The sequence below is a fragment of the Felis catus genome, chromosome C1 (assembly GCF_018350175.1).
Source record: "Felis catus isolate Fca126 chromosome C1, F.catus_Fca126_mat1.0, whole genome shotgun sequence".
NCBI lineage: Eukaryota > Metazoa > Chordata > Mammalia > Carnivora > Felidae > Felis > Felis catus.
Genome location: NC_058375.1, coordinates 136,163,724 through 136,307,902, shown reverse-complemented (window position 1 = coordinate 136,307,902; position 144,179 = coordinate 136,163,724). Strand labels below are relative to the sequence as shown.

At 37.3% G+C, this 144,179-nt stretch overlaps 2 long non-coding RNA genes across 2 annotated transcripts; one reads left to right on the top strand and one right to left on the bottom strand.

Annotated features, from left to right (window-relative positions):
• Positions 1-24,726: 24,726 nt before the first annotated feature.
• On the top strand, positions 24,727-114,582 carry LOC102900722. Its single transcript, XR_006583184.1, has 4 exons — positions 24,727-24,861; positions 32,622-32,711; positions 38,799-39,134; positions 114,418-114,582. It is a non-coding gene; the product is annotated as an uncharacterized LOC102900722 (long non-coding RNA).
• On the bottom strand, positions 102,844-143,786 carry LOC123379143. Its single transcript, XR_006583185.1, has 3 exons — positions 143,369-143,786; positions 106,777-106,838; positions 102,844-103,053 (listed from the first exon to the last, which is right to left on the bottom strand). It is a non-coding gene; the product is annotated as an uncharacterized LOC123379143 (long non-coding RNA).
• Between the last annotated feature and the right edge of the window lie 393 nt (positions 143,787-144,179).

Here is a 144,179-nt window from a genome sequence, read left to right as displayed (position 1 = left end):
AATGCAATTTGTAAAGCATACTTGTGTTAAAATTGTTATCTACAGATGATTTAACTTTTTTCAGTACTAACAAAGGAGGAAAAGCACGTAGAGGAATTACTGAACAGAAGTAGGGATAGTTAGTCTTACACTTTGTTTTAGATTTGAGCATATGTCCCTGTTAGGTAATATAGAAAACCTGTTAAGAAGTAGGCAGGCGTTAACTATAAAAGCATAATACAAATAGTCATGTCTTCTTGGTAAACTGAGGTTGTTAGATATTAGTAAAAGGGATTCTCACCAATATTTTAAGAATTGGATCTATCAAGGGTCTAAAGAAAGTGGGTAACATTTCTAAGACAGTAACTGATACAGTACAAAGTCCAGAAATATCTTTCAAAAGGTGTGTGTGTGTGTGTGTGTGTGTGTGTGTGTATTTACACGTGAAAAGACAATAACAGGTATTTTTCATTTCACAGCCATGACATCATTCAAATTAATGCTAAACAGCCATGTATTTATCAATTAGCATTACGTTTCCATCTCTCTCTGACTCCTTGTATTGTTGTAATTCCATCAAATAGTCATTTGCTTTTTTTATGCTAATAATCCCTTCACATTCCTTCCTTTCATCTGTATCCTTGTGTGCTATTTGTTGTTCTGCTAAATCCCTATTATACAGGCCCATGAGTTCCAAGAGCTTGATGAATAATTGGAAATGTTTTATCCCTGAGCTTCAAAAAAGTGCTAGAAATAATTATAAGCAAACATCTTCTGTAGTGTCCCATATCAATCCAATCCCTGCTTTATGCTGTTTGTACTTTAGATAGAGAAGGAGACAGTGAGATCTTGGCTACCAGCTCTTGCAGTGTAAAGGGGACAGATGTTTCGGTTTCTATCGCTTTTTCTTCTGTCTTCTCTGTTCTTTCTGGCAGCTTGGGCTGCTCACTACAATACGTTCCACAGTTAGTCAAGCCTGTAATTTCACAAGGTACAGTTAATTATTGATCAATCAAAATGAACTTCATAATCCTTTTGACAACTTGTGCTGTACTTGAACTTCTCTCTTGCCCATAAAATAGCTTAATGGTCTATAGTATAATGAACATGAAGGATATGAACTAATGTTCAAAGCAGCAGGCAAATCCTACCTTTCTTGCTCATGCCAACTCAGGATTATTCTTCACATCCTACTACACACTCCTTATTTTTCTTCAGCAAATCAGCTAAAGATTCGAGCCTTTCCCCTATCCCATCCTGACCTCAGATGAGCTTTCATATCTTCTCCAAGAATTTGATTCAATTTAAGACATTTATTTAATAATTGACTATAAAAAGTTTTATTCTTTAGTTTCTTCTCCATAAATCAATTCAGTCAAACCTTAAAGTAGCTCTCATGGGTCAGCGAGTTATGTTTTTAGTTAGTACAGCTATGTACTGTCTTTTCTTTCGTTCTTTTTTTTGAACAGGCAATTATATAAAAAAAAGAAGAGTGTCATGGGTCAAAGAATACTGACTCCCCTCCTTCTCTTAGTGAAAAACAAACCAAAGTGGAAATAAATCCCCAAACTCGCTTCCTTACACCGTGTATGCTTAAGGATCTTCGAGCTAGTTTCTACACTCACTCAACACTTGTCGAGAGCCTACTATGTGCCAAAAGTCTTGCTCAGAGGGAAACACGAATGGAGACTGAGATATAAAAATCTGGACAGCTAAGCCTTGTCATAGGACATAACGATGAAGCTTTTGATGGAAAGGGTACAGCTCTGGAGAGTAAAAGAGCTGAGAGGAAAAGTATAATTCTAATATGTGGATAACCAAGTTCATTCAGTCTGCTATCAGAATGGTATCTTCCTCTAAGAAACACACTGACTCTACAATCCTGGAGACCTTTAATCCTTCTGTGTACCATGTGGTGAATGCTCCCTGCCCACTGTGGTTGCAGTCCTAGCTTGCTACTATACAAAGATGAATGAGTCCTGCTTCTTCTCGGTAGGGTTTATATGATATTAGGCTCGACCAGTTAATAGAAACGACTGCCATCCCCACAGCTGCATAGGTTCTTACAGCTTCTCAACTTGGCTTCCATCTGGAAAGCCCAGTTCTAGGGCCGTCCCTGCTTCCCGTGAGACTTCTGCTTGCACTTTTGCTTTTTACAAATGCTAATAAGCAAACAGAAACCCACTAGATCTGGCAAAACCTGAGCGACTTCTTAATCCTTTAAAGACTAAAGAGGCTAGTCTAGATGCCTCGCACAAAGTGGCCACCCTGCTAAGTGACAGTATAAAGAGCCATAAAGAGACGTAAAGACAAAATGCTCCAGAAAAGAAAGATCATTTGTGACTAGGGGAATCAACGAAGGTTTTCAGATTTTACGGCCAGTAGAGCTGGATCTCACAGAACAGATCATTCTCATCAAATGCAGACAGATTAGGGAACAACAGATGGTAAGCAAAAAGAAAGGAACTCAGAGCAAAGGTTCAGCGACAGGAAATGCAGTGATGTGTATTTAGTGTTTATTTACTTTGACTGTATGTATACCAGGTACCAACAAGCTGTTCCTAAAATTTTGATGCATTTGATAAGCACACAAATTAGAGTGAGTGAGAGACCCAATATGTTTCAACAGAAATTTCCCCCTCAAATATTCCACAGTTATCTTCTGCAAGATGCTTCTCCTCTCTACTCAGGATTGGGTTCCTCATGTACTTTGACTCTGGCCAAAGTGTCTTATTCCTGCTCCTATTGCCCATGGGCTTCTGAGGGCACTGCTGCCCCAGAGACTGCCCCTCAAACCCTGGGAGGCTGAGCGATGGCTCTCTACCACACATCTTAAGTGCAAAGCAGGCTCTCCCTTGGATTCTTCACAGAAGAGTGGAAGTTAATCTGCCACTCATCCCAACATTCCTCAAGTTTGAAGATAATGACAGAGAAGATCAGCACGGAGCCACCACTGTATCCTTTGAGACAGCTCTCAGAGCTACACCCTTGGGCTCTATAGGCAGCACCAGTCTATTTAGATCCCAGTCTTTATCCAGGTGACAAAACTCAGCCCAGCTCCATGACCAGGAGAGTACTAGTGTGTCTGAATCTTGGCCTCTGGCCCAGCCTCCAGAGATCTGAGAGAGAAGGCAGATTTCCTCTCTCAAACAGTCTAGGATACAACTTCAGTTTTACCTCTTTCCAGGATGTGTGATATTCAAGCTCCTGGGGATACTGTGCACTTACTTGCTGGGGCATTTGGTCTCAACAGGAAAATTAGGTTACGATGTAAATGTTCAGCCAGAAGCAGGTTTAATATGAAACTGAAGAAACCCAAGATTGAAGGCTTCCTCCAAGACTCTGTACCTAGTTTTGTGTTTTTTGTTTTGTGTGTTTTTTTTCCTTACAGGGAGCCCAAAGTATGAGAGTTTCAGGCACCACTAAACGTGGATCTGACTCTCCTTCCAATACTAGCACATTTTAGAGTGTTTCATCTGAAATCAGACCACCCCAGTCCCAGGCTGGAGCAAATTCCCAACTCTAGCCAGTCAGCTTTCTATGTCTCACCTCCATCCTATGGTGAAGATCTTTTTTCATAACAGTTCTGCTGTACTCTGTCTTCAGGTTCTCATTACCCATAGGGTCTGATAGACAAGAACTGATACACAGACACAGACACACACACACACACACACACACACACACACACATGCACGTCACATATGCATAATCTCTTTGATATATAGTAAAGGCTGTTTAAATGCACAGAGAAAATATTCTCCAGAAAAAAAAAATGAAACCTGCAGAGAAGTAATACTGTCTACCCATCTCCATCATTAGTCATACAGGTATTTGTGAAGAGTGAGATGATTTTGATTCATCACGAAGAAATGGCCCTTTTAGAAAGATTTAAAACCAACCAAACAAATAGAAAACAAAGACCACAACCTACAACCATTGCTAGTCTTTAGGTGACAACTTCTGGCATCAAACTTCAAAACTCTTGACTTTCAGGCAATGTCTCTCCCCCCTCCCCCTCGCCTTTAGAAGGAAGACAAGTTGTGAAAGAGATAGCCAAGGAGATGCTTAACCTCAGAACACTAGGCATCTTAACTTTCTTCCTTGTTTTTGGACAATTGGTAAGGAGGGAAGTGACCTGGTCAGAACTAAGTTTTAGCAAAGTTAAGCACAAGCATAACTTGTGTCAGGAGGACAGATCAAGAATGGATGCCCTGTTTTTTCCAGCCCAGATCCCTCTGGGCCCTATAAGAACAAGCTTCCATGACTTGGAGTCACTGAAACTCTACATGATAACAGCAGTAGTATCTTCACTGATGACTTCGGCCCTGGGCCCTAGCAAGGTGGGCACTCTAAATCTGTGCTCACATTCTGGAAAATAAAAGCTTTACTTGGGGTCCTTCTTGTCTCTCATGAATTGCAGTGGCCCTGTAGGCCCCAAGGTTCCAAACCCTGATGACCCAGGGCAAAGCAAAATGAAGATCTTCTCTCCCCACCACCCCCCAAGTTGTACTAATTAGATTTTCAATGGAATAACCAAAACTTCCAGGGCTCTTCTAAAAGAGTGTTGGTCTCTCTGTCCTCACATCCCTAGTGAAATTGGTCTCCAAGAGGCCTTTAAAATCTGCATGTCACAGAGCTCTGCCCTCAGTTAGGATACCTGCTTGTGTGGAAGCACTTGGAGCTACAGATTCAACAGATCTGCCGACGATATTCTAGTAAACTAATTGCTGAAACTCTGCCTCCTCACAAAGTTGAAAGGGAAAGTAACGAAAATGTTATACCTAAAACACTTGACACTTAATAAGTACTCAATAAACAGTGGTTACTTCTATTAAATTCTAAAACAGTTTGGGGAAGGTCATGCCTGAGAATCGTTGCTTTAGTTAAACTGAAGTTATCATTTTCTTGCCTGTGGTTCATTGATTCTAAATGTAGAAAGTTTAAATAAATATTTATGTAACTTTTTTTTCTCCCCTTCCCCTCCCCCATGGTCTTCTGTTAAGTTTCTCAAGATCCACATATAAATGAAAACATACGGTATTTGTCTTTTTCTGCCTGACTTATTTCACTTAACATAATACCCTCCAGTTCCATCCACGTTGCTGCAAATGGCCAGATTTCATTCTTTCTCATTGCCAAGTAGTATTCCATTGTATATATAAACCTCATCTTCTTTATCCATTCGTCAGTTGATGGACATTTAGGCTCTTTCCATAATTTGGCTATTGTTGAGAGTGCTGCTATAAACATTGGGGTACAAGTGCCCCTATGCATCAGCACTCCTGTATCCCTTGGGTAAATTCCTAGCAGTGCTATTGCTGGGTTGTAGGGTAGATCTATTTTTAATTTTTTGAGGAACCTCCACACTGTTTTCCAGAGCAGCTGCACCAGTTTGCCTTCCCACCAACAGTGCAAGAGGGTTCCCATTTCTCTACATCCTCGCCGCATCTATAGTTTCCTGATTTGTTCATTTTAGCTACTCTGACCGGCATGAGGTGATATCTCAGTGTGGTTTTGATTTGTATTTCCCTGATGATGAGTGATGTTGAGCATCTTTTCATGTGTCTATTGGCCATCTGGGTGTCTTCTTTGGAAAAGTGTCTATTCATGTCTTCTGCCCGGGGCAGGGCAGGGCGCGGGGGCAAAATCATAAGAGACTCTTGGATACTGAGAACAAACTGAGGGTTTATGGGGGTGCAGGAGAGGGGAAAGTGGGTGATGGGCATTAAGGAGGGCACTTGTTGGGATGAGCACTGGGTGTTGTATGGAAACCAATTTTACAATAAATTATATTAAAAAAATAAAATAAAAATAAATAAATAAATAAATAAATAAAATATTTATGTGAAAATCACTGTGTTACAAACTGATTTTTACATGATATCATATTTTGCTAAATGTAGAAAAGTCTACACCTAGGTATAATATGCTTACCAGGATTTGGAATAAACTCTTTGGAAAAGATTAATTATAATGTGTGTATGAGACAAATATATTTGTGCACATTGTTATAAAAAACAAAATTCAGAACGTTAAAAATAAAGGTATATAAAAATATATACTTTCTCTCTTCAGAGGCAACCTCATACTTTAACACTTTTTAGGGGGCGGAAGAATCAGGCGGCAATATTTTAAAGATTAATTTATGATGTTATCAGGGAACATGCAATAGCAAAATGTACAGCAATATACATTTTGCTGTATATTTTCAGCAATTCGATATTTCCTGACACTGAGAACATTATATGAAAATGTAAGTAGAAATGACAGTCCAATACTTAGAACTCTAGAAATGGGATACAGAAAATACAATTCTTTCCAGAGAAGAGGATGGTATTTTGGGGTAGAACTGAATTTCCCTCCAACTTGTCCCACATCAACTTGTCCTTCCACAATGGAAAGTCATTGATCTAACACAGGAGTTTACAAACTTTTTCTGCAAGGGGCCAGAAAGCAAATGTTTTAGATTTTGCTGGCCAGACAGTCTCTCTGTAACTATTCCTCTCTGCCATCGCCATGCAAAGGCAGTCATGAACAAGAATGAACGAAATGGGTGTGGCTGTGTTTCGATAAAACTTTATTTACACAACAAGCAGCCGGATTTAGCTTATGGCGCTTAGTTTGCCAAGCACAATTCTAAAGTAATATAAGACACAAGGAAGAACATACGACAAGGATAAAAGAACCTGCAGGAGGAGATGATAAAGTCACAGCAAGTAAGAGGGACTGCATGAAAAAGGAAAGCGGTAATAAAGAATGGGGTTTACGTTCTGTACCAACTCCTCTCTGCCACTCTATGGCAGAACAATTCCATCTCAAGATGTAATGCTGGGTGTGCTGATGATGCCAGGTAACTTGTTTTATTGGGGATTTACATTGTATATGACAGACTGTATTATTTCCAAACCCCAGGGTTTGGATACTTAAAATAGTATGAAATCATTGAAATTGCCTCATCTAGTTCCAGGAGTTTCATTTCAGCCCTGACCACTGCAATCCCGGCAACTGACCTCTGAGAAAATTTCATGTTTCAAAGAAGAGATAAATAAGCATTTTATCCCAGCCCCTTCCGCAGCCAGCATTAAGGCACCACCACAAACTCCATGAACCTAGTGTGAGGAGACACATTTGCTGCTTAATGCTACTTAGTTTGTGTTCTTTAAATCTGGAGCCTAAGCTCTGTGAATTCGTGGTGGAACAACTTTGCCAAATAGAAAAATAAACTTTGCCTCAGTGGAAGATTAGTCCAGGAGGCCCAGTGGACATTTCGCAGCAGTAAAATCCATGCAAAATGAATTTGGACAAGAATAGTCTGTCTAAGATATCAATTTGCCCAAATAATATATTTATAGACTATTATTACATCGAGGGAAAAAAAGCACCAGATTGAAACTGTAAAATTTCCCTGATAAAAATGATCCATTCTCAAACATCAACCAACATTAAAAGGGAGAATTTGACACTTTTAAATAAAAAATGATGCACAAATTACACGAGAAATCTATGGAGACTCCTTCAGTCCTTTCTTCTCCTCTATCCCGCTCTGAAACATGCAATAAACCTTTTTCAATTGGAGAGGTTTAATCTATGTGTATAAGGAGAGTTAAAGGCAATGCCTTCTCTTCCTGGAGGCCTGTGTGAGGGCTTTTTTTCAGATATTGATTGTGAAAGTGATATCACACCAGAAGGTGCATTGATATGGTGTCGGGTAAAAGAAAACGGCCAAGAATCCTTATAGTCTAATCAAAGCTCTGCCCAAGCCCCACACTCTGATGAAATCCAATCAATAGAGACGATTAAATGACACATACAGAGTCATCAATATTAAATACACTCCATTTCCTGTACAAGAGCTGGAGAACACAAAGTGGACAAGATAAAACTTGACTCTGCAGGTTTATTTACAGGATCTGTGCTATATTTAAACATGACTATGAAAGTTTGACTTAGTTGCCATTTGGCCAAAAAGTCAGGTGCCACATGGGCATTTGCAAACCGCCTCACGTTGAGCAGACTAGGAAGATGAGCATATGGCAGAGGGTATGACTTGACAATAAGCACTTGGAGGAGGCCAGCATTAACTTGAACATCTGGCATTTGGTTTTATGACGGAAGACACACAGGAGACAAGGAAATAATAGGAGTAACAATAAAAATAGGTACGATTTATCGAGAGTTTGCTACAAGCCAGCCAAGGTGCTAATTGCTCTACAGTTATCAATCTCATCTACAAACCTTATCTCATCATCTTTTTTTAAGGTCCAGGAAACTGAGATTAAAATGTCTTCAGTGGTGTGGAAGTGAGCTTGTTGGAAACTGAACTCAGCACTTGCCTAATTCCAAAAGTCACGCTCTCCACAAGGAGGGACCGAATCCATTGCTAATTGACTATGATCTTGGAAAGCCTACCAATGTCTGTTTCATTGAAGTCTCTTTCTTCTTCTGTAAAGTGAGAGGCTTGAACTAAGTAACCTAACGTGCCTCTCTTGATCTAAATTTCTAAGAATTGGTAGTAGCACAGGCCTGACTGCCAGGTATTTATAAAGTGTGAATAATATCACTTCATCAAAATTGCTCATTTATTGCTAAGAAAGGCTATGCTTTCAAAGGTTGGGATTTTTTTGCTCCTTATTTTAATAGGGATGACAGACCAAGAAAATAAGCAAAGGTATTCGGAGGCAAGGCATAGTTCTCGAGATTCGGTAAGGATCTCTGGACTTTCAGCTAGGACTTTTAGCTGCTTTTGTGGCTCACTCTAGTACAGATTACAAAAGAAACCGGCTGGTTTCAGCTACCAACTGCTTCTCCTTAGATTCGGGCAGTGGGGTTCAAAATGTTTCCTCATCACTTTTTAAAAACAAAATCATTGTGCAATCAATTTAATCATACTCTAAAAAGGATATTAAATATACACACTTCATCTTTTTTCTTCAAAGTCTATTTATTTTGACAGAGAGAGAGAGAGAGAATGAGCAGGGGAGGGGCAGAAAGAGAGAGAGAGGGAGAGAGAGACAATCCCACAGCAGGCTCTGCACCAGAAGTGCAGAGCCTGATGCAGGGCTCAAACTCATGAGGAACTGTGCAGTCATGACCTGAGCCTAAACCAAAGGTCAGTCGCTTAACCAAAGAGGCCACCTAGGCACTCCCACACTTCATCTTTTAAAATATTTCACAAAGCACACATAAAGCTTACTATGTGTCAGGTACAATTTGAAATACATTGTAACGATTAATGTATTTAATACTCAGAGCAACCCATTGAGGTAGCTACCTTTATGTTATCCCATTTCAAGGATGCAGAAACTAAGACAGAGAGAAGCAAGTAACTTGCCCAAAGTCATCCAGCTGAAGGCATGGATGGAGTCAGTATTTGAATTGAAGCTCTAGAAAACTTGCCCATAACCATTAGTTTCTGCTGCCTGTCTCTGTATTATCTACCATTTTTTAAGGAAGTTTTATAAATAAGATAGACATTTTTAAAGACATTTAGGTGGGGTACCTGGGTGGCTCAGTTGGTTCAGCATCCGACTTCAGCTCAGGTCATGATTTCGTGATTTGTGGATACGAGCCCCTTGTTGGGCTCTGTGCTGACAGCTCAGAGCCTGGAGCCTGCTTTGGATTCTGTGTCTCCCTCTCTCTCTGCCCGTCCCTGGCTGGTGTGTGCATTCTCTCTCTTTCTCTCTCTCTCAAAAATAATTAAAAAAAAATGAAAGATGTTTACAAAAAGTAAAATAAAAAGCCTTTTATGCTATCAAAAGGTGTGATTGGAAGTGAATAGACCTACAGAAAATGTTTCCCTTGAAGAAAGTCAGGCTAAATTCACTGCTAAAGAAAGGACAGGAACAGGTATGTCCGCAAATTCAATTCACACAAGTCCCCAAACAGCTGGCAGGCAATCATGAGTTTTGACTACTGTTCATCACTGCTGACATGTCAGACACACAAACAAGCATCAGGAAAGTCTGACAGAATTCAAAGTATCAGACAGTACTTCTGGACAGTGGCTTCCTTGAAGAAAAATCTTGTTTGCTAATCATTCTCAAGAGGAATGCATGTTTTAAATGCTTTTTAGAGCTAGAATAAGGATAAAGAGTATCTGCTTGTGTAAGTTAGTAGCCTAATTCTATCAATAGTCAATTTCGGTATTTTCCTGCCCTTTGCTTTCAAGAAAGGCTTCATAGCCACCAGCCTTACCTATGTCATGGTTATTTTTTTGGTCTATCTTTTCTTTTTCTTTTTCTGTCTCTTTTCCTCCTGGTAGGTAATCTCACTGATTTCCTTTGTCTAGTTATGCAAAATAACAAATGTCAAAGCTTGGAAACTAGTAATTTGGCAATTTTAGACAATCGCCTCATAACCACATTTTAGTACACCTTTGAAGCAGCAGAAGTTCAAAGGCTTTGAAAAGACGACTATTGCCCTGCCTGTTACTATGAGTCATTGGAAGTAATTGGTCTTGTCTGATGTATGTTTTGAACTGAGGAAGTAGAGCTTTATTACCACAATCAGATACAGGTTTCTAGCCGAGGAAGTGGGGTTTTCCTCGCAGATGTAGATGCATGCTTGATAAGGCAGAAAACAGACAGATGTGCCTCTATGCACCAGGGGAGAGGTGTGGAGAAGGAACAAATAAAACAGTTGAGAAAATTCCATGAAGCTACAGTGAAGTGCTTTTGGAAGCAGTCCCAGTTAGGAAATTTCTCACAAGCAAGCGGCTCATAATTTCGATGCAGACTTTGGCTTTAATTTTGATACCAACCCAAACCTCCCTATTATCCTCATCATGTTCAAAGTGGGCCAGTGATTTGCTCACAAGTAGACTGGATAAAAGAAAATCATCTTCTTAAGAGAATATTAACCAGTCTCTCAATGTTACTTTTACAAATATGGTTCCTGAGGTAAAGCTACTTTTGACTTCAATGAAGATGGTTGTTTCACGGTCTCTCTCATGAAAAATAAAAAGCAAAAATTTCAACTACAGAGAAGTATCCATATACTTTACTTCTTTTGGCATTTTCCCTCAAAAACAGTTGTTAATGGTTTTCAATGTGTGTATATGTTTGTAAATAAAGGAATAAGACCAAAAATAAAACAAAAGGAAGCAAACACATACACAAACACGCGAGTGTCCATGCGCACACACACACACATTTCAGACAAGGTGTGACTACTTTGTAAGTATTTCTCATGTAACATTCAGTCAACAAATATCTATTGAATGCTTACAATGGGTCACGTGCTGGGCTAGCAATTAGAGTACAGAGATCACTGTAATCCCTATCTTAAAGGAGTTTACAATCTAGAAGATAAAAGGACAAAATGACATGTGTAATAATAAGGAAAACTCATTGAAGGGAAGCATGCACAGAACAGAATAAACTAAGTCTTCCTAAAAGATGTTAGTTAACTATTTGGATTTTGATGGACTCGGTGCCTATGAGGGGACTTTCCAGAAAAGGGAAATAGTCTATGCTAAGGAGCAGAAACATGAAAGGATATAAACCACCTATAGTTAATGTAGCTAGAGCTTGCAAGACCATCAATGAAAGGCTAATTTTATTCCATGTGTTTTATGTTATTACTGTAAATCATATTTTACTTTGCAAATACTCACTACAATTGTTTCATTTATATTTATTGTAAAAATACAATTGACTTATTTCAGTGACCTCATATTCTTGGTTTTGCTAAAATCACTATTATTTTAAGTAGTATTCTGTACACTATTTAGGATTTTCTACAACACAATCATATATTATGAAAGGAATTTTACTCTTTCCTTGCATTCATTAAACTTTCTATTATTTTCTTGTCACACTACAGTTGTTAGTATCTCTAACGAAACACTAAATAGAAACAAAGTAAATTATTCCCTCATTTCTAATCTTAGCAGTAAAGCATTCAATATTTTACCAATAAAAAAGATGTTGAGTTTTATGTAGATGATTTTTATTAGATCACAGTGAGTTTTTTTTTCTTTCTGTTACTAATTTCCTGTACTTTCTTTTCTCCCTTTATGAATGAATATTCAGTTTGGTCAAATGCTTTGTCTGCATCTACTGAGAGGGTCATGCTGTTTTTTTTTTTTTTTTTTTTTTTTTTTGCTGTCTGTTAATATGGTGGAATGATTTGATTGATTCTTAGCTATTAAACCAACCTTGCATTTTTGAATGAAGTCCACTTGGTCTTGATGGATATATTTGTTTGTTTATATATATATATTTGAGAATACAAAATGGTGAAAGCCCTGTGGGAAACATTATGGCAGATCCTCAAAAACCTAAACATAGAACTACCATATGGTCCAGCAATCCCATTTCTAGGTATAGATCCAAAATAATTAAATGCAGGACCTAGAACATACATCTGTATACAAAAATTCATAGCAACATTATTTATAATAACCAAAAGGTGGAAACAAACTATATGTCTATGGACAGGTGTGATAAACAAACAAACAAACAAAAAACATGTAAGACATACATACCATGAAAAATTGTTCAGCATCCAAAAAGAATGAAATTCTGATATGTGGTAAAACATGGATGAATCTTTAATACATTATGCTAAATTAAATAATACAGATACAAAAGGTAAAAAAAAATGTCTGAATCCTCTTCTATGAGATACCTAGAAGAATCAAATTAATAAAGACAGGAAGGAGAATAGTGGGTGCCAGGGGCTGGGAACAGGGGTAATAAGCAGGTAACGGTATGGAAAGTTCTGCAAATGGATACTGGTAACTTTTTGTGCAACAATGTAAATACACTTAATGCCACTAAGTTGTTCACTTAGAAATGGGTAAATTTCTATATTGTGTATATTTTCTGCAAGAAAAAAAGAAATTAAATAAATAAATAAATAATAAAAATAAAATATTTTAAAATAATACAATAATAAAAAAAATTTAAAAGATGATGGCATACCCGATAGAATGTCTTACTGAATGACTGTGGAAACAGATCCTTTAAACCATCACTACCTCTCTTTCTGACCTGAACAGTCTTTGTAAAGTGGTTACTACAGCATCCAGCAGCTGCTAAACTTGCTTGAGAAAATCTCACAAACTGGGCATTGATTCCTTGAAAAGTGTTTTCATATTACCTTCAACCGGGCCCTCAGGCCTTCTTAATCATCTTTTTATTTCCTCTTTCTTTGTCTTTTTTTCAGAACCAATGCTCAATTTTACCAATTCCTCCAAATTTCAGACCCTGTGCATGCCCACCTAATTGTTAGAAGAGAGTTTTTCCTCTAATTTGTTCAGTAAATGGGTTTCAGTAAAGATTTGTCTCAAATTCTCTCCACTCTCTTTCACAATTGCTTATTCCTTTGTCTGACTTCCCCCCAGTCTCTAAGAAAATGGTGCCTCTCTTTGTTTATAACAATAGCTATTACTTCTATCACATTCACGATATGCTTGGAACACATACAGTAATAATACATCACCACAGCCACCTGAGTTAGGTCTTATTATGTTCCCAATTTTACACATGTGGACCTGAGGCATGGACAGCCTTAACAACATGCCTGGGGTTACAGCTAGGAAATGGTGGAGATGAGGTACAAACCCAGGTAGGATGCTCTTAACTGCCTTCCTAATACTCTTATATATATATTCTTTATTTTCTTATTCTTATTCTTAATCTTATTCTTAATTTTTAAGATATATATCATATATATATATATATATATATACACACATATATATGATATATATATGTATATATATATATATACACATATATGTGTATATATATATATATATATGATATATATATTTCCATTACATTATATTCCCACATGACAACTGTGTTCTCATTCTCACAACTCCAGCCTTCTTCCAAAGCTATCACTTCCCCTCTCTCCTTCCTTTTTCCCATCAGAAGAGTTGTTCATAATTCTCACCTTAAATTTAGGTTTTAAACACTGACTACAAACAAATTTCTTGTTGCAAGTTTATCCAAGGCCAGTTGAGCAAAGGTCAATATTGTCCTAACGGTACAATCAGTGCAGATCTATTTTCAACCTTCATCACGCTGATCTCTTTATCAATGTTGGCTTGTGATCCCTTGTTTCTCTATCACTACTTTCACCTATCCTTTTACCTGTTTAGAACATTCTTTCCGGTGGTCTATTTTTATTGCCCCTTCCTTCCTTTTCTTAAATGCTGATGTTTCTCAAAGTCTTGTTTTATTTTTCTTCCCTTTCTTCCAAGTAGCTGTCCCAATATCCTCAAACTCACTGACCTATAAATACTTCATTGATAAACACATATTGGAAGAGGATGATTTAACTTCTTGCTCACTTGCAAAGGGATAAATAATACAAGTCTTGGTAAGCTATCTCTAAGAGCAAACCTTATCCCTGCTCTATTTTGACAATATTAGACCCAGTTAGCCCTTATTAATTCATCACTAAGTTCCAGGCATTGTTCCAAGTGCTATGCCCCTCATAATAATCACATAAGACAGATATTATTATTTTTAAAATCTATTATTGAAGCATAACAGACATAATATAATGAGTGTCAGGTGAATTGCACAGTGAGTCCAAAATTCTATACATTATGCTATGCTCACCAGTCACCATCTGTCACCATACAGTGTTATTATATTATTGATTATACCCTCTATGTTGTACTTTTTGTCTTCATGACTTATTTATTTTATAACTGGAAGTTTGTACCTCTTAATCCCCTTCACCTTTTTCTCACTCCTACCCTACCTCTTCTCCAGCAACCATCAGTTTGTTCTCTGTATTTAACAGTGTGTTTGTTCATTTCTTTTTTTTAAATTCCATATATAAGTGAAATCACATAGTATTTGTCTTTCTCTGTCAGACTTATTGTACTTAGCATGATACCCTCTAGGTCCACTTATGTTATTGCAAATCAAGTTCCTATTCTTTTTTAAGGCTGAGTAATATTCCTTTGTATGTATACATGGTGTGTGTGCATATATGTGTATACATATGTGTGTGCATATATATATATATGTAGTGTGTACATATATATGTTATATATATATATATATATATATATATATATATATATATATACACACACATAGTCTTCTTTATCCATTCATCTATTGATGGACACAGGTTGCTTCCATATCTTGGATACGTAAATAATGCTGCAATAACCATAGTGCATAGAGCTTTTTTAATTAGTGTTTTTTTTTCAGGTAAATACTCAGTTATGGAATTACTGAATCATGGTATTTCTATTTTTTTATGTTTTGATGTTTTGATGAATCTCCATACCGTTTTCCATGGTGGTTGCACCAATTTACATTTCTACCAACAGTCCACAAAGTTTCCCTTCCCTCCACATCCTTGCCAACACTTATTCTTGCCTTTTTGATACTAGCTGTTCTAACTGAGGTGATATCTCATTGTGGTTTTGATTTGCATTATTCTCACGATTTGTGATGTTGAGCATATTTTCCTGTGTCTATTGGCCATCTGTATATCTTCTTTGGAAAAAAAAAAGATGTGTATTTAAGTTCTCTGTTCATTTTTTTTTTGTTCTCTGCTGTAATTTTTTTTTCTTTTTTTTGGTGTTGAGTTGTATGAGTTCTTTATAAGTTTTGGTCATTAACCCCTTATCAGGTATCATTTGCAAATATCTTCTCCCATTCATTAGGTTGTTCTCTTCCTTTTGTTGATGGTTTCCTTTCTGTGCAAAATATTATAATTTTGGTATAGTCCCAACAGTTTATTTTTGCTTTTGTTTCCATTGCCAGAGGAGACTTGTCCATAAATATATTGCCAAGGCCAATGTCCAATAAATTAATACCCACATTTTCTTCTAGAAGTTTTATGGTTTCAAGTCTTACATTTATGTCTTTAATTCATTTTGAATTTATTTTTGTGTAAGAAAGTGGCCCAGTTTCATTCTTTCACTCTTTCATTCTCACATGTAGGTGTCCAGTTTTCCCTCACCATTTATTGAAAAGACTGTATTCTCCCCACTGTATATTCTTGTCTCCTTTGTTGTAGACTATTTGACCACATGGGTGTGGGCTTATCTCTGGGCTCTCTATTCTACTCTGTTAATCTGTATGTTTATATTTGTCCCAATACCATACTGTTTTGATTATTATAGCTTTGCACTACCTCTTGAAATCTGGGATTATGATACCTCCAGCTTTGTTCTTCTTTCTCAAGATTGCTTTGGCTGTTCCAGGTCTTTTATGGTTCCACACCAATTTTAGGGGTATTTGTTCTAGAACTGTGAAAAAATACTTCTGGTGTTTTGATAGAAATTGCATTGAATCTGTAGATTTATTAGGGTAGGATAGACAATTTAACACCATTAATCCTTCTAATTTGTGAGCATGATGTATTTTTCCATTTGTTTAGGTCATCGTTAGTTCCTTTTGCCATTTTTTTTTTGTAGTTTTCAGAGTACAGGTCTTTCACTTACTTGGTTATATTTGTTCCTGAGTATTTTATTCCTTTTTGGTACAACTGTAAATGGAATTCTTTTCTTAATTTTTCTTTCTGTTTTCATTATTAGTATATAAAAATGTAACAGATTTCGGTATGCTAATTTTTCTGTATACAACTTTATGGAACTTATCCATTCTAGTAATTTTTTGGTGGAATCTTTAGTGTTTTCTATATATAGTATCATGTCATCTGCAAACGGAGACAGTTTTACCTCTTCCTTACCAATTTGGATGTTTTTATTTCTTTTTCTTATCTGATTACTGGAGTTAGGGCTTCCAGTACCATGCTGAATAAAAATGACAAGAGTCAGTATCCTTGTATTCTTCTTTCTTTTTTTTTTCTTTTTATTTGGCAGAGAGAGAGAGAGAGGGAGGGAGAGAGAGAGAGAGAGAGAGAGAGAGAGAGAGAGAGAGAGAGAATCTTAAGCAGTCTTCACACTCAGCACGAAGCCTGACATGGGGCTTGATCCCATGACACTGGGATCATGATGTGAGCTGAAATCAAGAGTCAGACAACCAACTGAGCCAAACAGGAGCCCTTATCTTGTCTTATTTCTGATATTAGAAGAAAGCTTTCAATTATTCACCATTGAGTATGATGTTATCTGTAGGTTTTTCATATATGGCCTTTATTATGTTGAGGTATGTTTTCTGTAAACCCATTTTGTTGAGAGTTTTTATCATTAGTGGATGTTGTATTTTGTCAAATGCTTTCTCTGCGTCTATTGATATGATCATTTTTGTTATTGTTGCTGCTGTTGTTATTGAAGTAGGCTCCACACCCAACGTGGGGCTTGAATTCCTGACCCAGAGATCAAGAGTCCCATGCTCTACTGACTAAGCCAGACAGGTGCCCAAGCAGAGTTTTTATTAGATAATATTTGTATTTCCATGTGAGAGGTGGAGAAACCTGAGACATAGAAAAGTTGACTAACTCATCCAAGGATCCCCAGCAAGTAATTGGTAGAGCCAGAATTCAAACTAAAGCAATGTAGTTCCAGGACCATTCTCTTACCACCTATGCTACATCATGTTTTAATCAATAAATAATGTTATTGGCAGGACTGTGGCACTAAACAACTGTAGTGGCTCTTTCCCATAAATTATGCAGAGGCCCTGACCAACAGAAAGGTGATCACTGTTGTTTATCTACTCCCACACAGACAAGAGAGAGACAATGGCATTTTGAAATAAATCTTGTAATCTCATATATCACAAACCTGTCGCGTTTCCACTGTTACATGTATAAGAGAAAGCAATGGCATTCAAATTAAGTAATGGATCTGAAACAAGGAAAAAGAGTAAAACTCATACTCTGCCTCCATCCTCTTGGATGTCTTATAACATGGAACTTCTAGATATATTTTACTTCCTAGAGGGCTAGAGAGATGCATTCAACAGCCAGATAGATGTCTTTTTAATGCAAATCATATCATATCACTACTCTGTATTGAATTCTTCAATTCCTTCCACTACACCTGGAATAAACACTAAATGTATTAAGGTGCACATACATGTCGGCATCGTCAGACTCCTGCCATTTTTCCCAATCTCATAATGTCCGCCTCTCCCCCTTGTTTGCTTTGTTCCTTCCACCCTGGTCTTCTCTTCTCTCCACTCGGGACACTCATCTTCTAACTCTTGGCAAGGCTGGCTCCTTTTTATCCTTCAGGGTCTCAGCATAAATGTTATCTCCTTAGAGAGATGTTCTGTGTCCACTTGATATAAATAGGTGACCCCCACCTCCCAATTACTATCTAGCATCTCACCTTGTTTGCTTCCTGGCATGATCCAGAAGTAATTAATAATGAAATTATTAATTATTGAATTATTCATTCTTTGTCTACCCTACTAGAAGTAAGCTTTTTTGTTCAGCATCACATCCATGATATTAACACAGAGCCTAGCACATAGCAGAAGTTAACATATTTATGATACTAAGAAATAAGAAGTGTATATTACACGGAGTTTCCCAATATTCCTTTGCCTGAACACTCATACCAACCTCACCTTCTGGTGTATATTTACCTGAAAGAGCATACAATTTGGAATTGAACAGACTTTGATTCCTATCCACCTCTGCTACTTATGAACTCCAAGATCTTGGGTGTGTTTGTAATTTAAAATTTTTCCTTTCACTTCATAAAGAAAAAAGTGATATTTACCTCATGGATTCAGTGTGACCACTAAGTACAATAGTATCTGTAGAAATGATTCACTCTATTCCTGGCATTCAGCCACCAGTTAATAAATGTTTGTCTTCTTTATGTCTTTGGCACTTGTAAGCGCCACTATCTTACAAGTTCATGGATCACAGCAACATATTAGAAAATGAAAGTTAAGAAATAGAAATGTTTTTTAAGTTTCAAATCTCTAAGCAGGAAGCCTTGCTTTTTTACATCACAAAATTTAAACAAGAGGGGAAAAATTACACAAAGGAAATAGAAGAGAGGCAGGAAGCACAGGAGGGAAAGGTGAGAAAAGAAAGAAAGAAAGAAAAAGAAAGAAAGAAAGAAAGAAAGAAAGAAAGAAAGAAAGAAAGAAAGAGAAAAAGAAAGAGAGAGAGAGAAAGAAAGAAAGAAAGAAAGAAAGAAAGAAAGAAAGAGAAAGAAAGAAAGAGAAAGAAAGAAAGAAAGAAAGAAAGAAAGAAAGAAAGAAAGAAAGAAAGAAAGAAAGAAAGAAAAGTGTTTGCATCTTGCAAGGATACTGACAGACCATTCCAGTTCTGGCCTGGTGTTCACCGAACACACACACAGAACATACGGGCAGTTCTTTCTTGTTGGTTGATTGCTTCGAGTACCTGCCGCCAGGCCGTACATGCTAGTGCAACTTGTCATTTTTCAGAAGTGAGCATCATTTTCTCAAGTGTTTTTGGCCAATGTGAACATTTCACGGATGTTTTATGTTGAAGGAACACCTAGTTTCTTACATGTTTTTAAGGGATGGGAAATGTGGACATTTAAAGGCAAAACAACCCAATATTTAGCATCTTAGAACTTGGTTATATTCTAGCATATTTAATGACATAGTGGGAGAAAGAATTTTCTTAAAGCAAAAGCCTCTGAGGTATTTCTGGAGGCATATTTCAGATTCTCAAGGAGGGCTTAGTAGGAAATATTTTTTGCTAAGATGTTTGACATGAGTCCAGACGATTCCTGGAACTCTCTTTATATAGAAGCAACACATATAGATAAGTTAGAGGTTACCAGCAGGTTTGAAATGCTCCAAAATGCTCTCATGTCAAAGGGCCACCGTTTCTAGTATTAGGTGAGTGCACCAGCCATTTTATTTCTTCTCAGTATCCCTATTCTGTCCCTATTGGTATATTTGTAACAGAAGGAATAGCCTCGCGTCTCCTAATAGACAAGTCTCTTGGGTAACATTTGCCAGGCCAATGGCGTGGAACCAGGATAGATGGCATTGCAGATAAAAATAAGGTTTCAGGATACAAAATGACATCACATAACAATGTCAAAACTTTGAATGAGCTTTAGCTGGTCTGTTTATGTAACAGTCTGGAAAATAAGTAACTACTGTTACCAAGTTGATTAGTGAGGTTATCTTAAAATCTCTCCAAAGGGGATCGTTTTGAACTGGAAGAGTTTTTAAGAATCATCCTGCGAGTTCAAGTCAGATTTGGTGAAAAGCAATAAAGGAAAGTCCTGGGTCTTCAGAAATGTACATCTGTTCTTCAGTTTAGGAACTGTGTGAATCTGGAGTGCAAGTGCATGGGATAGATGGAGCAGCCATTAGAGGGATTTCAGTTTGTCCCTTCAAAAGGATTTACACCAATAGGGATTCACCTTATCCAGCAAGGCTTTAGGACAGATTCTTCCCATAGGCCTTCTAGCAGGCACCTTCTGTGACCTACCAAGACCCTCCTACTTCTGTCTGCTTCACTTCTTTTGGGATCTGATTGCTATCTGTGAGGCTTCCTCTGACGCCATCTTGCCTCTTCTCAAACTCGCTTTGACTTTATGGAGACTGGCCATGGTTACATTTTTAGAACTTGACATGAACACCCAAATCATGGAAAGATGGGATTATTTTCTCCATCTTATTAAAAATGCAGTCAATCCATCATTTTTCTTTCCTTCTGTGGAAAAGTTTGTAATAAAAATGTTCACACATTAGTGCTTAATAAGAAGCCCAATGGATGTCCTTTACTATTTAGTGTTCATAGACTTGTGATAATTCTTTTAGCTGAGGACTCTAGAATCCTGTGACTTGGCTATCCAGATGTGGAGAAACAAGGAAAACCCTAGTAAGAAAGCCAAAATCCTGTTCACACAGGAATTTGGTGGAGAATTCATGGCCTATTTCATTTCTACCCACCCATGGCTTTCATGAATCCTGCTGTTGCCTGACCAAATCGGGTCTGTTTATAACGCCCTCCCTTTTAACTTGAACCCCTACTGGTTTTCCTACTTTATTTATTTATTTTTGTGGAGGGTATCCTCATTTCTTTTTTTTTCCCACACACTTAGCTGAACTCAAGCTTGAGTCCAAACAAGACTGCCTTGAGTGGATTCCATAGCAGCGTTCCTCAGCTGGCTAGGTCCCCTTGTGATGGCATTCCCAAGGACCCATTGGCTGGGATCCATAGCATTCCACTATCAGGACTGCTGACAAAGGTTTATTTTTTTTAATACACTTTAATCTAATGCTTAAGGAAGGAAGGGATGTTTACTTGTATGAACCTTAGTTTGTGGTGGGTTTTTGTAAGATTCCCAGGGCATTCTGAAAGCATGGGATTTAATGCTCTGCATTCTCTGAAGGTAAAACAAAACAAAACAATAAACTTATTTCCCTTTAGTATCTTTCCTTCCAACTTTTTTTTTTCACCCCTTTGGGAAAACATCACTCTTTCCAAATTGAAGACTCTCTTCAGAAAAGGAGAAATCAAGTGACTAACATTCTTCCTTTTGCAAGAAAAATAAAAATAACACACACACAAAGAGAGAACATTAAGTGATTTCCTTTCCAGTGATCTTTGACATGTTTTTATGAACATATCTCCAGACTTCCCTTCTCCCAAGATACAGCTCCTCGCATCAGAGTTGGATTAAAAAACAATAAAATTAATTAATAAATTAATAAAAATAAGTGAGAAAATGTACATTGTTAAGCTTTCTTTAAAAAGTAGAACCATTTACATCTTCCCAAAAAAGAATGGCTTTCAGTTTTATCCAACACAAGATAGTATTTACAATAGGACAGAGAAAGAGATGACCCAGAAGAAAATGAGACTTGACCAATCAGTGGGCCTGTTAAGAATATTAATATCATTTCCTGATGAATATTACTAAAAACACTAATAAGTGACATTTACTGAGCACTTTCCATACACCCGGTATCCCCCCAAGCTCTTTACATGCGTTATCTCACTTAATCTTTAAGCTAACCCTGAGATATAATTTAGGGGTTGGAAAACATATCTATAGAGGGCCAAACAGCAAATATTTTAGCCTTTGTGGTCACATAGCGTTTCTGTTACATGGTCTTGATTCCTTTTGTTGTTGTTTTCTTTGTTTGTTTTTATAAACCATCACAAATATACACACCATTCTTAGCACCTGGGCTGCCCCCAGATAGATGGCACATTGAATTTGGCCTGGGGGCTATGGTTTGCTGACCCACTTTGATCAAAGTAGAACTTATAGTATTTCCATTTACAGAAGAGGAAGTTGAGACTTAGAGGAATTAGGTTGGTCTGCCAAAGTTATATACCTAATAGGTGGCACAGGACTTCAGTTAACCATGTAGACCTTAGCAAGAGAAAATGAATTGCAGTTAAATCTTAGAAGTCATGAAACGAGGAAATAAATACTGAGCATTTCTAATAAACCCTATATAGTTAACTATGATTCGAGATGTCACTGGAGTATCAGCTAGTTTATAAATGCCTTATTGGATATACTAGTAGATATATGCTATTTGCACTTAAACTACTGGTGCATCCAATATCAAATGATGACTATTTCATGGGCACAAATAGAAGGGTTTTACTTTTAGAACACTGTAATATTTTCCAGCCTTAACTAGTATAGCCCTGATTTTAATTTTTCCTGTTCTTTACCATTTCCTTTCCTTAAGTTACAGACAACTAACGTAAATACACATTCAACATTTCAAAAGCACAACTTAGCTGAAACTGAAAAAGAAACACACACACACACACACACACACACACACACACACACACAATGGGCCTAAGATTATTTCTTACTATATTCCTCAATCCAGAATTTGAATGCAAATCATTCTAAATTTTTACTGGTTATCTGAAGTGCCATAAAAGGAAAAAACATAGTGAAGCATTCAACAAATACAAGATTTTTTTCAAAAAAAATTGATGGATCAATTCTGTGGTTTGAGTATAGAGTAAATTTGAGTCCATTGAAATCAATGTTTTTGAGGTTAAAAATCACTAATTAGGAACATGTATATGTGGTACTTATATGCACTATGCTGCTTTTCCCCTCAGAAGTAAATTATGTTGAGTATGAAAGACTTGACCCAAAGTATCTACTGCAACTTTTAAGTGCTCATTGTTCATTATTAAGTATTTTATTGCAGATTTTTTTGTCTAGATAATAATGCTAACTCCAAACCAAACAGCAGGAATCAAATCAAATCAAATTTGGGGAATTTGTAAATGATAGGCATGTCTAAAATTAGGAAGAGAAAGCATATCCAATAGATAAAAATCCTTCTCACCTATATTCTTTTTAACACGTGTCTTTAAAGCATCTAAATCCAGACTCCATTGACTCTCACTCCATTGAGAGTGATGGAGTAACATATTTTGAAAGTTTCCCCAAACTTATAATTTTTCCCACTAGATTGAAACAACTCCTTTTATTGTCTTGGCAGTTTTTAAGAACCGCCTGCCTTTATTTTTATCTAATATCCAGAGTCCTATCAATAAATAATACACATTAAATAACCATCTTGGTTGATTTTTAAGAAGTCTTTTTTTTTTCTTTTGGAATAAAACTAAGCAAAAGGAAACTTAGAAGTGTACCTATATATACAAACTGGCCACAACCAACAAAACACAGGAAATTGGACACACTATGGATGGAGAAAGAATTTCCGATTTCTATCACAGCTCATTCTGCGAGTAACACTGCAGTTCATTGTCAAACACAGGAGGGCCTGGGGTGCTTAGGAGAACAGATGGCAGCTGGGTGAGGCCAGACAGGAGAGAGGGGAAGGTGTGGCCACCCAGGAAGTGATTGTAAATTATGCAGCTTGCTCTTCTCGCCTTCAGATGAAAGGGAGAAAAAAAAAAAAAAAAAAGTATTTAGAAACGTGTGTGCCAATGGTCAGCGCTGCGGCAGCCCCGAGGCATGTCCAACTCAAGATACAAAGCAAGGTATAGACCGAAAAGCAATCAGGGGTTTTCAGGGAATGTTAGGAGATAGATGGTGATGCAGCAGCGCAGCGACCGCGCTGGGTCAAGCAGCGTGCTTGAAATAAAAACAAAGCCCAGTGAAGTTTGCAGACTCAGTTTTTCCTTCGCGAACCTAATGCTATTTGAAAGGTAGGTGCGATACAGGACTCTAGTGAAATGAACAGACGCAGCCTAGGAGCGCAGCTGTTCTTGCTTCTCACCGTGAAGTGATCAAGAAAAAACAAATAGACTTCCAGAGAAGCAGAAGGGAATAAAGCTGATATTCAAAAATGTGGGACCCGGGAAATTTAGGGAAATGGTAACAAGGGAGACTATGGAATCACCTAAAGGATTATCTTTAAAAGACTCAAATCATTATATCAGCATTATTAAAAAAAACCTGGCTGTTTTCTTTTTTGGGGGGGGGCAGGTAATGGCATATCAAAGTATAATAAGATGTCAAACAAATTTTAACTTAACTCTTGGTCAAACAGCAAAATAATTTGTTTCCTGTACATCTTCCCTGTGTCATTTCTATTTTGTATATGAGCATGCTGTGCCTATATCAGATTTTCCTAAGTGCATCATCAAACTTCGGGGGTGTTTTAACAGTAGTCTCACAGTGCCTAAGTCAGTGTTGTGCACACAGTAAGTGCGTATCCACCAAAACTACAAAACTGGGAAGTTCATGAAGTTTGAGTTCATAATTCCTGCACGCGCGGACTTCCCAAGTGTTACAGAGCTCCGCCCATCCCCTTGTGATTTTGCTCAGAAAAGTAATGTGGGGGGCTGGCAGGGAAGGGGTAGAAGGAGACAGTGTTGCAGATTCAAGGAGTAACACGTAAGAACAAGCTCAAAAGTGGGGAGGAGGAGGAAGAGAGAAAAACACGGGGAGGGTTTTCACAAGTGAAAATAATTCAGCAATGGCTCGAGGTAGTAGTGGTGGGTGGGGAAAGGCAGAGAGAAGTGGATAGAGGCGAGGCTGCCGGCGCCTCGCAAAGACTATTCCAGAATCTTCTAAACCAGGTGAGAGTTTGGGTTTGGGCTTTCTCATGAGGGCAATGGCGAGCCATTGGACCGTTTTAAGCAGGGAAATTCATTCCCAGAGATAAAGTTCTGTAATGTTCTTTCTGGGCGCAGTGAGAGCAGAAGTTGGAGAGAAGGTAATCTTGAGGCTTAGAGGTCAATTTGGAAGCTTCGGCCGAATCCAGAAAAGAAATGATGGCAAATTGCATGGAATGAAATGAACTAGGACTGGGAGATCAGAGTGGATTTGGGGAAAAGAGGAAAAAAGAGAGAGAGAGAGAGAGAGAGAGAGAGAGAGAGAGAGAAAGGGTGAAAGCCACATATGTGGTTTCACATAGAGACCACAGCAATGAGGGTAGGTTTGGGGGAGAGAAAGTGCGTCTTCCGAACTGTAATTTTTGCTTTGGCTCTGTCTGAAGACACGGCTTCCGAAATCCCTCCACCTCCTCTCAACCCTTCCATTAATTATTAGAGGATTCTGCATAGAGATTGGTTATTTGTATTAAAATTGAAGTGTGCGAAATACAAAATGCCCTAAATTATCACAATCAGTAACTCTAATTGGTATCAATTAAGACCCTGAATTCTTCCCTACCTAAAATTAATCTTTTTCTGTCAGAAAATATTTCTGAAGCAATGTGCAAACCATTGCCATCTTATGAGCTTGTAAAATACTGAAGTGTTTGCTAAAGTATTTTCTTTTCTACATTCTATCTTCTACTAAGTGAATTCTTTATCTGATATTTTGTGCTAATCTGATAACATATACATTTACATGTACAACATGCATACACAGATATAGGTAAAATTCGTAGCTTTCCTAAATTGCAAATTCAATATTTTTGTACCAGTTCCAAAATCCCTATTCACTATTTAGAAGCTTTCCTACAAGACACAAAATCCATTGTGCAATATATATATATATATATATATATATATATATATATATATATATATATATATAACCAGACTGCAGGAGTGCAAAAGTATACACTGTTTCCTTCAAAAATGGAATCATCACTCACAGATGTAGATGTGTACTTCTTATGCCAAGATGAGACAGATGTGGTTCTATTCACTCAGGGACAGGTGCTACGGAAAAAGAGATAAAACATTTGTAGAAAGTGTAAGCAACTACATCACTGTTGCTAAATAAATAAACTCTCTGCCAAAAAACTTTATTTGCTTATTTCTCCTGCATGTTTATTTTAAGATCTGGTAGAGCTAAGCTCTATTCCATTTTATTTTCCTGCATTGGTCACAAACGGACAGGGCGTACATATGTGTTTGAATATGTTCTGTAAGAATGAATGGCACAGACAGTCCCCACACCATGCTATACTATTATTAATTAATATAAATCAAGCTTACTCCCTGACGTACCACACCCACAATTTGACACACTTCACTTCTGGCAAGATCGTGTTCACCACCCTTATAAAAGAAAACAGGTTAAAATGAGGGCCATGAAAGCTAGGCTTTCTGGCAGGAAAAGCCAACTTCATATTATTTTTCTGAGAAACATTTCGGGGAGCCACAGACTGAGAACAGTACCGGGGGCAGAAATGTGCAGCTGCTAGGCTAGGGCAAGGAAACAGAGGATGATTTTGATTTTAAATATTCGTATTAATTCTGACTCCAAAAGAAGGATCGGGTGGGAATCAGCAGCTGGGAGAGGGAAGGCGAGTGGAAAAGATGATTTTGATTTTAAATGTATTTAATCATAATGCAAAGTGGAGAACGAAGGAGATCTGCAGCTGGGCCAAGGAAGGCAGAGGGCTGAGCTGGAAGATTGTCTTTCTTTCAAATACGCAGCTTTGGCTTTCCTGGAGCCCAGGGGGACCAGGGAACTTGCAAATACAAGGAAAGGTTTTATAGCTTGAGGGGGCTGCAAATAGAAAACTCTGCCTGCCCATGTTGACATTAAGAAAAAAAAAAAAAGATAATAAGAATAGTTAGTAAATTTAAATGAGATTAATCCCAAGATTGAAAAGGCAGCAGAAAACTCAAGAAAGTGTTGGCTGTGGAGTGCTCTAATAAAAACAAACATGCTGATTATTTGATAGTTATCTCTCATATAAAAGAGTTTTATTATCATTCTTTAAGAATTAGGAAACTAAAAATACAGTGATCATTGAAATTATAGAGAATATAATGTACTCTTTTAGTTGATGATTTTAAAGGAAGCTTAGGGGCTCTTAGAACATTATGTCAGTGCAGTTGGGGCTTGGTAAACGTTTGTGGAATGAAAGTAAAAATTAATAAATAATCATTAACCTATATTTTAGATATGGTAGGACAAAACATACACTGAGCCTACAATATTCTCCAAAAGCTGTTTTGTATATTGGCTTGTTATTTTGTTATTTGTCTCACAAAATACAGTGTCAAGAAAAACTCAATTGAACTTTCTTTTCTTTTCTTTTTTTGGTATTCTGAGTAATGTGAGTTGTTTAAAGTGTGAAATTTCCATGGCACATTGATGATATTTAAGATACTATTTAAGAAGCCCAAAAGATATATATAAGTGTGTTGAGAATGCCCATAAAGGGGAGAGATGTTCAAGGGAATAATCTCAACTAAGGAATCATTTGCTTTTAATATGAAAATGTAAGTATAACATACGTTTCATACTGCCAGGTTGAGAGAATCTTTGTTTTACTTAGGGTTATTCACTATTTTGAGAGTCTTTATTTCATTTGAGTGAGACGTGATTTATTTTTAAGCCCAGCTTCTGTGTTTCCATAATGATAATCCCTTGGATACAATAGATAGCTTGTCAATAACAGGTCATGTCGTATTTCTTGACAAACAAAAAATTCCATTTAGGACCACGTTAAAAGACTGTGTAAACCTCCATCCACAGAATTATCAACATTCTGAAATAGGTGGTGGCCGTGGTGGTGGTTGGGATACAGAGTGGGAGGAGCCTTGCCCAAGAATCTGTCTTTAATTTTTTTTAAGTCAATTTTGCTCACCAGGTGGGGGCTTTATCCATGCTTTTCAAAGCTTGACCAATGAATCCAGCTTAAGACAAATATTTCCCTTTGTAGGCAGAATAGTCAAAGCCTTAACTGGTTTAAATCCAAGTAAGAGATTTTACTTTGTCTGAATGCCAGAAAGCATACAAAAAACAATTATCAAGGGCATAAAATTCATCTTTATATCCATCATGAACCAGTGGAGTCGCAGTGGATCTCCGTTGTTCAGTGTCATTCTATGTATTCTTAGCAGCTTTCTAATTCTAAATATGCTATTTGATTTTATTTTTTTGACAATTTCTGTCAGTGTACGTCCTGAAAGTAGGTTGTATTTTTCCCTTTCAGTGAAGCTGGAAGAAGCAAGTATATAAAAAAATACCGTTACTTCCTTACATTTATATTTTGTACAACCCAGCATTGATTTGCTCCTTATTTAAGCAACATTTTCTTGATAAATTAAAAAAGCAGCAATAGCCATTACTGCAGGCTATATACAGCCTCTAATATCACTTAAGCATATTACAGAATATAATATCTGGTACTTAACGACTAACTTGCATATGAAAGCTCACATAATGTCTCATAAAACCCTTAAAATGGCTTCAGTTTAAGAGTCTCTTTAAAAAAAAACACCTTCAGGGAATATTGTAAATGAAGTAGCACTCCAGCCTTGGAAAAAAAATTCACACACTTGCAGAAATTTTTAATATAAATTGAACACATTAAAAATTAATTTTGCATGACCATTTCGCATTGCGGTGCCAATGCATAGTTAAGATAAGGCCTTAACTCTTCTTTGTTTAAAGTAACATGGAAGCTCTTTGCTTTCTCTCTTTGCTTTCATCTGTACATAATTATTATTTTCATTAATCAGAAAATGGACCCCCATTTTCCTATTCTGACAGCCTCAGCTGGAGTTGACGGAAACCCTACCTGAGTCACCAGGGTAACCTAACCATAAACTTCTAGGAAACTCATTAAAGAAAGGTGTGAGCTGACAATTAACCAAGGCAGTTTCCATCATCCTTCCTTTTTTGAAACCGAGGGGCTTGGGAGAAAAGCTTACTCATCAGAAAAGTAGCTTTGCCCTGAGAAGTAAACCTGGTCTGGCTTGGCCATCACTCTCCTTTCCCAGACCCCTGATTTGTCTCTTCTTACTTGCTTTCAACTGGATCGGGTCTCTTCTTGAAGATTTGTGTGGCTTTTAACAGGAGTATTAAAGAAGTAACACAACGCACATTTTCTGTTAAGATACTCATTTTTCGATGGAAATAAACAGGGGCAAAAATAATAACCAATTGCACCTTTTTGTAGTTGTGTAGATTTTTTTTATTAGTCTCCTGGCCATCATTTTACAACAAAAATTCCCAAAGAGGGCATCGGTTGCAATAAGACATTGACGGATGTCTTTCTCCGCGGAGAGCTGGCGTTGCAAAGATCTGACATGCTGTGGTTTTCTGTGGTTCTGACATGAGCAGCCAGTGAGTGCGTGATGCCAGTGGGAGCTCAGAGGGAGTCGCTGGGGTGATTCACAGATTACATCACAAGTGATCAATTTTAAAAAGGTGGGGATGGAGCTGACCTAAGAAAGTGTCCTAGACCTTAGGTCAAAGGTGCTATATAAATTTAGCAAACAAAGAAAGAAACCCAGAGCACATGTTCCTTAAAGAAGCTTGCGTTCTATCCTTTCATTGTTCGTATCAAAGATTTAACTATGCAAATCTTAAAAGCTGAAAATAAAATGAGAAACCTCAGGCTTAGTTCAGAATCTGTGGTTTAACCTACTGGCATGGGGATCGGAAGTTTTGGGTCAGGGGACAAGTTTTACAAGAGTATTTTCTTAGCTTTCTTAAGCTTCCAGAAGACCTTGTGAAATATTACAAAATGTATTCCCTAGTTCTCTCTTAGTTCTTATACTCCATGTTAATACCATTTATAAGATACAACAATAAGACAGACTCCAAAACTATTGAGAAGACATTCATTGCTCACTGCCAGAAAAGGTATTAGACTGGTGGTATCTTATCTTGAAAAAAAAAATCATTCAAACTGTAAAAATGTAGTGAAGCCAATCTGTCTGGAAGAATTGGAAAAGAACTATCCAACTGCTTGCAGACACGCACACACATTTTCTAAGATCTTCACCTAACACAATCATTGTTACCCGCCAAGCATTGTGTATGGTGGAATTGTTTTCAGAAACTTGCAGCCTCATTTTCCATTGAAATGTTTCCAGTCAGACAGATTTCAACCATCGGTTTATTGCAATGCAAGAAACAATCCCTTATACTGTAACTCCATTCATGTGAGTCCAGTGTGCCCCCCTTTTTAATGCAAATGTTATGAACAGGATAAACACTGTAAGCGCTAGATATTTTTTTACTCCTGGGTGGACACAGAGTCATGCAAAATCGCCAAATGTACTGAATTTAGAAATGTACAAAAGAAAACAAAAAAAAAATCCATAGAGAAGCATCCTTCTTTGTGGCTTCAGTAATTCTCAGTAAATGGCATGTAAACTTAATTTCTCTCTCATCTTCTCTCTCTCTCTCTCACATGTGCACACACACACAAACACACACACACATACACGTACACACAAGCAATCAATGACAATACACGAAGTTCAAACTAGAAAACAGTTATGTAAAATTATTTTAATATTTTTGGAGAATATCTTTTCATAATCACCTGGTACTAACATGATCAGCTGTTACTGGAGGCAGTGGAGATACAAGTAACTATAAAATTGAAATAAAGGTAAATTTTTATTGAATTGTTACTTACAGTGTTGAATCCACAAGGAAGTAAATAAAGACAAATACCCAAAACCTAATGGGATGCCAAAACCCAGAATAATCCAGTTTTCACGTAAAGTTGAACACAAGTAGTAATTCTTTGGAGTCATTTTGGGTGTCTCAATAAGTAACTCCAAAGAGCTATGAACCTACTAAGGCAGAGAAGCAACCCTACATTCCTAAGTCCCCTCCTCACCATACGGCTTCTAGGATCATACAAATCAGGGAAAAATAATAACATAATAAGCATGGCATGTGCATAATACTACCACATTTATGCAAGCTTATATATGTAACCATGAATGTATACTTTTATGATATAAACAATAAAAATTCTATCCATCAGAATTTTTTTCATTAAAGCACTTAAGATCAAAAGTAACACATCTGTAGAGATGTTAGCATGTGTCCCAAGCTGCGTTCATTCTCCTTGAACAAAACACAATCTCCAGTCACCTTCCTTCCTAATGGAGTATATATTCTTTTGCTTCTCTTCAAAATTGTGAGAAAATGTAGGCCTTGACCAGACACAGTAGGGTTTACAAGAAGACTGGGAAGAGGTGGTGAAGAACAAACACACAGAGGTCATTTTGTAAATCTGCCCCTCCTCTAATTTTCTACAATTTGCAGTTGATAAGAAGGTGTGATAGGCTGAATTGTGTGCCCCTCAAAGTTCATATTTTGAAATTCGAACCCCCAGTGCCTCAGAATGTAGCCTTATTTGGAAACAGGATCATTGCAGATGTAATTAGTTGTTTAGACCATACTGGAGTAGAGTGGGCTCCTAACCTGATGTGACTAATGTCTTTATAAAAAGGGGAAGTTTGGGCATAGACACACACACACACACACACACACACACACACACACAGATGCACACACAGAATGCCATGTGAACATGACAGCACAGATAGAGGTGATGTGTCTTTAAGCCAAGAAATGTCAGAGATTGCCAATAAGCCACCAGAAGCTAAGGGAAAGGCATGGGACAGATTCTTCATGACAGCTCTCAAAAGAAACAAACCCTGACAGTGTCTTGATCTCAGACTTCCAGCCTTCAGAACTGTGGCGTGATAAATTTCTGTTGTTGAAGCCCCCACACCCTTCCCATTTGTGCTACTCTGTTACAGCAGCCCCAGGAGATGAGTGCAGGAGGTTTCCATCATTATGAGTTTCTGGGTCTACTTTCCAATGAGGAATAGTCATAATAACAAGCATAGTAGAGACCTAAGGCTTTATGAAGGACCTCCTATTCCACAAACATCTGAGAGGTGTGTGTTAACACTGTGGTAGACATCCAAAGAAGTGACGTAAAAGCAACCCAAGTGTCCACTGATAGATAAGTGAATAAAGAAGAGGTGGTATATACCGACAATGGAATATTACTCTGCCATAAAAAAGAATGAAATCTTGCCAATTGCAACAACATGGATGGAACCAGAGGGTATTATGCTAAGTGAAATAAGACAGACAAAGAAAGACAAATACCATATGATTTTACTTACATGTGAAATCGAAAAACAAAAACAAATCAAGGGCAGAACCAGACCTATAAATACCGAGAACAAGCTGATGGTTGATAGAGAGGAAGGGTTGGGGGATGGGCAAATAGGTGAAGGAGAGTGGAAGTTATAGACTTTCAGTTATGGAATGAATAATTCATGGGAATAAAAGGTACAGCATAGGGAATATAGTCAATGTATTATAATAGTGTTGTGTGGTGACAGATGGTAGCTACATTTGTGGTAAGTATAGCATTACACACAGACTTGTGGAATCACTATGTTATACACCTGAAAGTAGTGTAATATTGCCTATCATCTATACTTCAACAAAAAATATAGAAATGAAAAATAAATGAAAAACAAAGAAGCAATTTAACAAAATTAATGTGGGTTAGGGAAAGACAGCAATACTACAATAATAGTATAAATGTTGGAGCTATTGTTTGTTTGTTTATCTGTTCGCTTGCTTTTTCCAGAGCTTTTGTTTATAGAAGAAGCAAGAGTAACTATAAACATCAGGAGAAGTTCAGTAGAGGTTTTCTACTGGGAAAGGACAGAGTTCACTTGTGAGTATTTAACGTGTACTTGTTACATGAATAAGTGAATGAATAAGCAATACCTAGCAAAGCTTCAGAGAGGAGGTAAAACTTTAGACCCTGATTTCCCGGAGTGGGTAACATCTCATTTTACACAAAACCAAATCAAAGCAAAAATGACATTTTACCCAACCATGATAGAGTGGTAAATTTTTGAAGAGGGGAAAAAAAACGTTTACAAGCATTTCACAACAGTTGGAACCAAGTGGTATGACACAAAATATAACTTGTTATCAATATTCACAGTATATTGTGAATTTATTTTTAGATTGTTGTATAATATAAAAATAATATATAAAGTAGTCAATGATACAGAATCTTGGGAAGATTCTCAATGCTAGAATACTATGAGACAGTTAGGATGTATGCACTTATGTGTTCTTTGAAAGAAAGAATACTGATCATACCCGACAGAGTAGCATGATCTGATTTTCCTTTCAAGGTTTACCTGGTATTTGGTTTCTCTATAAAGGAAACTTCTCTATATGTGACATACACACATGCACCTGTGAACATATACATGGGCAATATGTCAAAAACAATCTGGCACCTGCTGAGAACAAAGGGATGCTTTTTTCGGTCCAAACTGGAGTGCTCTCCCCACCCCAAGGGGCCTGCTAAGGAAGAAGACAATTGAGCTCTCTTTTCTTGCTCGAGCAAACCACGGTCAAAGACTGCATGTAGTTATTAACAGGATCAACATTCTGTTTCCCTTCTTGCCTTCCTCTTTCAAGGTCATTATAGGTATAGGAAAGCAAAATAAATCAACCCTTCTCTTTAATTATTTAATGGGATATGAGGAGTTCCATGAAGAGAAATAATATCATAAGTGGGTTGAGGTGGGATAGCAGTCGTGAATTGATAACTGTTCCTACTCATTTGACTTGTGTCACACTCCATACTCTACAATACTATGCAGGAAATTTCATCATAGAGATGAACCAGGAAGCAGCTATAGTATCTTTACACAACATAAAACATTCATATATTATAAATAAATGATATACGGTATAAATATGATTGCTTATTAACTAATGGCCTACACTCAGGCTTCATCTATGACCTATATAAAGGATTTTTGGCATTTAACGTAAAATATACACAAGAGTATTTCCTTGCTTTAAAACTTAAAAAGTGTATTCTCATTAAACAGAAACCTCAAAATCAAGTTCAGACAAAAGCCAAAAAGAATGTCATTCTCCCTCAGATTTTAGTTGGATTAAAATAATGCTATTGCACCATAGGTGTTCAGGTTACCCAAAACAGAGTAAGATAAGGAGAAAAGACTGCTTAGAGGGAAGACAAAATACCTTGCATAAATAAATAACAGATAATTCACACACACACACACACACACACACACACACACACACACACACACGCCAAAGGTTCTCTAACTTTAAAGCTCTATCAGCTGCTATGGAGAAACCACTGGCAAATTTTCTCCAAAAATAGGACAAAAGAATTATACCAATTCAATGAGAGATGAATGGCAGAATGTTTATCATTATCTAATCTTAAATATACTATTTACTTTGGAAATATTCCCACAACCCCCATGCCATAAATATTAAAACAAATTTTTTCTATTGCTTGTATCTACTTAGGAGTTTATTTATCGAATTCTCCAGAACTACAGAAGATATACCTTTTGGAAAACAACTTCACATTTTTGTTTCATGGTAGCATTTGAACCACAAACTTAATTCAAAATTTATCTTAACAATCTTAACTACAATATCTAATTTCTTCTTATTCAACGGCTTCAAGGATTTCTATGTCTATGGTTCTAACAACAGGTCTAAACAACAGACATAGAACCATGAATGCTCACACTGAAGGAAAGTGTTAGAACATTCATCTTCCATGAGAACAGCCCAAATGAGGACTCACCGAGGACACACCTCATTTGAAAGCCTGCCCTTAATGATTGCATATAGGTAGTTAAAATAGAAAGGTCTACCTAAGTGAATTATGATCCCTTTCAAAATATGTCCCCTTGAGTTTCAAAACTTGCAAAACTTGCAAAAACTTGCTTTCAGTTTGCAATGATTATTTGATTTATTAATCACCTTAGCTATCTTTTCTTTTAAAATTAATTTGAATTAATTTGACATATTACATTCAACAAAAGAATTCTGGGGATTCCTGGGTGGCTCAGTTGGTTGAGCATCTGACTATTGGTTTTAGCTCAGCTCATGATCCCACGGTCGTGGGATCAAGCCCTGTGCCAGGCTCTGTGCTGAGAGTAGAGCCTGCTTTGGATTCTCTCTCTCACCCTCTGCCCCTCTCCCCTGCTTATGCGCGCGCGCTCTCTCTCTCTCTCTCTCTCTCTCAAGTAAAAAAAAAAAAAGAAGAAGAAGAAGAAAGAAAAGAAAAAAGAAAAGAATTCTGAAATTTTAGGATATTCTCCCCAAAATATGTTTTTGAATATTGAACATTCATTAATTGGGATTGGCCACACACTGTAATTTATAGGGTAAAAGGACTTGGTAAGCTGTACTATTTCTTTCCAAAGAACAGAGACTGTATTTCATTTCAGCCTGGGATACTTGAAGAATGTGTCTTCATTTCTTCTCACTGCGGGCTACAAGCACTGCTGAATTGCTTGGTGGAAACTAGCATCAGAATTAATATCTACCTTCCCCTATGTCTTTACAAGCTTTGGGAGTTGAGAAGAGAGTAAAACAATAATAACAAAAGCAGATTCAAAGTACTTATAATTCATAATACAACCTCCATAACAGTGCTTCTTAAGTCTAACATTTTTTATTCCCTCCATCTCCCCACCCACCATTTTTTGCTAAGTGCAGTACACCCATATGCTTCAACTAGTGGCCCTCAGCTTTGGCTGCACATTACGATTACCTGGAGAACTCACAAAATGAAATATGGATGACTAGGGCAGGGCTTAGGTTTGGATAGTTTTAAAACGCCTCAGGTGATCCCAGTTTTCAGTCAGTGAGGAGAACAGCTGTATTAAACCAATGGTTTCCAGACCTTTCCAATAACCAGAAACACCTGGGAGACTTTTAAAAGCATGGAACCCTTTGCTACTCTACCATACCTTCTTTTCTATCTGTGAAATGGAATCGGAAGTTGCACAGTATCTAGTGTTTGTGATTATTAGCAGCTCCTCTATTATTTTCATGAATCATCAGCTTTGAGAACCACTGAATACGCACTATAGTTCAACCAAAAAGCGGGGGGGGGAAAGGTGTTCTGATCAAATATATTTGTATCGCATCAGAATGCGGTCTCATGTTATCTGAATTTCATGGTGAAATCGTCTGTGTTCCTGTGCATCCATTCAGTAAATGTGATGATTGGTCTGCGTGCTGAACTGCCACATAGGACTTAGGGTTCTGTGTTCTGAGAACCTCTCTGTAGTCTCTCCACACTGAGGTGCTAACTCTCTTCGCTGTTCCATTTCTCTCAAGCCTAATTCTGTTACCGAACTTATCACCATGGACGGTTTATATGTCCAATCTGTATAAATTCCTGCAGAGGTACTATGCTTTATGTACACTAGCAGCTTCCTATGGGCCGGACCCTAAAGTGAGTGCTGTACATGTATTATCTCAGAGTTTTTTCACAGTCTTAATTTCCTTATACATAACATGGTTGGTGGGACATCACTTTCTGCTAGTTTATTAAACTGGTTCTCAACTGACAGGAGACTTCTCTGTTAACATTAAAGTGTTATTAATAAACTGAAGCCCTGGGACCTCCAAGGTTGAGGGACGTGAGGACAAGCAAACATTGGGTTAAATCACTCAAAGATCTCCTTTCTGCATCTTTGGCAAAGAACTGACCGCTGCGCATCAGACAAAAGAGTAAGGGAAGAATTTTACCCACTTAAAGCAGAAGGATTCTCACTTTTTCCCAAACCCAGTAGGAACTTCTGCTATGGACATGCCTTGGAACTTCTGACCTATCTTGAGTAGTTCACAAGTTCTTGAGTGAACTACTCAAGATAACCCAGGAGGCAGTTCATTCAAGAGAAAAAGAGAGTTCATTTCAAGAAGTGTTTTTCTCATTGTGATTTCCTAATTTATTTATAATTTTGTTTTTCGTGCATATTGAATAAAATCACCTTTTATGTCAAATGTCCATTTAGAAAAACTGTTTTTATCACATGCTCACAAGTCACGAAACAATTATATTCAGATTCTCTGTATGATATTTTGATTTCAGTGTCTCCCTCACAACCATTTTTCTGAACCATTTTTCAGAAAACTTAGAGCTTTCAAAAGTACCCTATCTCCTCTTCCATCTAAGTTGCCTGAGATGTAGCACTTAGGAATCTATGTAGAATACTGCTGCTGGATAGATTATACCTAGCCACAAGGACCCACTGGAAAGACACTAGGCCAGTTGCATACTTTATTTTCATTGAGTGTCAGGTCTTGTAAAAATATAAAAACCCAGGCCTTATTCTCTGAAAGTCTGATGTTTTTCAAGTGAGGATGGGAGTATGTTGGCTGGAGACACGTCAGGGAAAGAGTGGAGCTAAGAGATAGAAAAATCTGGGGGAATCCACAAGTTAGATTTCTCTAGAAGTAAGATTTCTGATCCCCTAGCATGTGAAGAAAAATTGAGAAAACCCTTTTATATGGCTCCAATTTGATACAACATATTCTTAAAAAATACTGCTTATAGAAGCTTGCAATTAATTCATTAAGTATAGGGAACTACTTGGGTACTTGCATTTCAGAATCACCTAGTTTTAAAAGAATCCCCAAAGTCTTTATTTATTTATTTATTTTTTTGCCACAATGGGCAATGGTGAAGCTAATGGTTTTCAAAGTGGGATGCCTGCAGCTTCAGAATCACCTGGAAACTTTTTAAATGTAATTTTTTTTTTTTTTTTTTTTTAGAGAGAGAGAGAGAGTACGCACACATGCAGGAGAGAGAGAATCCCAAGCAGACTCCATGCCTCCATGCTCAATGTGGAAGCCCCACATTGGACTTCCTCCCATGACCCTGGAATCATGACCTGAGCCAAAATCAAGAGTTGAACACTCAACTGACTGAGCCATCCAGAAGCCCTAGGAACTTTTTAGAAAAGAAAATTCCCTAGCCCATCCTAGACTGACTGACTCAGAATCTGCCAGTGGGGCCTAGCCCTTTGGGGTTTAACAAGCCTTTCAGGTGATTCCAATTCCTGAATTTTGAAAGCATTCTGGTACAAACCAATCTGGGCAGATAGCATCTTTCACAGCTTATTAGAAATGAAGTAGAAGAGAAAGGCATAACTTCCTTCCCCTGGTGACTACATGTTAGCACCCAGCTCCGAGCTTTTCTACTTCCTTAATCACAAGGGATCAGAGAACAGCATGGTGTATGAAGCCATCATTATGTGATTGCAGTAGGCTAAGCATGACTCCTTTTCGCAGCTACCTGAGGATCTGCTCTTGCTACAGGTGCATTCAGTATGCATGGAAACACCAGACTCCTTGTGCCTAATCTAAATCCTTTTTATGGAAATTAAGCTTTCCTCTTTGTTTAGTTTGCAGTGGCAAGGAACAGCTGGTGAGTAAAATTAGTGTGAAAAAATCTTCATACACGTAATGGCCATGATTTAAGTCATTCCTGAGTTTTTCCTCAAACTAAAAAGCACCTTTTACTCTTACTTCAGTCTCTCTCATGAACTAGTATTCTGCTATTTAAGTTAGGAAAATATAAATTAATTATCCATTTTTAAAATCCATAATTCATTTTAAAAGAGTAAAACCAATATGTCTTGCTCTGCCTAAAAATCACTGCAGGCTCAGGAGACAAATACAGACAGAAGCTTGCTAAGGGAACTCAGATGATTTCCAAAATATGCCTGCTTTTCACAAATGTATAGTGATCATTATATCAAGGTTAAAGTTTAACACTAGCACCTTTATTTTTATTTTTTTATATTTTTCTCATATTCGGAAAAAAGAAAATGCATATTCTTGGAATATTCTGCTAGCACACACTTCCCTTGGTTGTTAAAGCACCCTAATTGTTGTGCTTTTCTGTCTTGTGACTTACGTGGTGGTTCTGACCTCACCTTTATTCCAGGTGTGAATTATGCAATTCAGACTAGCCAATCAGACTCTGCTTCTTCCTACCCACGCTGTTGGATCAGAGATAAGAGCTTTCTCCAATTCAGTCTGAAGAGAGACTCTAAGATTAAGTTCTCTGACTCTTTATCTAAAATTTTGAGGAAGGGACACTTTTTTTAGCTGGAATTGTTAAGAGGATGGGCTGAATGTAGAGCCCTCAGCAACCATCTAATTTGGTGAGCCTACCAGCAATGGAAACAACACAGAGATAAAGCAAAGCTAAGAGATGGAAAGACCTCTAAGAAGGCCCAAGAATTTCCACCATAAAGCTGATTAAGACTGAACTTTTCAGGTAAAAGAGCCATTGATTTTTTGTTCTTTTTATTTTTTAAACAAATTTATATTGTATTCTTAATCACTTGTAACCTAATGGGCAGGATATTGTGACTAATTGGTTTTTGAAAAAGGAAAGATAAATCAACCGTGTCTGTAGGCTTTTGGCATGAGTAATGGGGTAGATAGTGGTTCTTTTCCTTGAGATTCTGACAGCACTAAACAGAAGGGCAGGTTTGGTGAATGTTGTACAGAAGTGGGTGGTATAGATAAAACTATGTTGGTTTTAAACATTTTTATTTGACTGTACCTGTGAAACATTTATTTAAAAATGTATCGTAGGCCACTGATTATGTAGGTCCATACTTCCTTTAAGAGGTCTAAGCTAAATGTGGCTATTGGGGAGTCATTGAGACATATGCAGTAGCTGGACTAAGAAAACGCCAGAGTGTAGAGGGTGTTCAACATTTATTAAGCCGTGTTATTACCTCCGTGACATTGAATGGCTCGGGTAAAGTAAGATAATGACAGAAAATTTAGTTTGAGTTGAAAGCTGGAACTCAATGGAATGTACTGCAAAAGCAAGGTTGCCGTGGGTAGCAAAGTGACAGATAAAGAAGCGCAGATGAACACAGATCATTCTTTTAAGAATCTTGGTTGTAATGGAAAAAGAGAGGGAAAAAAAGTACCCTTTACCTAAATGCGTTTGGATAATTATATATGTGTTGCTGTTTGACTCCTAATTCTTTATATGGGTTCAAGGGTGCTATTACCACTTTCACTTTTGCTGCCAGAATTGTCTGTTGCCATTTTAATTTAACATTACTTATTAAAATGTGGGAGTAGTGTCCAAGCAGATGGTTGTCAGTAAACTGATGACTACAGTTATGGATTAGTGTCCAAATACAATACTCAAAACTTGGTACACTACATAGTTTCCTGAATGTGACTGCCAAAATAAATCTGGCCTGGAAAATAATTTTGAGGATTTTCCCCTCTTGCTTAAATTTTCTTCACTATTTTAAACTAAAGATCTCCTTAAAAAGCTGAGGCTGTGCACATACAGATGAACCACAATATTCATTGAATACAGCTGTAGACTTTCTTGATAAGTTTATTTAGGAGAACTAGCCCAGTGCAAGGCTCATGTAAACTCCAATTCCATCCAACATGTTTGTTTTCTTCCAGAGAAAAAATCTGAAACCATTGTAATGTAAAGTATTTACTCACTGTATCTGTGTTGATCAAGTCTTAAAGTGAATTCTCACTGGTATTTACCTTATTTGACAGTTCTTGTGCTCAGTGACCAAAATAGGCTCTAGAATCTTTTCCTGTCTGTCTCTTCTTCTCTAACCATAGCTCCTCCTTTGGTTTATCTCTTGGCAGAAGGCAAGTTGTCTTTTAGTTGGGAAAAGCTGTCACTAGGTCCTCCGTTCCTCCAAAGACCTACTCCCTACTCTTGCTGCTTGGAAAAACAACTGGAATTACAATAAATTGGCTGTGCCCTGAGTAGTTCCCAGCAAGTACAATCTCTAATACACTGCTGTTGTAAATCTATCAAATGCTTGATATTTATGAAGGCTTACCTGAGAGATAAGCAGTCCCTCGAAATCCTCTAAAATTTACTCAGGATTAAGTTAAACCAGCAGAGAGTCCTATCCTTCAATAATAGTTCTCCACCCAAGCCTTTACCTAGTGGTATTTTCCTGGCATGATGTCACTGGACAGTGTTGAGGGGCGCTGTAGGAAACAGCCTCATGTAGCAGAGGGCTCTGTCTGAGATAAAGGTGTCAGTGAGGGTGATTTTCATCCTGTTACACAGTGTTCTTTTTATAAGGACTCCAGGGAGAAATTTTTTTCTGGCTTTAACACCGGCAAAAGTCATTCTCTTAAGCATTTGGCTTGTTTTTATCTTACGGACCGTCCCATTTTTGGCTTGAAGCAGAACTAATATGTTGTTTAAGGTACCTGGCGGCAAAGAGGTCAGCAGGAGGTCATGCTGTCTTCTCTGTGGTGAATTAGGGACATTCATTCATTATCTTTCCAAGTCCTCATTAAAACAGCTTTAATGTGGTGACCATTTGATGGTAGGCATACGCTTTAATCTTATGAATATCAAACCCACCTGGGTTACACTTCCTGTTACGGACAGTTAGCAGAAGCAGGTTAATATGATATTTTAACTCCTTCATCTGCAGCATTTGTGTAGGAATCAGGCTCACTGGTCATGTGAATTTGGCTCAAATGGTCTTTGTAGAGTCCTGATTTATTAGGTTTTGTCTTCAAATCTCTGCTTGCTTAAGATACTTTTAATCATCTGTTTAATTTTGCACCTTACCTTTTTTTTTTTTTTGCTCTGATATATTATTTTTCAGGTTACTCTTTAGGCCTGGATATGCCCTATTTTTCTTCCTCATCTGACCTAGATTCAAATTTACACACTGTGAAATAGCTAATAAATTCCCATTAAGGTTGTAAAAGGTGAAGGTTCAACCAGTGTCTAAGTCATCAAATTCTCATGTAAAACTGAATGATCCTTGATATTAACAGCTTGGCAAAAGCATGCTACAGGTCCTTAGGATTTTATGAAAAAAAAATTTAAGTCATTTGGCTGAGGGCAACCTACCTACTCTGAAATGACTTGAGCATTTCTACAATTTCCATGTCACCTAGGGCAAATCTCCCCTCTCCTAATTAATCTTAAAAAGTAATCTTTTCCCTGGAAATCTGCCCATAGTTCTATCTTTACCTGTACTCATTGTATGATTTTTTGTGTGTGTATGTGTCTTTGAGGCTGGACATTAAAAGGGAAAGTTTCTGTTCATATTTGGGCGGTCGGAGTCTAGGGAAAGTGGGACAAGAAGCCCCATTGGGAGCTATCCGCCCCCCCCCACCCCTGCAAGCAATAGAGAGTATTACAATGATTTACAGAGACACGTTGAAAGTAAATTATGTTGTAAACGCCTGTCCCCTGGGCCAGCTAAGAATCACAGGAAAAAAATGTAAAAAGTTTGAAATTCCCAACAGCAAAGGTTGACAGGAAAATATGGTTTTGTTTTTCTATGAGTAAAAGTAACTTTTATGTTGTGTTTTCCCATGAGAAATTATAAACTTTCAAAGGAATTTGAGCCTCTTGCATGCACATATAAGAGCAATTTATCTGGTACTGCCCCAGTGAAAACACTCTTAAGACTTTAAAGCTGTTAGAAGTGGGGCTGAATTTCTTCAAGACTGCTACTTCTTATTTGTCCTTACTGTCTCCTCTTGTCAAAACATTTACTCAGACTTCGAAGAGTTGCAAGTTGGCACCATGTTAATAATATGAAAATGCATTTGTGCAGCCCGTGTGGCTGCAATTTTTGTATATATTCATCACTTATTTAATGAATAATGAATCCTTTACGGTAGCTAGGCGACACAGAAGGATATGCAGCAAATTAAAGGAGAACTTGTCAATATAAGATACTGCAAGTGTTGCCAAGGTAGCTTCGCCCCTTTGTAGCCTCCTTGAGGCTCAAACGGAGCCTTCTCAGACCCCTGCCTTCCTCTTCCTTCCTCCCTTAATGAACACCAGCTACAGGAATTCTACAGCCAGGTGGGTAGCGTAAATCATTCAAGTCCATCCTGTGGTTATGAACCTTTTTTACTCCCAAGATATAAAGATCTACCTTCATGTTAAGTCTTTCTTCTTCAGTGTCTCAAGTTAATTAGAAATTAGCCTAAATGATTTTTATTAAAAATTCAAATTTTTCAATGCCATGATAACAGAAATAAGTAAGAGATGGCCCTAACCTGCTACTCACCCTTCTCTGCAGCTAAAACACCTATCATTAGATTCTTCAGCAGTGTGGCTTAGCAGTGGCTTCTTTTCATCCAGATATTCTTGGTCAGACTCTTTGTCCCCACCCCCTCTCATAATCCCTCCTTTGCCAAAGGTCCAAGTTTTCTCTAGTGTTTATAAACTCTTGCTTGTCAAAATACCAGATAGTCTGTGTTTCCCTAGCAGGGGGGAAAAAAAAAGATATGTCATTTCAGGGACGAGGAGCAGACAACAGTAATCCTCCTCTGCCATTCCAGCATCAGCATCAACACTTAAGTGTGCCTTTATTCTCCATCCCATCTAACAGGACTTTCAGGACTTTGTTCCCTTTAGACCTCAGAATTAATTCTAAAGTTTGTATAAACGTCACCACAAAATCTTGGTAAACCTATAAACCTGGTAAAGTGCATGCACATTATATTGACTTAAGGAACTGCAGTATCTCTGTGTAATATTCCCACAACTTCAGTGATGAATAGAATGAAAGCTAAACCAGCATCGTCCTCATTTTCTCATGCTCTGCTAGACACACACTAAAACCCTGCCGATATGCGTTGTTTCTTTCCCCACCCCTTCATTTTCTCTGCCTGTGATAGACATATCCTTATTTATGGATTAACAAGTACCAAGATCATGTCACTTCCTGACATAAATGATAATGTACTTTTTGTCCCAGAGATATATTTAGATCAAAAAAAGAATCCTCGTGAAAAGCATCAGATTGAGTTGTTGGTTAAGCAGAGCTACTTAATTAAAATATCACATTAAAATGCTTTTTAGTAAAGAGAAAGCTCAAAGCCAGTGCTTCATTTGCAGTAAGGTTGGGAAAGACCTTCCAAATCCCTTCCAGTCCTGCAACTTAGCTTTACTCCAATGTGACCATTAGTCCTTAACCTCAGATAACAAACTTCTAGGGAATGTGAGGCATAGGGAGTCCTCAGAATCATCCTGTGCATGCCTAATCAATAAAAGCTATCCCTTAATTTCTTGGTTAATGATCAGCAAAGGGACAAATTTTTTTTAACTGGAATTTTCCTTTGTTTAAAAATAACCCCTCTCTGGGTGTCTGACTTCAGTTCAGGTCATGATCTCACGGTTCATGGGTTCAAGCCCTGTGTTGGGCTCTGTGCTGACAGCTTGGAGCCTGGAACCTGCTTCGAATTGTGTCTCCCTCTCTCTCTCTTTGCCTCTCCCTTGCTCATGCTCTATCTCTCTATCTCAAAAATAAATAAACATTAAAAAAAAATTAATAGCTGATCTAAATCTACTAAATATTTTCTTGAAGTTTAAATATGGTTGTGTAAAAAGGCCGTATAGGTTGTATAAAAAATGTACTTCCATTTTTGTAGTAAATAAAATTAAACTGCTTAAATTATAGACCACTGGATGGATAGACAGATGGATAGATAAATAACAAGGTACAGATATATCTTGGCTTTGTTCCTAGTTCCTGGAACAAAGCTTCAGAAATCCTTGGAATTTCTTGAGTGATGGAAGTGTCTCTGTTATGCCAAGGTGGTGACTCCTGGGAGCCTCAAGATGGTTCAGGATAGGAGGAGTCTTTCACCAAAAAGACCAGTCTTGTGATTAGAGGGTTGGAACTTTCAACCAACCTTGCTTTCAGATGGAGAGAGGAGGAAGGCTGGAGATTGAGTTCAATTATGTGGTCCCTGATTTAATTATGCCTGAGTAATGGAACCCCAATAAAAACTCTGGACCATGAACATGGTGGCGCCTCGTGGTTCATAAACACACTTATGTGCTAGGAAGGTGATATTCCTGGATTCCAAGTTCCCCTAAGACCTTGCCCTATGTATCTCTCCCTTTGGTTGTTCCCAATCTGTATCTTTTATAATAAAACTATAATTATATGTATAATGCTTTTGGTGAGTTCTGTGAATTCTAGAAAATGACCTAACCAGAGGGGATTGTAGGAACACAATTTATAGTCTGTCAATTGGAAGTGGCACCCAAGACTTGTGGCATCTAAGTGGAGTGCAGTCTTTTGGAGAACGTTGCCTCTAACTTGTGGAATCAGGCACACGTGGTTAGCGCCAGAATTGAATTCAATTGTAGTTGGTGTCAGAATTGGTGTCAGAACAGAGATGAAATCTTTTTTGAAATTTATTTTTGTTTACCTAATGGTTCAATTTTTCTAAATTAATCAAAAGTTGGAAAAAATAGAAGTGGTAATAGCGAAGAAAGGATTCAATTATTCAAGTACTGAAATAAAAGGACACTTTATGAAGGTGCTGAAATATAAATTTTCACAATTTCATGACCTAGAAAATGGTTAGGTTAATTGAGAACACAATTTAAATTTTAGTTATCTGTATTTTATAAAATGTATATATTACATATTATATATTTATATTAATATCGCTATTAATGTTTATGCTAACTAAGGTAAATAAATTTAACTTCAGTTGAATTTTGAGGCCCAAGAGCACAGAGAGTAATAAGAGAACATCAAGGCAAATAAATATAGGACCTAGTTGATGTTAGGATTTCTCTAGCATAATTGCATACTTTTTCAAGTGCATCTTTAAATTCTTCGTGGCAAGAGAATTGTTTTCTACCCTGAGTATTGAAATGGTCACTTTTCACTTTCCTCATCTGCAAACTAGGAATAAGTCTAGCTCCTACTATTCAACAGTGTTGTGTGGATAAAAGAAAACGTTGGTTTGGGGAGTCTTAGAATTCTACGTGTGGTGCTGGGCAATGCCCTTAGTTGCCTTACACAAGAGACCCATCTGTTCCCTGACTCCACCTCACCACTTTGTCACCTCCCCTGGACTTCTGCTTGCCAATATTTCTCTTGAACGGCCTACCAAATACTGAACTCAAAACTCTGATTGGTTCCGACTGATGCAGAGAACACAAAGTTGTCACTCCCATTCCCCAGAACGAAGTATTTCTCCTAATTTCTGAACAATTCTACTACACTGTTGATCCACAACAAGCCTGTGACAAGGAAATTCCTTCAGTTCAGTACAGTGTCTGCTTTTAAATCTAAATGCGACTTTTACATTTATTTGTATTGCAACGCAATTCCTTTCCTTTGTTTCTAACTTGAGTTTAATGCTTCTAAGGTAATCATAAATTTATCCTACCTTTTTAGTATTTGTTACATTTGCATTTGGTAACCTGGTGTTACCTTAAAGGGTAATGTGGTTAGAAAGAACACTGCATTGGCAGTTAGAAGCAAATGAAAAAACCAAATAAATATTTGGGTTTAGATCTGCTAGTTATGCCATTTCAAGATTATTTTGTAGTTAAAATCTTAGGTTTTTATCCAGAAACTTGAGATTATAATATCATCCTCCCTATATAATAGAGTTTCTGTAGGGATCAAATTAAATAAGGAAAACTGTTTTAAAATACTCTATAAAACTGAAAAACAATATTCAAATATAAAGTAGAATCACAACTAATTTATTTTATATTTTATTTTATTTATTTTTTTAAGAATAACTTGGGATGAAAGCATGAGTTCTTTAGCCACTCACTAGAGATCTTCTCTTTGTCCTTTATCCAAGTTCATTATCCTCTTCTCTTTGGTTTGCTTGTTCTCCAGACCCTAGATTTTCCCTCCTCCATAATAATATGAGACTGTTAGATTAGTTATACCTAAGGCTCCATTCTAATGTATTGATAATTATTTTATCCACTTTCTACCAGCTACTTCTTGCTGAGTTCTCCAGCTTCAGCCTTTGGAAGTTGGGGGATAGAATGTTAAAGATATTGGTTAAGAAGCCAAATAATCTTTGGTTGGAGTCTTCAGTCACTCCCTGGCTAAGTGACCTGGGACAAGTTATTTTACACCTGTATATCCGGGGTTCTTCATCAGTGAAATATTCTTTCCATGTAAGGAAAGTAAATTTCCTCATAAAATTAGTACAAAGTTTGTCAGAGATAATATATCTAAAGTATTTAGACCAGTGCCAACTACTTATTAACTTAAAAATATTTGTGGTGAAAGCAGGTTTAAAAAAAGGGACGGGGGAAGCATAGGGAAATGACTGAATTTTAATTTGGACCTTACTCCAAATGTTTTCCATGTAAGTGTTATGTTAATTTCAATTTTTTGAGATAGTATGCAATGTCAGATAGAAAGCAAAGAAGCTTTCTGTGGCATTTTCCTGGGTCTCCAGTTTGTAGACAGCAGGTCATGGGACTTTTTGGCCTCTGTAATTATATGACCCGATGCCTTATAATAAATCTCTTTATTTTAAATATATGTATCATCTATTCTGTTTCTCTAGAGACACCTGAGTAATACACCAACGTAAGGCAGGAAACTATCAGCTGCATGCCCTTCTTATCCTCCAGTTGCCCATTCAAGAAAGAGTAGGTAGTTTCATATCAATTATCACCATTTTTCCTAACAGTTTATAAGCCATATATATTTAATATGCTTAAAGTGGACTTGATAATTCTGACTCCATAATTTTAAGAATCACTCCTTCCTTCCTCTCTCAACCAGAAAGATATTTTGTATTATGTAGTCATAGTTAGAATCTATGTATAGGACACAATTGTTCCCTCAGGAGAAACCTACAACGGACTTAGAGATTTGAAATCAAATTAAACAAACAGATGTTGGACTTTTCTTTTCTCATGTGCCCTAGAAGTTCTCCTTAACCCTGTGGTGTTGATTATGCTCTCTTCTACTTGAATTCTCACTGATCCCGTGGATGACCTTAGGAAAAGGAAGGGAAGTTAATAGTCATTTATGATGGCTAATTTTGTGTTAACTTTAATAGGCAAAAGGATGCACAGATAGGTAGTAAAACATTATTTGTGAGTGTGTCTGTGTGCGTGTTTCTGGAAGAGATTGGCATGTGATACAGCAGAGTAAAATCATCTGTCCTCACTCATGTGAGCAGTCATCTAATCCACTAGGGCTCAAGTAGAACAAGAAAGCGAAAGGCAAATTGTCTCTGTATTCTTCAGCTAGGATGCCCATCTTTTCCTGACCTTGGACATCAGAGCTTCTGATTCTCAGGCCTTTGGGCTTGGATTAAATTATGCCAATATCGTTGTTCTGAGATTTTGAAATAAAATCCTATTCTTTACGGAGCGCATGAACTATACATCTAAAACAGAATCTTATAAGTAATATTTTACAGCACATTGCAATTCATTAATTACATTCACATTTATCATGTACTTAGATACACAAAATTTTGGAGATTTAGAATAGTCAGATTGCTGAAAGTCACCAGCTGGTTGAAGATAGGTCAAACTGTTATGATTTTATTACATTTTCTCAAATAGAAAATCAGACCAGGATATACTCTCCAAGTTTATTCTCTTAAGTCCCTCATTTTACAAATAAAAAAAAATGACAATTATGACAGAAACCCTGGTTTGTTAGCCTTCCTCACCTTATCACTGTACATTCAAATGTAATGATATTTGTAGATATGTAGATATTTTTAAGCATTAAGGACAATACCTGTGCTATCCAAAAGTCATGCCTCCCAAAAAAGGAACATTAGGCATGAAAATAAAAGTATTGATTCCCTAATCAACAACCATGAGCCTTTTGAAGTCCCTTGAGAAACCTGTAGGCTGATAAATATTTCTGCCCGAATGCCAATTGGCCAAAGCCTTGCCTGCTCCAGCTGATTTTTAATAGCCGTTCTCTGAACCTTTCACTTAGGTGCATGAAAGCAGTAGCATTGTCACAATGAGAATACCATCTCCCCAGCAATCTTTGAAGATTCATGTCTGATGCAGAAGTATTAGAGGCGGTTCCATAGTTCCATGTCACTGTTCCATTTAGAACTCTGAGATAGTATGATGACTTCTTTTCACAAATTGAGACATTTCCTTCCTTTTGTAGTGCCACATACTGCCAGAAAAGCACATTTGCGTAGCATGTTGAAACAATGTGCTCTCAGTTTTGGGCACTCCATGTAATTAAATGATAACACCATCTCAGCAATCTTTTGGTGCTTCCTCCTACCTAGGATGTCATCTACTCATGACTCTTATGTGATTTATAATCTGCGCTCTATAAGTTTCACAAAAATAAAACATAAATGCCAGGCCAGAATGACACAAATGGAGAAACAGCCCATTCCCCACCTTCAGCATGATTTGTGATATTTACTGACTAACCAAACACTAGCATGGGATCAGACCCAAATAGCCTTTCAAGACTGGAGTGGTGACAATTGGCAATGGTTAGTGTGGTACCAAAGTATGTACAATATTTGCAGTGTCATAGAACAGGGCTCTTTCCAAAGGGGAAATGCAGCGTTACTGCACAAAGGAGACTGGGAGATGATGTGGGCACAATCCATCCTCCTGGGTATAGGAGGGAACCTAGAAATGTCATAAAATCCCTCTTTGATCTGTTGTCGCTACTGTTGGTTGTATGGGAAATTAACATATTTAATTAACTGTCTGACCAAAGCAGCTGTTACCTTATATAAAACCTTGAACATTGGTGCCTGGCTCATCCCACTAGGTGTTTGAATGTGCCAGGGGCATAAGACTGATGATATTTTTATACTGCATGGCACAGCATGATTCCTCTTGCAATAGGCTCAAGTCAAGATCTTCTTTAAATTCTTCATGGAGAATAATGATGCTCCAGCCCAAATTGCTTAATAACACCCTATGTCAGGCCAGCCAACAGGAAGCTCCATGCACAACAAAATGAACTCTGGCCAATCCAATCGTTTCCAACTTCCAAAAAGGCCCCTGCTGCATAGGCCCTGGCAAAGTCAGGCATGCATCTTTCCTCTTCGTCATCAGGATGCTATTTTAATTACAATTCACTTCTCTTATGACATTATTTGCCTTCTATATATATATTTTTAAACTCCTTGGCTGAAATATTTCTAAATGGAAAGAAGTACTTCAGAGTCAGAAGTTACTTTCATTAGTTTGCTAAGTTGTTGGTCCAAAGCTATTATGGAGATGGTGTAAAATAAATTTAATGCATCTAATTTCATATGGTACATGGATTGGTTTGAAGGATTTCTGTGAGGGGGGGTGAGGGACGGTAGAAGGTGGCTTTTCTGGCCATTGAAAAAGCTTTCCTTTACTTGGTTTGTTATTTCACCCAATTGTGAGAGAGTAAGAATCAGGCATTTTCTATTTTGGATGGCTTGAGCTGTGAAGTGATGAGTTTATCTCTAGCAAAGATGGAGGCCAGAATTTTCAATACCTTTCTCGGGGTAATGTGGTAACACTGGTTATCTTGATTGCCTGTGCTGCTCTTTTTCTGAACAAATTGACTCTGCCATTGAATGTGTCTTCCTCATCATACCTTTACTACTGGATACACTTAATATTTTCTTTTGTGCCATTTCTGAAATTCTTGGAAAGTCTTGCAAAGTCTGCAGTTTCGGCTAGGACCATATGCAACTTACAAACAGTTTGCTAGTTCAGCAATTGAAGGGCTCAAAATCCTGATTAGAGAGTGAGGCCCCCATAAAAACTATAGAGAAAAAAGTTAGCTAGCTAGGACTTTACTCTTGGCATTATTATAGTCCAAACTTCTAATAATAAAATATGTGATAGATATATGAAGTAGGTATATGTGATTCTAAAAAGTGACCAATATTTTCAAAAATATAAAACTAAAAAAATTGAATAAATATTAGCATAGACTATCTCATTCTGAATGAGCATATCCTGTGTTGTACTGCATGTGGTCAAAGACCCATTCTAGTTATTTGTTGGAGCTATCATATGAGAATCTCCCAGGATTTAAGGAAGCAAGATAGTGAATGGTTGGCTTATTTTTTTATTGATCCATTGTAAGAAGTGTGTGTGTGTGTGTGTGTGTATACACACACTAACATATATATATACATATATATGTATATGTATGTCTATAAACCTATTCATACAATTATATATTTATAGCTATATAAGATATAAGATGAAAATTATTCTTTAAAACCACATTATTAAAACATCTGGGATAACATCACATCTGAAGGTTGGAAGAGCAGCTTCAAGCTTCTAGAATTATACATGTTAGATAGTGGCCTTCTGTCATTGTTAACTTTAATTAGGAATAGACTGCTCAGGTAGCTAGGTGATAGTCTCCCTGGTATTATATAACTGATCTTTTGATGATGACCAATGGAATCCTGATTGCTATATTCAGATGGAATTCACCCAAAGCATTCTTATTATTCAACAAATATATACCATATACTTTCCTTGGACACTGGGGAGAAAGTGAGGAATGAGTAAGTAAAGTATTCTGTCTGTCCTAATGTTGCTTATAGAATAGATATCTAGCAATGACTATAACTGGAGAGTTTCTTTAATAGATATTTGATCAGTATAAGAAAATATATGTATTATATAATATGTTACTATTATATATAGATTATATGTTACTATATAGCTAATATAAATAGAATTAACAAACTATAGGTGATATAGAGTGAAGTTCTGATAATAATTTTTTACCTATTTGTAGCTTTCATTGAATAAAGTATTGTGTTAAGGGATTTATGCACATTCTGTCATGCATTCATAATAATACACATAAGGTAGCTACTGATAGTATCAACATGAAATTGATCAGAACATGAGGAGAGCGCTTAACTTCTAGGTCAATTGTCACCCATAAGTGACAGAAGTTTGTCATCACAGATGTGATGTGCTGACCTATCACAGAATTCTTCCTGTTAAATGAACTGGTGAAATCTCTAGAAGTCTGTTCTAGTCTGCTTCAGATAATGCTTCTTATGATCACAACTTCGGATCCTGAACTGACTTTCACCTATGCTGTGCTATTCTGCTTTCTTTGTAGGACGGTTGGTTGGTCGGTTTTACTATTTGCAGAAAGTGCTTAAAATTTTGGTTTGTAATTGCTCACTGCTCTGTAACTATGTTTAACAGAGCTTGCTTTACTCTAGTCGTCTTTGCTAAATGCCCGCTGCCAGGTGTTCATCACCCCTGCAATGTCACCTCTTTCTATTTTTGTGTCCTTGTAACTTTCTCTCCACTTTCTACCAATATGTGCCGGCTCATGCTGCAAGGTAGTCTTGTGAATTGGGCAGGACCTGATACTTAGAGGATAAGAACCCATATGAGTCTTCAAATTACCTCTTTTATATACATACCCCCACTGTACCACTTTCTGGGAAGGATGCCTTTCCACCTGTGTATCCTCAAGCCCTGGTACACTGCTTGTCTTGGGTGGAGTAGGCCATCAATAAATATGGAATGTTAATTGGAATAAATATATTTACTTCAATGCAAACATATTTAATTTGGAAATTCATTCTTCTTTTCATAATATACCAAACTTTTTTGGGGAAAAATTATCTCTCTCCAATGGTCATTGAGTTTGAGTATTCAAAGTAGTGTGCCCTCTCCTAGGCAAATGACACAAGTCAGGAAAATAAGTGTCTGTCACTGTCTCTGTGCATGTCTGTGTCTGTGCATGTGTCTCTTTTTCTGTGTGTCTCTGTGTGCATGTCTGTGTATGTCTCTTTCTCTGTATCGCTGTGTGTGTGTCTCCTCCTCCATGTGTGTCTCCCCTTCTGTATCCCTCTGTCTTGGTGTATGTCCCTGTATCTCTCTCTGTCTCAGCGTGTGTCTGTGTATCTCTGTTTCTGTGTGGCTGTGCCCCTGTGTCACCCCTTCCCTCACTGTCTCTGTGTTGCCCTCTCCCAGCCCTCCCTGTGTTCCCCTGAAGTCCCTCCCTCTGTCTCTGTGTTCCCCCCTTCTCCGTCCCTCTGTCTTTCTGCACCTCCCATGCTTCTGTATGTGTCTGTCTCTCTCTGTGGCCCTGTATGTGTGTCTGTCCATGTGTATCTGTCTCCCTCTACGTGCATGTGTCTGCATGCATGTGCTGGTCTCTATGTGCCTTTCTTTCTGTGTGTGTGTGTGTGTGTGTGTGTGTGTGTGTGTGTGTGTGTGTGTCTCCTTGTGCATACAGTGTCCATGTACATGTGTGTGTCTATCTCTGTGTGTCTGTCTCTTAGAATTAGAGTCTAAAGAAAAAGGACAAAGATGGGAGGAATGGTCGAAGTTCATCCATTCTAGTGTAGACTTCAAAGTATGTGTGTCTTAAGTATTCTGCTTCCTGTCGTTTCCTGAGCCTTATGCATTCCATTTATTTTTTAACAGCATTAGGATATAATTTACAAATAATAAAGTGCACATATACATAAATGCATAATTTTAAAAATGTTGACATATATATCCCCCCATGAAACCATCATCAGAATCAAAATAATGAATATATTCCATTATGCAAAACATTTTCATTTTAGCCCTTCATAATCCCTCCCTCTTATTTTTCAGCACCCCATCCTCTACCAAATTTAGCAAATACTGATCTTCTACCTGTCAGTATACATAAATTTGTACTTCCTAAACTTTTTAAATACATGGTATCATGAATTAGGTGCTCTTTCTTTTGGTTTGGATTTTTCCACACACCATAATTATTTTGAGATCCATCCATATTGTTGAATATTTCAGTAGTCAGTCATTTTGCTGGTGCTGAATAGTATTTTTAAAAATATTTATATATTTTTGAGAGAGAGTATATGAGCAAGTGTGGGAGGGGCAGAGAGTGAAGGGGACAGAGGATCTAAAACAACAGGCTCTGCTCTTGACTGCAGAGAGCCTGATACAAAGCTTGAATTCACAAACCATGAGATCAGGACAGATAATGCTTAACCCACGAAGCCACCCAGGCACCCTGAATAGTTTTCTGTTATGCATTCACCTGTTGATGGGTTTGGGGTTGTTTTCAGGCTTTGGTTATTAGAAACAAAGCAGATATAAACATTTTTATAAAACTCTTTGTGTAAACATAGGCTTTCTTTCTCTGGGGTGACTTCTTGGGGTGGAAATGGTTAGATCCTATGGTAGATGTGCGTTTGACTGCTTTAAGAAACTGCTGAACTATTTTCCAAAACAGTTGTATCATTCCAATATTAAAGTGTTTACTTCATTTTGAGTTAATTTATTGTACAGAGTGAAAGGTATACATAGAGGTTGAATTTTTTTTTTTTTTTTAGCATATGGATATCCAAGTTTTTAGGCCTCATTTTTCATAAAATATTTTCTCTGTTAATTTATCTTTGTTCCACTAAAAATCAGTTGCACATATATGTATGTCTATTTCTGGGCTTTCTATTCTCTCCATGAATCTGGTTTTTTTTTTCTAATTTTATTCCAGTGTCACAACTCTCTTAGTGTAGCTTTACAATGTTTTGAAATCCAGTGGTCTTAGTCGTCCAAATTTGTCCTGACTTTTAAAACTTATTTTGGCTATTCCAAGTCCTTTGCTATTTCCATATGAATTTTAGAATCAACTTGTCATTTTTTTTCACAAAATGTTCTACTAAGATGTTGTTTTTTATTGTATTGAAACTGTACCTTAATTTTAAGAGAATTAATATCCTTAATATTGGGAACTTTAACACATGTTCATGATTTCTCTCAATTTATTGAGCAATCGTTTGTAGAATTTAATATGCAGGTCTTTCACATCAGTTGTCAAATTTACCTCAAGTATTTCATATATTCTATTATAAAGGGTTTTTTTCAACTCACTTTTAATTGTTCATTGCACATATATAGAAATAGAATTGGCTTTTCTGTACTTACCTTGTGTCCTGCAGTTTTGCTAAACTCCTTTATTAGTTTTAAGAGTTCTTATAGATTTCATTGGACAATATTCATAGAGGATGATGTCCTATATAAATGTCAGTTTTACTTTTTTCTTCCTAATCTGGGTATTTTTTTCCACCTATCTCACTATGCTAGATAGAACCTTCAGCACAATGGAGAATGGAAGTGCTAACAATGGACGACATCCTTGTCTTGTTTTCTGATCTCATGGTGGAAAGCATTTCACAATTAACTATGATGTTAACTGTAGGTTTTCTATAGATTTACTTAGGTTGAGGAAGTTTCCTTTAGTCCTTGTTTGCTTGTAGTTTTTCTCAGAAATAGATGTCATTTTGTGTGAAATTGGATTTTTTTGCATCATTTGAGATGATTTTACATTTTCCTTTACTTTGTTAATATGATGAATAACATTGATTTACCTATTCAATATTAAACCAGCCTCTCATGCTGAGATACAATCAAGGGTACTTTGCATTCTGCTCTTTATATATTGTTGAATTCTATTTGGTAAAATGTTTACAGCTTTTGCATCTACTTTCATATAGGATAGTTGTTTCTAGGTTTATTTTAATTGTTGATGTATTTGTTCATTTAGTTTCAGGATAATATTGACCTCAAATGAGTTGAAGTATTTATTCCTTTTCAATTATTTGGAAAAAATATATGTAAAATTGGTGATTTTATTTTGTAAATGTTATGAAGAATTTCCCAGTGAAGCCATCTGGGCTAGAAATGTTCTTTGTGGAACGTTATATAATAAAAAAATTCTATTCCTTTAATAGATATGGTATAATTTGTCCATTTCTTCTTGAGTAGGCTTTGGTAGTTTTTGTCATTTAAGGAATTCTTTATTTCATCTAACTTGAACTTGTTGGCATAAATAAATAACATTAGATTGTAACATTAGATTATATGTTACTTTTCTAATTTCTGATATTAGTAACTTGTGTTTCTGTTTCTTGTCCACTTGGCTAAAGTTTTATTAATTTTAGTGAATTTTTTTTATACAAGAACTAGCTTTTTGTGACTCTGAATTAATCTATTTTTTCTCTTTAACTGATTTCTGTGTCTAGCATTTATTATTTCTTTCATTTATGTTAAGTTTAATCTGGTTTCTTAATGTGAAACCTGAGGTCATTTATTTAAGAACTTTCCTTTTTCTAGTGCTGTAAATTTTCCCAGTACTGCTTTTGCAATATCACAAAAGTTTGAATAGGTTGCATATTAATTTTTTAGATCAAATACTTTATAATTTCTTATTTGATTTCCTATTTAATCATGTGTACTTTGGTTTATAAATATTGTGGATTTTTGAGACCTCTTTTTTTTAATGATTTCTTATTTAATATCACTGAGATGAGAGAGCATATTTTGAATGACACAAACTCTTTAAATGTTATTGAAACTTGGGGCACCTGGGTGGCTCAGTTGGTTGAGTGTCTGACTTCAGCTCAGGTCATGATCTCACAGTCCATCAGGTCAAGTCCTTCATTGAGCTCTGTGCTGACAGAGCCTGGAGCCTGCTTCAGATTCTCTCTCTCTCTCTCTCTCTCTCTCTCTCTCTCTCTCTCTCTGTCCCTTCCCTACTCACATACTGTCTCTCTGTCTCTCTCAAATATAAATAAATATTAAGAAAAAGACTTTAAAAGTTATTGAAACTTGATTTATGGTGCAGAAAATGGTCTATCTTGGTAAATGTTCTGTTTGCACCTGGAAAAAAGTGTGTATTTTGCTGCTGTTGGGTGTTATCTGAATGGCAATTGGGCACACTTCATTCATAGTGTTGTTCAAATCTTTTCTTTGCATACTGATTTTCTATTTATATGTTGTATTGATTGAAGGAAGGCTATTGAAATGTCTGACTATAACTATGCTTTTATTTATTCTTTATAGTTTTATTAGTTTTTGCTTCATATATTTTGAAAAACTTTTATTAGGTGCATATATACTTAGGTTTACTATATCTCTTAATAAACTGGCCCATTTATTAAATGATATTCTTTATCTCCATTTTTAAATCTACTTTTTCTGACACTTAATGGGTATTCCACCTGTCTTATTAGCACAGCATAACTTTTTTCATCATTTTACTTTTATCCTATATTTTTCTGTGTATTTGAATTGTGTCTCTTATAGGCAATAAGTAGTTGGATCTTGTTCCCACCCCCATCAGCCCATTTATACCTCTTAATTTGGAGTTGTACCACATTTAATGTAATTATTTATGTAAACCTCTGTTTTCTACCTCCTATTTGATATGTAAAAAAAAAAAAAAATAAATAGCGTTTTAGGAAGTGGTTGAAAAATATCTACTCATACAGATTTTCAGCTGAGATTCCAGAACCTGAACTGCCTACCCTTGCTCCTTATGTTGTCCTTTTATTTCTTTTGTTGTTGTTGTTTTTATTGGATCATGTTTCCTCTCGTTGATTTCTGTATGAGAGTCTGTATCTTAAGCTGTGGTATCCTTTTTGTTTTGTTTTGTTTTGTTTTTTCTGTCCTAGTTTCTAGTTGAGTGCTTGTGATATATTTTTAAATGTTGGGTTTAACAAAAATGTTTTTATATGTTAAATATTTTTATTTTGTTTTTATTTTCTTAGTTGGATTATTTCCTATAACTGTACTATCTCAATGATTGTTTTAGAGGTTATAATATATATATATTTTCTAAGTTACCATTCTTGATGGTCTTGACTCTGTGTTGAAGATGCAGATTTATCTCTTATCACTTCTGTCAAATGTGGTTTAACATCATTTATATTGTCAATATTTTAGTGATAAATTTTTATGTATTGAAATATCTTTGCCTAGGGGCGCCTGGGTGGTGCAGTTGGTTAAGCGTCCGACTTCAGCCAGGTCACGATCTCGCGGTCTGTGAGTTCGAGCCCCGCGTCAGGCTCTGGGCTGATGGCTCAGAGCCTGGAGCCTGTTTCCGATTCTGTGTCTCCCTCTCTCTCTGCCCCTCCCCCGTTCATGCTCTGTCTCTCTCTGTCCCCCAAAAATATAAACGTTGAAAAAAAAATATCTTTGCCTTTGTTTTTGAAATATATTTTGCTGGGTGTAGAATTCTAGGTTGACCCTCCCCTTTTTTTTTCCCTTTAAATACTATAAACATGTTGCTCCACTATTTTCTCACTTGCCTTGTTTCTAGCAATAAATCTCCCATCCTTAATCTTCTTATTTTTCTTTTTTAAGTTTTCTTTTTCTTTGAGCCATTGGTTGTGATGTACCTTGTGGTTTTATTTTCTGTGGGTGGGTGGGTGTATGGGTGGGTGTTTATTGATTTCATTAGGTTTCTTGGAGGTATAGATTATTATCTTATCACATTTAGAAAATATTTGGCCAGTTTTTGTTCAAATATTTTTCTCCCATACCATCTTTCAGGGACTCCAATTAAATCTATATTAGCCTCCTTGAAATACTACAGATACCTGATATTCTGTGCATGTTTAAAATTATTATCTTTGTATTTTATTTCGGATTGTTTCTATTATATCTGAAGTTCACTACTTTTTTCTTCAATACCTAGTATGCCATTAATCCCATCTATCTCATTGTATAATATCATCTATCTATATTGTGGTTCTTATGTGAGAGTCCTAATTTGGGTCATCTTTATATCTTCCACTCCTTTTTGTCTCAGTTCAACCTTTTAAACATTTGGAATACATTTGCAACAACAGTTTTAATGTCTTTGCCTGATAGTTTATCATCTGTGTCAGTTTTGAATCTCTTTCAACTCATTGGTTTATCATCATAAAGGTGGTATATTCCTGATTCTTTGCATGTCTGGTCATTTTTATTGGATGGCATACATTGTGAATCTTAACCTGATGAATGCTAGATATTTTTGTATTCACATAAATATCATCAAGCTATTTTCTGAAACACAGTCAAATTTCTTAGAAATGGTCTGATACTTTTGGGTCTTACTTTTAAGGTTTATTAAGCAGAACTAAAGCAGTACCTAGCCAAGGACTAATTATTTTCCACTACTGAGAAAGATTGTTCTCAGAAATCTACCAGTGTCCTATGAAAGAATAACCTCTCTTTGAATAAAATAAAGAGATTTATGACATTGGTTACAAAGCTTAAAGCAGCAAGAGTCACAGATGACTAAGTTTTCAAGTCTGGCAGAATATAAATGTACCACTGATAAAACAGAAAAGTCACTAGTTGGAGTCAGAGTAAAGTGTTGGGCAGGGGGGAAGTAAAAATGAATACAACTCTATGTGCATGGATTTTTAAATCTCACAAATAAAAACTGCAACTGTATGTTGTCTTCATTCATCACATTGAGGAATATTTTTTTAATTATAAAAGCTTTTTATCAAACATTTACTTAACATGCATCCTTCTGCCAAATACTATTTCCACAGCCATGTTAATGTGTGTATACCCTTTCAATTTTAGTAGTTCACACATTTAATCATGGGTGAAACCAGAGAGACTTAAATGAATTTCCACAAATTCAGAGTCAAATGCTCAAGATGTGAAAAATATACCAGATTCTGAAACTAATTAAAATACGCAAGGAACATGTTAAAATACATTTCCTATTGTAAATTAAACTTTACCTAAGAGCTATCCAGCATAAGAAAAGTTTTGAAGAAAAACATCTAGCAAAATGTTTCTGCCTAATTCCCAGAAAATATGGAGCACTGTGCATGGTTATAAGTTATGTTTCTAACACAAGCCAATATACTTTCCTTAATTTGCTTGGCTAAGACCTAGTAATTTAGTGATAATGTAACATATTCAAAGGGATAGGGAAAGAACACTCGTCAGCATCCACCACTGCCGTGCAATAAAATTCCAACTTTTTTAAAGAAGAAAAATATAGCATCAAACATAAAAACCTGGGATAAAACCCACAATATGAAAGTAACTGCCTTAATGAAATATTAAAATTGCATCAGGAATACTGTTCTGGCATTAAAAATAAACAATAACATTTTTTCTAGTTATGGTTCACTTCAATTCTTTAAAAATTAATTATTACCTCTTTAAATATTTGATTAAATTAGATTTCAGTGGGCTATCACTATCCACAAAACACAGGGTATGGTGTATAAATTCTCATATCTCAATTTCTGATGTACTTTGTCATGTTATTTAATTCTGTGATGACTTACTCTACTTTTTATTTTTTTTACTTTAGTAGCTTTATAAAATGAGCATGACTAAAGCTCTCTTATTTTGAGTGCAAATATAGTATATTATTAAGCTCCATAAAAAGTAAAACAAAACAAAACATAACAAAAAACCTGTGACAATAATATTTGATACTTTCCTATCCTATATTGCCTAACTTTCTCACAAAGTCCATTGCAATTCCACTTATGAATCTTATCCTTTAAATCCTATATAATTGTAAGGCAAGAGTCCTACAGCCCAGCTTTAATAGTATATACAATTTGGCTGCCAAGTCAAACATTTTTCACACCTATCTATAACTAGCAATTAAAAACACTTTTTAAGGAAAATAAGCATTTTGAACTGTGGTTCAATTTTGAACTGTGATTCAATTTCTCTAGTTTCAGAGTAAATTTTTGACCCTGCTCTATGTTTAGAGATGTGGCACATAGATGTAATCTTGCCATTAGTATGTTTACTGAGCCACTGTTTTTCATTTCAGAGAATGGTCTTAACATTCATATTGTGCTTAAATTTGCACAACTATATTTGTTGTTTAATTTCAAATGTCAGTCAATGAGCTTTGGAAATTATGCCTCAGAGGACAGCCAGAGGAAACTGTTTACCAGGTTATCTACATTAATTTTGGAGAAAAGAAAAGGAGTTATCAGGTTAGATTGAAGAATGAAGATATGGAATATATGAGGGGACTTTTATTTAGACAAAGCTTTAATTGGTTTAATTTTTCACATATTAAGAAAAAAAACTTTATGACCCAGTGATAAACGAGTCCGTTTTTTCCAAACTAAACTCACAAGGTCTGACAAACTAGTTTTTTCCCCCACTAGTTCTTACATTTTATTTCCTAGCTCGGCCACCAGAATTGTAATTTCGTGAATCACTCAACCTGTGTTAGACTCAACACCCTACTCCCACCCCAACTTTGGCGTCCCCCATGTACACTTTGTTGCAAGCAGAGTAGAGCAGATTATGTGGTGTTCCTCAATCCACAACTCTATAATGACTCCATAATCTATTCTGGAAGGAGAAGAAATAGACAGCCATGTTGATGATTTTAGCCCTCTGGCCATAGTTCATTGGATTAAGTATAGACACCCTACTTAAACTATAATAATAATCTTTTCTCAAGAATGTGAAGTAACAGATGCAGAAGTTCTATAATAACTGTAGTTCTTTGGAAAATGAGATTTTACATCGTTTCAATATCCAAAAGGAACTTGAATCAGGGAAATTCAGTCTTGTTAAAAATTAGAATAAAATAGAAGTACAGAGACAAAAAGACTTCTGAAATGATGTAGGCTCAGAAAGATAGGGAGGTTAGTGTCAATTTCTTATCTTCCAGTCCATTTTTTGTCCCCACTGAAGCCCAGATATGCTTCCTGGTTTTGGATTCCAAGAGATGCTGTTGTACACTTATATTTAGTTCCCTTCTAACCTTGTTGACTGAGTTGGTTTATGTCTTGAACTACTATTTCTCACAATTAAAGCCTTGACTAAAATGTTATGAGAATATCTCTCCTCACATTTCTTGTGACTGTACTCTTCCATGTTTAGTAGTGCCTTCACACTTTCACAATCACTTCTGTTACAGCAAATATTCAGTGCCCAGGAGGAGACAAGCGGCATGCATTCAGGGAATCAGGAAAGACTGTTTGTTTCACACCCATGCCAGCCCAGTGGAATCACCTCCAAAGACCAAACCCTGAGCCTTGGTGTTGGCCTCTTTTTATGGGTGGGATTTCAGGGGCTCAAGAGAAAAAAAACAAAGAAAAGGGTCAGGGAACAAAGAAAAAAAACAAAGAAAACAAGAAAAAAACAAAAGGGCATCAGTTGTGCTACATGGGCAGTTGGCAGATGCAGGAGGCAAGCAAGATTACAGAAGCCAAAGTATGCAAAGGGAGTATCTGGCCTCGGACATCTGGCTGGCCCCTTTTATATTGCTTTTACCAGCTTTCTTTCTCATTCCCTCATCTTGATTCTCAAGCTGCTGTAGTAGACCTAGAGAAAATCAGTTTGTGGGGGCCAGGGAAACCTTTGCTGCCATGGGAGGAGGGGCAAAGAGTGTTCTGGCTTCTTCCTGCTGGACAGGGATGTTGAAGGGAGGAGTGAGAGAGCTAGGGTTCTTCATCATCCAAAGGAGTGTAGCAACAGCTAGAATGGTCCAACTGGAGCATCATCTGGAGTTTTATAGCTTCTAGGCAAGAGGAAAAAAAAAACGTGGTTAGCATATTAAGAATACAAGGACCAAACAGGAGGGCTATGAAAAGCATTAGGAGAGGACCAGATAAAGGGAGGAGCCAGGGTACCCAATTCCATATATTGCTCCAGGAGTTCCATGAGTCTGCTAATTCCTGCCTCTATTTGTTGATTTGCTTCTCTAGCTGCTGGACCGTATCTCAGACTATCCCTGATTGGTTGACATAGAAGCAACATTCTTCATTTAGGAAGAGACATAGCCCTCCCCTTTTGGCAGTTAGAAGGTCCAGCCCTCTTCTGTTTTGTAAGACTACCGCTGCTAGGGAGTCTAGTTGGTCTTAGATTTGGTGACCTGTTCTATGCCATCTGTTAGGTCCTTGGATAATTTATGATAATAAGTGGTTGAGGAGACCATTCCTCCTGTTCCCATGCCCATCCCTGCCATTATCCCCAAGGAATCAGCAGGGGTATGACTTGAATGGCTCCTCTTGATTGGGTGTATGCTGTCGAGGGTACTATAAGAGACTGATTGTTGGGTACAGTGTTTATTTGAGAAGTGAGGAAGGCCAGGTACAGATGCCAGTCCAATTGGCCAGTAGACACACATAGGTGTCTGGCCCCCACATAAAGAGAAGCCCCGGAGGGGCTGACACCAGGGTTGGGTTGTAGGAAGATGATTGAATTTCTGACTGTTAAGAGTCTGGTTGCATTGGCCAATGGTCAGATTGCTGACTGGCTCCATTCCCATTTTGTTTGTCAGGCACCTGGGAGCTGGTTGGGACAGTTTGACTCCAGTTAGTACGGGTCTCACCATGTGGGGGTCTGGGTCTTTAGCTAACAGGGTAACGTTTACAGTTGCCTGTGTTATAGGAGTAGCTGTGTAACAAGAGGATCCTGTGGACAAGCAGAGCCAGCAGGTTCTGGCCAGGCTGGGATTGGTATTATTGAGGAGGCGATGTGTTGCATTTAATATTTGGTCTAGATGGGGATCTAAGACAAATGGCCTATCTGATTCATGGAGGTTGAAGGATTAGGTCAGAAGTGACACAGCAGGCATGAGGAACTTCAGGGCAGGTTGGATCAGAGAGCCTCCAGTGGTGTTTTATTTTTATTTTTCCCACCCCCAAATTTTTTCTGCTTCTGGTACAGGGAGTGACCCTCTTGGTAATACAACATCTATTCGGTATGCAGGGATGATACATGGTGGCACAGGGGCATGGCGGTGGTGCCATTTTATCTCTGTGGACTGGAGCAGCAGGAATTTGTAGAGGGGGAGGGGTTGGAGTAAAAGTTGGGAAGGTACAGGGGGAGGATTGGAGTAAAAGTTGGGAAGGGTACAGGGTACAGTGCAACCCCGTGCGCCTATACCATAAGTTTGACCCTCATGAAGACAGTAGATGGGGTTCAGCGGTTGGGAGCAGAGAGTGGCCCTTTGGGTCTTGGGGGAATGATAAGTCATGCATTTGCATGGCAGAAGAAGATTCTTTTTGGACAGGTTAGGAACAGGAATATGTGCAACAGGGACAGGAGATAGGGCGATCCCATCCTGGGGTAGGAGACAGTTACAAAGGCAGAGAACAGTATACAGAGGAGGACATCAGTCATAACTCAGATCATATACATCTAAGGAGAATAAGGTATCCTGACACTCATAAGTAGAGGGAGGCTAACAAGAGTTTGTGACTGAGGAGTCAGTCTGTGGGAGTAACTTGGGTCAGCCCCACAGCAGAGAATATAGCAGCAAGTATGAAAAGAGAAAGAAGTAGGGGATGGCAATGAAATCTGAGAGAATGATTTGCTAGAGTTCATTTAAGTTGCTTGGTGATTTCCTCAAGCTTCTGGTTACAGAGAATTCTCAGGTGTTGGCTGCAGGCCTCTTATCATCTGCTATCTTCTTAAGGGTGATCTGTAGAGGATTGTTCTGGTTAGCAGTTACTTTCCATTTCAAGTGGTTGTCAGGTGATAGATAGGGTGTCTTTACTTGAGAATGGTGGATCCAGGCAGTTAGTCCTGCAACCTTGAGCTGTGGGTGTGGTTAGCACAACTAAATAGGGTCTCTTCCAGGTAGGTTTGAGTGGTTCCCTTTTCTAATCTTTTATCCAAACCTGATCCCCAGGTTTGTGAGGGTATATACTTATTCCTAGGAAAATAGGTATCTTGTCTGTCACCATCTATGTATCTCAAATACAGTTTCTCCTAATCCTTGTCATTGTTTTTGTATTTCTAAATTCCCTAGTTCTGTCAAGGTCCTCCTGAATTTGACTAGTGGAGGGGGTCTTCCATATAGGATCTCGAATGGGGAGAATCCTATTTTTGCTTGGGGTATACAGTGGGGGGAGAGCTAGGGATAGTATATCTGGCCAGGGCAAGTTAGTTTTCTGGCAAAGTTTTGCCATTGCTGATTTAAGGGTCCAGTTTATACATTCCACTTTTTCTGAACTCTGGGGCCAATAGGCTGCATGGAAGTTCCACTGGATACCTAGGGTTTTGGCTACTTGTTGCACCACCTCTGCCACAAAATCTGGACCATTGTCTGAGCCTATGGTTAATGTAATGGCATTCCATGTCTGGGAACGATATCCCTTAGCAAGGCCTTTGTTACTTCTCTTGCCTTTTCAGTGCATGTGTGATAGGCTTCAACCCAGCCCGAAAATGTGTAGATGAATGTCAAAAGATATTTGTATCTATATGGCATTATTTTGGTAAAGTCTACCTCTAAATCTTCGAAGGGTGTCTGACCACAGTGTTGGATTGCCATGGTCCCAGTGGGGTTTTGTTTGGTGCCATTTTGAGTGCAGAGGAGGCAGTGTTGAGAGATCAAGGCACAGAGGGATGGGAGTTGGGCAATTACATAGTAACAGCTTAATAAGGTTTCAAGGGAGGGTTTTTTCCTAGGTGGGTGAGATCATGCTGTTGGAGAATCACCTGGTGGGCTAGCTGCTCTGGTATGTAGACTCTTTGGTCTGGAAATACCCACCATCCTTCTTTTGTCTGGCCTCCTTTTTCCTGTTGTGCCTATTTTGTTTCTTGGATTGTGTACCTTGGGGGAAGTTGGCAGTTCCGGGGGCAGCATGATTTTTGAGAGAGTTGTTTGTTTTCCTGCTGCTTGTTTAGCTGTGTCGTTAGCATGTCAGTTACCATCTGACACTGAATCTTTTCCTGTTTGGTGTCCCTTGCAGTGGATGACTTCCGCCTTCCTCGGTTCCCAGACTGTCCTTAATAGTTTTAGGATTTCTTCCTGATTTTTTATTTCTCTTCCTCCTGTGGTCAAAAGTCCTTTCTCCTTGTATAGAGCCCCATGTACATGTAGAGTGGAAAAGGCGTAGCATGAGTCAGCGTATATGTTGGCCCATTTGTCTTTACTCAGTTCTAGTGCTCTTATTAGGACCCACAGTTCTGCTCTTTGGGCTGACCATTGTGGCCTATGGAAGCGCCTTTGCTTCTATGACCTCAAAATCAGAGACTACCATATAACCAGTGTATCTTTTGCCTTTGTTCGTGAAGCTGCTGCTGTCAGCATACAGGATGAAGTCAGGATTTTGTAAGGGCCTGTCTGATAGGTCGGATCAGCTAAAAGAGACTTCATCAAGTACCTCTAGACAATCAGGCTCTCAGGGCCCCACCACTGTGGGCAAGAAAGTGTCAGGGTTTAGGGTTTTTTATGGCTTCCAATCTTAATCGTGGGTTCTCACACAGCAGTTCCTGATGTTGTGTCATCTGAGCCTGAGTTAGGCAGTGTTGCCCTCTGGCATCATCAGGGTAATAACAGAATGGGGAAACTCAATGTTCTCGTTTTGCTCTAATGTGAGTTTGCCTGCTTCCTTGATTAAAAGTGTGGTGGCTACCAGGGCCCTCAGACAGAATTGCCATCCTGCTGCAACTGAGTCAATCTGCTTTGAAAGGTATATGCCCCTGTTCTCTGCCAAGGTCAAAATTTCTGGGCGAGAACTCCCAGGGCCACCTCATTCTTTTCACGTATAAACAGGTTAAAATCTTGTGATACATCTGGGAATCCCAAGGCCACTGCCTCTGTGAGTTTTGTTTTTATGGTTTTGATTGCCTTTTCTTGATTAGGGCCCCAGAAAAGGGGTGCTCTTTCTTCCCCCTTTATTGCCTCTTATAGAAGTCTAGCAAACTCTGAGAATCCAGGGATCCATATTTGACAGAATCCTGCAGCTCCCAGGAACTTTCAGACTTGCTGGCGGGTAGTAGGAACCAGAATGGTACAGACTGCCTGTTTCCATTCGGCTCCCAGCATCCGTTTGCTCTGGGTAATGTTGAAGCCCGAATATTTAACTTCTTGTCGGCAAATCTGTGCCTTTTTCTTTGACACCTGGTATCCCGCCTCTGCTAGTAGCCTGGGTAGGGTCCTGGTTCCCTCCAAGAACTGGGTCTGTGTGTGACTGGCTAGCAGGAGATCATCCATATATTGGAGTAGGACACGTCCTAGGTCCCATCCCAGAAACCTGGCTAAATCAGATGCCAGTGCCCCAATGAATAAGTTTGGTGAATTTTTGAATCCTTGCCGTGGTCTAGTCAGGTGAATTGTTCCTTTGCCCCTGTGGTAGGATTTTCCCATTCAAAAGCAAATAGGGGTTAGCTATTAGATGCTAGCTGGGAGATAGAAGAAGGCATCCTTTAAATCTAGACATGCGAACCATCCTGCTTCCAAGGGTGTAAGTCCTAGTAGAGTGTATGGATTAGGCGATGCTGAATGCAGCATGACAACTGATTCATTAATGGCTCTTAGGTCCTGTACGGGGTAGTAATCATTTGTCCCAGGCTTTTTCATTGGCAACGGGGGAATATTCCATGGGGACTGGCATCGTTTTAGAAGTCCCCATTTGAGTAGCCTGTCCCAAGTGCATCTGGATCCCTAGGCATGCCTCTTTGGGACCATATATTGGCATATTTTGACAGGTTGGGCCCCAGGCTTTAGGTCAATTAATATTGGGGGGTGGTTTTTTGCCAGACCAGAGGTGGTTCCTTCCACCCAAACTGAAGGGCATTCAATTCCTAACTCGGGGACTGCAATTGGCTCTCTGGGAGGGGAAGTCTATAATATCCATTCCTCTTCCTGTGGAATTGTCAAGGACAAAATCATGGGTTGGACCTTTTTATTTAAGTGCAATTGTGTCTGTCCATCTGAGATGAAGGCTGTTTCTGTATCCAACTTGGCTAGGAGGTCTCTACCTAATGGTGAGACGAGGCAGCCATGTAGATACAGGAATCTATGAACTATTTGGTGACCCCCCCACCCCCCCCAGCTGGCATTGTCAGGGACCACAAAATGGCCTTTGGGTTTGCATCCCAGTAGCTCCTACGATGGTGACTTCTTGACCTGAGAGAGGTGCCACCTTGTATGGCACCACAGAGTGTTTGGCCCCAGTGTTGATCATGAAGTCTATTGTCTGGCCCCCTACCTTCATTTTGGCTGTGGGCTTATGGAGACCTAGTTGGATAGAGCTTGGTCCTTCCTAATCAGAATCCACTCCTGCCAGTCCAATCAGGTCAGCCTCCAGTAGTTCTGGTTGGTAGCAGCTGGGTAGAGTGGATTTGGTTTTCCTTTTTGGCAGTTGGGGCATTCGTTTTTCCAGTGTCCAAATTCTTTTCAGTAGGCACATTGATTCCATCCCAGTGATGCCCTTCTTTTTTGTTCTTGAATCGCTAGTGGTTTCCATGGGGGCCTTTCTGGAGGGGGTGGTCATCCCAAGGCTGCAGACAGGAGAGCTGCCTTTTGTTTCATTCTTCGGTTTGCCTCCTTTCTGGCAGCTTGATCCCGATTTACAAAAACTTTGTTCGTGATTTCCAATAATGTGGTGGTGATCTTTCCAGTGAATCCATTCAATTTTTGGAACTTCTGTCTAATGTCACTTTGGGCCTGTCCCACGAAGGCAATATTGACCATGCACTGATTTTGGGGGGCTTCTGAGTCAAATGGGGTATAAACTGTGAAGGCTTCACATAATCTTTCATAGAAATCAGCCAGACTCTCTTCTGGCTTTTCAATGACCCCAGATACCTTTGCCATGTTGATGGCTTTTTGGCCCCTGCTTTTACTCCCTGGAGAAAGATGAGTTGGTATCTTTCTAATCTGGCCCTTCCCGCCTCTGTGTTGGGGTCCCAGCAGGGCTTCTCTTCGGGTATAGCCTTCCATGCCCAAGCTTCAATGTCTAGTTGCCTATCTGGTGCCAGAGTCTGGAGCCATTTTCTGGCTTTGGTGGCAGTTTGTTGGTACTCTTCCATGTTGAAAGGGGTAAGCAGAAGCTGCTTACATTTGACCCAGGCAGGGCTGTGAATCTGGGTATGGATTCTAGGAGATCTATCATCATCTGCAGCTTCTCAGAGTAGGGCGGCATGTGGTGTGTCCAGTTGAGGAGGTCAGTAGTAGAGAACAGTTCGTAGTAGAAAACCGATTACCCCTCTTGTAGGGTCCTGTTGGGGCCTGTTCTCTGGGGACCCCTAGTCTCCTGTAGTGGCATTTGCATTGCCATTGAGGGCCTTGGACCTTGAGCCACGGATCTAATGCATCTTCCTGCCAGTTCAGGTCCTGGTTGGGTCAGAATGGCTGCTGGCGGAGGTGAAACTTATGGGGGTGGACTATCAGGCAGGTGAGATTCCTCTCCCTCTATTGATAGGGTGCTGGGGCCATATGGTGGCAGAAATGGAGGGACTTCTTCTGAATTTTCTTGGAGGATGGGGGGCAGTTTTTTCCTGCTGTGAGGTCCTCTTCTCGGCCTGTGCCACTATAACCCTACAGTGTCCCTTACTATTAATGCGGAACCGAACCCAAAGAGGCTTGACTTGGGCTATTTCCAGCTGCTTATCAACGTATGGGAATTGATCTGGGTGGCTAGGGTTTCCACTAACTACTTTATAAACAGACTATGGGGACATCTAGGGGGCCAACCTACACCAAATGTAGGCCATTCTGATTCACAGAGGGTGTGTAATTTCTCAGGGATCAATTTGACCCCATAGTCACCTGAAAATCCCTTTTTAAAACTCTTAATGATATACTCCAAAACAGTTGGTTTTGAGGAATTTCTCCCCATCCTGGTATCCTAGATGGATCCCTCCCAGCGTATAGTGTCACAGGATACACACAAGGAACAGGTCACTTCATCCTCCTGGCCTCTCCCCTCATGCTGACTTAGATGCCTCTTAGCATTGGCAGGTCAGTATAAACCCCTGACTCAGATCAGGGCTTTGTGGACCTGATTCTGCCTTGAGCCACATGAGGTCATCACTGAATCGCAGAGTAGGACCCACTCAGGCTCCGTAGCCAACACTGTGGAGCACGGGCCCTCATGCACACATTCAGACAGATTGCAGACTTCTACCAGGACTTTCCTGTGTGGTAACTATGTCACCCGGGAAGTGATCAAGCTCCCCTTCCCACTCTAGGATGGGTCTTAACTCAGTCCTGGGTCCCTGGGGACACTTACCAGATCTGATATTCCATCTGGCAGAATTTTCTGATGCCCCCTGGATTCCGTTCGAGTGCAGCAGGGGCCGACTATTGCCAGGCCCAGCGAGGGTCAGGGTCCAGTGAAATCACCAGCTGCACGCCTTCCTTTCCCTGTCAGGGGCCTGCGATGAGTGGCCTCTCCATTGGCCCTCTACATCGACGGCTTAAGGGGCCAGCAGGGGTGTTGGTTTCCCAGCCAATGCACCAAAAATGTTACAGCAAATACTCAGTGCCCAGGAAGAGACCAGTGACACCCACTTGGGGAATCAGGAAATACTGTTTGTTTTGCACCAGTGCTGGCCCAGCCGAGTCACCTCCAAAGGCTGAGCCCTAGGCCTTGGCATCAGCCTCTTTTTATGGGTGGGATTCCAGGGGCACAAGAGAAAAGAAAAGAGGAGGGGAGGGGAGAGAAAGGGGAGGGGGGTACTTACCAGTCATGCTATGCAGGCAGTTGGCAGATATAGGAGGCAAACAAGATTACAGAAGCCAGGAGCATACAAGGGGAGTATCCAGCCTCGGACATCTGGCTGGCCCCTTTTCTCTTGCAATTACCAACTTTCTTTCTCTCTTCTATTCACTAGGTTTTCATTCAACAGTATTTCATTGAGACCCAACTAGGAGCCAAGGATTCTTCTAAACCTAGGGTGGTGGTGTTCAACAAAAATACAGTCCCTTATCTCCTGAATTTGGAATTCAGTGGGGAAATATTAATTAATTATGTTAAATTATTATACAATAATGAAGTGAGAAGGGCAACAAAGTGAAAGAGCATCTTTCTGTGAGTGTTTATAAAAAAAATTGATGTAGTTTCAGGATGAACGGCTTCTTTGAGGATATGACATTTTAGCTGATATCTGAAGGAACACTAGGTATGGATTTCCAGAAAAGGGGAGGAGCTTGGAAGTATTTTAAGAAAAGTGGGGAGAAGCTCGTAATTCCCTGTTGTAAAGAAACCCAAATGACATGTGAACTAAGGTCAAATGGGCTAGAGTGAAAGAATAAGCAGGAGATGATGTAAGATGTTATTGGGAAAATGTCCAGGGCTGGATCACACATTTAAGGGCATTAAATAATTTGGAATTTATTTCAGAATAATGGAATGCAATAGAAGGCGTTAGAAGCAATGACTTGGTGTCAGTCACTTTAGTATTTTGAAAATATTATTCTGGCTGCTGTGTCGAAATTGTATTGGTGAGGGATCAGATTAGATGTGGTGGACAAATTAGTTGTTAATTATAGTGCTCCTAGCCAAGAAATGCCACTAGTCTTGTAGTTTGGTATTGGAAATGGAGAAATATTTAGAAGCCCAATTAATAGGACTTGGTGATGATTTACATACAAGAATAAAAGAAGGGTTGGCCACTGTACATGACTCTTGACATTTATGGCTAATGTAACTAAACTCAGGGAAGTAACCCTTACTGAGATATTCTGAAGTTACCAGGTTTGGAATAAATGCATAATAAAGAGATAAGTGTAGGAAAATTTATTAGTTGTCAGTTAGATATATTGAATTTGAAGTAGTTTTACATTTTGAATCAACAGCTGGCTAGGGGCACCTGGGTGGTTCAATTGGTTAAGTGTCCGACTTCGGCTCAGGTCATGATCTCGTGGTCCATAAGTTTGAGCCCCATGTCAGGCTCTGTGCTGATAGCTCAGAGCCTAGAGCCTGCTTCAGATTTTGTGTTTCCCCCTCTCTCTGCCCCTCCCCCCCTCTCAAAAATAAGTAAATGTTTTAAAAAATAAAAAAAAAAAAGCTGGTTTAATTAGAATTTCCTCCCAGGACATAGAGGCTGAGAAGCATCAATATATCAAGACAGTCATTAAAACTATGAACATAGATAAGATTACTAAGGGATAAAATAAAAGTGAGAGGATAAGGAAATCTGGACTAAATCAAGAAGAATTCCCAAATTTTGTGGCTGGATACATGAGGGTAAACCTGAATACCATAGCATGCTAAGAGAATCTTTCAGAACGATTGGGTCACAAAGTCAAAGCAAGAACGTATTTACAGAAAAAAGGTTGTCAAGGAAGAGGCATGCTAAAAAAAAAATTAAAAAAATTAAAAAAATGTATGTACTGAATTAAATGATATTGACATTACTGTTGACCTTACTAAGAGCTGTTCATGTAGTAATAAGGCAGAACTGAGTTGGAAGGGGTGGCAAAGAGAGTAGGAGGTACAAGAAGGAGGTAGTAAATGTTGAGCTTTCTTTCATTTTTTTTTTAAAGTTTACCTATGAAGAGAGGGGGTGTTGTGTTGTAGTGACTAGAGGTAAATGGAGCTTCCTTTCCTCTCACTGAATATATGTACTTGGGTGCTGACTTTTAAAATACTTGGAGTATATGATGTTTTAATACAGTCATTTTGATTGAACTTGTTGGAGGTGACTATTAGAACGTTTCCAAAAGGCCCTCTTTGCAAGTAATGTACCCAACAGGGAGTTGCATCATTCCTCCCGTCCTTGAAACTAAGCCTGTCCCTGGGTCTTGCTCCACTTTCAAGTCTGTCCCCTCTCTTACTGATTTCACAAGGCATTGTTCGTGTCATTTCATACCTTAACCTATGATGGCACTTTGGAATAAAGTGAGACTACTCTTATAAATTATTAGCATAATGCTATAATCAACACTCAAAACAAATTTGCTAACTTTAATTGCCTAATTACATAGGCAAAATAAATACATTAATTTTCATACATCGTCTGGGAAGTGTTCTCAGATATAAGGTGATGTAGGTGTGAGGAATCAATAACATTGCTGAGGGTCTAAATTTAATGAATAGGCTGGCTGGATTATCTAAAAAGTTTCCTTCCTCCTTCCTTATCTGTGGGTATAAGAGATACATACTACTGACAATTGATTATAAAGAACAAGGACACATTTTCGTTTTGCCAAATAATAATAACATGTAATTTACTTTAAGGATACGTATGTGTCGGATCCCAGGAAAAACTGAAAACGAGATGCCCAGATAAGAAATACAAGCATAGTTCTGGATTAAAATAAATGCTAAGAGGTCTTAGCCATTGGAGTTTCTGGATCTCCTAGGCTGCCAATTATTCCCAGTTCTTCAGTTATTTGTCCATTGGTGTGTCTGCTCCTCAACTCCTTCTTATTTTAGTTATTTTCTTACCCTGTCTTTAAGCAGTGTTTAATGTGTGTGTATGTGTGTGTGTGTTTTCTCCTCCACCTCAAAGCCAACTTTGAAGTTAACTGTACTTTGTGCTCTTTCCTAAATTCTGACTGCATATGGCCCAATGAGAGCCTTTCCAGTGTCTCTGTTATGACTTTTCACTTTTAGTGCATGTGGATATCCCCATTATTCTTTTCTCATTTGATAATTCAAATGCCAGAGGGAGAGAATCTAATTGGTCCAGTTAATTGTTTTGAGCCAAATCACAATGTAGGATCTCTGACATTCTGTTGTTCAGTTGCCCATGGGTCAGATGGCAGAATCATTCTTATTTAGGAGACCAGTTGACTGGAAATTTCATGTAGAAGTGTCTATGCACTTAACAGAAAATGTAGTTGAGTATTGAGAGCAGGCACAGTGCTCAATAAAAACTTGTTGATACATTAGGTACTATCGGCCTATGAGGCATACTCAATTCCTGCCTGCATATCAAAATCACTTGGTGAAGGTTTTGGGAACACTAATTCTAAGGCCTCAGTCTACCTGTTCTAAATTTAGAATCTCTACGGATTCAGTTTGGCAGTCTAGTTTGTTTAAAAAGCTTCACAGTTCATCCTGATCTGTCTTGCAGTCCTGTAGGGTATTTTTTCTTCATATAAGCAGTACCTGAAGCTTTATCAGTCTTCACTCATTTTTCAGTTTATTTTCTTTTCAAGGAGTTTACCTTTTTGTTAGATATTGACTCACTTTCATTATGGATTGCCTAGTTACAAAGCTTTTACAGGTGTATCCATTTTCTCAGAGATTCTAAACGAGGACAAGAAAATTGGTAAACATTATAAGCTAAACATGCAACTGAAAGAGAGTCCTCCTAGAAGATGGGGAATGTTGAGGGCTTTGGAATATCAGAGAAAATATGCTCCATTTAACAGGGCCAGTCATTATTTAGCATATCTGTTCTTGTGCAAATATGGGAGATTGGTGTTGCCAGAATGTCTGTTTTCCAAAGAAGATGATACAGGCTTTTATGAAAATTTCCACAGTTTCTATATTGACAACTTATTAAATTCCTTCACACATTCCCACTCTCCTCTCTGCTGGTCAAAATTTATAACAACTATATGAAAAGACATCATTGTACTGCAGTTGTTCTTAGAGAAACAATTCACTTTGAAGAAAAATACATGATACTCTACTTTGGGTATAGATAGTGAGGCCTAACAGTCAGGGTTTGTGAGAATAAAGCCATTGGCCCATCATTCTGCATTAGAAAAGAGAAATTCAGGGTGGAGTGTAGTAGGAGAAAATGGGAACAGGAAGATAACAATAATGTTGTAATCTATCTAAAGAAATATAGCCTGTGATGTTTAGGTGAGGTTAAAATAATTTTAAGAGTCATTTATTTATTTATTTGCATTTTTGTGATTTAATTATCTTCATTACCTCCCCAAATGTGTAATACACACTTCTCCATGTACAAATAATCTCTGTAAATTGAACAAAGGAAAATCGAGCAAAAGCAGCTGAGTCCCATGTCTAGCTTTCAGCATCTCGTGGAGAATGGAAATAAGCCATGGGAATGGACATGTGTGTGGAAACAAGAGTTTACTGTTACAACAGCTGGAATCCATCCAAAGGGGATCATAAGAACCAAAGATCCTGGGAATTCCCAGAACTTGGGGGGATGCCATTGAACTTCTCAGAATTTGGCATAGAGACCAAGATCCTATCCACCTCTCAATGCTAAGTCACCCTAGGTACCCTATGGGTTACAATAATAAATTGCACGTGACAGTGTTCTTGGCTCTAAATAGCTTATATATCTTATTCAAGATAGAGTTTGGTTATCCTTATCCTCTTCTCTTTAAAATCTGTACCAAGAACTAAATATGCACAATGGTGCTTTAAATTTGAAGGATGCTGTATATAGAGTGAAGGCCTCACCCTTACCATGAAATAGTCTAAAATGGCAAAAGTAACAGGAAGACAGAGAAGAACAGAAGCCTTCTGTTGTGACAAGTCAAATCAGGGCTTTAATGGTATGATCTTAAACTCTTGATCATGTAGAGTAAGGACTGGGAGAATCAATGAGAAAATGGTAAGCTTACTATGAGGTGTTAGATTAAGACAGATGCAACAATTCTTACTTTTTTTCCATGGAAGATTTTGAATAGAGATTGAATAAGAAAAAAAGAACTTCTCCGATATCTAAGTAATTACGATAAGAAATTTGAAATACAGAATTGGAAAACAAGACAGGAAATACCACCAGACTTGATGTTGAAATAAACACAAGAATGTGAATATTTGACTTTGCTGTTTGCAGTCTGACAACTATGAAAAAATTACTTAATTCTTGGTTTGTCCCCTCTATAAAATGGTAGTATTTGTTCCAGTCCTCTATAGCTATTACAAAGATAACAAGAAAGAATGTATTTAAAGTTAATTGTCACAACTGTTAAGTAACGGTTGAATGAATTAATAAGGACCATTTTTGGGGTGCCTGGGTGGCTCAGCTGGTTAAGCCTCCAGCTGTTGACTTTGACTCAGGTCATGATCTCACATTTCATGAGATTGAGCCCCACTTTGGCTCTGCTCTGAGAGCGTGGAGATGGTTTGGGATTTTCTCTCTTCCTCTCTCTCTGCCCCTTCCCTGCTTGCTCGCTTTCTCTCTCTGTCTCTCTCTCAAAAATAAATAAATAAACATTTAAAAAGATGATTTTTAATGACTATAACTGAAATTGAATATAAATAAATGTTCTTGCAACTTGCTTAATGACCATTAATCAAAGGAATTATTTCAACTCCTGACGCACTACCTCTTAGCTTAAAAAAGTGCCTAAATCTCTCTTATTAAGTGTAAGAAAAAAGATATGCATTTCTTCATCACCTTTCCTTTTCTTTTAGTCAGCAGTTAGTATACACCTTACTCTCATACTATATTTGGAATCAATGCATAATTTTTAGTTTTTATTTTATTTTATTTGCTTTTTTATTTACATCCAAGTTAGTTAGCATATAGTACAATAATGATCTCCAGAGTAGAATCCAGTGATTCATCCCCTACATACAACAAACACCCAGTGCTCATCCCAATGAGTGTCCTCCTTAATAATCCTTGCCCATTTAGCCCATCCTCCTACCCATGAGCCCCCCAGCAACCCTCAGTTGTCTATATTTGAGAGTCTCTTGTATTTTGTTCTTCTCCCTGTTTTTATATTGTTTTTGCTTCCCTTCCCTTATGTTTGTTTTGTATCTTAAATTACACATGAGCAAATTTATATGATATTTGTTTTTCTCTGACTAATTATGCTTAGCATAATACACTGTAGTTCCATCCATGTTTTTGCCAATGGCAAGATTTCATTCTTTTTGATTGCCTAGTAATACTCCATTGTGTGTGTGTGTGTGTGTGTGTGTGTGTGTGTGTGTGTGTGTGTATGTATACAAACCACATCTTCTTTATCCATTCATCAGTCAATGAACATTTGGGCTCTTTCTATACTTTGGCTATTGTCAATAGTGCTGCTATAAACATTGGGGTACATGTGCCCCTTCAAAATAGCACACCTATGGGGCACCTGGGTGGCTCAGTCAGTTAGGCATCCAGCTTCAGCTCAGGTCATGATCTCGCAGTCTGTGAGTTCAAGCCCCGCATCAGGCTCTGTGCTGACAGCTCAGAGCCTGGAGCCTGTTTTGGATTCTGTGTCTCCCTCTCTCTCTGACCCTCCCCCATTTGTGCTCTGTCTCTCTCTGTCTCAAAAATAAATAAACGTTAAAAAAAAATAAAAAATAGCACACCTATATCCTTTGTATAAATACCTAATAGTTCAAGTGCTGGGTTTTAAGGTAGTTCTATTTTCAATTTTTAACGAACTTCCATACTGTTTTCCAGAGTGGCTGCACCAATTTACATTCCCACCAGTGGTGCAAAAAGGGTTCCTCTTTCTCCACATCCTTGCCAACATCTGTCATTGCCTGAGTTGTTAATTTTAGCCATTCTGACAGGTGTGAGGTGATATCTCATTGTGGTTTTGATTTGTATTTCCCTGATGATGAGTGATGTTGAGCATTTTTTCATGTGTCTGTTAGCCATCTGGATGTCTTCTTTGAAAAAGTATCTATTCATGTCTTTTCAATACCTAATTTTTAAATAAAAATTACACTATTGAGTTTATATAATGTGGTGGGAACAATTCCCATTGTTTCCCCTAGGCAACTCTTTTTATATCTTCCCTGTATGATATCCCAGAAGAATCAAAGATTATGTTTCTGTGCCCCTGTTCTTGGCAATGATCTCATCAAAATGTCACAACCTCTTGCTAATGATCTGAATAATTTTCTGGAGTACTTATTACATGATATCCTGGGATATAATTGTTTTAAAATATACATATGAATGCAATATAAGTGTACTATGTGGAATCATGATCTACCTAATTCTGACTCTGCCTCTGTCATAGGAAACCTGCAGAAATTAGGTTGTCTACTGTTTTTGGTCACTAATGTTAGATATGGAAAAAAATTTCAACTGTGGACTTTTCCCAGTCATGGAACTTGGTTTTATAAATATTTTAAAGGGATTTTCCCTTCTGTCACCAATTTCAGAGAATAATTGATAAAGCAGCTTTTCTCATGCAGACCTCTTCTCCTTGGTGTGGACTTCCCATACATTATATTTAAAGGTTAGAATAAAATCCATGAGCAATATCAACTGATAACCTATCCAATATCTAACAACTTTCATGAATCGAAGTTTTCACAAAACCTCTTGACAAATTATAACCAATTAATAAGAGTAACTATAAGTTAGTTATCTCTTATGACTAATACAATTTCTTCATAATGCAGTATCAATTCAGCTCAATATTTTTCTGAATAAAGGGTAAGTCAAGGCAGTTTTTAAGTATAAACTACAGCAAATTATTTGAAATTGACACTTTAGAAGAACAAAAATGGTTGCCTCAGTGATTACATTATGGCTCAACCCAATATATCCATATACCTCAAAATATTATTTTCTGGGTTTTTTTGCCTCATAAAAGCCTCAACATGCATCTCAAAGCTCATGCACTTTTTCTAGACACTCCATCTAATTGACAAAGTACCTCATGAAGCTATAATGGCTTCTAAAAATTAGAATATCTACCATTAAGTAATGAAAAATTCTAAACATTTCCCCATTCTGACTTTTTTATTGTACAGCTTTACTTTTTTATTAATAGCATAAATCCAGTTAAATACCTTATATAACATTTGAGAAGCAATAAATTATAACTTCTTGAATTTATTTTCTGCTTTCTCAGAAGAGTTCATGTCACAGACCTTGTCTTATTGTTCAAAAATCTCCTGAAAATCAGGTAGAGATTATTTTGCTGAGCATTGATAGAACTGCGAAGAGGAAAGGTACACTCCAGCTGACTCTGTGCCTCCATTAAATCTTGACTTGAAAAAGAAGGTACAAGAAAAATCTAATAGCTGAAAGTGAAGCTGATAGAAAGTTTAATAGATTTTTTTTTTGCCTATTATTAGTATAAGATCCATGAGTCAGGGATCATGTGTGGCGATACGATGAAGTTTTGGGGTGATAGGAGTTCATGGGCCTGGAGCTGACAGCCAGGAAAGAATTCTGGAAGACATGTTTGGTGTAAAAAGGTGATTTTATTAAAGCACAGGGACAGGACCCATGGGCAGGAAGAACTGCACCCGGTAAGTGTTGGGGCAATAGTTTTATGGAGTCAGGGGATCAAGAAGCAGTTTCCAAGAGACTTTCACATGCAGAAGAGTTACTGGAGGCCTAGCTATAGTTGAGCTAAGGTTGTTTTCCCTCTAGCAGATCATTAGCATTAAGACAGTAGGGAGTTCCTGGATTTTAGGCTGTTGATGGGATTGCCTTTTTCTGGTAAACTGGTGGAGACTCATCAATTTAACCATTTGTTTTTTAGTCCTCTCCTGTTTTGGGGTAGATGGGAGTATCCAAGGAATATCATACTTGTCCCACCTGGGGGAGGGGTGTGCTAGCTTGTGCTTGGACCCTCAGCCTGCCACATGCTTCCTCACCACTACTACATCTCTAATTTTCAACAAGAATGACTTCCAAGTAAAAATGCTTTATTAAATAGTTTTTAAATGAATACTTAGGCCATTTATTGACATACTTCTATGTCATACATATTTTTTTGTCATACTTGAGTTATTTTACCACAGCCATAGGAGAATAGAGCTATGCAATTATAGAACAACGTTTCCCTGCACTTGTAATTTTGCATATTAAAAATATACATATCAATTTGTTTTTTAAATAGAAGTCATTATTTATTTTTTTATATTTTTAGACGAGTAGACACGTTTAGGAAGAAAAGTTGGGGTAATTTGCCCAGAATTCGCAGAGACTGGATTCAATCCTTGGTGTGTATAGCTTCTAAGCCCTATATCTTTTCTCAGTAATATATTACATTCTCACATTATTATTGTGATTTTTTTTGTTTTCTTTTTAAATGTGTGCTTTAAATGTTAATTTATTTGGTTGAATGATTTTTTTTCATTCAATTGAGTTGTTAGCAGATAGCCATCATTTCCTTACTTCTTATATTAGAGCTCTTACTAATAATGGATATAAAGAAAAATGAGAGGAATTGTAAAAACTTAAAATTTAGAAAACATTCATTGGTCAAGACAATTCTCTGGAACTTGGCAGAAATTTGCATAAAGTCCTTAAAAAATGGAAAGATGGTGCCTATAATTTTTATAATTACAATCCTCCTTCGACCCCATCCCATGCAGAGAATTCACATGACCACAAGAAACAAAAACTGGCCTGAAGGAATGAATGAGACAGGGTTCTGAATGGAAGCAAGGCCTTAGACTTTGTTCAGTTGGATTAAAATCATCAGCAAATGACATGGAAAGGGCAAAGAAGTGCTTCTTTATTCTGCAAAGCAGTGCTACTCCCCAAAATGATGGTAAAAATTCCATTGGTAATGATGTTTGCAAATCAGATACATCTTGAAAACCTTCAGGAAACCCAAGGGTAGTCCTAAGGGCTTGAAGCAGAGTCCTGGTACATACCTCTCAGTAACATGTAGTTAAGTCAAATTTACACAGAAATCTTGTAAGAACCCACTATTTTTTTGCTCTGCATCCTGAAATCCATTTACAAAGTCACAGAGTTACAAACAAATTTAACTGGTACAGCTCTGAGTTCCTTGTGTTTGAGTGGAAATTAGCAGTAAAGAGTAGAAAAGTTCTGTTCAATTTGCAAACACTAAAAGAGGACGCAACGATTTCTTTCTCCATATTCTCTTTTTTTTTTTTTAACATTTATTTATTTTTGAGACAGAGAGAGAGCATGAACAGGGGAGGGTCAGAGAAAGAGGGAGACACAGAATCTGAAACAGGCTCCAGGCTCTGAGTTGTCAGCACAGAGCCCGAAGTGGGGCTCGAACCACAGACTGTGAGATCATAACCTGAGCCGAAGTCAGATGCTCAACCGACTGAGCCACCCAGGCACCCCTCTTTCTCCATATTCTAATAAACACGATTTCTGTGCAAAAGTATAAGATCCTTTTATTTCTATAAGTAACCCCTATTCTCAGTAATTTATTTGTAATCTCCATTATAGTTTAAATAAAGGGAAAAAAAAATCACAGGAGAAGACTGATGAATCTTAGCAGACTTTTTTTTTTAAATCTTTTTAAGATCATACACTTTATAGAAATATGGCAAAAGCACATGCAAGCAGAAAAAAGTAAACCTAAAACATCACTGGCTTAGAAGATGAAATGTAAAAACAAGGGCTTTCAAAGTGAAGTAGGTGGAAATATTGATAACTGAAGAGGTTTTGCTCACACATTTTATGTTTTGCTCAGACATTTTATGGATCTGGAAGCTGCTATGTCTTGTTATCTCAGGTAAAAAATAAATAGTAGTTTGTTACTCTCAGTCCTGAAAATGGCTGCACCTCTATTACCTAATGTAGTAATGATGCATAATAGGTACCCAATAAATGTTTGAGAACGGTTGAACAAATGAATTGCAAAGTCAATAATGATTCAGTTTTGTGAGCTTAATAGGTTAAAGCAATGTGTTTTTGACACTAGATCTGTATATTTATGGTATTTCTTAGATATAGCTAAATATATATTACACAGTGGTAATCTCTTATGCCTATTGGAATCACTGTGATCATCTAAAATTACTAGTGCCCTCCATCCTGAGAAATTCTGATTCAGTTGCCCTGGGATGAGACCTAGGCAGGAGTACTCTTAAAATCGCCCCAAGTTAGGCAACTGTGCAGTCATGATTGGGAACCACAAGAATTTAGACCAAGTTGTCTGTATTACCAACTAAAGTTTATGATCATCAGCTGTAAGTAGGAGATAGTCACTGTCAGGCATCTATTTCCAGCAGTAATCCAAGTAGAATAAATTTTTGGTCACACTGATATTGCAGTGGTGGACATATTTAAGACAAACTTAATAAAAACTCACTACCTGAGTCTATATGTATTTATTTAGCAGGCATTAACTGGGTGTCTACTTTGTGTGGGCAGTGTCCCGGCCCTGGCAACACTGTAAGGTATAAGATAGACAAGGTTCCTACTCTAATGGAGGAGAGACCACTCTGCCCCATACCAAAGTATTAGACACACACACACACACACACACATTAGTGTAGGGCAGGAATATCTACTTTAGATTATGGACTCTGGACAATCTTCCTGGAGGGAAGACCTTAAATTGGAACAACAGGGGTGAAGAGAGCATTCTAGGCAGAGGGAATATATATGAAAAAGACCAAGAATGGCAAAGAGCTTTTGAAGTGGAGGAACTGAAAGAAGGTCATTGTGGTTGGACCATAAGGAATGGAAGGGCAGACTTAGTCTCAGCTGAAACTTTGCTTGGATCATGAGAATGGGGATCCTTTATATTTAAAAGATTTAACCTCCTGAAAATGTCGATTCTGTCCAATTTTCCTGTTCTCCTCATTCAATTTTTTTTTTATATTCTCTGTCACCAGCCTTGTCAAAGCCACTACATCTCTTTCCTTGTTACCCCTTCTTGTCCCCTTACTGAAACTAGCATAATCCTCTAAAGGTAAATAAGATCTGGTTATGTCATGCTATGGCTTAAAACTTTACCATAATTTTTCACTGACCAGGAAAATGTCCCTAGGTCTCACACACTTTTCACGAGCATTCTCTCCTCTCTCAGATCATGTTGTCACTGTCACTCTCCTACCTTCTCCAGCCATATTGAATTTCTTTTAATTGTTACAATTTACCAGACTCTCTCACACAGATTTCCTCCTTAGCCTGCTTGTCCTGTGTGATTTAACCTGGTCATCTGAGAACTTACATATATAACTGTTTATTTTTTGTCCCCAGTTAGACTATAACGCAGCATGTAAGCCTCTAGCATACAACCTGGTCTTTATTTATTGAATTAACCCATAAGAGAAAAGATAATTGCACTCAGATTCTTTACAAAGAAGTCCTACACTGATCAAACATGAGATTTTCCTCCCATAATTTCCATCAGAAAACTATAGTTTTTAATAGCAGCACATGATAATTTTTATTCTACTTATAACACTACTTTTTGATATCAAAAAATAGTTTGTGATATCGTTAAAACTGGGGGATTTTTCTAAGCTTTGGAAAAGATCATAAAGTGATGGGTAAAGAGCGAAGCAGCCTCCACACAACTCTGTGAACACAGAACTAGTCATTTACTATACGCAACACTTAGCCACTTCCACAACTCACTCTGACAAATCTTACCACAAAACCACATGCTCCTCCAATTGCTTGACAGAAGTTCAACTTGAAAAGGTTTCCTTCAGTGTAGATTTTCTGTATGTTTCCAGTTAGTGATAGAAGGGAAGCCTGTCACAGCTTGTGTGGGCTTGGCACTCTCAAGGGGCTTGGGGACCCAAATAAAGGACCAGGGGAGGCATGGAAGATGAGAATAAAAGAAATCATCAGAAACAAGAAAATAAGACAACTCATATGGCTGTTCCCTGTGATGCAGGTTCAGATCTCCTTTGAGGACCTAAATAACATCTTCTGTAGTCTCTTTTCCAAAGAGAATGATCTGGTAGGTGAGACAAGACAGTAATTTTTGCCAAGCAGTAGAAATGCTCAAAACTTAGGCATGAGGTGAACTACATTTTGAGGTGGTTAGTTTGGAGGAAGATTTGATTCCTGGGAGCTGCTAATCTGTGCAAAGAGGTGAGAGAGCAGAAAGAAGTTGTGTGACTCTTTGAAAGACTTCTGGACCAGTTCCATAATGAAGTGTTCAAAGCAACTTTTCATTTCCACAGGGACGCGTTTACTACGAAGAAGTTGGAAACCCAGCAAATACAATAGTAAAGAATGTGTGAGCCTAGTTGGGGCAGAGGGGCCTCAGGTGAAGACCCAGTTCTACTGGCTGACAGGTTCCCTGGGTTCCCACAGATACAACTAATACCGTGAGGGCTGAAAACTTAATTCGATCCCCAGTTGGCAACAGAGATGGAGCTTTAGTCAACTGTCATGCAAGCCAAGTATTGTGGCACAGGACCTGACGGAGACAAAGCTTGTTACCTGAAAAGATTTCAATCGCTGTTCAGGCCAATCATGGAAGTTAATTATGGGGTAGGGAAAATTGCCTTTATCATTTGTTATCATTTGATTTTGCTGCCTTGATGCATCGTTCTGGCAGCCCACGTAGACTTTTCCCAAGTTAGTTCTCCACTGTAACATTTTATACTTCTCAGACATCCTTCTCTTCAGTGAAATATTTGCATTCAACAGATGTCTCTTTGCCATGTTTTTAAATCAATGACACTGAAAAATGCAGTCCTTCTGGCAACGAACAGAGAAGGGAAAGCTTGGGAAAAGAGATAGCATGATGCTAAAATCACAACTTCTGGCACAAAATTGCCTTGGGTGTATATACCAACTATAAGATCATGTTAACCTACATGGCCTCTACTTCCTTATCTGTAAAATGAGAATAGTAACAGCAGCATTTATCTTGTTGGACTGTGGTAAAGATTGAGTGAGAAAATCTAAGCAACATACTGGGAATCGTACTCAGTACAAACTAGTCTTCAAGAAATCTTAGTGATTATTGTTTTTTTGGAATTACTCAAATCATAGCATTACAGTAGCTTTCCACTCACCCAGCATGGGATGAGAGGTCAGACCGAAAAGATGTAAACACATCTGAACCACCCAAACCCATGCAACATCATCTTTAAAATTTCTTCTAATTGAAATACAGTTGACACACAAGGTTAATATTAGTTTCAGGTATGTAATGTAGTAATTTGACAAGTCTATAGCTTACTCTATGCTTACCACAAGTATAGCTACCATCTGTCATCATGCAATGCCGTTACACCATCATTGTCTATGTTCCCTATACGGTAGTTTTTATTCTCAGTGATCTGTTCATTCCATAACTGGAAGCCTGTATCTCCTACTCTCCTTCCCCATTTTGCCCACCCACCCTCTGGCAACAACCATCTGTCTGTTCTCTGTATTTACAGTTCTGATTATATTGTTTTGTTTTGTTTTTTAGATTTCACATGTAGCTGAAATCATATGGTACTTGGCTTTCTCTGTTTGACTTATTGCACTTAGTATTAATACCCTCTAGGTCCATCTGTTTTGTTGCAAATGATAAAACTTCTTTTTTAGGATTGAGTAATATTCCAGTGTGTTTGTGTGTGTACTCCATCTCCTTTATTCATTTATAGATGGACACTCGGGCTGCTTCTATATCTGGGCTATTGTAAATATACTGTAGTAAGTAAGGGTGCATGTTTTTTAAGTTTTTATTTTGAGAGAATGAGAGAGAGAGAAAAAGAGCATGAGTGGGGAGGGGCAGAGAGAGAAAGTGAGAAAGGATCACGAACAGGTTCCATGCTGTCAGTGCAGAGCCCAACGTGGGGCTCAAACTCACAAACCAGGAGATCATGACCTGAGCTGAAATCAAGTGTTGGATACTTAACTGACTGAGCTATCCAGATATACTAGGGATGCATCTCTTTTTAAATTAATGTTTTTGTTTTCTTTGGGTACATACCCAGTAATGGAATTACTGAATCATATGGTATTTCTATTTTTAATTGAGATAACTCCATAATATTTTCCAAAGTGGCTTCACCAATATTACATTCCCACAAACAGTGCACAAAGGTTTATTTTCCCCACATATCTTGCCAACATTTTTGTCTTTTTGACTCTAGAGATTCTGAAAGGGGAAAAGTGAAATCTCGTAGTTTTGATTTGCATTTCTTTCATGATTAAAGATGTTGAGCATCTTTTCATGTGTCTGTTGGACACCTGTATGTCTTCTTTGGAAAAGTGTCTGTTGAGGTCCTCTGTCCATTTTGTAATGAAATAATTTGTATTTTGGTATTGACGTATAAGTTTTTCATGTATTTTGATGTTAACTCCTTATCTGATATATTATTTGCAAATATCTTCTATTCAGTAGGTCATTTTGTTGGTTTTTTTCACTGTGCAAAAACTTTTTACTTTGATATAGTCCCAATAGTTTATTTTTGCTTTTGTTTCCCTTTTGTTTAGGAGACGTACTTCTAAACATGTTGCCACAGCCAATGATGATGAAATCAGTGTCTCTGTTCTGTTCTAGAAATTTTATGGCTTCAGGTCTCACATGTAGATCTGTAATCCAGTTTGAGTTTATTTTTGTGCATGGTATAGGGAAGTGATTAAATTTAATTCTTTTGGATGTAGCTGTCCAATTTTTCCGTCACCATTCGTTGAAAATACTGTCTTTTCCCCACAGTATATTCTTGCCTTCTTTGTCATAGATTAATTGACTATGAGTGTGGGTTTATTTCTGGCCTCTCTATTCTGCTCCCTTGGTCTATGTGTTTATTTTTGTGCTAGTACCATACTGTTTTAATCAATACATATTTGTAGTATATCTTGAACTTTGGGATTGTAATACCTCCTGTTTTGTTTTTATTTCTCAAGATTCCTTTGGTTATTTGGAGTCTTTTGTAGTTGCATACAAATTTTAGTAGTTTTGTTGTAGTTCTGTAAAAAATGCTATTGGTGTTTTGGTAATTTGCATCAAGTCTGTATATTGCTTTGGGTAGTACAGGTATTTTAACAATATTAATTTTTCTAATCCATGAGCATGGGATACCTTTCCATTTGTGTGCATTTCAATTTCTTTCATCATTGTTTTATAGGTTTTAGATTATAAACATTCCATCTCCTTGGTGAAGTTTATTCATAGGTATTTTACTTTTTGGTGTAATTGTAAATGGAATCATTTTCTTAATTCTGTATCTGCTACTTCATTTATAGTGTATAGAAACACAATTGGCTTTTCTGCATTAATTTTGTATCCTGTAAATTTACTGAATTCTTTATTACTTCATATATATATATTACTTCTTATATATATAAATATATACTATTACTTCTAATATATATATAAAACATATATATATAATCTAATATATATATAAAACATATATATAAACATATTATATATATATAAAACATATATATGTATATATATATATATTTATATATTTAGTGGAATATTTAGGGTTTGCTCCACATAGCATCATCTTATCTGCAAATGTTTAACATCTACAGTTTAATTTCTTCTCTTCTAAAAACTTGGATGCTTTTATTTCTTGTCTGATTCCTGTGGCTAGGACTTCTAGTACTATGATTAGTAAAAGTGGTAAGAGTGGACATCCTTATTTAGTTCCTGATCTTAGGGGGAAAACTGTCAGTTTTTCACCATTGAGTATAATGTTTGCTGTGGATTCCTCATATTTGTGGAGAGTTTTTATCATAAATGGATGTTGAATTTTGTCAAATGCTTTTTCTGCATTTATTGAGATGATCATGTAAGTTTTATTCTTTGTTTTCTGGATGTGGTGTATCATGTTGGTTGATTTGTGAATATTGAACCATCCTTGCATCCCCAGAATAAATATCATTTGATTGTGGTGACTTATTCATTTAATATATCATTAAATGTGGGTTGCTAATATTTTGTTGATGTTTTTTGCATTTATTTTCACCAGGGATATTTGCTGCAATTTTCTTTTTTGTAGTGTTTTTGTCTGGTTTTGATATCAGGATAATGTGGGCATTATGAAATGTATTTGGCAGGTTTGCTTCCCCTTCCATTTTTTAGAACAGTTTGGGAAGAATATGTAGTAACGCTTCTTTAAATGTTTGGTAGAATTCACCTGGGAATTTATCTGGTCCTGGACTTTTATTTATTGGCAGTTTTTGATTACCAACTCAATTTTATTTCTAGTAATGATATGTTCAGATTTTTTATATCTTCCTGATTCTGTTTCGGAAAATTGTATGTTTCTAGGAATTTATCCATTTAAGTTGTCCAGTTTTGGCATGTAATTTTTTGTAGTATTCTCTTATAATCCACTGTATTTCTTAATGTAAGTTGTTAACTTCTCTTATTTCTGAATTTGTTTTTTGGGGTCTTGTCTCTTTCTTGATAAGTTTGGATAAAGGTTTATAAATGGTATTTATCTTCTCAAAGAACCAGCTCTTGGTTTCATGTTGTTTTTTTTTTCCTAATTTTTTAAGTCTCTTTCATTTATTTCTTCTCTCATCTTTATTATTTCCTTACTTCCAACTTTGAGCTTTGTTTTTCTTTTTCTAGTTCTTTTAGGTGTATGGTTAGATTGATATTTTTCTTGTTTCTGGAGTTGTACCTATATTGCTATAAATTTTCCTTTTAAACTGGATTATTTGCATCCCAAAGAATTTGGATAGTTAGGTTTTAATTTTAATTTCTTCCATGCATTTTTTTTTTATCTCCTCTTTGATTTTCACTGGCCCATCGGCCATTTAGCACCATGATGTTTAGTCTGTGTGTGTTTGTGTTCTTCCAGGTTTTTTCTTTCTTTTCTTGTGATTGATTTCTGGATTCATATGGTTGTAGTCAGAAAAGATGCACAATACACTTTCAATCTTCTTAAATTTATAGAAACTTGTTTTGTGGGTTGATATGTAATCCATCCTGGAAAATATTTCATATGCACTTGAAAATAATGTCTATTGTTTTTTGGATGGAATGTTTTGTATACATCTGTTAAGTTCATCTGGTCTAATGTGTCATTCAATGACATGGTTTCCTTGTTGATACTCTTCTTAGATGATATATCCATAGATGCAAGTGAGTTGTTAAACTCCCCTATTATTAATGTATTACTGTCAATTTCTCCTTTTAGGTCTGCTAATATTTATTTTGTGTATTTAAGTGCTCCCATACTAGATGTATAGATATTTATACTTCTTATATCCTCTTGTTGGATTGACCTTTTTATCATTATATAATATACTTCTTTGTTTCTTGTTTCACCTTATTTTAAAGTCTATTTTGTCTGATATACTGTTTTGTTTTTGTTTTTGCTTCTATTTTCATGTTCTATGTTTTTCATCCTTTCACTTTCACTCTCTGTGTCTTTAGGTCTGAATTGAATCTCTTGTAGGAAGCATATAGATAAGTCTTGTTTTGTTTTGTTTTTTAAACCATTCTGCCATTCTATGTCTTTTGAGTGGTGATCTTGACCAGTTATATTTAAAGTAATTATTGATAGGTATGCACTTATTGCCATACTGTTTTCTGATTATTTTTGTAGTTATTCTGTAATTTTTGTTATTGCTCTTTCCTTGTGGTTTTATGCCTTTCTTTGTTGTTATGCTTGAATTTCTATTTATTTTTTGTGTATCATCATGGATTTTTGGTTTAGGGTTACCTTGAGGTTTACGTATAGATGGTCATTTAAGTTCATAAAAAATTCATAAAAGAATTTTTTTTACTCCTTCAGGTTTTATGCATTTGTCATATTTTATATCTTTCCACTCATAATTGTCTTCCAATTATGGCCTATTCTTTTCCACTTAAAGTCCCTTTAACATTTCTTGTAAGATCGGTTTTGTGATGATGAATTCTTTAATTTGTTTGGAAAACACTTTATTTCTTAATTCTGAATGATAGATAATATTTCTGTGTAGCATATTCTTGGTTGTAGGTTTTCTTTTCCTTTCAGCTCCTTGAACATAGCATACCATTCTTTTCTGACCTACAAACTTTCTGCTGAAAAATTAGCTGATAGTCTTATGGGATTTCCCTTGTAAATAACTTTTTGCTTCTCTTTTGCTGATTTACATTTTTTTTCTTTAACATTAGCCTCTTACATTCTAATTATTGGGTGTCTAGATGTGGACTTCCTTGGGTTCATCTTTTTTGGAAATCTCTTAGCTTCTTGGGCCCAGATGTCTGTTTCCTTTCCCAGTTAGGGAAGTTTTCAGCTATTATTTATTCATATAAGTCTTCTGCCCCTTTCTATCCTTCTGGAAGCCTTACAATGTGAATCTTTATTTGCTCAATGTTATCTAAGAGATCCCTTACCCTATCTACCTTTTAATTAAATTCTTTTTTCATTTTACTGTTCAGCTTGGGTGCTTTCCACTACACTGTCTTCTAGATTACTGAGATGTTCTTCAGCATCTACTAATCTATTGTGGATTCCCTTTAGTGTATTGTTTAAAATTTTACTTATGGCATTCTTCTTCACCTGATTGGTTCTTTTTTCTAATTGTTATCTCATTGTTGAATTTCTGAGATCCTCCACTCCTCTCCCAAGTCTGGTGAGCATCTTTATGATCACTGCTTGAAACATTTTATCAAACAGAGTGCTTATCTTCATTTTATTTAGTTATTTTTCTGGGGTTTTGTCTTGTTCTTTTGCTTGGAGGATATTCATCTGTGTTCCCACTTTGCTGGACTTTGTGTTTGTTTCTATGAATTAGGCAGAATAGCTACTTTTCCTAAAAATAAAAGAATGGCCTTGTGTATGGTCACCCGCTGTATAGAGTGTGTGTGCCCGGTGACTTTGGCTGTCTGGCTGGAGCTGTGGGTGCTGTGGGTTGGGAATCCTAGGGTACTCTGTGCTGGGGCTTCCCTGATGGGATAGCCAGAGCTGAAGTGGGCATGGACTGTGGTAATCCGGGCTCTCTGCACAGAGAGAACCCTGGTGGGATAGCTGAAACTGAATTGGTTGTGAGCCTGGGGGTCCACAGCTCTCAGCATAGAGTGTGCCCTGGCTAGACAGGTTAAGGTGGAATGGCCTGGTCCAGGGATATCCCTGGTTTCTCCACAGAGAGGCCATGCTAGCAGTATACTTGAAGCTGAAGTGGATGCAACCTAGGATATCCCATGGCTCTCTACATGAAGGGCAGTCTGGAAGGGTAGTGGGGCTGAGGCAGGGCATGAGCCAGGGGTACCAAGTGTTCTGCACAGGAGACACCTGGGTAGGGCAGTTGGAGCCAAGGCAGGTGGCACCCTGGAAGGACACCTGTGGTTGACATGGGCACTGTCCACAGCAGTGCCAGAACTTTCCACACAGAGGGCTCCCTGGGAGGACAGCTGAGGTTGAAGTGGGTAGAAGCCAGGGTACCTTGGGGCCCTTAGTGCAGGGGGTACGCTGACAGTGTGATTGGAGCCAGGGGCAGCATGGGCTGGGGTATCCTGGGGCACTCCACACACGGGGCACCTTGGTGGCTTAGCTGGGGCCAAGGTGGGGTGCAGGAAGGGGGTCCTTGGGCATTCTACAGAAAAGACACCTTGGCCAGGTACCTGAAGCCAAAGCAGTTGTGAGCCAGGAGATCCCAGAATGCTGTGCCCTAGCATGCTGTCTGGAGCCAAAAAGTGTGGGCCCTGAGTGTTCTGGGGTGCTCTGTGTCTCTATCACCTTGGTGCAATGACTGGAGCTGTAGTGTGTAATGAGCACTGACTAGGGGTGCATCCTGGTGTACGCCGCTGTGTGGCTGCCTTTGAGGTATGGCTGGGGCTGGTGTGGGCTAGAGGTGTGGTGCTTCTGAGGCAGCAGGCCAGCTATGGCACCTGAGACACCGCTCTCTTCTGAACTACCAAGATGGAGAGCAAACATCAACTGTGGTGCTGCCAGCTCTTCTGACCCAGAGATAGATTTCCAACAGCTCCCCCGCTCTTTGGTGGAGTTCTAAGGCTGGGTCTTTTATATACCAATCACTATTTTAAACAGCAGCTTTTTTTTCCATGCCCCAGGGTGGATGTATCTTCTCACTCTCCCTCAGCACTTCCCTTCCCCACAGTAGCTGGCAGCTTCAGGGGTGGGGGTTTCCTTCATTACTGGCGCTCTCTCTTTTGCTTTTTTCTTTGTGGTTTGTCTTTGGTTGTGCAGAAACTGTTCAGTCAGCCCTCAGTTTTTCTTCAGGAGGAATGGGTCTATAAATAGGTATTGAATTGGTGTGTCTATGGAGAAAGTGAGTTCAGGGTCTTCCTACATTGCCATCTTGGACCAGAATGCTTATTTAGTCCGTGCAACTTTATTTTTAAACTCCACACCATGTGTAAAGTAGTTAACGTATCTGAAATACTGAATGTTCAACTACCTATAAATAAGTTTCTTACATATGCACTTGCACTCTTTAGATAGAGCTGAGTCTCCAATAATGGTCTAAAGATAATAGCAGTTATCGCTAAAGCTGGCTAAATTCATCTTGCTGTCGTTTATCTTTCCTTTGACTTTATAGTACTTGAAAATATTGATCTATTTTACAAATGACCATTGTGTACTTTGTCTTTCTTAATTTGGGCATCATTTTTTCTCTTTTCTTTCCTGCCCCACTCTTGATATCTCAAACAAGGCTTTCTCTATGTGTGTGATGAATTCACGTTACAGTTAGGTAATAAGATGTGTACAGAAAAAGGTAAATGTTTTTCATAATTAGCCTTAAATAGAAGAGAGTAATCAATGACTAGATGGATAAAAGAATCTTACCCTTTGAAATGTTCTGATTTTACTAAGTTGCATACACAGTGAGATCTGAAATCATAATTCATAAATAAATCACATTTTAAAAACTGCAGCCTGTCTTATTTATGCATTGATTTAATACGCATGGATTCTGGAAACAAATCTATCATTCACTGTGTGATTTTTGGCAAATCACTTAAGTTCTCTGTGCTCTAGTTACACCATGAGTTGTATGAGGATAATAAAATTACTTCCCTTATAGGGTTATGATGGAAATTACGTGGATTAATAATAAAATGCTTAGAACAATGGCTCAAGAGCTACATAAATGTTTGCTATTTTAAAATACAGTAGTGGAGCCCCTGGGTGGCTCAGTGATTTAAATGTCTGACTCTTGGCTTTGCCTCTGGTCATGATCTCACAGTTTGAGTTTGAGCCCCAAATCCGGCTTCACACTGACAGTGCAAAGCCTGCTTGGGATATTCTCTCTCTCTCTCTCTCTCTCTCTCTCTCTCTCTCTCTCTCTCTCCTCTGCTCGCTTTCTCTGTCTCTCAAATAAATAAAAACTTAAACGTTTAAAAAAATACAACAGTAATCACAGGGTCACCTGGATGGCTTGGCTGGTTAAGCATCCAATTATTTTTAAAAAAAAAGTTCTTAACGTTTATTTATTTTTGAGAGAGAGAGAGAGAGAGAGAGAGAGAGAGAGAGAGAGCAGAGGAGGTACAGAGCAAGAGGGAGACACAGAATCTAAAGCAGGCTCCAGGCTCTGGGCTGTCAGCACAGAGTTGGATGTGGGGCTCAAACCCACGAACTGTGAGATCATGACCTGCACCGAAGTCGGACGCTTAACCAACTGAGCCACTCAGATGCCCCAAGCGTCCAATTCTTGATTTCAGCTCAGGTCATAATCACCTAGTTTGTGGGTTCAAGCCCTGCATCAGGCTCCACGCTGAAAGTGAAGGGCCTTCTTGGGATTCTCTCTCTTCCTCTTTATGCCCCTCCCCAATTGCATGTACTCTCTCTGAAAATAAACTTAAAAATAAATAAAATACTGTAATCACATAGCAAGAGTAAACACTGTAAGGTATTCTTCATGAAGTATAAAAAGACAAACTGATAGACTTGTGAATTTGTCTTTCGAGTTTTCATAGAATCAAGGTGAGAGCCAGAAGATTGTGTGTGTATGTATGTATGCACATGTGTGTATGCATGTGTGTGTATGTTTGTCTACTTTGGCTCCTTCTTTAATATAGCGACTCTAGCTCACACTCCATTTAGCTAAATGAAAGATGTTTACATTTCCTATAAGGCTGTTGCTTTTCCAGTCCCTCTGGCAGCAGATAGAAGAGAATAACACCCTGCTTTGCATGGCTAAAGGCACCTCGGCTGCAACAAAACATTGTATTGAATGCGTCTGAGGAAATAAATGATAGGCTGTTCTCACAAAGACTGTATCATGTTTAAGAGAAGTTTAGCCTTTACCTTTCAATTTTCCATGCAGTTAGCTATTATCCTGAAACATTCCTGGACTCCCAGAGTGCAGCCAGCAGCTTCAGGAACTGACAACATTTATAAGCCACAACTGAGTGGTTTCACTCTGTTGATCCCCCATTCCAAAGGATACATGTGGGTTTTGGTCACAATTGGGAAAAAAAAATTGATTGTGTATTTTAAGTGGAAACCTGTTCAGCCATTTTAATGTATATGTGAGTTGGAACAATTTCACAGGAGTACTTAAAAGAGTTTCATAAAAAATTAAAGGATCCATAGGTTACTTATCCTTTTTCCAGTGATTTAGCATTAAGAACAATAAAATTTCTAGTATTTTTTATTATTAAAGTATGGTTGATATATAATGTTGTATTAGTATACAGTGTACAACATAGTGATTTAAGAATACTTCTTAATCTTGGACTTTTTAATCTTCTTCAACTATTTTGCCCATCCCCCCAACTCCCTTTTCCTCTGGCAACCACCAGTGTTCTCTGTATTTATGAATCTGTTTTATTTTTCAGATTTTATATATAAATTAAGTCATATGGTATTTGTCTTTCTCTGAATTATTTCACTTAACATAATACCCTCTACTCCCTTCCATGTTGGTAGCAATTGGCAAGATCTCATTCTTTTTTTATTTTTTAATTTTTTATAGCCAAGTAATATTCCTCTGTGTGTGTGTGTGTGTGTGTGTGTGTATGTGTGTGTGTATAACATCTTCTTTATCCATTCATCTGCGGATGGACACTTGGGTTGCTTCTGCATCTTGGAAATTGTAGATACTGCTATAATAAATATGGGTGCATAAATTTTCAAATTACGTTTTTTTATTTTCTTTGGGTAAAAAAAAACAATAGTGCAATTACTGGATCATATGGAATTTCTACTTTAATATTTTTAAGGCATTTTTACTTTTTTAAAAAAGTTTGTTTTGAGAGAGAGAGACAGCGTGTGTGCATGCACATGAGGGAGGGGCAGAAAGGGAGAAATAGAATTTCAAGCAGTCTCCACACACCTCAGCCCAGAACCTGACCTGGGCTCGATCTCACAAACCTCAAGATTGTGACCTGAGCTGAAATCAAGAGTAGGATGCTTAACTGGCTAAGCCAACCAGGAGCCCTATGGGCATTTTTAAAATGTATTTTTTATACATAATTTTATTTGATTGTAGTTGACAGACAATATTCCATTAATTCCAGGTGTACAAAATAATGACTCAACAATTCTATACTTAATGCTGTGCTCACCACAAGTGTAGCTACCTTCTGTCATGGTCTGTGTTCTCTATGTTGTACCCTTTATTCCCATGACTTATTCATTCCATAACTGAAAATATGTATCTCCTGCTCCCCTTCACTCATTGCCCATCCCCCTACTTCTGGCAACCATCAGTTCTCTATCAGTCTGATTCTGCTTTTTGTTTATTTGTTTTGGTTTTTTTAGATTTCACATGTAAGTGAAATCATATGGTTTGTCATTCTTTGCTGACTTATTTCACTTAGTATAATACCCTCTAGGTCCATCCATGTTGTCACAAATGGCAAGATCATTCTTTTTTTTTTTTAGCTGAGTAATATTCCAGTGTGTGTGTGTGTGTGTGTGTGTGTGTGTGTGTGTGTGTGTGTGTGTATTTTATCCATCTATCCATTTATCAGTGGACACTTGGGTGGCTTCCATATCTGGCTATTGTAAATAATGCTGAAATAAATAGAGGAGTGGATATATCTTTTTGAATTAGTGTTTTTGTTTTTTGGGGGGAAATACCAAGTAGTGGAGATACTGGATCATGTTTTAACTCTATTTTTACTCTTTGGAGGAACATCGATACTGTTTTCCATAGTGGCTTTACCAATTTGTGTGTCCACCGAGAGTACACAAAAATTCTTTTTGCTTAACATCCTTGCCAGCACTTGTTATTTCTTGTCTTATTCTAGCCATTGTGAAAGATGTAAGGTAATGTTTCATTGTGGTTTTGATTTGCATTTCCTTGGTGATTAGTGGTGTTGAACATCTTTTCACATTTGTTGGTCACCTTGTATGTCTTCTTTGAAAAGTCTATTCAGGTTCTCTGCCCATTTTTTAAACAGCTTATTTGTCCTTTAAGGTTTTGTTTTGTTGCTTTGGTATTGAGTTGTATGAGCTTGTATATATTTTGAATATTAATCCCTTATCAGATATATAATTTGCAAATATCTTCTATTCATTAGGTTGCCTTTTTGTTTTGTGGATGATTTTCTTCAGTGTACAAAACCTTTTTATTTTGATACAATCCTGGTAGTTTATTTTTGCTTTTGTTTCTCTTGTGTGAGGAGATCTAACTGTAAAAGTGTTACATTAGCCAATGTCAGTGAAATTACTGCCTGGGTTCTCTTCTAAGAGTTTTATGGTTTCAGGGGTCACATTTAGATCTTTAATCCATTTTGAGTTTATTTTGTGTGTAGTGTAAGAAAGTGGTCCAGTATCATGCTTTTGCATGTAGTTGTCCAGTTTTCTCAGCCCATTTATTGAAGGGACTATCTTTTTTCATCGTATATCCCTTCTTTCTTCATCATAGATTAATTGACCCTATAAATGTGGGTTTATTTCTGGCCTCTATTCTGTTCCATTGGTCTATATGTTATTTTTGTGCCAGTACAATGTTGTTTTGCTTACTACATCTTTATAGCATATCTTGAAATTTGGAATTGTGATATCTCCAGCTTTATTCTTTTTTCTCAAGATTACTTTAACTATTCAGGGTCTTTTGTGATTTCATACAAATTTTAGAATTATTTGTTCTAGTTCTGTGAAAAAATGCTATTGGCATATTGAGAGGAATTGCATTTGAATCTGTAGATTGCTTTGAGTAGTATGGGCATGTTAACAATACTAATTCTTCCAGTCCTCATCATGGAATATTCTTCCATTTGTTTGTGTTATCTTCAATTTCTTTCATCAGTGTTTTATGGTTTTCAGAATACAGGTCTCTCCCCTCTTTGGTTAAGTTTATTTCTAGGTATTTTATTCTTTTTGGTACCATGGTAAATGGGATTGTTTTCTTAATTTCTCTTCTTGCTACTTTGTTATTAGTGTATAGAAACACAATAAGTTTTTCTGCATTTTGTATCTTGCAAATTGAATGCATTTATTACTTCTAATAGTTTTTTGGGTGTGAAGTCTTTAGGTTTTTCTATACATTGTATCATGTCTCAAAATATTGACTGTTTAACTTCTTACTTTCCAATTTGTAAGGCATGTATGTATGTATGTATATTGCCTGATTGATTTGGCTAGGATTTTCAGTACTATATTGATAAAAGTTGTGATAGTGGACATCCTTGTCTTGTTCCTGATCTTAGAGGAAAATCTGTCAGTTTTTCACTATTGAGTATGATGTTAGCTGTGGGTTTCTCATATTCTTGGAGGATTTATGTAATGAATGGGTGCTGAATTTTGTCAAGTGCTTTTTTTTTTGCATCTATTGAGGCAATTATATGATTTTTTATCTTTCCTGTTGTTAATGTGATAATTCCTTTTGATTGTTTTGTATTTAACCAGCCTTGCATCCTCAGAAAAAAAATCCCACCTGATCATGGTGAATGATCTCTTTAATGTATTGATAAATGCAGTTTGCTAATATTTTGTTGAGGTCCTTTGCATCTATTTTCATTAGAGATATTTACTTAAAGTTTTCCTGTTTTGTAGTGTCTTTGGTTTTAGTATCAGGGTAATTCTGGCCTTGTAGAATATATTCAGAAGCTTTCCTTTTTGTATGTTTTTGAATAGTTTGAGAAGAATAGGTATTAATTCTTTAAATGTTTGGTAAAATTCACCTGTGAAGCCATTTGGGTCTGGAATTTTCCTTGTTGATGTGTTTTTGTTGTTTTTGTTGTTGTTGTGCATTTATTTTTTGGACTTTTTTTGATTATTTAATATTACTACTAGTAACAGGTTTTTTAGATTGTCTATGCATGTTTCTAGAAATTTATTTTTTTCTAGGTTGCCCAATTGTTTGGAATATAATTTTTCATAGTGGTTTCTTATAATCCTGTTTTTCTGTATTATTGGATATTACTTCTCTTTTATTTCTGGTTATTTGGGTTCTCTCTTTTCCTTGATGATTCTTATGGAAGGTTTATACATTTTGTTTCTTTTCAAAGAACTATCTCTTGGTTTTGCTGATCTTTTCTATTGTTTTTTTAGTCACCATTTCATTTATTTCTGCTCTAACATTTATTGTCTTCCTTTCCTTCTACTGACTTTGGGCTTTGTTCTTTTTCTGTTTCCTTTAGGTGTAAGGTTAGATTGTTTGAAATTTTATTGTTTCTTGAATTAGGCCTGTATCACTATAAATTTCCCTCTTAGAACTGCTTTAGCTGTGTGCCAAAGATTTCAGATAGCTTTCATTTTCATTTTTCTCCACGCATTTTTTGTTTTTTTCTGCTTGATTTCTTCATTGACCCATTGGCTGTTTAACATTATGTTGTTTAGCCTGCATGTGTTTGTGGGTTTTTTTTTTTTCAGTTTTTTTTTTCTTGTGATTGATTTTCTAGTTTTACTCCATCATGGTCTCAAAAGATACATGATATATATCAATCTTCTTAAATTTATTGAGACTTTTTGTGGTCTAAAACATGATTTATCTTGGGAAATGTTCCATGTGTACTTGAATATAATGTATATTCTGCTTTTGGATGAAAATTCAGGCTGTATCTGTTCATCTGGTTTAATGTGTTGTTCATAGCACTATTTGATTTTTTTCTGTGTGGATGACCCACTGATGTAAGTAGGGTATTAGTTACCTATTGTTGTATTACTGTCAATTTCACCCTTTATGTCTGTTAATATTTGCTATATGTATTTATTTGCCCTCATATTGGGTGCATAGATATTTACAATTGTTATATCCCCTTATTGGATTGTCTCTTTTTATCATTATGTCACATCGTTCTTGGTTTCTTTTTACAGTCTGTTTTAAAGTCTATTTTGTCTTTTTTTCCTTCTGTTTTCATGGAATAACCTTCTCTATCCCTTCACTTTCAGTCTGTATGTGTCTTTAGGTCTGAAGTAGTCTCCTGTAAGCAGCTTATAGATGAGTCTTTTTTTTTTTTTAATCCATTCTGCCACTGTTTGAGTTTTAGAGTATTTAGACCAGTTACATTTATTTATTTTTTATTTTTTTTAACGTTTATTTATTTTTGAGACAGAGAGAGACAGAGCATGAACGGGGGAGGGGCAGAGAGAGAAGGAGACACAGAATCGCAAGCAGGCTTCAGGCTCTGAGCCGTCAGTCCAGAGCCCACTCGCGGACCGTGAGATCGCGACCTGAGCTGAAGCCGAGGCTTAACCGACTGAGCCACCCAGGCGCCCCAAGAGACCAGTTACATTTAAAGTAATTATTGATAGGTATGCAGTTACTACCATTTTTGTGAATTGTTATCTGGTTGTTTTTGTATTTTGTTTTTCTTTTTTCTTATGGTTTGATGGTTTTCTTTATTGTTATGCTTGGATTCCTATTATTTTTTATGGGTGTGTATCTATTACAGATTTTTGATTTGTGGTTATGATGGGATTCATATATAACATCTGGGTATAATGGTTATGTTGAGGGTCACTTAAGTTTGAACACATAAAGCACTGAACTTTTATTCTCCCTCCATGTTTTATATATATATATATATATATATATATATATATATATATATATATATATATATATACAATGTCATATTTTACATATTTTTACATTTTTTAAATATTTTACATCTTTATCCCTTGAATCATTTTTGTAGATAATACTTAAATTTTATTACTTTTATGTTTTAACCTCTTTACTGGCTTTATAAGTACTTAATCTAATTCTGTGTTTGCTTCTACCTATGAATTTTTTCCCTTTATAATTTTCTTCTAGATATGGCCTTTCTATTTAAAAAATCATCTGTAACATTTCTTTTAAAGTTGGCTTAGTGGTGATGAACTTCTTTAACTTTTGTTTGTCTGGAAAACTCTTTATATCTCCAATTCCAAATGATAACCTTGCCAGGTATAGTATTCTAGTATTGTTGTTGTGGGTGGTTGTTTTTTTTTTTCTTTCAGTACTTTGAATATTTCATGCCATTCCCTTTTGGTCTGTATATTCTCCTGAAAAATCAGCGACTGTCCTTATTGGGTTTCCCTTGTGCCTTATCTGTTGCTTCTCTCTTGCTGCTTTTAAGATTCTCTATCATTACCTTTTGACATTTTAACCATTACGTGTCTTGGTGTCAAAATTCTTGGCTTCAACTTCTAGGGGCTGTCTGTGATTCCTGGATTTTCTTGCCCTGATTAGGGAATTTTCCAGCTTCTATTTCCTCCAATAAGTTTTTGCCCTCTCTTTTCTCTTCTCCTTGGATTCCCCTACAGCACAAAGGTTATTACACTTGGTGATGTCTCTAAGTTCCTTCAACATATTTTCATTCATTTTTATTTTTTATATTTACTGTTCAGCTTGGTTGCTGTTACCCTGTGTTTCAGATCACTGATCTGTTCTTCTGCATCCTCTAATTTGCTTTTGATTCCCTCTAGTATAGTTTTCATTTCAGTTATTAAATTCTCCAGCTCTTATTTTTTTATATATTTCTTTTATAATTTTGTTGAAATTCTCACTGACTTCATCCCCTTTTTTCTCAAGTTTAGTGAATATCTTTAGGACCATTATTTAGAACTCTTTACCAATTTTATTACTTTTCTTCATGCTGTTTAGGGCTTTTTTTTTTCTGTGATTTTTGTCTTGTTCCTTCACTTGGGACATATCCCTCTGTCTCCTCATTTTTGTCTAACTCTCTGTGTTTGTTTCTATATATTAGGTAGGCCAACTATATCCTCCTGGTTTTGAAAATAGTGGCTTTGTGTAGAAGAGATTCTGTGCTGTCCTGTAACTCAATCCCCCTAGTCTCCAGAGTTAGGAGCTCCAGGGGTGTCCCTTTTGTGGGCTGTTTGTATCCCTTTGTTGATCAGCTATGATTGCTGTGGGCACATTGGTGGTTGGGGCTGGCACTTAGCCCAGCTGGCTACAGTGACCTGCTTTGCCTATTGTGGGCACACTGGGCAGAGTTTGCTCCTAACACTGTTAAAGCCCAGATACAGGTGCCATGAGCTTGCTGGTGTACAAGACTGGCCAACATCCTGGTTGTTTGTGTTTATCAGCTCTGACAGCTGTGGGTACACGAAAGGTTAGGGCTTGCTCCCTTTTTAGCTAGCTTAGGTGCCTGTGGACATGCTCGTATGTTGGGTTATCTTCCGACCCCCAGGGCAGGAATCATTTTGGAGGAACACCAATACCACCTGGAGCTACCTGATGGTGTGGTGAGGCAGGAGCTACTTTGGAGGGTGACCTGCCAAGGCAGGCAGTTTGGGTGGGGCAGATCTGGAGGGGACATCAGGGCAGCTCACATAGTGCTATCAAGGTAAATGGGGAGTGTTAGAACTAGCTCCCACAGGCATCCAGCTATCTAGGCTGCAGGAGGGCAAGCGAAATAGCACCACTAATACTTTTGTTCCTGGAGAAATCTGCAGATCCCTGCCGCTTTGGCACGTGTCCTAAAATTGGTCAGTATAGCTTCACATATATCCCAGCTACTGTTTTCAAGCTGTTTCTGTGCTGTACCTCCAGCACAGTTATTTAACATACTGGGACTCAGTTTCTTATTGCCCTCTGGGTCTCCTGGAGTTAAGCCCTGCCAATTTTCAAGGCCAGATGTTATGGGGACTCATCATCTTAGCATGTATCCCCAGGGCCAGAGATACCTGGTATGTGATCTGATCCCCTCGCTTCTCGGTGCTAATCCCTCTCATTAGTGGTCAGTCAGGCCAGGGGTTTGGTTCCTGACCACATCCCTGCTCCCCTTACCCTTTCTGACGTGGCCTTCACTCTGTAACCAGTTGTAGAAGGTCGATTCTTCCAGCATTCAGCTTGTTTCCGGAGGTAGTTGTAACATAAGTAGTTGTTTTGGTGTGTCCATAGGACAAGGTAAGCTCAGGATCCTCCTCCTCTGCCATTTTCCCTGCCCTTCTCTGAAATATCTAGTACTTTCATCAGAGATGTAGAAGTAAAACTTCTTGCCTGGCCTCCTTAAAAATTTTTTGGAAAGAAAGGAAGAAAAAAGGACCGTTCTCTATCAGTTCTTTTCACAATAATTACGTAAAAATCATCTCCAAACGTAGGGACTTATTTCTCAGTCACAATCTGCAGGTGTCCAAAGCTGGGCTAATCTAGGCTAGGCTTAGTTGGACTTTACTTCAGAATGTGGGCTGGATTCAGATCTGTCCCACACATCTCTCTTCCTTGGGCCAGCAGTAATAGGTATTTGAGGCACATTCTTTTCATACAATAATACAGGAATGTAAGAGCACAAGTCTGACAATGTAAGAATATTCTGAACATCACACCATCTCATAATCTAATATCCCATTGTCCAAACAAGTCAAGGAGTAGAAAAGTACATTCTGTCCACCATGAGAACATAGAACTAAGTTAGGGATAAGGAGGGAATAAATATATGCTGAAAAATAATTTAAATGACTACACGAACAAACCCGTGGATAACCAACTAAGTTTTCAAAGTAAGAAGTACCAGGGTAATTATTTCTAGGGGCTTTAGATTGGTCAAAATTGTCTTTAAAAGGCTTAGACACATGTAATTAGGGTCCTTTTGTGTCTTCAGACAGAAAGTGAGAATATTCTCTCCCTTCAAGGCCCTTAGCCCATACCCTCCTTGCCTCACTATAAACATTTGGTGCCAGAAAATCACCCTTGATTTATACCTCAGGCCACATAAGCTTGAAGGGAATAGCTTCTATTCTTTTATAAAAATTACTCCTTAATCTTCTAGCTTCTTCCCATCACTCTTCATACCATGAAACCGTAATCCACATAATTAACAGAAATCTCTAAATTGCTAAATTCAAAGCAATAGTGTTTTAAATCTGTGAACTCAAAGTTTAATTACTTTATGAACCATAACTGTGACAAATGGTAGAGATGCAAGGTTGAATAATACTCATGATTCCTGCTCTTATGGAAAGTACATATAGTTGGGAAGAGATACAGATAAGCTATATATAAAAACTTGCATGATAACATGAGCAGAGCATGATAGATAAGGGACGAAGGCATCAAAAAAGGAGAATTGGGCTTTTGGCTTTAGGAAGCAATATTTAAATTGATACCTAAAAGGTTAGTGAGAGATGAAGGATGGTGTGTGTGTGTGTGTGTGTGTGTGTGTGTGTGTGTGTGTGTGTGTGTTAGGATTCTCTAACCCAGAGACATGTATTGAACTCAGTGAATGTCGAATGTTTGAGTAGATTAAAACTGTAATGAATTTGTTGAATCAATTTATTCTTCCATTTGACAAATATTTACTGGTTTCCTACAATGTTCTCGATGTGTTTCAAGGTGTGGGAGTTCAAACAGCCAAAACACAAAACAAATAAAATATTGTGTGATAGTTGTAAGTCCTCTGGAGAAAATTCAAACAGGAAGGGCAATATAAGATGTAAGTAAGACTCAGATTTCATTTTAAATAATTTGGTCAAGGAAAGGCTAAGAGGGTGACAAGACAAGGAAGTAGGCATAGGAAAAGTAAAAAGGCTTGAAGTGGAATAGTGGTGAATTCCAGGCATAGCCAGGAGGCCTGTGTGACTGGAGTAAAGTACATGAGCAAAAGAGTGGTGTAATTTGAGCTTTGTTTTAATAACATCACTCAGCTTGGTGGAGAATAGGCTGTAGGGAAATATGTCCGTTAGCATAAAGGTAGTGACAATCTGAAAATATCAGAGGCTTATTAAAATTGTATTTATTGTTCACACAAACTCCAATGTTGATGTTCCTGGATGAGTAGCTCTCTTGGATCATGCTCTTCTTTTTTTTTTTTTTTATTTTTTTTTAAACGTTTATTTATTTTTGGGACAGAGAGAGACAGAGCATGAACAGGGGAGGGGCAGAGAGAGAGGGAGACACAGAATCGGACACAGGCTCCAGGCTCTGAGCCATCAGCCCAGAGCCTGATGCGGGGCTCGAACTCATGGACCGCGAGATCGTGACCTGGCTGAAGTCGGATGCTTAACCGACTGCGCCACCCAGATGCCCCTGGATCATGCTCTTCTAATTAGTGACATATGGATCCATACTCCTTCCATCCTGTGATGCAGTGGCCTTCCACAATAGATCTCCATGGTTTCTGAGGAAGAGGAATGTGAGAAGTAGGTACTGCATATTCAACAACCTCCACTTAGAAATGTGACCCAACCAGTTGCCTTCCATTGGCTATAATTATTCACATAGTTCCACCAATGGACTAGTAGGCTTGGAATTTTAGTTCTTGGTTCAGTGTCTACCTTTAAGTAAAATAGACATACAAGTCTAGAAATTTCTGCCATAGGAAACAAGAACAAAGGCAGGAAAACCAGTTTTGAGGCTATTATAATAATATATGTGAAATTTTTTTACATATATGAGAGAGAGAAACAGAGCATGAGCAAGGGAGGGAGGGCAGGGAGAGAGGGAGACACAGAATCCGAAGCAGGCTCTGAGCTGTCAGCACAGAGCCCAACGTGGGGCTCAAACTCACAAACCGTGAGATCATGACCTGAGCCAAAGTTGGATGCTTAACCAACTGAGCCACCCAGGTGCCCCAATTCTCAGACACTTTAATAGTTTAACATAGATTGTGGTGTAATATCTGGAAAAGGGATTTGAATTCTACCTCAGCTTCTTTCCAGTTATACAATATTAGGCAAGTTATTTAATCTTTTAAAGAAAGATGCATAGGGGCGCCTGGATGGCTTAGTCAGTTAAGTGTTGGACTCGATTTTGGCTCAGGTCCTGATCTCACAGTCATGAGATCTAGCCCTCTCCCTCTTTCTCTCTTTTAGGATTCTGTCTTTCTGCCTCTCCCTTGCTTGTTCTCTCTCTCTCTGTCTCATAGGTTAATTGGATTATTAATAAGTGTGTCACTTGATGTATATAATATATAAAACATGTGTTTTATATCACATGGGGCTCTGCATTGGCTCTGCACCGACTGTGTAGAGCCTGCTTGGGATTCTCCCTCTCCTTCCCTCTCTCTGTGCCTCTCCCCTGATCACACTGTCTCTGTGTCTCTCAGAATGAATAAATAAACTTAAAAAATCTAGTAGCATACATAGACCCCTCAGTGGGGGCATACATGGTATGGTAGAGTACAAAAATAGTGATTAAACATTATTGTTTTGAATATCATCACAGAAGCATTCCTGTTTAGAGTCATTCTTGTCCAGATTAGATGAGCTATAAGTCAAATCGCTTTCTACTTGGGGTCCTACTACAGTATTGTGAAAGTTTCCTTTTTGCGCTCCCTGACCCATGTGCCTGAATAGTAAATGGCACAATGAAGAACAAAAGCCATTTTGCTTCAGTGGATATGAACTCATCTTTTATCTGGATTAAATCCTTGTGAGGTCAGGGATAAACAACTGCTTTCTTCTAATAAGGACTTACAGCCTAAAAATGTCCGTCGGTCCGTTGGCCTTCCAGCCACTTCTGCATGTCCTCTAGTTGTCCTTTTGCTCTGAGTAGTGGTCCTGTTCTATACTGCTTAAGTGCTTAGGATGCCAACACTATGGAAATACCTTCTTAATTAGGAATCAAGTGTTAAGGCTTTGAAGGCTCAAGAGTTCAGGGGAGGTGTATGAGGAGGTATTAGGGCATCAGCATTGGCCCCCAGTGCAACAGAGCTGTATAGAGTCTGTCCCTGTTTTTGGACTGAACCTTGAACATTGTGCATTTGAGGAAGACTGAGACCTCTTTGAGTTTTATTCCATGAAGTAACAAGAATAACTGTCATAAAAAGATAATGACTAAAAAAATAACAAGCCTATTCTAAAGAAATAGTTTTCATCTCTCAAACTAATCCAGTGAAGATTAGAGGTGAATTTGTTAAGACCATAGATATTTCTCATTATTGCTTTGTAATTTAGCTCTCCTGCCTGGAATTAGTACACAAAGATGTGAGATATGGATAATGTCTATCTTTAGCATTCAATAATCACATTTATTATCAGATAATGTTATTTGTGCTTTATATTTTAAAGTGGCACAGAAAGTACTGAGTAAAAGAATTCATCAGAAGTGTTGACAAGATTTTTAATTCCTTCTGTTTCCTTTGATATTTTTCTTAAATAGAATATGTAAGCAATACAACCCATACGTAAAACACATCTCAGTTTATGTTTATTCTGCTTTTTATTGCACATTTGAAAATTAATAATTCAATGTTCTAATATTAGCTGTCATCTTAGCTGTGATAAAATTAATTATTCATCAAAATATCAAACAAATGGTGCCTTTTTTGTTTTAGATGAGAAATCGTTCTTTCAGCTTTGAGAAACCACGTTTGATTTTTTTCTTGTGTTTCGGGTCAAATAATATTTAAGCATTTAAGTTATAATTATAATGTTTTCATATTAAATATAGAAATCTGCATGTATCACAATTGATAATAAATTAAAAAAAAACTTTTTCTTTCTACACTTGGTTATTCCTCCCGTTGCTTATTTCTTGGCAGATAACATTCTTTAGAAAATCCACTAGAAGAGTCATGTTTTGGAAAAGTTGAATATAAATGATTTCTGTTTGGTTCTGGTCAGTGCTGTACTCTGCCTTTTACAGGCCAGAATTCACCATAGTGAAATGATGGGTGCAATAATCAGGGACTCTGAAAATTTTTTCTGAGAATAATATATTTCCTTTGAATCTTCTGGAAAGTAGGTTAAAATGTGATCTTAAAACACTAGTTTTGAAGAATCTTTATAGTTTTTATTGAGGATAAAAAAAAGCTTTGTCTCTTGTTAAATTTATATTTGTTTTGGGGTTCCTAGGATTGTGGGGGTAGGGGTGATAATAAAGTAGTTTATATAAATCCCACCTGTTTCAGGGATGTCTGAGTGGCTCAGTCGTTCAGGCATCCGACTTAGGCTCAGGTCATGATTTCAGGGTTCATGAGTTCGAGCCTTGCATAGGGCTCTGTGCTGACAGCTCAGAGCCTGAAGCCTGCTTAGGATTCTGTCTCTCTCTCTCTCTCTCTCTCTCTCTCTCTCTCTCTCTCTCTCTCTCTCTTTCTCTCTCTCTCTCTCTCTGCTCCCTCCCCCACTCAAGAATAGATAAACATTAAAAAAAAATTTAAATCCCACCTGTTTAATTTCCGTATTTGTTCTTGGGTAAGTCACCGGGAGACGTTTGTGATGCCTGGTAAAAGACTGCAGTTTGTACGAAGGCTTGTTCTCTTTACTCAGCCTGATTTTATGGACCAAATTTGTAAAAATAGGGGATTTATATGTTCGGGGCCCCACTATAAAATTCTATATCCTAAATCTTGCAAATCATACAGACTCAGGAGTCTAACATGTTCAGGTGTGCTAAGGAGTGAAATTGTCCTAGGCAAGTGTGAAGTTGTGTAAACTGTCTCTTTATGGTGAGTTTGCCCCTTTTTGACCTATTGCTGCAACTCCAACTTACCCAACATAAATTTGCATTGCTACCATTTCGGGTGCTTGTGAAAACATGGAGTCCCAGCCCAGTTTTAGATTCTATCGAATTCAATGAGACCAGAGCCCAGAATTCACTCTGTGAAATAAGGACGCCAAATAATAATGCCAACACGAGTGGTCCCCTCTGGGTAATGATCCTTCCTGGCCTGATAGTCCCACCATTACTCTTAATACTAATAAATAGACATTATTAAGCACACCCCCCCTTTAAGTGTTTAGGTTTGGATGCCCGACAATGTGCTCACCCTACCCATGGACCACACTTTGGGAGATGCATAATTTCTGCCTCTTGGTGAAGCACAGCCCCCAAGTCTACAATTAGCACTTGGAGGTTGTGGACTAGAAATGATTGTCAGATTGGCAATAAACTTCTGTACCTTGAAATGGTTGTCTTCTTTCTGGTGACTCTTGCCACTGTCCAGTTTGCTGTGTTCTTTTTCTATAAAAATGCATTCAAACCTGGTTAGTTTGTGTCTGAATTATCCAAATAAGCCTGCATTTTAAAGTTACTAGCATTCACCCTAAAATGTGGAGTTTTTGAGTCTGTAAACCTAGAAAAAAATTGTTTATATACTTTAAATCTACTTTGTGCAAAAGACCCTGATAAATCTGTCAATAGAAACAAAATAAGATGACACAATAGTCTATTTTTCCTCCTACTTTTCACAAAGTGAGTATCTTCACAGCAAAGAGAAGCAGTCCTAAAAGTTTTCCCTCATTTGCTAAAATTTGTTACAGTAATTCATTTATCACAAGTTTCTATATAAGGATAATATTTCAACAAAGACTCAACCTCCACTAGAAGGAAGGTAAGGTGTTAGGCCCTATAAGTGCCAAGTAAATAAATAAATAAAAAGAAAATGCAGTCCAATAATCTAGTACACCAAGTAGATATATTTCTTTAAATTGTGACACACTGTGGCGTCATGTGGAAAATACTATGGGAACACACACGATGGTTAATGCATTTAATTTTTATTCCAAAAAATGCAGCACTATCTTTTCTCACAGACATCTAGGTAATGAAACATTTTGTCAGGGAATCCATTAACAACCAATTCCAGTTGAGGACAGTAGTGATCTATTACAGTAATTTTTTTTATGAAGTTTTATTCAACCCGCATTTGTTGAGTAAGGACTTACTATGTGCAGACTCCTTTACTTGGCACTGAAGGTGTAGAATGATGACGTCCTATTCTCTGCCCTGTAAAACCTTAGAGGTGGCATACAACACACAAAAGAGAAGGTGGTTTGTATAAAAAGAAATTTCCTAGGGGCTGGGGAAAACGTGACCCTCTATAATTTTGAAGGTTATATTTCAGCTTAGACTTTTAACCTATTTTTCTGTGATAATTTTCTAACCAAAATATTAAGTATTCTGATGATAGACTAGATGAACAAATATCTTTATCTTGTGTTTTGTTTCTGATACAGACTAGACTATGGATCTACTCCCAATTCACTTTATTTAGGACCCCAAAAGTCTCCCCTGATGTAACTGCACTTCGTATCTCTGGGTCTTATGTGCAGATTTTACAACATGACGATTCTTATTTAGCTACATGATCCTTCATAAAGAGTCCTCGGGGTCTGTCATGCTCTGTAAACTCACATTAGATGGGAAGAACCTGGGGAGCAGAGACCTGATGTTGTGTAGGATTTTCTTATGGCCTTCAGTACATTGGACCAACTTTCTATTGGCTGGAACTGATTGGAGGGATTGAAGTGTCTCAAGAATCTGCAGTCCGAAATTATGGAAAAGTAATAAATCTGTCCACTAATTAAACATTTTGGTGTTACAGTATGCCAGCGCTATGATCTGGATTTTTATGTCCCCCTCAACTTCCTGTTAAAATCCTAATGCCCGATGTCATCTTAATTAATAGAGCTTTGGGAGGTGATTAGATCATGAGAGCAGAATGAAATTAGTATCCTTATCAAAGAGACCACAGAAGGCTTTCTCTTCTGCTTCTACCATGAGAAGGTTACAACCTGGAAGAGGGCCTTCACCTGCTCATGTTGGTATCCTGCTCTCCGACTTCCAGCCTCCAGAGCTGTGAGAAATAGGTTTCTATTCTCCAGAAGCTACCCAGTCTGTGATATTTTGGTACAGAAACCTGAACAGACTAAGACAGTCAGGTAGCTTGGAGCACACAGAAGCTACAAAGATGAATTAAGATACAAGTCAAACCAAGCAATTCTAGTTCATTCCAGGAATCACATCTCCAGTGACATTGGGTTAAAAATTGAACAAAATCCCACTTCAGCATTAAACATTCTCTTATTTGTTTCTTTCTCTTCTGGGGCAGATAAATAAAAGCTACAATGAGGAAATAATAACTAATAAAACAATATGATTGAAAAACATTTGTCTTACAGAGACAGGAACATTGCACATGTCTGTTATACAGCTTAAGTTCTCAGTACTACTAGTCGGAATTCTTTTCTCCTGTATATCCCGAGGGCATATAATACTCCATAATATTTGAAACTGGCGAGTCAAATTTGCTCGGGAAATTTCAAAATTACAAACTTTTTGATCCGAGTTTTCTTCTTCCTCTTAACCACATATATTTATTGAGCTTCATTTTTTGTTAGTATCAAAATCTATTGATTCACAAGATAAATATTGACCTGACCTTGCCTTCACCTCAGTTTATATCTACTTCTTAAGTCAATAAATCTAGAAACTGATCTGACAGCAGTCAATATTAGTTTAAAATTCTTAAAATAGCAGCTTTGCTCTAAGGTAATAATTCAGTATTTTATGGATTCTGCCTCAAAGAAGCAAAAAGGCAATGTAACTTACCAATTTGCTACATAACACTATTTCTGTGTCGTTGGGTTTCACTCATGCCAGAGAATATCTCTACTTTAATGCCTGTATATCTTCTAATCTCTGACCCGAAGTATTTGAAATACTTTATTCCACTTGCTGGTGGCAGTTGAATACCAGTGTCTTGCTTTGATTCTAATTATAATTAAGCTATGTAATTATTCTTCAAATGACTGATGCTTTCTGTTGGGCTCAGTTCCCTGTGGACTGAATTTTACCTGGAGGTATAATAAATATAGTCAACAGCCATACTGGACTTTGGAAGTTAAAGGCAATAATACATTTGTTACCTCATTAATCAGCTTGTTTTTATCTTTTCAAAGTCTAGGAGAAATAAAACCATGGGTCAAGATTTGCATATATTTATACTATAGATAAAGGAGGTAAAGCTTAGGGGCCTAGTCGTAACCAAAGCAATGTATTCTGCAATTTATTACTTTTTTTAAGGCCACAGCACTCATCTTTTACTTATACTATTTCTCAGTGCTTTGGGCGATAGATGACATACTCATACCACAGAATTCCATAATGAAATCTCCCAAAATGCATTTAAAGAAAAGTTAACTTTAATTTTCCTCATAAGTAACAAACAAGGAAATTTCATTTTGGAAATAGCTTATACCTAGTTATGTTCTAAAGAAATAGGTTGTGACATTAAAATGTATATAATTAGGGGTGCCTGGGTGGCTCAGTTGTTGGGGGACGGACTTGGGCTCGGGTCATGATCTCACAGTTTGGGAGTTCGAGCCCCGTGTCGGGCTGTGCGCTGACAGCTCGGAACCTGGAGCCTGCTTTGGATTCTGTGTCTCCCCCTCTCTCTACCCGTCCCCTGCTCATGCTCTGTGTCTGTCTCTCAAAAATAAATAAACGTTAAAAAAAAATGTATTTAATCAGACGATCATTTAGAGATTGTGCTTAAATGTCATAGGAATAAATGACGAGATCAAAACAAAAAAACATGTTATCCTATACAGAACATTTCAAAGTGTAATGTGAAACAGAAGTTAATCTTATTAAAAGTTTAGTCCATTCTTTGCGAACAGCAGTCTAACTAGAGAGAAATCATGCAAATTGGCCAAAGCATGCAAGGGAAATACAAATGCTTCCTGAAATACTGATACTTCACTTGAAATCACATTAGAAAACCTTTTGAGCAAAGCTAATAATCCCTCCAGTAAATTTTAGTTTCTGACAGTAGATCTACTACCTTGTTTACATTTACAGTTTTACATGTATGTAACATACTTTGCATATATGTGGCCCTGAAATTCATATAGTTACCATGACAAACTCATGCAAATGACTTTTGTTCCATGTAGATTTAGAAGAGACTCAGTAGATACAGGAACTAACTATAAGTCTTGATCATGACATGACATGATTTGCCACATAAGATGATTAGAGCCAGGTCATGAAGGAAAGCCTCATAGGTAATTAGAATGGTAAAGTTAGCATCATTCTTTCATTTATTAACTTTTAATCCCACTGTTCTTAGAAGTTGCTATTTCATTTTATCCCATACTATTTTTATAGTCTTTTCCAGCTCCAAAATTTTATGTTTATCCTGAATCTAGCATTATGAAAATATAAATACCTAACTGAAAAGAATTTAGACAAGGTCGTTTGAAACTATCAGTTACATAACTGTCAATGAATTGCATTTTGATAAGTTTAGATAAAATTATTTTCTTTACTTTTTATATTACTAACTCCCATCCAAAAGGTTTTTTAAAAAGTTGAGGGGACCTCCTCACCTAATTATTCAGCTCTCTTCTCCTAAGAAACTGAAAATGGTTAAAGAGAGACCGTTATTTCCAGAGAACTGGCATTTGAAATTCAACAAAATGAATTCTCCCCTTACCTAGAATTCTTTGTTTTTTGTGCTTAGTTTTGGTTAACAGAGAGTGCTGCTTACAGTATCTCTCATTTGTGTAAGTGAAAAATAACTGTTTTTATTACTTAAAATATTACAAAAAGGGACAATATGCTAAAAATATGCAGTGAACAAATATCATCTGTACAGACTGGAAGAGAACCTTCATAAATTAACCTTATTAGTGCATTACTGTAAGCGAATGCCAAAAAACCTCCTAATTTGCATTAAGATAGATTTTTCAGGTTGGCTGCATGATTTAATTAAAGAAAAGATTAAGAATCATTAAACAAGCTGCTCTACCTTGCAATAACAGAATTCATATCTGATTCAGGTTAACGAAAACACAGATGGTGATTCAGTAACTGTTGAGTTGCTGTAACAGAATGAAAATGATCCCATTAGTTCTCTGGAAATGTGAGGGAATTTGGAAATTAGTATGCAGATACATTGTATGGTGCTAGACAGCTTGGTCTGCTCGGATCATCGCTGATTATACTTTGTTTGGGTTGGCAACACTGAACTTAATAAATGAAAAAATGTTCCAGTATACCACAGTTGGAAACTGTTCAAGGTTGAAATAGGTGTGCAGGATTTCAAAAGGAGAGAGTTAAGTAAACAAATGTCAATCAATTCAGAGCTGGCAACTTTCTTTTTTTTTCCTTTAAAGAATATGTCTGTTCTTGAGAAGCAAGTGTCATAAAAATGGAAACCCTTTACTGGATACATATGTCTGCGTGGTATTTATTATTACAAAAGTATTTTAAATGCACAGGATCACTTTGAGAGAGATGTGTAAGCGTTTTAATAGCTTTTTTTTCCTGGCAGAAATAGAAAAAATTCAGTCACTATGAGGATTATTTTTCACAAAAAGAAATCAATATAATTCTGATGGAAAATGTTATGACAGGATAAAAAAAAAGTGTAAATATAATGGCTATTGAAAGTTTAAAGGTGTCAATAAGGACCACAAAGTAATCCTCAAGGAGCCTTCTGGGAAAGAACAACTTAAACAAGTAGCAGAGTCAATCACAGCAGCTGACAGAAATAGCCATTGCATTCAAGAGCTCAACGACACACATGGCCTCCATTTTTAACACCTGGTTCTCGCCATCAGTCTGAGTGCTCAGTGTCTGACCCTTTGGAACAAATCTGCATGATGGCAAAAGCCCATCTGGACAGAGTCCGAGTCAGGAAGCAAATGACCCTGGTCTGTTAACTTGTTACCAAAAATGGAGGTGAGACGTTCTAGATAAGTCTTCTCAGAATATTGAACTGCACAAAAAACTTTATCCTACATAAGCAAATTGCATTAAAACATTAAAAAAATTGCATCAAACAGTAATGGACATCCCCGACTTTCAATGTGATAATACTAATCTTACAGACATAACCCCCTTTTCAGAATTAGCACAACAAATTTTAAGCAGGCTGACTTTTCTCTGGCTATCCATGTATTTCACTGAACTTCTAAAGAGACTATTGCCATTTTTTTCTAAACTTACTAGAAGAACTTGAATCTATTCTGCATTTTAGACTAGAACACTTAGCAACATCTAAAAGTACGCATGTTATAAACATGAGTGTCTTAGTTACAAATGACATCTCCCCTACATCCCCCATTATAAGCCCTTTTTCTGGCTTTCAAACTAGATCTCTGAGGAAATCATACTATTAAGAAGAAATGCTACAAAATGCTTTCTACACAGTGCAGGATACAAAATCAGTATCCGATTATAAAGGTCTTGATACACCACCATTCCTTTTAACCACAACTTTAACTGCTTGATCTTTAAAAAACAAAAACAAAAACAAAACAAAACAAAAAACTCCAGGGCACCGTGGTGACTCAGTAGGTTTAACATATGACTCTTGATTTCAGCTCAGGTCCTGATGTCACTGTTTGTGGGATGGAGCCTTGCATCAGGCTCTGTGCTGATGGTACAGGAACCTGCTTGGGATTCTCTCTCTCCCTCTCTCTCTGTCCTTCCCCTGCTCACTCTCTGTCTCAGATAAATAGATGAACATTAGAAAAAAATCCATTATGGTTTCCTGCTGAAACTATACATACTTGATATGCAATATATCAAGAAAGACACTGGGCACATGAATTGTACATGCAGTGGATGGTGCTATTTTAAGTGGAGATGCTTAAGAAAAAATCTCGATCAAGTTGCTATTTGCCACTATACTGCAGTACTGTCCCTGTTTGGGATCTAAAGGGAGCCACCTTCATGCTGAATGTACAATGATCTGTTTAACTACATTTAAACTTGATTACCTGAAGAGTTGCAGTCTCCTCCCACAATGTTCAGTAAGGATTCCAACTACTTTTTTTTTTTTTTTTTTCCTTGTATGATGCCAGTTTTATCTATATGTCTGAATATTAGGTAGAAAGGTTTGAAGCCAGTGGAACAGATTTTGAAAAGTTGATACATGGAGATTTTGTAAATACTATTTACAATTAACCCATTTCCTTTAACACCAGAGCCTATGTGGTGGCAAATTGGTAGTTGCTTTTTTTTTTTTTTTTTTTTTTAATTGTTGTGAAGCTGTTTATAGGTGTTGCAGTACTAGCTTTGCAATAGCTTGGAGAAAAGTTGATCTATAGAAATTAAAAAAAAACAAAACAAAACAGTAGGCTTGTTTTATAAAAAAGCTTCACCATAGGATTCTTTATAATAAAAATATTAATTCCTGGTGGCTGTAATTTATTTATAGAGTAAAGCAAACATTTACCCACATTTTAGGTAAACTTTCCCATATGACAAAGTTGAGTAAATAGATAGAACTTTGTGAAATTTGATTAATACTATTTTGTTTAAAAGGCCATTAAGATTAAAACTTAAATACCAAGTCTGTTGAAAAGAAAGGCTCAATATCACCTTTAGATGAGGTGCATTTACTCATCATTTCTTAAATCAACGTTTTAAAATTATCTCCTTTATTCCACATTAGAAATAAAGACATTACTTTATCAGTACTGCTGTTATTACTTTCACCAATTATCAAATTGAAATTTAAGTAAATTACCAAAGTTTGCATAGCTAAGCAGGATTTGAACATGGCACTTCTGATACCAAATTCAGTTATCTTCCCCGCAATAAATATTAACCCTAACTAATGTAATAATTGTAATCTTTACTATACTTCTGACTTCATGGAGCTATGTAGTTGTAAATAATGCAGGTAAGGGGCATTTCTGTATTCAATTTGTACTGTGCCAAATTGATTTCAACTTGTTGACATGTTGCCTTGCAAAGTGTTCTGTAACTTGTTTCTCACATGTGTGGTCTATTTTTCCAACAGTGCACAAGAAATAGAAGTACTGATCTTGGTCACCAGTGTGTTCAAGACGAAGAATGAATGCCTCTGGCACAAGAATCCAAATCCATACAGGAGAGGAATCAAGGTTTCCACTGGAGAGAGCCTGTGTTTACTCATAACAAATAAATTATGGAATATATTCACTTATCAATTCCTAATTGAACACATTGTTTCCATTATGTGGTGGGGAAGCATTTCTGGAGAGAAATCAAGACTCTGTTCAGAGAAAAGAAGGCCCTGAGCTACTAATTTTTCAGCAACCAAGTTAATCTGCCTACCTGCCCTGGAAGAAATTCTGTTCTTATTCTTTTCCAGAGTAGAGCCACTGTTCTACATGCTCTGCTTAAGACTGATGTGCTCTTAAATAGAATGAATTTCATCTACTGCAGAGGCAAAGTCTAAAAATAAATTAGTGGACGGGGGAGAAAGTGTTCAAAGAACAAATTATGACTATCCATAGGAGATAAGTAAAGGCAGGGGAAGGGAAGGAGCTTAATGGAGAAGAAAGAGGAGGAGGAAGAAGAGAGGAAGGGAAGAGAGTAATCAAGGTGCAAAAAACAAAAAATGATTAATTTAAAAAACTCCAAAGAGGAGATGGGGACAGGTTGTGAGAAGACAGATGGGCAGATTCTGATGATCCATATGCCAACACGAAATTATCACGAATTTAGAGTTTTCTCTTTTCCACAACCAACATCCCACCCCTTTCCTCTATCCGCTCATGGAAATACATAGACTTAAAAGTGGTTAAAAAAGTGGTCCTTGTCAGGGTTCTTGTTTACTCCCCAACCCACAGACCAGCCCTTGAATACAAGGTGTGACAGCATAATCATTAGATTAGCACCGTCATCAACAACAGACTACCAAGGGGAATGAAATCAACGGCAGTAATTTTTACAGGCAGACTAGAGGTACATCTAAGAGGTCTGTGTGAAATCCTTAAATATCTTAAAATGAGCCAATGTCTTGGTACTTTTTTTATTTAGGTCATCTCCTATTTTCTAACTATAATTTCCTCAGGGGTCAAAAAAGGATATTAATATGTAAACAGAAAGCAAATCTAGCAAATATGATCTTTATGCATATATTTTAGGTTTCTTCTGTAGATAGCATCACAAAGGGCCAAAGCTTCAACATTTCTATTCCCTCCTGCATTATGTTACTCTACACACTTATGAATCCATAGCTGCTGACTGCCACAACTCCCTTCAAAATAGAGGACTCCATGGAATCCATAGAAGGGATTCCTCAGTGAAGTCTCAGCCTAATGCTGTGCTGACTGCATTGTCATACGCACTGGTTAGGTGTGTAAATGTGACATCAACATGGAAACAAGTGAACTGAATAATTGAAGACAGAATGGAATTTGTCATAATATGTACAAAATGCTGTTATAAAATATTAAGCATTCAATACGTATTAGCTATTGCTAATTTTTTTTTAATGTTTATTTTTGAGAGAGCGTGAGCAGGGGATCGGCAGAGAGAGAAGGAGACAAAATCTGAAGCAGGCTCCAAGCTCTCAGCACAGAGCCCCATACAGGGCTCAACCTCACGAACTGTGAGACCATGACCTGAGCTGAAGTCAGTTGCATAACTGACTGCACCACCCAGCTGCCGTGCTATTGTTACAGTTTTTATTATTTAAGAAATGTGTATGAGGAATGATGTAGAATGATATGAGGAATCTTGTGGATCAGTATAAAAATTAAAATTTTAGACATGAAAACTTTCCTTTTTCTCTCCCAAAGACAACTCATCTTCCTCTAAAATCTGAAGTCCTTCTGAATGGCAAGTTGAGAATTTTCAGTGTCATAAAATGATCATATTCTCTTTAGCCTGCTTTGTATTTGGGGAAAATGAGGTTAATTTAACTGGTATACAACTATTTTGAAAGATTACGATGTCTGAGTCAGTCATTTTCCTGGGATGGAATTGGATTCATTTTTAATGAACACTGAGTAATGCCATTCAAACCATTAGTTTCATTCTTTGTTTCTCCTTACTACATATCATGACAGTAGATACTATAGAACATACATAAAAATAAAACGGGATATTAGAAAAACTTCCTGGAGACATTGTTTGAACTGGGGAATAACTGTTGCAACTGTTATAAATCTAAGACACAGCTAAGGAAAGAATTAGCAACTTCCAGTGACAGCTCTAGTTAATAAAGAATACAACTCTACGTATGTCCTAAAGATTTACAGAGCCTGTGGCAATATGATCATTGTACTTTCACATGAGATGTCTCCTACCATTGTGAGGTGCTTTAAGGGTAGGTTAATTTATCCTAATATGCAACGGAGAATATTGTAGAAACTGTACCACACTATTAACATACTCTAAAGCACAGTTCTTGGTCCATGGCAAGTAACTAGTATGTATTGATTACTGTGCATGCTTTAAAATTCCGGAATGGGCATAATATTAAGAAAATGTATTTTTTCTTCTAATAAGAAAAAATAGATTAATGAAAACCAAGGATTTTTTTTTATACAGTCTTGTTTTGAAATTTACAGCACATATTCAATTTGAGGTCTTTTATGAACTTGAATAATTTGGTGTAATTCAATCATTTTATAGATTGCTACCTAGAGATCAGACAGATTTTAGTGAACTTTTAAAAATCATGGAGCTAAAAGTCTATAATAATTAGAATTAAAACTAAAGTTACAAAAACTTACATAGCCAGATCAAAAGGTCAAACTGACAGTTTGATGTAGTCAGTGACAGGCCACTCAAAAACCTTTAAAATGGTTATCCAGAACCTAGTTACCTGATTCTTGGAGACTCACCTTTTCTTTGGGATTCAAAACAGAGTCAAAGTTCACAATTAAGATAGTATTGTATAGAGAGTTTTTAAAAGAGCCTCTGAACTGCTGTTAAACACTTCTCCTGGGAGCTGGGTTGGGTGTGGTTCCTCAAGCCTAGAAAAACCTTATTTACATAAGGATCCTTCTTTGAAAGGGAACAATGGTGCCTGTGGCTGTTTAGTAACTGTGTTGGCCCCCTAGTCTTGTGCCTGGGTACAGGTTGGGGCTGCACTTCCAAAGTGTTCCTGGGCGGGAGGATGTGAGTAGTCCAGCGTACCCAATGGGACCCATCTGGAAAAGAGGGCCTACACGTGGCTTTTGGGATTCCTGTCGGAGACCAGGGCAAGTCCCAGTAGGGCATGGACCCCAGCAAGGAGAGTTTGGGAGCAGTGGACTTTGGAAGACTAGGCAGTGAGGAGGAATGACAAAGGAATAAAGACACAATATCCATGCCACAAAGCATTGCCAGAGGAACCCTGCAGGCAGGAAGAACTAGTAAATGTGCCTGTGGAATGACAGCTTTACAAATCTGCCCCCCAAGAGGGTCTCAATGCTGATAGACAAAGGTACCTGCCACACCGGGCTAGACTATTCCCCATGATAGTTTGCATCTCAGTTTGATCTATGAAGGGTCAGAAGTAGCAGAATGCTAGAGGAGGAGAAATGGATGGCAGGGAAAACCAAGTAGAAGCCCGTGCGGTGCTACTTTTTCCTTTGACCGCAAGTAAGCCCTGGCCTGGGGGAGAGAAGATTTAGTGCCAGATCAATTTAGGGATCAGGACTATGACAAAGCATGAAGGTTCTATTTTCTGAATTGAGACTAGGTTTGTGACTGAAAGCACCCAGAGGACTTTTATCAGTGAAGGCCCAGAGGGGAAATGGACTTGCTGGAACTTCTCTAGTGACTGGGAAAGGCTTTCTGTGACTAAATTTGAAAGGGATAGTGGCAGCCAAAAATAAAGCTGTAGTTTGCTTATGTTCCAAACATTCTACCTGAGCTTATAGGACTGTTTACTAATGCAATTTCTGAGTGTATAGAAAAGTACACATCACATTTATTGATATTATGGTATTAAGCCATAAAACATTTCCAAAATAATTCAATAAATTTTGCTATAAGACTAGAAACCTATTTTCAGGTTCTTCTACCCCTTTAGCTAGTAGGAATCAATACAACTACAGATTAAGTTTTTTTTTTTTTTTAGAGCAGTGATTCTCATTTGGGGTGATTTTGTCCTCCAGGGATATTTAGCAATGTCTGGAGACATTTTTTATTGTCACAACTGGAGTGGGGTGGTGTTGCTGGCATCTAGTGGGTAGAGACCAGGGATGCTACAAAACATCTCACAATGCATAGGACAGCCCCTATAACAAAGAATTATTCAGCTCAAATGTCAATAGTTTCATGACTGACTTAGAGCATAGTTAGGTAAGTATTGTAAGTTAGCCAGCAAGGCTGAGAAAAGACACCTTGCATAGCTTGGATATTTAACGAATGAAATCCAGACAGGCAATACACTATCTTCCCACATTCTCACTGGCTACTTCTTGTCAGTTCCATCTTGTAGCACTTCTTTCTCTGATCTGTTCTTTGAGTACCTTAGGACTCATGAAGACTTCCCTACTCCTGGGTCCCTAGTTAGTGTCATCTCTTAACCAATTTTTGAAATAGACTAGATAAGATGATCATTTGGGTTCCTTCCACTTCTGACATTGCAAGACTCATGTATTTACCAAATTTTTGACAGAAATCCACAAAGGGGGAAATAACAAAATAAATCCACACATATATCCGTTCGTTATAAAAACAAAAGCTCTAGAAGGAATGTGCCTGAACATAATAAAAGCCATATATGAAAAATACACAGCTAACCTCATACTCAGTGGTGGAAAAAACTGACAGCTTTTCTTCCAAGATTGGAAACAAAGATATTCACTCTCACCACTTTTATTCAAAATAGTACTGGAAATTTTAGCCACAGCAATCAGACAAGGCATCCAAATTGGTAAGGAAGAAGAAAACTTGTCACTATTTCAGATGGCATGATACAACACATAGAAAACTCTAAGGGCTCCACCAAAAATTAGAAGTACTGAATTCATTGAAGTCACAGGATACAAAATCAATATACAGAAATCTCTTGTATTTTTATACCCTAGTAATGAAGTAGCAGAAAGAAATTAAGAAAATAATTCCATTTGTAATTGCACCAAAAGAATAAAATATGTAGGGGAAAAACCTAACCAAGGAGGTAAAAGATCCATACTCTGAAAACCATAAAACACTGATGAAAACAACTGAAGATGATAGAAACAAATCGAAAGATATTCCATGCTCCATATTAGAAGAATTAATATTGTCAAAATGTTCATATTACCCAAAACAATCTACAGATGCAATGCAATGTCTATCAGAATACTTTGGCATTTGTCACAGAACTAGAACAAATAATCCTAAAATTGCTTTGGAATCACAAAATAGTCTAAATAGAAAAGCATTCTTGGGAAAGAAGCACAAAGCTGGCTGTAGCACTATCCCAGATTTCAAGATATCCTGCAAAGCTACAATAATCAAAACAGTATGGTACTTGCACAAATATAGACACATGGATCAATAGAACAGAACTGAGAGCCAGGAAATGACATCCCCCCCCCCCCCTTACGTGGTTAATTAACCTGTGAGGAAAGAGGCAAGAATATGCAAGGAAGAAAAGACAGTCCCTTCAATAAATGGTGCTGGGAAAACCGGACAGAGTAAAACCAGACCATTTTCTTACACCACACACAAAAGAAACTCAAAATGGATTAACAATCTAAATGTGAGAACTAAAGCCATAAAACTCCTAGAAGGAAGCAGCAATATCTTTGATATCAGCCTTAGGAACATTTATCTAGCTAGGTCTCATCAGGCAGGGGAAACAAAGGCAAAGATAAACTACTAGGACTACATTAAAATAAAAAAGCAAAAGAAACCATTGACAAAACAAAAAGCCAACCTATGTAATGGGGGAAGATATTTGCAACTGATATATTCATTAAGGAGTTAATATGTAAAAATATATAAAGTACTTTTTAAAATTTAACACCAAAAGACCCACAAAAATTGGTTAAAAAATGAGAAGACCTGCCTAAATAGAATTTTTACAAAGACATAAAAATGACCAAATACGTGAAAGGATGTTCAACATCACTAATCATTAGAAAAATGAAAACAAAAATCACAATATCACCTTACTCCTGTTGGAATGGCTGATATCAAAAGGAGAAGAAATAGGGTTGACAAGGATGTGGAGAAAAGAGAATCCTTGTGCAACATTTGTAGGAATGTAAATTGGTACAACAACAGTGGAAAACAGCATTCAGTTTCCCCCCAAAATAAAAATATAAATACCATAGAGTCTTTAACCCCTCAAAATGAAAACACTAATTCAAAAATTACAGCATTATTTATAATAACCAAGACAGGAAAGCAACTGAACAAACAGACACTTAAATACAGAGAGCAAACTGGTAGTTTCCAGAGGGGAGGTGGGGGGGGGGGATGGGTGAAATAGATAAAGGGGATTAAAAGGTACAAGCTTCCAGTTACAAAGTAAATATGTCACTGAGATGAAAAGTACAGCAAGGGCACCTGGGTGGCTCAGTGAGTTAAGCGTCCGACTTCGGCTCAGATCATGATCTCACAGTTTGTGGGTCTGAGCCCTACATTGGGCTCTGCGCCGACAGCTCAGAGGCTGGAGCCTGCTTCAGATTCTGTCTCCCTCACTCTCTGCCTCTCTCTCTCTTTCTCAAAAATAAATAAACATTAAAATTTTTCTTTTACATAAAAAAAGAAAACTACAGCATTGGTGATATGATGATACTGTAATAATATTATTTGGTGACAGAAGGTGACTATATTTATTATGGCAAGCATGTATAGAGTTGTCAAATCACTATGTTGTACACCTGAAATTAATGTAACATTGTATATCAACTATACTTCAATAAAAAAATACATGAATAATTTGATACACAAAACAATTCATAAGAGTAAATTAGTATGGATTTTCCAATACATGTTCCAACTTGATAGATTTAAATTTATGTAAAATATAATACTTCTCCCTTTTATTCTAATATTCTGATTTAAGGATGATGTAAGGGGTGAGCTTATTGGTTCCTGTTATGGTTTCTGGAAGCTAAAAGATATTCAGTAAATGTTTGTAATATGAAATAAAATATTTACCATTGTTATTGAGGAATCACCTTTTGTGATTCTTTCTAGATACATTTTTTCTGGGAGGAAATTTCCTTCCCTTTACTCTGGACATATTTCCAAGCAAGTAGAATTATTTTCCTATAAGCTCAGCTCTGAAATAATAATCAGGGACGAGTGGTCAGTGAAATCAGTAGCTACTCTCATGTAATAATTGCTTGAGCAACCTGTCTGCTTGGTAAGAAAACTTTGGCTAAACTGATGAGATGGTCTGTACATAGATAGCTACACTTCCATTTAGTGAAGAACAGAATTTGGAAGATGAGCACAGAGGGAAAATTGAAGCTAATCTAAACATACTTTACATGAAATCTACTAAAAACCTCTTCTCTTTACTCTCACATTTTTCCTGATTTATTAAATACATAGGGAGATTTGTGACTCTTCTACTTGAAACACACTATTGTATTAAAAAATTTACCACATGAAAAGAAATCCAAACCATTTCATGTCTAAAGATGCATTTCGACAAAATGGAGAGATACCATTAATTTGAAATAATTTTACAGTGCACCTGGGTGGCTCAGTCGGTTCAGAATCTGACTCTTGATCTCAGCTTAGCTCATGATCTCATGGTCTGCAAGCTTGAGCCCTGCATCAGTGTACAGCCTGCTTGGGATTCTGGCTTTCCCTCTCTCTGCTCCTCCCTTACTTGCTTCCTCTCTCTCTTTCTACCTCTCTGTCTCAAAATAGATAAACTTTTCTTTTAAAAATTGAAGTAACCTTGAGAGGAAATAATGTCACCAAAATGTCCCTTCTGATGCTAAAATGAAAAATTCAGTGTTTATGAAAAAGATGCTCAACATCGCTAATCATTAGGGAAATGTAAGTGAGAGATCATTTCACACAAGTCAGGTGACTAATATCAAACAAACAAATGTTGGCTGGGATGTGAAGAAAAGGGAATCCTTGTATATTGTTGGTAAGAAAGTAAAATGGTACAACCACTATGTAAGACAGTATGGAGCTTCCTCCGAAATTGAAAAGTAGAGATGCTATGTGATCCAATAATCCCACTGCTGGGTATTTGCCCAAAGGAAATGAAAACACAAATTCAAAAAGATATGTACCCCTTATGTTTATTGCAGCATTATTTATAATAGCCAAGATATGGAAGCAATCTAAGTGTTCATTGGTAGATGAATGAAGAAGTTGTGTTTTATATATAACTCTATATATAGATATGTCTCTCTATCTCTACATATGTCTCTCTAAATATCTCTCTATGTCATATCTCTACATATGTCTCCTCTAAATATCTCTCTATATAGGTATGTCTCTCTATATATAATATATAGAGACATACTATATATGTAGTGGAATAGTACTCAGCCACAAAAAAGCATGAGAACTTGCCATTTGCGTTAACAGTGATAGACCTCGAAGGTAAAATGCTAAATGAAAGAATTCAGACAGAGAAAGACAAATACCATATAATTTCACTTATTTGTGGAATCTACAAAACCAAAACCAAAACTGAACCAGAAATAGACCCATAAGTACAGAGAACAGAGCAGTGGTTGCCAGAGAAGGGAGGGTGGGGTAATGGGCAAAATAGGTGAAGGAGATTAAGAAATAAAGTCTTCCAGTTATAAAATTAATGACAGAGATTAAAAATACAGCATAGGAAATATAGTCAATAATATTGTAATCATGTTATATGGTGACAAGTTATAACTACACTCATGGCAAGCATTAAATAATGTATAGAATTGTCAAATCACTATGTTGTACATTTGAAACTAACATAACATAGCATACAATTGTATACAGTACATCTATACTTCAATATTTTTTTAAAAAAAATTCTTTTAAATTCCTTTAAAAATTTTTTTAAAAATTGAGCTTAATCCAGAAGTAACCATGTAAGAACAATTTGATTTCACGGTGTGAATTATGCATAAATTTATTTGCACTCTCAAATAGACTATCATCATTCAATCAGATAAGCTTTGAAAATGCTAATCTTCCTTATCTGTTCCTGTCCCCTCCTCTTTTCACCTTTCCCTTTCGTTCACTGCCCCCCCCTTTCCTGACATCACTTATTTTATATTTCAAAATTAGTTGCTGTCCTAACTTAACTAAGAACATGAAATCCATGAGCTACTTAATGTTACCCTGAATTGCTAAAGTTCCATGTACGTGCTAGGTCGACAGCATATAGCTCATGGGTCTTTCTTTCTCTAAATAACAATATTTTTTTGTTTGTCCTTTTGTGTTCTGTTACTCGGCATTAGAGGTATTGTGGCACATTACTGACTTGCACCATTCCAGTCAGATCACACATAATACAGTACAATTCAGCAGGAGTGATCATAAAAACAGAATTATCTTTCACCCTAGGAGGTTTGCCCTTCCTGGTAAAGGTTGAAAGAAATGTATGGAAGCTCGCACTAATGCTGCTCGCAGCTTAGGAAGCTGTGAATACAACACAACTTTAGTAAGGACAGCTCACTGGGCATTTTTGAGGAGATATAAGTAAAAAGTACCTGCCAGCAAAACCCATAATAATGGAGTTCCATCAGTACCTAAGTCTTAAAAATACCAGCATTATCCAATTGCTAAAGCATTTTAAGATAAAACACTGAGATTTCAAATTCACAATGCATCTTTTTGTTGTTTTTATTTCAGTCTTCCTTGGGGAGAGGACAACACTCACAAACATTCATTTATCTTAATAAGATTGTGCTTCCATAAAAAACAAAAAAACAAAAAAACAAAACATTAATTCTAAAATGAGTTTAGATGGGACCTAAGGATAGAGGTAGAGTAAAACTAAAACACATTGCCTCTTTCCCCACAATTTCCCCTTTCTGCTCAGGAAAAATAAAAAAAGGATACCCTCCATCACCGTGACTACCTCAACAACAATGGAAAAAAGATAAACGTGATATAGAAGCCAAGGATAGAAAACGCAAGATTCTTGTGTAGCTTGTAGTTTTGCTGGACTGCTAGGTCTTCGTTTTCATTACCTAGAGATAGTTCGGGAGAGACAGTGTGAATGGGCAAAATTTAAAGAAAACTATCCAACTTAGAAATAGATTAAGCATGAATAGCTGCCTGGGTCAGAGGTGATCACAGAAAAGCTAGTGGGAGAAGTTTCTAGCTACAGTGACATGATCTCAGTGGACAAGGTAGAAAGAATCACTTGGGCTTTCCCCATCATAAAGGATCCTACTTTGGGCCGGGTAGTGAAACCATAGAGGTAGCAGCTAATAATTAAAATCAAATGAAGCTAGGGGTACCTGGCTGGCTTAGTTGGTAGAACATGGGACTCTTCATCTTGGAGTTTTGAGTTTGAGCCCCATGTTGGGTGTAGAGATTACTTAAAAATAGATCTTTAAAAATAAAATCAGGGAAGAGTGCCTAGGTGGCTCAGTCAGTTAAGTGGTTAAACATTGGACTCTTGATCTCAGCTCAGGTCACCATCTCAAAGTTCAGTTCGGCCTCATGTTGAGCTCTGTGCTGATAGTGCGGCATGTGCTTAGGATTCTCTCTTTCTCCCCCTCTGTCTGCCCCTCCCCTGCTGGTGCTGTTTCTCTCAAAATAAAATAAAGACACTTAAAAAAATCAGGGGTGCCTGGTGGCTTAGTCAGTTAAACATCTAATTCTTGATTTTGGCTCAGGTAATGATCTCATGTTTCATGACAATTGAGCTCCACATTGGGCTCTGCACTTGGCATGGAGCCTGCTTAAGATTCTCTCTTGTGCACTTGTGCACACTATTTTTCTCTCTCAAAAAAAGAAAAAAAATCAAATGGAGCTAAATGTCTCAGGTAGTAAAATGGAATTTATTATAATTGAATATAAGGAGAAAATAAATAAGATAACATCTTTAGAAGTAGAAAAATTGGGAGAGCACATAAGAAACTCCAGATGCTACGTGACCTCCTCTCCCTCAGCTGTGAACATTGGTGCCATAGGGCATCCTAATATATTCCCTATTTGATGCAGATTCTGGTTCAGGAAATCTGGGGTGAGGCCTGAGATTCTGCATTTCTAACAAGCTTCCATGTGATGCTTATTCAGCTGTCCCATAAATACTTTAAGTAGCAAAGAAACAGAAAAAATCAATAAGTGGTGGCTCCGGGATAGAAGCAAATGTTTTAAGTTTAATCAGGAAAAGATAGAGGGGTGACAGGGGGAAAAGAGGAGAGAGTATTTGACTCGTTCAAAGTTCTGGATCATTCCTTCTATGTTCCCAACTACTGCTGTGTCAAAATCTCAGAAAAGAGCAGAATCTACAACCTCCAGCAACACATACATAGCCCAGCTGAGCTCTGCTTTCGCCCCTTCAGCCCCATACTTCATCTATTACAACTATAGAAAAAGCACATTGTAGTTCTGAGGTGAAAACAACCTATCCTTAAATAAGATGCCAAAAGGGCACAGGAGAACTTACCCATATTGGAACAAAACAAAAGCTTGAAATAAAGATTCTCTGTTAAGCCAAAGCAAGGAGAATAAAAAGAAAGACAAAGACAAGATGTAAAAATACTTTAAAGTAAAAAATAAAGGAATATAACATGCAAAAAAACACATGAAGATCTCAGTCTAGAAGAAAATATAACACAAAGGTCAAAATAACATAAAGTTCAAAATCATGTTTCCTATGAGTGGTTCACACTGCAGAGGAATTTAAACTGGAGCTATTCAGAGATGAGGGACTTAAACAATTAATTGAAAATTTGTGTAGCTAAGAGAACATCACTACAAATAAATGTAAAAAAAAATAAAACAATGTGTACATGACCCATATTCCTAACAGCAAGGGAGGCTTCATAAAATCTTTGTGACTGTACAGAAGAGATAAAGATACTGAAGAAATAACAATATTAACAAAGTCATGAACATACAGACAATATAAAAATACTTAGTGTTACCAAATTAGAGATGGGAACATATAGAAGTGCTCAATGAGTTAACAGAAGCTTCCAGTTAACGATGTTTAGTCATATACACAAATTTATGTCTGGTTTTATCAATTCAGTAAAAAGATAAACTGAAGCAAGTTAAATGCATATGCTGGGTATTGCTAGATTATCCTGTATATAGATTAAATATAACTGAAGGCAACTACAATTGAGCAACCTACAGGCATAAACACTAAAGACAACTAGCAAACAAAGCAAACATAAAGTGGACAAGGCCATTTGAGTACATCCTTCTAGGGAAATTACTGACAGATGGGCAAACAAGAGGTTAATCTAAGAAGGACACAGAAATATAATGTAAGAAAGCAAATTGAATATTCAGGCAGATGGTGAGGGGGACCTGGGGTAATAGCTGTGTAGCAAGCATGAAGAATAAACATCTAGTCCAGATTAGTGGGCTCAGGGAGGGATGTCCCAAAGATTATACAATTGGAAGACAGTTGAGCGTCATGTGGGTGGCTACATTGGTTAAGCATTGACTTTGGCTCAGGTCATGATCTCATGGTTTGTGGGTTTGAGCCCTGCGTCAGGCTCTGTGCTGACAGCTCAGAGCCTGGATCCTGCCTCAGATTCTGTCTTCCTCTCTCTCTGCCCCTCCCCTGTTCATGTTGTGTGTCTCTCTCTCTCTCTCAAAATAAATAAACATTAAACTTTTTTTTAAAAAAAAGCAAAGCAAAAAAAAAAAGCAAAAAAAGCAAAAAAATAAAAAATAAAAAAAAATTTAAAAAAAGCAAAGAAAGACAATTGATGTGTTTGGACATATTGAAATGATGTTTCTACTAGGTAAGATTTTGGAAAAAATTAATAATTAATACAAGAGAAACTAAGCAAACAATAAGATAACTATTAACTCCAGGGAAAAACCACAAGTTGTTCATACAAGAAATTTAAGTATAGTTTCTTATGTGGATCGTTTTTAAATAGCATTCACATAGTAAAAATATGAAATCTGTGATAGAATTATATTGTAAGGATGTATAAGATCAAATAACTATAACCATGTAATATTTTATTTGTATGAACTCATTTAAATACACCATCCCATTTTTCAGAAAGGAATTTGTCTGACTTTATTTTTTAAATTTTTTTATGTTTATTTATTTTTGAGAGAGGGGAGTGGAGAGAGACAGAGCGCAAGTAGGGGAGGGGCAGAGAGGAAGACACAGAATTCGAAGCAGGCTCCAGGCTCTGAACTGTCAGCACAGAGCCCAGTGTGGGGCTTGAACCCACGAACCATGAGATCATGACCTGAGTCGAAGTCGGACGCTTAACTAACTGAGCCATCCAGTTGCCCCTAACTTTATATTTTTAACAATAGCATAAAGGAATATTTTCTTGAAACATAAGAAAGGCCCATTTGTGTTGCAGTAATAAGTGTACAAGGGAAATCAACGCTAGAATATATTCTGGTTGAGCTATTGAAATTTAAGATTTATTAAAGAACTTTTTAGGCACCTGAACAGTAATAAAATTCAGACTAGTGTCAACCAGTATTCATTTGTTCATTCCACAAATGCTTATGAAGCACTCTCTGAATAAGACTTTGTTCAGACCACAAGAAAACAAAACAGACAAAACTATCTTCCCTCATAGAGTTTATCTTCTCACTAATTCAATACAGAAGACAGTGGAACAATGTGTAAAAGTTCTGAAAATATTAAATGCAGATCTGATACTATTTAAATATAACAGGAAAAGAAAAAAAACATTTTCAAACATAAAAATGCTAAGATAATTAAGCACCAATGAACTTTTTTGTTTCAAGCCAACCAAGAGTTAGTTCCAAATAACTAACTCAGAAATAAACTGTGATAAAAGAACCAGGAATAAGCATCTCCATAAATTTAAATGTAAACCTAATTTGAAATAACTGAGAATTTCATTATGAAATGTAATAACGTTATAAATTTTAACATCACATGATTACTTATAATTTAAAAAAACATTAAGAGCCAAAGTAGATAGGTAGAAAAAGTACATTTTCATGTTTCTTTGTATAGCGTATCTAAAAAATATTGGCCTTAGCTTCTTAATATCTGTCATAATCTTCCTTAAGAGAGATACTTTTAGTAATGTGTATGTCTATGAGTGATTTAAAATGCATTCAGAGGTGGTCCAGGGAAGATGGCAGAGTAGGTGGATCCAGAGCCCATCTCGTGCCAGAGATACACTAAGATAACATCTACATCTGTAAATTTAACTCTAAAAATGACCTGAAGAGCAGACCTCCCCCAGTTAATCATAGAGAGGAGGACACATCAAAAATAGTTGGAAGGGTGAGACATGGTTGTGAACCCACAAGGCAACCTCCAAATGGGATGGACATCACAAGCATGGAGAAGTAGAGAGGACCAGATCTCACACCAGTCACCTCTGGCACTGGGATCTCACACTGGGAAGACAAGTCCTCATCTGGCTTTGAAAACCAGTAAGTCTTAACTTAAGGAACTTTAAATTCAGTAACTTTAATGCCCAGAGAGAACCAAAAGGTAATAGAAACAGCCTCTGCCTTTAGGCAATAGAAAACTGAGCCTCTGCCTTTAAAGGGTCAGCATAATAAATAACTTGGCCTTAGACACAGAACAAAAGCAGCAATTTGAAAAGCACCCATGATACAAGTGAAGGAAATTTATTGACTAATCTTAGAATGTGTGTTGGAGGGACAGAGATCTTCAAGAGATTTCTTCAGGAGCAGAAGTGCTGCCAGGTGTCATTTCTCTTTCCATACCTCAGCCTAGATAGCCAGACTCTTGCTTGAGGCAGTTCTAACCTTCTCTACTTTGCTAGCATCACATGCCATGCTGTACTGTGCCATACCTTGGCATCCCCCTGTGAACCAGCCCCATCTAACCTATTCATGTTGGTAGGCATTCCTCCAGAGCTACTCCTGCTCTCCCACACCCTGCAGGCAGCCTTGGCAGTGAACTGTGCCACACCAAAGTGACTTGCCCAGGGAAGGAAGGCAAATATCCCCACACACCAGCATGCCTACAATTCCAGCATTACATCCAGCTGTTTGTGCAAGGAATAAACCATGCCCTTTGGTGTACCTGCAGTTGTGGCAAGAAGGCTAACTGCAGATACCTAGTCAGATTGCTGTTCCTTCCAACCAAGGAGCTTCCAGACAGGCCCCTCAATGGTACAGGGACAAAACCTTGCCAAGTGCACCCACACAGACAAAATGGGTCATCACAGCCAGCTGAGCTGAAGGTAATCATGGTTTAGCCACAATAGTAGGGCACACATTGTCCACACAAGGGACACCACTATAGCACCTAATTTTGGAGACCAGGGGGACTGAGCTACAGAGCATTACAGAACTTCTACCCAAGGCCACTACTTTCAAGACAAGGGGATATAGCTGAGCTACCTAATACATAGAAACAAACACAGAGAGTTAGACAAAATGAGGAGAAAGAGGAATATGTCCCAAATGAAAGAATAGAACAAAATTACAGTAAAGAAGGTAAGTGAAATGGAGATAAGCAATATGCATAATAAAGAATTCAAAGTAATGGTCATATGTATACCCACTGGACTTGAGAAAAGAGTGGATGCTCTCAGTGAGAATTTCAACAAAGAGATAGAAAATATAAAAAAGAACAAATCAACCAATCAGAGATGAAGAATTCAATAACTGAAATAAAAAATGCACTCAAAGGAATCAGCAAATTAGAGGATGCAGAACAGATCAGCAATCTGGAAGACAGGGTAATGTAAAGCAACCAAGCTGGAAAAAAAAGTTAAAATTAAAAAAGAAATGAGAATAGTTTAAGGGAACTCAGTGACATCATCAAGTTTAAAAACATTTGCACTATAGGGCTCCTAGAAGGAGAAGAAACAGAAGGGGGCAGAAATTTTACTTGAAGAAATAACAGAAATTTCCCTAATTTGGGGAAGGAAACAAAAATTCAGATCCAGGAGGCACAGAGAAGCCCCAACAAGATGAACCCAAAGAAGTCCACACCTAGACACAATAAGTAAAAGGACAAAAAGTAATGATAAAAGGAATTTTTAAAGCAGCAAGAGAAAAGAGAACATTTACAATAAGGGAAACTTCATAAGGCTTTCAATTGATTTTCAGCAGAAACATTGCAGGCCAGGAGGGAGTGTTATGGTATATTCAAAGTTCTACAAGGAATTAACCTACAGCAAAGAATATCCAACAAGATTATCGTTCAGATCTGAAGGAAAGATAAAGAATTCCCTGGACAAACAAATGTTAAAGTAATCATCACCACTGGTTCATCACCACTGAACCAGTCTTACAAGAAATGTTAATGAGAATCCTTAAATTAAAAGAAAAGGACATAACTAGAAGAAAATTATAAAATAAAACAATTACAGTAAAAGCAAACATATAGTAAAGGTAGAATAATCACTTACAAAACCAGTGTGGAGGTTTAAACACGAAAGTAACAAACAAACAAAAAACAATAATACCTACAAATATTAGTCAAGGGATACAGAAAATAAAAGGGTGTAATATAAGACATAATGCACATAAAAGGTAGAGTAGGAGTAAAAATTTAGTGCTTCTGGAATGTATTTAAACGTGAATAACCATTAACTTAATGTATACTGCTATATACATAAAATGTTATATATGAACTTAATGTAATTGCAAATCAAAAAATAAAGGAATCCAAGCACAACACTAAAAAAAGCCATCAAACCACAAGGGAGGAGAGCAAGAGAAGTAAGGAACAGGAAAGAACTACAAACACAATTAGAAAATAATTAACAAAATGGCAATAAGTACATGTCAACCAACAAATATTTTAAATGTAAACTGTCTAAATGTTCCCATCAAAATACATAGGATGATCCAATGGATAAAAAACAAAACCCAGCTATATGCTGCTTACAAGAGACTCACTATAGATCTAAGGACATAGACTAAAAGTGAAAGACAAACAAAATGCAGAAAAAAATGCAGGGTAACAATACTTATGTCAGATAAAACAGAATTTAAAATAAAGATTGTAGGAAGAGACAAAGGGCACTACATAATGATAATGATATCAATCCAACAAGAGGATATAACAACTGTAAATGTCTATGTTCCTAACATTAGAACATTTAAATATATAAAGCAATTTATTAATAGACATAAAAGGGGAAATTGACAGTAAGATAGTGATAGTAGGGGACTTTAACACCCCACTTACATCAATGGATAGGTCATCCAGACAGAATATCACAAGGAAACAGTGGTTTCAAATGACACATTAGATTAGATGAACCTAACAGATACACAGAGAACATTCTGTCCAAAAGAGCAAAATCCACATTCTTTTCAACTGCATATGAAACACTCTCCAGGAGAGATCACATGTTAGGGGAAAACAAAACAAAATAAACAAACAAAAAACAAGTCTCAACAAATTTAAGAAAATTCAAATCATATCATATCAAGTATCTTTTCTGACTACATAGTATATGAAACTGGAAATTACTAGAAAATATCTGGAAAGAATACAAACACACGGAGGCTAAACAACTTGCTACTGAATAATGAATGTGCCAAGCAAAAAAAAAATGTTAAAAAATACATGGAGACAGATGAAAATGAAAACAACAGTCTCAAAACTTTGTGATGCAGTAAAGGTAGTTCTAAGAGGGAAGTTTCTAGTGATACAGGTCTACCTCAAGAAAAAAAAAATCTCAAATGAACAACCTAACCTTATACTCAAGAAAGCTAGGAAAAGAACAAAGAGCAAAACTAGTAGAAACAAGAATAAAGATCAGAGCAGAAATAAATGAAATGGGGACAAAAGAGAAAAAAAGCAAGAGCTGTTTCTTTGAAAATATAAACAAAATTGATAACCCTTTAGCCAAACTTGTCAAGAAAAAAAGAACTCAAATTAAAAATGCAGGAAGAGAAATAACAACTGGCATCACAGACTTATAAAGCATTATAAAAGAATATCATGAAAAATTATATGCCAACAAATGGGACAACCTAGAAGAAATGGATAAATTCCTAGAAACATACAACCTCTCAAAACTCAATCAGGAAGAAATGGAAAATTTGAACAGACTAATTATTAGTAATGAAATTGAATCAGTAATTGAATATTTCCCAACAAACAAAAGCCCAGATCCAGATGGCTTGACAGCTGAATTCTATCAAACATTTTAAAAAATTAATACCTGTTCTTCTCAAACTATTCTAAAAAAAATAGAACAAGAAAAACTTCCAAATTCTGTGTATGATACCAGCATTGCTCTGATATCTAGAGCAGAGAAAGACACTACAAAGAAAAAGAAAAGAAAAAAAAAAAGAAAGAAAAGTACAAACCAATATCTCTTACGAACATAGATGCAAAAACACTTAAAAATATATTAGCAACATAAATTCAAGGACAATTAAAAAATAATCCACCACAATGTCCACGCTATAAAACAATCATTCACCCTTTCACCAAATGGGATTGATTTCAGGAATGCAAATCTGTTAAGAGGAAACATCATATTAACAATAAAAGAAATTATAAAAGTCATATAATCATTTCTATAGATGCAGGAAAAAGCTTTTGATAAAGTACATTTTTATGATAAAACTAGAAAGTGTTTAGAAGGAAAATGCCTCAACATAATAAAGATCATATAAAAAAAAAACAGAGCTAACCACATATTCAATGATGAAAAGCTAAAAGATTTTCCTCTGAGATCAGGAACAAGGTAAGGATGTCCACTCTTGCCATTATTATCAACATAGTACTAGAAGTTCTAAATGCAGCAACCAGACAAGTAAAAGAAAGAAAGGAAATTTGGTAAAGAAAAAGTAAAACTGTCACAATTTGCAGATGACATGATAGTATACATAGTATCCTAAAGGTTTAACCAAAAAAATGATTCAAATAAGATATATTAGATTAAATGAGATAAAATATTAGAATAAATTCAGTAAAGCTGTAGGATATAAAATTAATATGTAGAAATCAGTTGCATTTCTATACACTAATAATGAAGTAGCAGAGAGATTAAGAAAACCATCCCATTTATAATTGCACCAAAAAGAATGTAAGAATAAACTTAACTGAAAAGGTGAAAGACTTGTATTCTGAAACGACACAACAATAATGAAAGAAACTGAAGACAATTTATAATAAATGAAAAGATATACCATGGTCATGGTATGAAAATTAATATTGTTAAAATGTCCATACTACCCAAAGCAATGTACAGATTCAATCCAATTCCAAATGTCAATAACATTTTTCACAGAACTGGAACAAATTATCCTAAAATTTGTATAAAACCACAAAAGATCTGGAACAGCCAAAGCAATCATGAGCAAGAAGAAGGCTGGAGGTATAACAATCCCAGATTTTAAGATGTACTACAAAGCTATAATAATCAAAACAGTGTGGTCCTGGCACAAAATAGACCTATAGATCAATGGAATAGGATAGAAAGCCCAGAAATAAACTTGCACCTATATGGCCAATCTACAACAAAGGAGGCAAGAATCTACAAGGGAGAAAAGACACTCTATTCAGTAGTAAATGGTGCTGGATCACTGGACAGCTACATGCAAAAGACTGAAACTGAGCCACTTCCTTATCCCATACATAAAAATAAACTCAAAGTGAATGAAGAACCTAAATGTAAAACCTGAAAATGGAAAACTTCTGGAAGAAAATACTGGCAGTATTCTGACATTGGCATAGCAGCATATTTATGGATAGGTCTTCTCAGGCAAGGGGGAAAAAAAGCAAAATAAACTAGTGAGACTATACTAAAAACTTTTGCACAGGAAAGGAAACCATCAACAAAATGAAAAGGCTACCTAATGAAATGGACAAGATATTTGCAAATGATACATTTGATGAGGAGTTAAAATTTAAAATATACAGAGAAACATACAACTCAACACCAAAAAAACACAAATAATCTAATTAAAATATTATCAGAGGATTTGAATAGACCCAAAGAAGACACATAGATGGCTAATAAATACATGAAAAGATGCTCAGTATCATTAATCGTCAGGAAAATTCAAATCAAAACCATAATGAGATATCATCTCACACCAGTCAGAATGGCTAGTATCAAAAAAAAAAAAAAAAAAAAAAAACAAGAAATAATAAATGTGGGAGAAAATGTGGAGAAAAAGGAATCTTCATGCACTATTGATAGGAATGTAAATTAGTACAACCACTGTGGACACAGTATGGAGGTTCCTCAAAAAAATAATAGAAATACCATATGATCCAGTAATTCCACTGTAGGATATTTACCCAAAGAAAATTAAAACACTAAATAAAAAAGATACATGTTTTATGTTTATGGCAGCATTATTTACAATAGCCAAAATATGGAAGCAACCCGTTGTTCATGGATAAATGGACAAAGAAAATGTAGTGTGTGTGTGTGTGTGTGTGTGTGTGTGTGTGTGTGTATACACACAAAGGAATATTATTTAACCAGAAAAAGGAACAAAATCTTGGCATTTCTGACAACATAGATGGACCCAAAGGATATTATCCTAAGTAAAGTCAGTCAGAGAAAGAGATACACCATATGATTTCACTTATATATGGAATCTAAAAAGCAAAAAAACAGACACTTAAATACTGTGAACAAACTGGTGGTTGTCAGAGAAGTGGTGGGTGGGCAATGGGTGAAATAGGTGATGGGGATTAGAAACTTCCCTTTATAAAATAAATAAGTTATGGACATGAAAAGTACAGCACAGGTAATATAGTCAATAATATTGGAGGGGTACCTGAATGGCTCAGTTGGTTAAGCATCTGACTTTGGCTCAGGTCATGATCTCACGGTTAGTGAGATTGAGCCCTGCATCAGGCTCTGTGCTGACAGCTCAGAGCCTGGAGCCTGCTTCAGATTCTGTGTCTCCCTCTCTCTCTGTCCCCTTCCCCACTCTCACTCTGTCTCTGTCTCAAAAATAAATAAAGATTAAAGAAAAAAAATTTTTAAAATATATTGTAATAGTGTTGTATGGTAGCAGATGGTGACTTCATTTATGGTGATCATTGAACAATGCATAGAATCACCAAATCACTGTGGTACATACCTGAAATGAATAGAACATTGCATATTAATTATACCCCAATAGAAATAAAATGTAAAATGCATCTGGACTTCAGCAATTTCTTCAACATTATTTTCAGGGTTTTCTTTTTAATTCTTATCTTAAATTAAAGTGAAATTATATTTGATAGTTTGTTTTATATAGATGTGACTACACATATATGTATATGTGTATATATGTATATACACACATATATATGTATACACACACACATATATATATATATATACACACATGTATATACATATATAAAACTTTGATTTTGGGGTATGATTTTTTTTATGTTTGCTTTATTTCTTAACTATTTATTTATTTTTTTTTTTTAAATTTTTTTTCAACGTTTATTTATTTTTTGGGGGACAGAGAGAGACAGAGCATGAACGGGGGAGGGGCAGAGAGAGAGGGAGACACAGAATGGGAAACAGGCTCCAGGCTCTGAGCCATCAGCCCAGAGCCCGACGCGGGGCTCGAACTCACGGACCGCGAGATCGTGACCTGGCTGAAGTCGGACGCTTAACCGACTGCACCACCCAGGCGCCCCTTAACTATTTATAATAAAATATATCTTTTCAACAAATAATAAAGACTATATGTATAAAAATATTTTGCAGGTTTTCTTCATTGTTTTGCTCTTATTTTTCTAAAAACTTTTTTGCATCACATTTAGATGACTGTTAAAGTAGGATAAATATCATCTTTATACTCCAATCAAGAAATTGTTTTGTCATGAAAATGATCAAGATATAACAAAACCTTCCTGGTACTGCGGCAAAATCCAGGCTACTAGGGATGCTTTGGTAATTACACCAATTCCAGGTGAAGGCTGTTGTTATACAGAAACAAATTGGTCATTTCCAGGACAATAAAGGATTAATAAAAATCACTTTGCAGGGCATTGGAGAGGACAAAATGCCTTGGAATTTCAAGATGGTTCTAAAAATAAACTTTGAACAATTACAAAAATCTGTAAAATCTGCAAACACTGGGAAATGACCCCTTTCTGAACCAAACATAGCATCAACAAATTCGCAAAACATATCAAGTAGAGAAATGCAGGTAAGTCCAACCTAGATACTGTTTTCTCATCCATACTTGAAGAGACAGACATTGGTGACACTATTGTAAGTTACTCTGTTGTAGTTGTTTACAGTTTAATACACACAAGGGGAATCCAGCCATGTCCATTGTGTGCACTTAGTTTGTTTCAGTTCATCATTTTATTGACTTGATGCAATTAAAGAACTTTGACTTGTTCTGAATGAAAGAACCACATGACATATTTTGATAAATCAGTTCAAGCAACAGATATCTAGCGAGCACTGATATGTGGTAAGGATTCTGCTAGGTGCTAGGGTTGCAACACTGAGGCTAGTTCCTACCTTGGGGAGTTTAGAACCCAGTGGAAAAGAGGGTCAAACAAGCCAGTCTAAGGCAGGGTATTCCCTCTTACTTTTGCAGCCAAACTCATTAGCAAAACTGGAAAAGAATGTCATTTCCAGAGTGCTGGCTTTCACAGGGCCCATTTATAGACAGGTGTTCTGGATGTTTCTTACATACCTTGGTTCTTTTCCAGTGAAAGCGGATGACTCTAATCTCATCCACTCTCATGATCTTACCTTGTTTGCTTTGTGATTATACCAACTTTTCTGTACATGGCTGATGCAGATTAAGGTTTAGACATATTTAGAAAGCCTAAACTAAGATTCCATGTTTAGCTTCGATCACATTAACAATCACCTTTAACCAATTAGAAAAAGTACATAGAAAATAGTCATGTATCATAATGCTACATCAACCCATCTTTTTTTTTTTTTAATTTTTTTTTCAACGTTTTAATTTATTTTTGGGACAGAGAGAGACAGAGCATGAACGGGGGAGGGGCAGAGAGAGAGGGAGACACAGAATCGGAAACAGGCTCCAGGCTCTGAACCATCAGCCCAGAGCCTGACGCGGGGCTCGAACTCACGGACCGCGAGATCGTGACCTGGCTGAAGTCGGACGCTTAACCGACTGCGCCACCCAGGCGCCCCCAACCCATCTTTTTAACCCTTGCCCATGGATTTCAGAGATGTTTCTTGGATCGTACAGGGTGGCAGGCACTGTCACCTGTGCGAGCTCTTTAGCCAAACTTAATCCCTTCAATTTTCCCACGTTCATCCTTCAATTTTTTTCTATTCTGAAATCTTGCTCTGGTCTCTCTTTCACCTGAAATGCCCTTTCTTCTGCTTCTAATATATCTTGTTCCTGCTCTCTCTTCACATCCCAGTTTAGGTTCCAGATTTCGTAAGCATCCTCTCATCATTTCAAGCCACCTTACTTCCTAATCCTTTCCAGAAATAGTTTCCTCCAGAACTATGTTGATACTTCGTATGTCACGTTCAGTATTTCCAGTTAGCTTTCATTATGCTGGCTTTCTTCAAACTGAAGTTCTGACACTTTTCTATGTGGTGTCCTTTGCATGTTCTACCCCAGAACACTACTCCTGGTAAGAATTTACTAAAGCTCAGTGAACCTTTTGCTTGACTGTCATTCTCTCATTCCCTGCATCTCTTTTGTAGTGCTCCATTCTGTATGGTGGAAGCCACGAGGACTTCCCAGAATTCTGCATGCAGGTACTGAGAAGCTGAATAAAGCTGCCTGTTCTAGGTATGCATTTCTGCCTCTACAGGTAGCCCCTACTGTGGTAGATTGGAAAACGTCAAATTTCAGCAATCACCATCACGCGTTGGCATACGGCATCGGGAACTGCAGCTCAGGAAATGACAGACCGACAAAACGAAAGAGGGAAACTTGAATGGAACACTTAGACCAGAAAAATAAAACCTATCTCCAGATTTTTCACATTCGAGGTTTCATATTTCCCAAATACATATGCCAAGTTCTGCCTACATTTCCACTGGCACTCTATTTCGTAAAGTAGTTTTGTTAAAACACTTAACGGGCCTCAATTAGAAATTTAAGTATATAAAAACGTAGGCTTGTGCAAAGGGAATGTGACAAGGTAGGTCGAGTGTAGAAGAGGGGGAACAGGGATGGCACAAACAGCCATAACAGATGAGCTTTCACACCACGTGTCGGGACGTGAGGGAGACTCCCTTTCCCGCTCTTTAGGGATATGTAGCCATTTGAGAACACCCAAGATCAAATCAAGACTATCAAAGACCCATGCTGCATCATCACATTGCTGGTGGCCAGGAGCCAGTGCTGTCATCACTTGGTTTTGTGCTGCTTAGGGCAGAAAATCTGATTGTTCAGCAACATGTAATCAGCTTAAAACAAATCTGGAAGATGTTACCCAAAGACTAGATGATATCCAGGCCCTGGAATTTTCTGCAAAGAAAATGAAGGATTTGCCTTAAGATAAAAACTGTATCCGAGGAAAGAAATTTGAGACCTTGGGACAAAACTCAAGTCAATAAGTTTAATAGTAAGGCTTTAAGAAACTGGGATTACAACCCAAACAAGCCAGGCAGGTCCTGCAGCGCAGTGAGAGAAGCCAGGGTCCAGTTTCTAGAACGAAAATATTCTCTGTCTTCTATGCCTAGATACCACTTTTATTCTTCAGAGAAGGCACACTCCCATGAGAAGTGGGATTACATTTAAACACCAAGATGATAGAAGTCTTAAGAGCTGAACAGAGTCATGATTTAACTACTTATCATGTGGCCTATGAACTTGACTATGTCATTTTGTCTCGATTAACCATTATTTTCCTTTGAAAAAAATACAGATAGCGGTACTAGTTTTAGTAGTATTTTGGTACAAATCTCTTTCTTCCTTCCACATTCACTCCCCCGCCACTCCTGGTGTGCTAACGTAACAGCAGAAGTGGGATTTATAATATTATGTGTGGTTGGAGAAGGAAACAGACTCGTTTAACATAAGATACTGCAGCACATATAGGAGCAAGAGGTTACTCTATGAAATGTAAAAGTCTGCTTTCTGAGAAAGTGCACCCTAAGCCTTTTCCAGTCAATGCCCCGGCCCTTTTTTCTCCATCTTCAGGAGATACAGTATGGCCTCCAGCCTTAATGACTGCCAGGACAGATGAATGGGTGTAGTATGAGGGTAAGCATGAGTAAGTCTTGAAAGGTGAGCAAAAATAGCCGATGCTTATTGAGTGACTACTATTTTAAGTAAATAGACCATTTTAAGTAATTTTTATATATTTATTATATATAATCTATATATTTATACAATATATAATATATACATGTATTATATAATTTAATCCCCATAACAAACCCTTGAGAAAGGCACTCTTATTATACCCATTTTTGCAGCTGAAGAAAGCGGGGTGAGGAGAGGTTAAGTAATTTGTGTATCACGTCACATGGAGTAAGTGGTAAAGCTAAATCTCTGAGGTCTGAACCCAGACCACACTCTTTTCCATTAAGCTTTACTGTTGAGTGTGGAATTGCCCAGGCAAAGAGGGAAAAGAAGTTGTTTGGGATAAGGGGAGTCTCATAAGCAAAGGTGCAAAGGCGTGATATAGGATTCGTGTTGAGGGCTCTAGAAAGTTTGGGAAGTATATAGGAGAAATTATCAGGAAGTCAATTATAGCCAGACCTAGAAATGTTATGATTTGCTGATTCACAAATAGCTGGATAAGCTTTTAATATTAATGGGTGTGCTTTCCTTTTTATCTCCTATAATCAGTGACTTTTCCCTTGTCTGCTAGGCTATGGGGCATCAGTTGTGCCAGCAGACGGTTGATAAATCAAAACAGAACATATCATCAGTTTGAAAACGGCTTTGGAATGCCAATGAATATCAGATTATTGTGTTTGTGAACACTAATGTTGTGCAATAAAATTTTGACAAGACTTGGACTGATTCCTAATAAGTAAGAGTAGGTCTCCTCGGATAATACAAAGAAAATTCTACAGGTTGAGGAAGGGCAAAGAGGAAGGCAAGGATGATACAGCCCTTGCCTAGGGTTGGCATGTCAGAGAAAGGTGAATGTGCCCTAGAATCTAAAGAAAGTCCAGCGATCCAGCAAGATCCAGTGTTCCCCATTACCCAGCCTTGTAAATGGGCAGTAGCATAGAAACGGCTTCATGGAACATGTAGATAGACCTTGGCAGCAGCATATTTCCAGGAATTCCATAGCAGAAGCAGATAAAGGTAATCTGTGAGCCAGAGAAGAGCACGATATCTCTTGTGAGAGAGCTGGACTGGAGAGGCCTAGGGCTCACAATAAGGAGAAAAGAACAACATGCGTTTGCTGAGAAGCAGAGGTCACATTACAAAGAGGTCACTGTGATCAGATGAGGACAACCTGGACCAGATTCCTCTTGCCCCACCCATCTCTTACCATGTTGTCTCAACACCAGGTATTCCTTTCTCAAGAACAGAGTTTAGGGATGGGAAACTATATTCAATAGGAATTTAACTTGCAATACAAAGTGAAAGGAAGCTCAAAAGAGAAAATAAATTCAGTTATAGAAAAATGAGATTCCTTAGACACCTCAATTTGTGACCTGGCATTCATGCCTACTATACAGCAAAGTTTACTTTTCCAGATGTAGATACAGACATAATCTACAACGTATAAGCAAACTGAAGGGACTATGTCTGAGATGGATTTCAAAGAAAGCCATCAACTGGGGCAGGATAGATGACTCGAGAATCGGAAGGAAGCAGTTAGCCAGACTGGCATGGGGAGTAGAATGAACCCCTGCCTGATGAGCAGGTCTCATAAACAGACTCGATGGCAATTTCACAAACTTTACGAATTTCACATTTACTTAATCTTAAGCAAATGTGCTTCTTTTTCACCCTCGCTGTATATGACAGCTACAGGACACTCACTCTTTCCTTTCCATTTGTAGACTCCTCATCCCGTGTGTGGATTTGCTCCAGACAACTATTCCAGCCCTTTCTTGAACTAGCCCTGCCTGTTCTATCCTTGGGCTGACTTAAATATTTACATCCTCATTCCTCAACTGACCCCTATCAATTCAGGATGAGGCATTTTATTTATCTTTGCAAAAGTTCCTCACCCACTACTGGAGAAACGTGTTGCTATCATTCAACTTTATAACACTTCTCTGAAGTTTTCAATTGTGTTGACATCCTTTAAGCTTTCCCAAACTTAAAACTATGAAGGTTGTAGTGACATTTGCTTCTGAATTGCAACAACAGTACCATGTTTGTGAATATTGAGGATCCACTTTAATTTGAACCATTTTATTTATTATTATTTTTAAAATATTTAATGCTTCTTTATTTTTGAGATAGAGACAGCTAACAAGTGGGGAAGGGGCAGAGGGAGACACAGAATGTGAAGCAGACTCCAGGCTCCAGCTGTCAGCACAGAGCCTGACGCAGGGCTGGAACCCATGGACCACGATCATGACCTGAGCCAAAGTCGGACACTTAACAGACGGAGCCAACAGGGTATCCCTAATTTGAACCATTTTAAACAACCATAACTTTGTGCAGCCCTAAATTTTCTTTACCTTACCTTTTCATATGTTAATATAAACCAACATACAACAGCACTTCCCAATGATCTTAAACACTTTATATAATCATTAATTTCTCACCTAAAGCTTCATTTTTTATTATATCCACATACTTTTAGCAGTATTGGGATAATTATCTTTTTCCTGTAGTACATGTTCTAAATCTTGTCCTATTATGACCTGGATATGAAGGACAACTAAGTTACTTAACTTGTCTAGGCTCAATTTCCTCATCCCCAAATATTAAGAAAAAATATTTATGTAACTAATACTTGCATGGCACTTGCAGTGTGCTGGATTCTGTACTAAGCATTCTACAAATATTAATTTGGTTCATCCTCATAAGGTCTCAAGGAGTAGATACTTCTAGTATCCCTACTTTATAAAGAAACGATGGCATGAAATGGTTAAGTAATTTGCCCAAGGACACACAGCTACTAAATTGTGAACTAGGAGTCAGCACCTGGCACTTGACCATTACAAAGGCTGCCTCCCCAGTTAAAACAAGCTTAGACTCTTTCTGCATTTCTAAGTTAAACCGATATAGTTTCTACTCTGAAGGCACTGACAATGTCAGTCAGTACTAAAGTACTAACAGTTAAAATGCTGACAATTTAGTACAGATGCTTACAGTCAAATGATCAATAATACTCATCTGCTTCAACTGACCACTGATGATATGCCTTCGAAGCACTGACCATACCTCTGACAGCCATTGAGCTTTCCTAAACGCGGACTATAATTACACACTAAAGACACTTTGATAGGCTTGCGAACCATTTGTTAGTCCATAGGAAACTTCTCACTGGTCATAATCAGCCCACAGGCACATAGCAGGTGCCTCAAAGGAGTCTGGACCTGAAGAAAACTAAGATATCTTTGTCAGCTTCTCCATCTTTCAATTTCCCTCCACAATATCTACCCTTTTGGACACCTCAGACAAGCACAAAGAAGTACCTTAAACTCATGCTCTGAGTGAAATTTGCCATTTAAAGTCGTAATTGACATTTGCATGGTGCCCAACTTTCCAGCACAGTCTCTCTATCTCCCAAGGTGAATATCTCCTAGCTGAAACCTACATTTGTCACCCTAAAAAGCAGAAGGTAACAATCTAGGATCGCCTCAAGGAGTTTTGCATTGCTACAGACAGTGGCTTAGACATTCTCTCTTAAGAATTTTCCTACACATTTTATTTCTGTGTAAAGCCTTGAATAACAAGAATTATAACAGCTCACAAATTTTGGGGTTTTGTATGTGTTAAGCACAATTCTGAAAACTTCACATTTTCATTCTCAAAACAATCCTTGGAAGCAGATGATATCAGTACTCTATTTTTGAGATGTGAAATTGAGGCTGAGAGGTTAACCAACTTCCTCAAAATCCACATACCTGTTTAGGGCTGAGTGTGTGTTATTTCTTAAAGCGCTTTCTGGTTATCTATTGCTTCACAGCAAATTTCCACACAACTTCGTGGCTTAAAATAACCATTTGGTTTCACTCACAAATTGGTAGGTCTGGAACGTGGGAAGGGCTTGGCTGGGTTCATCTCTGATCCATGTGGCATCATATGGAGAAGCAGTGGCTGGAGAATCTACTTTTCCCTCACATACCTGCTGCCTCAGCAGATGATATTGTGTCTCATCATCCAGAGCCTCCCAATGTAACTTGGGCTTTTCACAGCACAGTGGAAAGCTGACTTTTTAGAGCAAGTATTCCCAGAGAAAAGGAGCAGAAACTAGCATTCGTCTTACAAGTAGACTGGGAACTTTACCTCATTTTAATGTTCAAAGTAGCCAGAGGCTGCCTACCTACGTTTGCAAAGAGGAAATAGGCGCCACCTTTCAATGGGAGGAGTGTCAAAGCATTTGCAGCTATAGTCAATCAATTAAGTATTTGCAGCCTATTCAATCGATTAAGCAATTGTAGTCAGGTGGCGGCTGGGGTTGAAGGCATCTGAAGGCTCCTTTGGGCTGCACGGCCAAGTTGGCTCCTTCATGTGATTGCAAACTAATATTGGCAATTAGTTGAGAGCTCAGGAAAGGCTGTTGACCAGGGTGCCTACCCTATACACAATCTCACTATGTAGAATCTCTAAGCGTGGTGGCTGGATTCTCAAAGAATCTTGACGGTTATCATTGCAGGAGACACAGCAGAAGCTGCAGATCTCTGCCTCAATCTATTTATTGGTCAATCCTTAAGA